We start from the raw sequence: 119,532 nt of genomic DNA, 5'->3' as shown, positions 1-119,532 counted from the left end.
TACATTCTGGCCCTATTGTGGGTTTAAAGAAACAGTTTGTGATGACGTGGCTGCAATGCAACAAGCAGACAGATAATACGGACATTCGTGCACGAGTGTTGGTGCATGAAGGGGCCGTGCGAGAAAGACGGTTGTGATGGTGATGTGCAAAGAAAAGGCGACCGGTCTGAGATCAAGAGTTAAGGCCGAAGTGATCCCAACAAGAGATGATCCATCCGATGTCAGCGAAATCACCGATGTTCCTAATCTCAAAGTGCCTCGAATATGAAGAGGGGGGAGAGAGAGAGAGAGAGAGAGAGAGAGAGAGAGAGAGAGAGAGAGAGAGAGCAGAGAGAGAGAGAGAGAGAGAGAGAGAGAGAGAGAGAGAGAGAGAGAGAGAGAGCAGAGAGAGAGAGCAGAGAAAAAGCACCACCTATGAATAACTGAAAGAGGGAGAGTTGAAGAGGAGATTTGTGGCGTAGGATCTATGAGTCAGCCAGCTAACTTTTAAACAGATATTTGTTGCAATCCCTGCACATTATGTTGAGTTGATTAAGACAGAGTGAAACAGCTTTTAATAATTCATTTTTGCACAATAAAATGTGCAAAAGTTGTTATTTTGCAAAGTTAGCTGGATAACTTCTTAATCCTGCTTTATTTTAGCTTTTAGGAAATATAAATTATCTACAGAGAAGAGACCAGAGAGGGACAACAAAAGCAGGACCTTAATTTGCTATGGTTCATGCCGATACACTAATAATCTGTCTAAAAAATGCAAGATCACAGCAGTAGCAGCAGCAGTACAAAGCTAGGACAGTTTGGCTGTACGACACTTTATAAATCCAATTATGAGCATCACTTCTCTATGTTAAGTCTAGACTCTACACGTGTCTCACGCCTAGCTTAATAAAGGCAGCTTCTTAAGCTTTTTACGTGAGAAAAGCCATCTGAGAGATGTTATTGTTAAACAACTGCAGTATGTCTGGCAATAATACATACAAAAAAGGTGGAGGGTTGGTGATTGTGCAAGTTTTTCAGCAATGTTTCAGCGCATCATGAAAACCTGATATAATTCAGTGTCTAAAATATTTACAAGGTCTAAATGATAATAAAATGATATGCCAACAATGCATTGCTTTCAAAAATATATATAAAAGAAAGAAAAAAAAAAAAAAAAAAAATCAAAGGAACACAAAAAGCAGAGAGCGATTAAGAGCGCTACACCGCAGTACTGTGAAGCCTCTAACCCCATCCCAAATGTTATTCATCCACTCTTATCAGAGAGCAGGTGAGCAAATCCTAAACGAATGAACGTGGCGACACACTCACACACACCTTACACACATATACACACATATACACACACACAGTGATCCAACCACAGAGGAGGGCCCTGATTTCTTAGAGTTGCGTACCACGACAGCTCCCTGACCTAACAGCCGCCGCCCCCGCAGCGGCTCAGCCTGTGGAGCGGCCGAGTCCGAGCCGCTGGGTGGGACTGGTGGCGCCCGCTGCCATGCTGTGTGTCCATATGGCTTTGGATGGAAAGATCCTAGTCTCTCTCGCCGTTTATTTATGTCCTCGTTTTGCCTCAGTTGGTTTTCATGGTGACGTCTCGAATGGGCGCCTGCTCCTCTTCCTCCTCTTCATCTCCCTGCTCGTTGTCGTTCTTCCTGCGCCGGTTCTCGTTCGGGTCCTCCTCGTCACTCTGAGCTGCGGCGGAGTTGGAGGCGATGGCGGCACCGGCCGAGCCCTGAGCAGAGGAGGTGGTCTTTCTCTCCTGTCTCTCCTCGCCTTCGTTCTCCTCATCTTCTCCTTCCTCCTCATCCTCCTCCTCCTCCTCCTCCTCCTCCTCCTCTTCCTCACGGTCAAGAGCAAAGTAGCCGGTGCCTTTCACCGTGTCCTGGCGCTGGTAGAACAGCACGTAGCCTGCTTTGGACTGAAAGAAAGACGGCGAGTAACAAAGTTAGCTAGCTACTAGGGCTGTCAGCATTAACGCGTTAATCGCGATGCGATTAAGGGTCGAGCATAATGCGTTAATTTTTTTTTTATCATATTAATCGCATGCCGCCATTTATTCATTTATTTTCACTTCACTCGGCTTTGCGTCGTGCCTAACAGGCTACTATTTTGCCGTACTTCCTCGTAACACATCCTGCTGCTGCAGGAATAGCAACGTGGATTTCGGTGCCTCATTCTGGTGCCACTGATATGTCTGCACTTCTCTCTGATGCTCTGAAACAGACGTTACAGGCAACAGAAACATTGCTGCACGTGATGCTAGTTAACGCTATACTCTACAGCAGCTAACATTAGCCTACCGCTAGCTAGTAGCTGGATTAAACACGGTTACAATGCTGACAGCTAACGCTAAACAGTGTAAAGTTTGTCTGTATTTCACTGTAGAGGATTCAACACCGGCATGTAACAATCTGCAGCTGCTGTTGTCGGAAAAACACAGACGGTGCGTTCAATGAAACTGGTAATTTACAGCTTTGTGGTGCATTCAAAGTTGTTGTTAAATGCCCTTTTCCCATCTGGTCATTGTTTTTGTCATTTACTAGTGAAATAAGTTATTGTTATAGTGATTACATTATTATTAAACATTTAATTTTGACGATATGGCCTTAGCAATAAACAAGCCATTCTTTAATACTGCCAACTGTTTAGTACCCTTCTTTTTTTAACTTTCTTAAAAAATATCGCTTCAGGCACCGTTAAGGCACCGGTACCGTTTTAAAAGTACTGCTTTAGCACCGGTATCCAAACCAAACAATACCCAACCCTAATATTAACTAGATTCAAATGTGTGACTAGATTAAATATATAATAAACAAATACAAATCTTAAAATCAAGTTCATAAAGTCATTTTCTTTGCATTCATTTGATTCCCAATCAAGATACACTGGTAAGAATTGCTTTCCATTGTTAATATGTACTTAAAAACAGTTCTGAAATGCAAAATAATAGAATTTCAATCATGCGATAAAACATGCGATTAATCACGATTAACTATAGAAATTCAACGATTAATCACGATTAAGAAAATTTAATCATTTGACAGCCCTACTAGCTACACAAAGAACTCACTGCTGTTGCTTTGTTTTTATACAGAATTCCCTTTTTAACTTGCGTCAACACTTTACATTTTGCATTCTAACTTCTAATAACATGACCACGCAATTCTTTAAGCCTTTGATAACGCCTATGAAAATATCAAAACTAAAAAAAGGAGTTGGTCGTACTGACAAGCCTGATATACAGTAGTTTTTTCCTCTGTGTCATAGAGCTCCATTGTTGTCCAAAAACTATTAAATTACACACATCAGTGACCGTACTGAAAGTGAAAGTATTGTGAGACAGACTAGCACGTTATCATCTTAGGTCTGTTCATTGGATCTGTTTACAATAACAAAGAATATAATATCACCGGCCCTACCCTTTATCCTCCTCAACTTTCTTATTGGCAAAACTGCACTATGACTGAGAACCCTGGATCAGTCATGTCCAGAAAACAGACAAACCTCCCAATGAATTAACCCATTAAATAAATATAAGACGCACAAGCTTTCCTTAAGGAGTTTATGGACTCTTTTAAACACATTTTCCAAACAGCAGTAGGTGTAAGTCATTTAAAAAGATGTAGCTGTGATTGTGCTGTGTGAACCTGACAAACTAATTTCCTGTATGTCTAGTGGAATCGTCAGTGGGTAGTACGGTGTAAAAGCCCCCTACAAACTTTCTCAACACCCCCCACTGTCAACACATCTTAATGAGGCTTCACATTATTTGGCTCTCTTGACTGAATCACTGAGCTGTTTATATATGCCAATTACTGTATATCAAGAACTGTCCAAGAACAGTAATGGCAACAAAATACCCACAACCCCAGAAAAAAAAAAAAGAGAGTCCTCAGTTCCTTATTAGTGCTCTCGTTGGAAGCATCAGCACGGTCGAATGTCTTTGAGAGATCAGCAATGTAATAATTAATCCCAATTGGTGACGACTTAAGAAGTGCATTACTTTGATGAAATGAACCGTTCTAGTTTGTGTCCAGCAAAACTGCCTTTGATGAATATATAGCCAGTATGTACTGTTGCCTGGCTTTTGCCAATGAGGACACTCACCACTATTTGATCTTCGTTGGCAGGAGACACGCTGCTGTCGTCATAGTTGTACCACTTTCCGTCGTCTTTGTTCTTGGCGTAAGCCGTATCTGAGCAGGCCGGGATTAATGACAAGAATTTAGTATTACACAGGTTTTCCTCTTTACATGTGAACCATTCTGTGCTCGTACCGTTTCCTTAATAAAACACTTTGCTAAGTGAACTGTGTCAGCCATGTGCTTGGAGCTCCTGCATTTTCAATTCCAAAATTCAATTATTCAAGATTTTATAAATGTTATAAGATACATTTCTTGGCATTTTGTTACAGAGCCCACGACACACACAAAGTACGGATATCAGCATAACTGATGTGGAATAATCTGCGCAAATAAAGTGATACTAGATAACAGCTGTGCATTGTTACTGAGAGTAACCCCGATTTTCCACTGGGCGCGTCTTTGCTGTGTTCCTGGCGTGATAATAGACCTGGCGCGTATCTTTAGCGGAGCGCTTCACGCACGCTTCTGGGACGCGGCGTGGCTGGTGGATTATCAAACATTGACTTGAATGACCGCGATTGCTCGCGGGGGCAACGCACCCGGAACGCAGCGCAGACGCGCACGGTGGAAAATAGGGGTGAGAGTAACAAGTGCACACTCATGTTGAAAACTCTGGCTGTGACTACAGTGAAAAGCATATTCAAAACAACTGAACCATAACACAAGCATAGGGTTGCTGATAATTATAACAGAATGACAATGCAATGTCAAAAAAGAAATTAAGGCAAGAAGCCCTTACAGCAAACTTAAAAAATGCAGCGCTGCGTATCCCCGCTGTAATGCCTGTGGTGAGTGAAACAAAGCTCTGTTTGACAAGGAATAACACCAACCATGACTGATGTTTACATCAAGCTTGTTAGCCTGCTGCAATCAATGAGTTTCAGGCATATGATGAATACTATATTTGCGCAGAATGAATAAAGGAACACATAGCTATGATAGGAAAGGGAAGATGAACCATGCTCAGTGATCTGTGTGGTGAATCTTACAGTGGCCTCCACCCATCCCGCCATAGTGGTTGGACACAGCAATGAGGTCATAGCGACAGGGCCCAGCATTGGGGTTGATCAGGAACTCGGACATGTCCAGGTCTCTGCAGGAAACACATCACATAGTGTACTGTAAGTCAGCATATGACATGTAAGTACACACTGTGGAGGTACACAAATCATCAGGTTTGAAACCCTTCAAATGGAGCTTATTTTACTGAAGGAAATCATAAGATGTGTTTGTAATTACATCCTTAATGTACAGGAGAGTATTCATCCATATGTATATACTCTGGGTGTGCATATACTGTATGAGGGTGAAGTAAAAACAATGAATAAATTGCTGAAAATGCAGTGTTCTGCTGCAGTGATTTATTGTCGTGTGTGTGTGTGTGTGTGTGTGTGTGTGTGTGTGTGTGTGTGTGTGTGTGTGTGTGTGTGTGTGTGTGTGTGTGTGTGTGTGTGTGTGTGTGTGTGTGTGTGTGTGTGTGTGTGTGTGTGTGTGTGTGTACCTGAGAGGGAAATCCACAAGGGAGTCCAGTTTATCCCTCATGTAACGACTGTAGGAGAAGCGTTTCAGGTGGACCACCAGCACCGGCGGCAGACACCACAGGTCCAGCTTCTTAGTGGCCTGTTGGTGCTGCTTACAGTTTGGACAGTACCTATGAGACAGGATGCACATTGCACGTTAGCAAATGCGGTTGACCTCACGTGTTGCAGCATTCGGCTGATAGGTGGTGTCACCTCCTGCTTGTAACTCGTTTCAATTGTGCTGCACTTCTTACCATGGGTCCTCTGCTCCCAGTTTTTCCTTTGTAGTAAAAAGTTCAATGCAGTCCTTTAGCTTGAAGAAAGCCTTCTTCTGAGGCTTGTACTCCATGCTCTCATGCTTGTCAACGTCCTGCACATTAGACACAATACAAAACGGACAGGATTAAGTGAAAGGTAAAGAAAAACATCTTATTTCTCTGAAGAGTCCTTTGCATAAAGGTGTTAGACACCTATAGCAACAACCTGAGGCTATCAGCGGCAAAAAAAAAAAACACTTTTAGTGAACGTACATTGACAGTGCCTAATTGCCCTATAGGATTACATTGCAGCCGTTTGGCCGCTGCTGGCTGCAGCGCTCTCGCTCAATACTGGACCAATTTCAAAAAATGTTGTTCCCATTAGTCACTTAGACACTAAAACATGGGAAAGAGGGTCCAGGTTAAAAAAAATACCAAAGATCCCCTTTAAGATAGCTGTCTTACTAATTTAATCAAGTTAAAACTTTTCTTTTACAGAACAGGTTTAGTGCATGGATAGAGAGTAAATATTTAGTTATTAAAATTATGTTATTAAAGTCTATGAGGCAGAACAGAGAACAGTGCAGCATAATCATTTCAGCCACAAACAGCTTATTTATCACATCTGGTAGTGAGCAAGGTGGGGGTTTAACATCTTTTTTTAAGGATGCAGTGGCTGCTGCAAATCTGTGACCTTTTGATTACAAAACCAGTCGTGCTTGTTACCAGGACTTCCTGCTGCTCCTGTCTGGGTCACATTGCCATATTGTGTAACAGGATGGCAGACTGCACTTGTTCTACACTGCACAGTACGCATGCTAAAAAGTGCACCAGCTGCTCTTAACATTGTAAAGTTGGATACTGGTATCAGAGAACGTCTTCCAATATTGGCTTTACCTCGACAACGGTCTCATCAAAGTACTTCTTCTTCATCTCCGGTTCCCAGTCCAAGGAGAGATAAGAGCGGTCTGTATGAAAAAAAAAATAAAAAAATCATATGAGTCATCATTAATTTTTACTATCATCATCAATCAGACCGTTATTTCATCCATGCATCTTACAGGGTAATTTCTTTTGGTGCTTACAACATGATTAATTTGCTTTTCTGTGGCGAGATCATAAATGCAAAATAAGATATCCACCATTTGAAAAATGTGAATACCTAGTTCCAATAACCCTTGATAAATAACTATTTAAATGATCAGCTACTAGATGATGAGTCTGAAGATATTTTTCTTGAAGATATTTTCTTGAGGATATTATGTGAGGATTTGTTCTCTTCCCAAAATGGATTCTTCATTTATTCCCTGCTTTACTCCGGTTCCTACCACTGAGTCGGAGGTGTCCCTCGTCAAAGCGGATCTGCCTGGTGTCCTCCTTGATGAGGGTAAAGTCTGTTTTTCCCATGTTATTGAACTGGAATGTAAAAAGTCTCTTTCTGTTGTGTCCGGCCGTCTGCTGGTCTTTGGTGGAGTTCTGTGGACCAACTACACCGTTCTCCAGTTCGTTGTCCACAGAGTCCTCGGACTGGCTGTTGTCGTTCTCAGAGGGCAGCTCCTGATCCTGACTGGACTCGTCGTCCTGCTCATCGGTCTCCATCTCGCCTGACGGATGACAGAAAACATTTTAAAAAGCACCTTGGCTGCCTCTAAAGAATAATGACTTTAAATAGCAAAGGGCTTAAATACAGTAAGACATTTGAAAAGGTCAACATTTTTACAGGTAAAGTATCTGATTGTAACTTGTCTGAGTTTGTGGGTGTTTGTGCACTCACTCGGCGACCCCTCTTCCAAAAGTCCATTAGTGGCGTTACCATTGACAGTGTGTGGTTTGGATGGCGGTGTCTCTTCACAATCCTCTTCATCCTCCTCTACTGAAGATCGCACAAACCGGCTGCAAACACAAAACCACTTTTATTTACAACAACTTTAATTAAAAAATAACAAGACTGTTTTTCCTTCTTAACAAGCTAAATTACTTCTTCTACAGTTTGTCTAATTGCTTTTTGATTGCCTGCCAAAGTGGCTTGTAGACAAGACAGACTTATCAGCTGACATCAAAGGTGACCAGCATTAGGCTTGTGTGAATCTTCAATGATGGCTATCCGATTAAACACAGAAACAAATGAATGTACCAGAGGCGCAGGAGCAGCATGTTGTAGAGTTTGTCTTCACTGAGGGTTCTCGGGACGGCGAGGAGGAAGGGCTGTCCGAACAGCGGCGTGCTGGTGTGGTTGTAGCCCGACTGTTTGTACTTCTCCCTCAGGTGCACTGGGATCACTACATGGTCTGTGTCCTCCACCCGGTTCACTGCCAACTCAAATCTGCAGAAAGAAGGGTGGTCAGTTTTGAAGTCACACTGAATATGCTACATGTTAGCAGCAAGAATCACATAGAAGAACATTAGCTTCAAATAAGCCAATAGATATGAAGCTATCTTTTTTTTTTTTTTTTTTACGTGGTAAACAAAGGCCAGACACTTTAATTTAGTCAGAGAGTTTGACACTCACACATAGATATCATCTCTTTCCATGATGCTGCTGAGGTTCTCGTTGGTGGCGAAGATCCGATGGAAACGGTGGTTGTAGATGTCAGTTACAATCATCTGGGGGAAACGAGAAGAGTAGTCAGAAGACTCTTGGGAAATGTAGGCAGATTAAACTGATATATGAACTAATTCCTAATGCTATTTAGTATTAGCAGACCTAAGATTTTCAACAGATCTGAAACGGAAAAGGATACAAGATCTTTCCCCATTAGCTGCTGAAGCTGTGTGGGCAGGGACAGTTTAAAAGGGAATAGAGCATTTTGGTCTGTGCTGTCTGAGGAGATTATCACTGCCCAGAGCAGAGCTGTTTGTACCTTCTCAGCAGGCACCCCAGACAGGTTGGAGAGGGAGGTACACAGGTCTGAGATGTAGCCCACCTTCGGCACGGTCAGCTTGTACTGAAACGGAAACACATCACGTGAAATCATAATGTCAGGGTAGGACACTCGGTGCTGTTCAAGTGCATTGCATGTTACCTGTGTGGGTTTGGCTAGAGGGTCCAGTCTGACCAGATAGACCTCCAGTGTCCGCTCCTTCTTCATGGGCAGGGGCAGGGTCAAGTAGCAGAAAGGATCAAAGGTCACAGAGACCTTGGCGCACACAGGACACACCAGGGTGGACTTGAAAAGGCCGTGGAAGATGTCCACAATGATGGAGTCGTTTCTCTTGATGTGGTTCTCCCACGCCTCCTCCGCCACCACCTGAGATAAACGACACAAGACAAACTAGCTAGTACAAAAGAAGGTAAGATCTAAAAATGTGAAAAATATAGATAAACACAAATCTGAATAAAGCATAACTTGAAAAAAAGGAGATGTGCCAATTCAGGATGGCATTCTCTAGGACAGAATAACTGATTGAACAATCTGCTAATTAACCTAATCTTATAAAAAGACATATATACACATCACCTATTTGTCATACATTTTTTAATATGTTTGGCCAGCTACATACACTTTAAGATCTGGAGACAATTTAACACATTTTCAGAGCCATTATTATCTCACCTTATCAGGCCTGCCGTTAGCGTCCTTCAGCTGGATGTAGGGCTTCTTCCTGATGCGGTTCAAGTCTTCGTGAAGGCCATCCAGGAGAAAGGCCAGCAGCTCATGAGAGTCCTGCTGTTGGTAGCCCGAGAACTGTGGGGCGAAGCGGCCCACCTGGGTCTGGAGGACAGAAAACATATGAAAAGAAATGACATGGGGAGAGGCGCAAAAACAGAAGAACTAGGATACTTTCTGCCCAATATTAGAAATCGATAAAATGAAAGTTAGTCTGTTCTTAGACAAATTTAACATACTTGTTCTTTCTTGGCCATCGGTTTTAGTGTTTAAGACTTCATCACTATCGATTTAGCCCCAACAGTTGTATGCAAGCCTGCACCCAAACTACCGATATCAACATGGCCCTTTTCAAATTGTTAAATCTATTATTATAGTGCTAACTGCACTTCAAAACCCTTCACTCACCAGGGTTTTACACTGGTGTGTTAGGCCATTCAGTGATCTGCTCCTTTCCTACTTGTGCGTTTGTATCTTTCAGAGCAGTTATGATAGTAGGGTTTATACTCCAAAAGACATACATTTGCTTCCTGCTCCAACTGCCTTACTGTGGGTGACACAATGATAGCGCTTTTACAGAACCTCCTTTCCAAAAATGTATAAGCAGTGCACTGTTTTGGTCGTAACCCCAACATATAAAACTGCTTAAAAGAATCATACAATTTTTCAGACTAAAGTTTTTCCAGGTAGTCACCTTGAAAGGCCTTGGGGTGACGTAGCTGAATTTGCCCGACCACAGCTGCTTGATAAGCTCGGCGTAGACTCTGGCGATCTCCCCCTTCATGCCCAGCGGGTTGTCCTCATTCAGCTCCTCTGTGAACTTGTCTTTGAGGAAGTACTCCGTCAGTGGAGGGATATTGCTTAAACACTGAGGGGGCGCAAAAGCAGGAGAGGACAATAACCAGCAGAGGATGGATTTAGGCTCTTCACAAAATCTGCATTTCGAACTTCTAATGCTGTCACTTTTTAAAAAACTAAATTAAATATTACAAGAATTTAGAAAAATGAGTTGAGTGTTTGGCCACCACAATCCTTCAGAACCCCTTCAATACTCCTTGGCATGTATACATTAATATATAAATACATAAATTCTTCTAGACTCGGGAAGTTGGGGAAAAAAAATAGAGTAACTTTTCATACTTTCCTAGACTGTGTTGAATTCCCTGAAAGCATGCGGTTACCTGCACAGCAGAGTTCATGAAGCACGTGTTGCCCAGGTTGGAGAGTCCACAGAGGCCTGAGCGCTCGCTTTGCCTGCTCTGGTCCGAGTAGTCATAGCTGTTGCTGTAGGGGTGGTAGGACGGTAGACCATAGCTTGAATTCTTCACGCTGTGCAATAAACATACAAAATCACAAACAGACTGGTTATAAAGAGTTGGATAGCGTTTGCCAAAATTATACAAGCTAATAAAAAAAAAGGGTAACCATCTTATTGTACGAATATATGTAAAACTGTTACATCTATGTGGGAATATACTGTTTTAAAAACAGGATAAAGTTGTTAATACACTCAATACATTAAAAACACCACCAGGCAAATATACAGCTTCAATTTCCACTATTTCCTCTTCAACCAAAGACCAACCTACTATTCAAACCTATGAGCCCCCCTGAACAAGACTCTCAGGCCTCCTAGACAATCAGAGAGAGTTTAAAGCTAGGCATCCCCAACTGCAGCAATTAGCAGACCTCTGGGAGGGCTGCAAAGCAGTGTTGGTGGTTTCTGGCTCCCACTGGTCAAGGGAGACAGCTGTGATGGCGGTGGAGGCACTGGCCTCGCAGTTCAGCACACGGTGGTCCACCCTCCTGCTGTCAAGCTCCACCGCCTCAGGCCTCAGGCACCACCAGCAACACAGGAGCATGGCATCTCAGCCCCGCCCCGGCCCATGCCGGCCCGCATGTCAGCACAAAACTGAACAAACAGCAGCCTGGATGGAGTTCGGATGGGGTTCGGTTTGGGTCCGGCGCATGCAAAGCCTGTTTTTTAGAGGCCGGGGAAGGAAGGTCCAGCTCCAGTCTCCACTGTTGAGTCCTAATATTGACTCGGCTCAACCCAGTGCAGCTCCAGTAGCTTGTTTGGATATAGTCCGAAGCAAAGTTTAGACCTAAATTTGACTTCCAAGTCCAGCCAGGTCAACAATCAAACCACAGAATGCATTCACACACAAAAACACACACTCTTCCTATTTTTTAAAGCTAACTAAAGAGCTCCCCTCCTCTCTTCTCCACCCTTCTTCTTTTCCGAGCTTGACCGCCTGTCATCTTGTTATCCTCTTTGCTTCAGACCCCTTCCCACTGTCCTGTCCTGTGGTCTTCTGCTCCTCCCTCCGGCCTGCCTGCCTGCTGCTCTCTGCCGCTCTACGGCTACCAGCAGATATTTATAGCAGCATCGGCAGCAGCAAGGATGCTCAAGACTACTGCTACCGAAGCTAGAGGTGCACACACACACACAGAGAGAGAGAGAGAGAGAGAGAGAGAGAGAGAGAGAGAGAGAGAGAGAGAGAGAGAGAGAGAGAGAGAGAGAGAGAGAGAGAGAGAATAGCAGGGAGGGGCGGACAGTAGAGGGAGGTTGGGGGGGATGAGAGAAATAAGATGGGGATGGAGGGAGCAGCTGATCCACTGCATCCAGCTGAGGCTGCAGTATTCACGTCTGGCTCTCTTAGTATCTCTCTCTCTCTCTCTAACGCACATATACACACACACATTAACTCATGCACTTTTCTTACGCTCTTGCACACATTACATTACACACTAACACATAAATTGTGCTCTCATTCCTCCTCCCCCCCTCCCTGTTGAGTTACACCCCATGACATTGTTAGCACCCTTCAAACACACTTTGACACTCCCTCTTTCATCCTCTTTAATATGCCATGGCTGTCTGTATGAGAGCTTTTAAAGGGGAGGGTCTAAAAAAATAAACGAAAGAAAGGGCTAGTTTCATCACAGGGGCTGGTATGCGTGTGTGTGAAGGCAGGCGATGAGGGGAGCAGGAGCAGATGAAATGTATTCCTGAAGGTCACTTAGACTGCAGAACGTGTGCATCGCAATGAGCTCAGGGGAGAGGAGAGGTAAAGAGACCAAGAGACCCAAGGAGAGAGAAACTGCCTGCCAATATCAGGGGACAACGCCTCGTAAAACGATGAAACTTATGCTGTTACAGAGCATCGCTACTGAGGCTAAACCGACCAGGCCTAAAGCGCAAAATCAAAAAGGCGTGTTTTGTAATGCGGGAACGCTTCATATGAGAAAGAAGAGGGGCCCATGCATAATTCAGAGGAAACGACAGCTCTGGCACTCCAGTGAATCAGGGACAGGAGAGCTGCTGGAAGTAAAGATCCAATTTCCCCAAGTCACCCACTCTGTGCAGAGAAGGATGCCACTGCTATCAAACAATATAAAGCAGAGCTGTAACTCGATATTGTGTATACTTTCAAATTGAAGTACAGGGCAGTATTATATAGTGTACTGAAAAATAAGAGATATTCATTTTATTCAGTGAGTGTAGGAAGGACAGGCTCAGTTCTCTTTAACACCCTCCTTCTTTATCAATATTGATTTTTCAGGGTGGCCTAGCTTGTGGCTATTATTTCTACATTCCTCCAGTATCAAAAAAGACAATGCAGAGTGTTTATCTAAGACGCACAAACACGGACACACTCCAGCATGCAGTAAATCACACACGAGGTGAAAGGAGGGGACAGTAAAGTCTACTACACAGCGGAGGCGAAAGCTCCACCCACAGTCGAGCAGTGCTCTCTAGCAGAGGGCTGACAGAGCCTCTAGGGCCCAGTGCTTTAGCAACAAACCTTAATCTAGGCTACAGGGACATTATCAGGAAACAGAAACTGAAAGTTGAAAAGAAAGTGAGCTGTAATGCATTTTGTCATAGCAAGAAATCCAGACTGGTTGATATTTGAGATGTTTCTGTGATTTGACCATATACTTGCTTCAACTCTGCCTCGTATGTTAAGATGGTAAAGACTGGCAAAGCTTTAGAAAATGTAGCCTTGCGCCTGAGCTGCATGATTAATCATATACTGTGATATTCTTTTTTTTAATGATTAACAATGACTTTATTTGTTCTCCTGATGTGGTATATCAACTTCCATTACACACAGTTACAGAGCAAAATGACTCAGGGAGCCCAAAGTTGGAAAAGCGAGCTGAATGTGTCGTGAAACTAAAATGAGAGTAAAGATGGAGATGTGGGCAGTAAAATAAAAAAAAGTAAGAACCTAAAGGATCTGAAAACCGTTTGAACTACTAACAAAAGATGTTGTTTTTTGAGATAGCCAACAGTTGCAAAGAGTCTGTGCCAAGTATAGCCAAATAGTACAGTGCTGATCTTTTATCTTTTGAAACTTGTAATTACATACACAATAAGATCCAGGACTGTTTTTATCCAGTTTGAGTAACAGATCCATGAGTTTGAAGGCTTATCAAATGCCAACACGGGTTCACAAAACAGGATTTTGCAACTCTGGAAAGTTACTATGGCAACAATAAATTTATAATTCATTATAGCAGTTGCGAGGTAAACAGTAAAAATATGCCTTTCGTGTAACATAGTTATCTACCAGAAATGTGTGCTTACACATATTTGATTGGCCACCACTGCACCCTGTAGGAGGATGTTATGTTGAACCAGGTTAAGTTTATTTCCGGACGACTCTGCATTTCTTTGTGTTGAAAATGAGAGGGACTGTGTTTTTTCTCCCAGGGCTAAAGTCGGTCTGAACCCGGGTTTGAGAAGGACAGGGGGGCAGAGAAATCTTACATAGGTCAACTTTTTAATTTTTTTATTTAGCAATAAGCAAAGTAGAAAAATGGATCCGACTTAGGAAAATGCTTCTGAATTTAAATATGAAAACGATTGTATTCATTAAAGTAGATTATGGATATACCTTGGTGTTAAATCAGTGAACAAATGTGCACCAAGTGTGTCAGGCTTGTTACTCTGCCCCAAATACATTGCTTATATTTTATTATTCTAGTATTGTTTGTGATTGAATGTTGTACAAGACAGTAAGGGTGAAATCAAGACCTTGTAGCACACATTAGTGGGTAAAATAGTTATCACATTAACCATAATCATGCAGCCATAGCCAGCCAGAGCTATCAATTAGTAAGGTAGAAAATCAGATGCAAACTATCAACTAGCATAATTAAATGCTAAGTAAGGCACCCAGAGGCACGGGCAAGCCATTTATAGAGAGCACTGCTGTCTGGAGAAAATCCAAAAAAGATCAATCCCTCGTAAGCCCATTCCCCCTCCCTGCTATCAGCTTTTACAGCTGAATCTGCATCATCACAAGATAGCTTTAAGACCCAAACCACAGGCAGAGACAGACCTGTACAAAAACAAAGTTGGACAAACTTCATACTTGGATACTTCTAGCTGATCATTTAGCATGACTGAATAGGAATGAGTGCAAATTGAGCAGAAGAGAGCTGAGAAAAAAATCCAAATAGATGCAGGAATTTCTGCAGGAAGCCAATTCGATCAGAAATTCCAGCGAGGTTAATGTGAACGGTTTGTGCTGAGCAATACTCCAGACTCCATCTCTGTCTGTTGGCAAGCCAAACCCACCCCCTCAGCTATTCAACCCACTACTAAGCCTTACTTCCTGCTGTTGAAGCTGCTGTTATGATTGTTTGTGAGAGATGAAGGCGAGATCTTTGGCAAAGCAGAGAGATTGGAAGCACCAGATGACCTTCAAAAGATAAAGAATAGATCATGAGTTAGAGTAGAGAAAATAAGGAGCTGTTCCAGAAAGGTGTGCGAGTGTCAATCAAATAAAACTGAGATGAATTCAAACAAGTAGGAGGGATATGTGAGCAACAAAAGGTCAAGCAAAAGAGGTAGACTGTGGCAAAGTCCTAAAGAGAGGAATATTTTTGAAGATGATGAGGTGCTGTAGTGGCAGGGAAACTTAAAAAAAAGGTTACACAATAATAAATATAAATATGCAATTTCCAAAGAGGTGGCTATTGAAAGGCGTTTCAGACAGCTTTCCAGACAACAAATTCTGGTGCCACATCATATTACTTTTATTCCCCTTCAAACTGACCAAGTAAAAAAAAAAATCCTTAGCAATTCAATAATACACTGCCTATATGTAATCTTTTAGTAAATCAACAGTAGGGTTTGGATACAGCGTGGAAATTCTATTTCTGTGGTAACGTTTTCCTTTAGTCAACATAGAAATATAAGCCAGGTGATGTGCTGTTCACTCACTTGGGTGCCGTGGAGCCTCGGGGCCATGAGCCATCCTCACTCTTCTGCTCTATTACGAGAACCTGTGGGAGATGGCAGAGAGAAAATAGGGCTCCATCTGCTTACACTAGTTTAAAGACACCAAACGTGTAAGTATTTGCATCCCATACTGTGGTCTACTGAAATTGAAGATGCTTTCGGCACTCAGAGAAAAAACAAGCTGTGTTTAGTTGCATTCATCTTAAGTTGGATGAATTACTTTTGTTGTTTTTTTTCCCCCTTTCTTTTTTTACTACAATTAATAGGTTTTTCAGATATTCAGAACAAAAGTGGTATACTTTTTAAATAAATGGATACAAAGGAACAGATGTGTTTTTCCATTGATTTCTTAAAAGCAGTAGAACCAGCAACCTGTTACTGCTATTTCTAATGGGTGAAGACAGGGAGCTGGATGGATCTTTTCCAGCGTTTCACAAAGTGAGGATTTGTCCGAGGCTAAACAATACTCAAACAGCTGCTGGTGAACGGGACAGCCCCGCGATCTAAAGCCTGCTGGCTCATTGTGGCCAGGTGTCTAAATTAATCTAGGCTTGTGTAGAGACTGTGTCTGCTCTAGTCCACTGCCAGGTGGATGCCAGGATATGTGTGCACAGTTTAAGCAGCTTACAAAAAGCAGCCGATAAGCGTGGGTTTCGAAGTTGTGACCCTCTTATTACAGGACGGTCTTACCACATTGTGTTAACATAACTTCAGCTTGTTAGACACAGATATAAATAGATAGATATATAAATCTGATTCTGCTTTGCTGTTTTCCATCACCATAGATTTGAATTTTGTTGCATTTGTTGCTCGAACCACCCTGTGTCGAGGTTTTTTTGGTGCCTAACGTACTTGGTTATGCTCAGTGTTTACCCACAAGAGAAATTGGGTAGTTAGTAGACACAATGATGAAAATAAAAGGACAAGAGCACCATGTAAAGAGACTCAAACTTCTACAGAACATCAAAGAGGAAACTAGTCACAGTACCACGTACGGCCTTTAAATTATATCATGGAGAAATTAAGAAAGAATTGAGCACAAAAAAGAAAGTTATTCAAGAACGTGGCACTGAGATCAGATAGACTGCCCTCTGCAGGTCCCGATAACCTGTTTAATACAGATTCAAACAAAGCACAAAAATAGGGGTTTTCTGAAGATCCACTCTGCTGGCCTAAAAGGGCTCACTGGCAGAGAGCACAAATAAGGAAAAGCTATCTGAAAAACAATTGAAAATAGAGCATATTTCACTGAGCTCAGGAATAATAACTGTCTACATAGCAAGCCATATTTGGACAGCTCTGTGTCAGTTTGGTCAAATACGATTTTTCATTTCTTTTACTGACTCCTGGAAAAGAACCCTGCAGAGCTGTTCAAACTGTTACATAAGGGACACAAACTAGAAAAGTCCCTACCTGTCCTTGGTAGAGGCCGGCATCTTGAATGGTGCTGTCAGGTTTGTTGAGAGGCTCAAAGGTGTTGCTCATGTACCTGTTCCACAGCCTGGTCTCCTTCTCATCAGGGATGCTGAACAGCTTCCTCATCTCCTTCTCAATCATGTCTGCAGCAAAGCATGAATATTATCCACACAAAAAAGACTAACTATTGTTCGACCACAAAGGGGGAACTTTTGATTTATTACCCTTAAATAACTTAAGTGTGGTTATCAGTGGGGAAGAGTAAAATAACAATAGCAAATAAGATCTTTCATCATCAAAAGACCACATTTGTTCAGACATTACGCAATTATTAAAGTATAATTATTACTTGTGTGTGTGTGTGTGTGTGTGTGTGTGTGTGTGTGTGTGTGTGTGTGTGTGTGTGTGTGTGTGTGTGTGTGTGTGTGTGTGTGTGTGTGAGAAACAGTGAGCCTGTGCATGGCTAAGTCTACACATCCTCTGTAATTCATGAACAAAATCAAAATAGTTTTTGTTAATTCATGTTTTAAAAGTTGCCTTAATCAAACACAAGTGTAAATGTAAAGCAGAGGAAATCCAAGTACAAAATATGAAATATGACAAAATGCAAGTCAACTTGGAACTCCTGGGAGGCCAGTGTAAATAGACAGTTACTCCAGAGTGACTCAGGCCTACCTATTGTGTCAGCTTTACTGAAGCGTCTGGTGATCACATTGTCCATGTTGCTGTCTTCACAGAGCTTCAGCTCCGTCAGGTACACCTCCACCTTGCAGTGCTTCACAAACATACCCTGTTCCACCACCTGGGGGAAAAAAAAACCCACAGTGAAATTATTAACCGTCCACATTATCTGAATGAAACCATGATTAGTCAAATACATTGCATGTGTGCAGAACTCAATTCAAATAATATATCTCAAATATGTGAAGAAATTGTATTAACACGACATTCTTACTACGCAAAAGTGGCTCTAATGAGAAAGATGCATAACATACTAGTACTCCTCAGGATATTTTCAAATATTTTCAATGTTTTTTTATATATATTCATTTTGTACTATATCTGGGCTACATTAGCTAACTGCAGCAAGTAAAGGTGTAGGTCTTGAAAACTTCAGGCAGTAACAGGTACATGACAAGCCAAAATACAAGATAACAACTGCTGTGCTACTAAGAGTAATTAGTATGCTTGCTATCGTATGTAGTAATCAGCCCATGCTGATACAACTCAGGGTACAACTCTTACATTACCTCTCTCTAATTATTTGTTTGTGGTCTTAAACAATGAAAAGTGTCTGGTAAAGTTGTGGTTGTAACTAGCTTCTGTTTCTCATGGTTAACACAGTACAGTCTGCTGGCCTGGTTGCCACTCATCTGATAGGAGCAGAGTCAGAGTGCCTAAATTAGCAGCACCTCGTGGAAACAGCTGAGGGGTCCCAGTCTATTTATTACACACACACACACACACACACACACACACACACACACACACACACACACACACACACACACACCCCTGAGAACTGCAGTAGTCATACACACGGCTCAGATTCTCCCCCAACCCCTTCCCTATCCATACCCCGATACCCCGGTAGGCCCATCCTACCCCTCAACACAATACCCATGTGTTTGTAAACTCAGCACAAAAGCCTAACTCATCGCCAAACTCTGGCAGAATTTCTCAAACCAGAGCCGAGCCAAAACCATTTACCCCACCCACCCCCTCCCCCCATACTGGTTATGCCTCTCGCACTCCTCTCAGAAGCTTTTGCGCTGCTTCTCTCAGTGTGACCTCAGCCGGCATTCCTCCACTTCAAAAAACAAGGACACGCAGAAACACTCCGCCGGTGTTGGCATATCACACCAGAAGAGGACAACGGAAGGAAACGTAGCGCCAAACCTGTGACTACAATCCTCCTAAATCCTTGTTAACGCTTGTGTCCCCCCTGCACCTCAGGATGACAACCCCTCAAAAGAAACAAAGAGTTTAAAAGAAGAGGAAAACTAATAATGAACCTCCTGCATGTTGTGTCTCGCAGATCGCTCCATGTAGCTTTTCAGTCATCCAGAACGTTGCCTGAAAATAGAAACCTCGCGGCCACCCGATACGTCCCACGACATACATGGCAAAATGGGAGGGTCAATGCAAGGGGGGAGAAAGAACGAGAGAGAGAATGATAGAGATGTAGGGGTAAGAGGAACCTCTTCTAGCAGCCATGATGCCATGACTAGCGCGATTTGAAGTGGGGATTTGATACCGTAGGTCCTGTTAAGTTGTAGGCGCCATCATTAAATATTCCACTGACTAATCAACTGTAACCACAAACACATCCATTCCATTGTTTGTTTCACTCTACACTACAGTACCAACATGTTTGTGAAAGTATTTATCATCCCTAAAATAAATAATTGCAGTTCATGACAGAAATGAATGAAAAGCTGAAGGAAATGAATGAAAAACACCATAATTGTTGCTTCCTTTTTTCAGCTCCTATGCACAGTTTATTTTTTGCACATCTAACTGGCCAATCAACGCAACCAATAAACACAACAACATTTTGTGCCAGACTTTTGCTTTTTGTTGAAAATGTATAATGAGCAGCAGTGGAGCCCTGTCAATATAGTCATGAAGAACTATAGTTCTCTAATATCATGTGGCTGTCTTTTACTATTCTATGTTAACTATGTTACAGAACTCAACTTTCTATTACAATTGGGCTGCACTCCTGATATCCCGATCTCTAATGGCCATAAGCTTACATTTCTCTGTTTAAACCCAACACAAACCATACTATACACCATAGCTACTAACCACAACCATTAAACTGCAACACAGAAAACCACCGTTGCTGGTTTTTCATTGACCTACTGGTTCTATTCTCAATGCAGTGAGCGGAACATTTTCAACCTCGAAATCCATTCATAGTCTTATGCTGAAGACGGAACCCTTACCTTGCGTGCAATTGGCTCCTGATTCTCTGTCAATCCATACCAGCTGACGAGCTTATTCCAGCCATCTGTGGGGACCAGGATGTAGTCAAGCTCATCGATGAGGTGCTCCTTGATGGCCAGCACATCCCCATCTAGAGGTAAGGAGGGGATGCGAGAAAGGTTGAGAAACAAGCAAGCAGACAGAGGGAGGAAAAGCACATTGTGGGACAGCACTTACAACAGTGACCCTGCAGTGACTGTCTCACACGACACAAAACACACAAAGAAAAAGGTATGCTGGAGAGCTTTCTATGAACCCCCCAAAAAGGCTAGTCTATGGGGTCTGTCAACAATGTTGTTTTTGTTCCCTTTTCCTCTGAACTCTTTGTTACTACTTCCAGAATGATAAGGCTATCCTGAACACAGGGGTCCATATGTGCCACATAGTATTTACAATATATTCCTAATGGTGATGTCTTACCTCTGAGAAGACCCGAGTTATCAACTGGTCCTGGGTAGACATTCTGGTCACCCATCTGGTATTTGTCCCAACTGTCATATCCCACATATTTCTTCCACTGTTTGAACCAGTGACTGTCCACCAGGTACCTGTAGAGAGGGCAAGCAGTATTATAATTTCAGATCTGATAAAGCAAGATGAGACACTGCGAATCAGTCTAGATTGTTTAAGGGTCATGCTACAAGCTTTACGGTGTAAACCAGAGCTTTATTTCTTTTTTACACGTTAAATGGTGGCAATAGGAATACTTCGGCAGGTGAAGGCTACCTTGCTGTCAGTGCTCTCAACAAATCTGACACTGAGAGGCTAAAATAACACAAATTGATAGTTGTAATAGTAGCACTATGGACACCGACTTGAGTTCAAGTTGCTGCATGCTTGGCCAGCTGGCTCTGATTTTGACAGGTGTTTCTTTTTCGACTCCGCCCTACCGAAGTCGACGGATGAACCCACTGTGACTGGCAAACCACTTAACGTTAGTGCTGTAGACTAGCCAATTAGCTATTAGCCTGCTAACTAGATCAGATAAATGCAACATCACTGAGTTCGTGTCATCAAATAAATAGGGAGATGTTAATTTGGAAGTAGCGTATATAACCATCATAATATATTAGTAACGTTCAAATGTATGTGGGGTCTATCGTTCTTCGTAAACAGCGTTAGCTCAAGCACCGCTAGCCTGTCAAGCTGACACACATGAAGCTGACAGGCTCCCGTTAGCTAGCTAGCTCGAAGCTAACTGTCAACACGGCCCGTCACCTCGGCTTTCTTATCCTTCGTGGCGTTGACAGCCTCTGCAGAGCCAGCCGAAGGCCACGCGGTATCTTTGAAAAAGGTTCAGCTCAAGTCTTACCATGTGTCTCCCTTTTTTAGCTGTGTTTTCAACAGTGCCGCGACCTCTCCTCTCTGGGTATCCAGATCCGCCGCACCTCCTTCCGCCATCTTTCCTCAGACATCACCCGCTGCATGGTGGGAAAGTGCGGGGCGTCACCGAGGCACGTAGAGAGTGACGTTGCAGTTTTAGCCAATCATCAGCTCACCGACAGTACAGTAAAAGCATGACACCCAGTGGTAAAATTATTCTAGAAAAATACTCAAAAACTGCTCCATCATTGTGGTTTCTTTATGTCTAAGAAACTGTAACCTTCTAAAAAAACAAACAGTCTTTAACAACTTCACACCTCTTTGTCCAGCCAAGGGCATTATATCATTTGATAATCATAAAGAAAAAAAAGAACTGTATTCATTTATTTATTTTATGCTAAAACTGTCCCGTTATCTTACCTGATTTTCCTGATCAGAAATTATACAGTCTTTCCTATTGTGAAACAGTATGGGAAACAGCGCTGATAGCACCTAGGCACATAGGCGTAATTTCCGGGGGGGGATGGGGTGGTTACAACCCCCCCAATAATCAAAACTGGCCAGTGCAAAATGATTCAAGATAACATGAATTTTTGCATGTTTATTTAAAAACATACTTACAAGTTTCTTTGTACAGTCGCATAATGTTACAGTTCAAAATATGAAACTACGTTTGTACACTGCATATGTCATGTTAGTTCTACGGCTTTTGCAGTGCCACAGTATTATAACTTTCACTGACATTATATCCTTTCACTACAAGGTATATTCATGTGAAACACAACATTTTATTTCATTTCTTGTCAATACAAAAGAAAAACTTTCCCCAATCAGTTTATGATAATACAATATATGATACAAATGTGGCGAAGTAGCCATGAAGTGACATCAGATACACATGACACTTTAGTTTAAAAAGTAACTTACATGTAGCGGTAACAAATGGTTAACCTGTTCCATTACTGATTTTGCTGTCTTAGTGTTACATTTGCACAAACGTCATCCTTATTATGCAAACTATAAGATTCATTATTAAACTTTTAGTGTAAACTGTGTGTCAGTCTCTACAATTACCACCCTTGAATGAGATAAAAAAAAAAAAAAACAACAAGGCTGACTCGTAGATTTCAGCTGACCTTGAATCACTTCATTTACATCATCTGTGAAATGCAGAGCTGAACAGCATATGACAATGTCAGATTAAGTAGAGTAAATGACTTGTATCCCTGAAAAAAAATATCTTTGTTCCCTCTAAAGCTTCTAAGTAATCCAATAGATGACTTTTTATTTTCTTTATCCTTCTTTTATCACGTTGCTGCCATCCCTGAAATTTACAGGCACTGCCAAACCCAACATACTGTAGTCCTATTATCTCCTGAGTCCTCCCATATTCTGTTATGCATTTAAGTAGACATTGTGACATTTTGTTGTATCTTTCCCTGCAGTGATCTTTGGGATGAAGGCAATGGTGCAGCGAGTCAAGGATAGAAAACCCACGTCTTTCCCATCACCACTGGGGCCTCATAAGTTGGAGTCTGTCTCTAAGACAGGTAAGTAGCCATTTCTAGCCATGGTAATGTCTCCCTCAGGAGCAAAGATGGCCAGTAACCTTTCCTGCTCCCTCTTGGTTTTGGGTAAGGTGTCAGATGGTGTGATAAGCAACTGGATGCGCTGTAGAGAGATAAACCAGGGTTAATGGGCTCCAGTCTTGACCATCTTTATTGAATATATTCCACAATGGGATACGTTCAAGTCAAATCCAGATTCCAGGGGTTGGGGTGGACAAGTTCACAGAAAGTCTGTCTTAAAGGTCCCATTTTGTGCTCATTCTCAGGTTCCTATTTGTATTTTGGGTTTCTACTAGAACATGATTACATGCTTTAATGTAAAAAGAAAACACATTATTTTTCTCATGCTGTCGGTCTGAATATACCTGTATTCACCCTCTGTCTAAAAGGCTCCATTTTTGCACCTGTCTCTTTAAGCCCCCCTTCTGAAAAAGAGTCTCTGCACCGTAATTGCAGCCGGGGAATGACTGTAACGGCACTATAGTGGCACTTTTTACCTATATATAGTGAATTTCAATTGACCTGCTATATAATCAAAAAAGTCTTACTTGTTACAATATGGGACCTTCAAGACCAAAACTAGCACACAAATCCTTTAATTTCAGACACTGAGTTAAAAAAAACTGAACACGTCATCCAGCTCCTACCTTACTTTAGAACTTGAAACAGCTCTATAAAGATCAAAACTTACCTCTCTGAAAGTCCCTTGGGTGGTGCTGATCTTGTACACCATCCAAAGTGGAATACAGACCATGGAGGAAAGAGCTAGTAGCCAGCCAATGACATAGCCCCACCACGGGTACACATACTCATTGTTGTACTTTAGAGGGGTATATTTGATGAGAGAGAAGGCAAAGGTACCCTGGAGAGACAATTAGACAAGCATTACTATTGGTGAAGAACAAACGTCTGATTTGTTTTGATTTCTGCAAGAGGAGAGGAGGTCTCAGTGTCTGTCAGCCTTTGTCATTTTTAGGAGTCCTTGATACTACTTAATTAGTTTGTTGATACTCACAATGCATGTGGCTGGGGTGAAAAACAACCAACAGTACTTGATGTAAGGTCCTGGGCGGTAGCCGATCATGTCCTCAATGTTATCATAAAAGCGATCTGCACCTGGAGAAACACAGTCAAGACATTTCAATCCACGTTGCGCCTTTAAACAGGACAAATAATCCACAGTATGTTAATTTAGTCACTGGAAAAACTCATGAAACATATTTCTCCATTTTCACCAGTGAAATGAAGCCTTTTATGTTTGAGGACAGCTTACCATAGACCCATGCAATGCAGACAGTCTCAAAGATGGACATGAAGAGAAGACACATGCCACTGGCTGCGTAGTAATCAAAGAGCTGGAAAACATACATGCCTCCCTACAAAGAGAGAGATATAAAGCACTAAGTCAAAGTTACAATTGGAAAACTTACCTGACACAGTACAATACATTTGTTTTAGGACAAAACATATCCGAAATGATTTTAATTCTAAAATAGTAGAAAACAAGTTAATGTTAAGTTTATTTAACGCTCCTCATGTTAAAACATCTACCCGCAACCACACACGAACCAAACAAAATGGCTCCAACAGAAATATAAAAGATAAAATTGCTTTGGTGACCATTCTACAAATATCCTATAGACTTAATATTCTAACTAACATTTTTTTGTGACTTTGACTACTTGACAAGCTTCAAAAGTTTACTGTTGATAACACAGTTAACTCAGTGGTCACGTATGTCGTCCATGGATAACTAAATGGCAAACTGGAATGTCAGTGTTGTCATCATTATTATTACATTGTCACCACAGACTTACTGGAGACATTGGTGAGGACAGTTGATAACTCAAAGCATGGGCGAAGTACGTCACGACAGTGTCAGGGAGTCAAATAAAGCACCAATACAGCTGCATGTGTTTTTTTAATAAAAATGTATAGCAGCGTCTAGATTGCCTTTTTCAGATAATAAAAAATATAAAGATAAACCTACTCTTTTATTGTTAATATTTAAAGATCGGATCCCAAGTGGACAGCTCTAAGTAAGTACAGGTGTGAATGCACCCAGGACGCATTGAGGACGCGTTGAGATCCGATCACACGTGTCAACCAGGTTGTACTCTGTAAGAGTTAAGTTCAGCAGAACAAGGCATCCTGTCCTGGATTATCCCTAAAACAACAATCAAGTGCAACCCACCAGCATCAACTTGATTTGAAGTGTATCTGTGTGTGAAACTATTTTCAGTGATGTTAAATGATTATCTTAATGCAGGCATTTTTACCTTGCTAGGAAATATGTAATAAGGGAAAACACCTTAAGCTTTAAAAAGTAAAAATTCAAAGACACTGAATGTACAAAATATTGTGACCTTTAGTATAAAAACTGTTACTGCCCCTATATCAACATATCAGTCAAAAACATCTTTATGCTTGCCGATGTTTGTTTGTCTGTGTGCATGCACCCCCCTACCTCCATCAGCATGATGAGGCCCATGAAGAAGGAGAAGAAGACCACACCTAACAGGAAGAGCTCCCTGCGGTTTTTGCGTCTGAACACAGCAGGGTACATGTCGACTATCGCAGTCACAAGGCTCTCGACACACACAAACTGACGGGAAGGAGGTCAGAGGGGTGAGGAATAAAGGGGGAGAGAGGTGAGCACAGGACAATGAATAAAACTCTGTTTGTTTGTCGGCTATAATGAAGGAAAGACTTGCCCTTCTGGCTCAGTTAACACAAACTACATTTCCAAGCCACCAGTGGTGGAGGAAGTATTCAGATCCTTTACTTAAGCAAAAAATACTAATACACCACTGTAAAGATACTTTGTTACAAGTAAAAATCCTGCATTAAAAAATGTTAATGACGTGAAAGTATATAAGTACAATCAGGAACATTTACTTAAAGTATAAAAAGTAAAAATAAACTCAATGCAGAAAAATGGGTAATCAATCAAAATAACTTAAAAAAAGGAGCAAATCTTCATATTTGAGAAGCTGGAACCATGAAAAATGACTTAAACGATAGATCAAAATAGTTGCCGCTTAATGTTCTGTCAATTGATCAATAGATTAATTGTTTTAGCTGCACTTGTACACTTGCATATGTTTTGTGTGCAAAAATCTTAATTTGTAAAGTAACTAGTAACTAAAGCTCTCAGATAAATGTAACGGAGTAAAAAAGTACAATGTTTCCCTGTGAAGTGTAGTGGAGTATAAGTAGAAAATGTTCCTCACATTTGTACTTAAGTACAGTGCTTACTTTAAGTGACTATATGCAACTTTCAGTTTGTGTTCATTGTAACGGCCGCTTTGGACAAAAGTGACAGTGTTTTTACCACACCTGCTGTCAAAAGGTCTTTTCTTTACGGTGCTGTATTGCCCACTGTATATTACAGAGTTAGCGTTACCTGGAGGTCATATAGTCGCGATGAATATTTTGATCGGACAGAAAATCAATCATTTACAATAAGAGAATACGTCGCAGATGCATCGTTGCATTTCAAGTGTTGCATACGGTAACTTAGCCTACTTTGGATGTATCGTGAGCTAAACTGCATACTCACTAACACAGGCTTTTCTGGTGTTCAGCCGAAATCTGTGACCCGTCAGAATGTGTGCTCTGTAGCGTAAATCATTCTGTGACTTTGCGGGAAAAATCCAACCCGGGCAGAGGTATTAATAAAAACGATAAAAAAAAATAGCGTTCTTTTCTCTGTTAGTCTCAGTTGCTGTTACAGGTAATTTATGATCATCAGATGGAACATTACACAGTTTCAGAAATGTGTAAAAGTTACATATAGTCACTTTAAAATACTTAGTTACATTTCACCACTGCGAGCCACACAAGAGCAAAAGAAATCTATCAGAAAAGTCTTCAAAAGGGAGTTTTAAATGATTATGAAATGTGTGTTGTTTCTCAAGATAAAATCAAACCACACCGTATTTGTTGAGTAATCAGTGTCATTGGAAAAACAAAAGTGTTCATTAACTTGAGGAACCAACCTGGCTGTCAAGCCCCAGAAAAACAATCATGATGAAGAAGAGGGCGGCCCACAGAGGAGAGAAAGGCATCATGCTCACAGCTCGGGGGTAAGCTATGAAGGCCAGGCCAGGACCTGCAGACACGAGTAAAAACAACGTAAACTGGAGGATATATGAACAGATAATTTTTGCTATTCTATTGCTATTCATTTTTCTTGAAGCCTCGGATACAGTTGATAAAGAGCCTCACCAGATTCTGCCACCTCTGAGATGGGAACATTCTGTTCAAATGACATGAAACCCAGGATGGAGAAGATTGCAAAGCCTGCCACAAAACTGGTGCCACTGTTCAGAAAGCACAATGCCAAGCAATCTCTGCAACAGACAGCAAATATTTCAGCATCTTTTTCCAGCATCATTGAGCTCCAGTCCAGATTCAAACAGGTGATCACATGAATCACAGCTGATGATGAAGTTGATGTTAATGATGACAACATATCACGCACCAATTTTTTGTTTCAAAATCAGACTTTTTTCCACATTGAACCATGGAAACATGTATGTATGTAAAAACATAACACAAGTAGCATATAGACACAGGGAAAAGTGCATAGACGCACATTAAAACACATTAGCATTTAAGCACAGACAGAAGCACAAAGCACATACAGAAACACTACTATAGCTCTCTATTTTCTGTGCGTGCTGAAAAAAATCCGGTGTTAATACACAGCCCTGGCTGTGTAAATAGAACACAAACAAAGGAGTGCACGAGCCACAAAACACTATTCCAGCCAATTGGCAACAGGCAGCGCCGGTTGATGGTAGTAGGGGAGGAGGGGAGGCAGCATGTGGGTATGCTGGCCAGCCCAAGTCAACAATCTTTGCACAGAATTGCTTACTGCACCTTTAACAGTTTACATACCTGTAACAGTTATTGTTGTATTTGTTATAGCTTCCCAGAGCAGTCAGCGACCCTAAACAGATGGCATAGGAGAAGAAGATCTGGGTGCCAGCATCCATCCACACCTTACACAAAAGACAAATTAAAAGAATAATAATAAACCACTGAAACTAAAATGATGCTAAATTATATGTAGACACACATACAGTGCTTAGGTTGATGTATATGTAGTGTTTACATAATCCACAGGAATTCATGTACACATTCATTATAATTGACTAAAGTAGTTGCACAATAGTAAGCTGTTAAAAGTCTGTTATTGGTCTGAACATTGTTTAACGGACCAAGCTTTTATACATATAAAGAGTGCAGGATCTGTAACGGCAGTCAAAAGTCATCCCTTATCAGATTCAGAAAAGGACAAAATGATAAGCCAGCAATATTCAGGAGATAGAGAGAAGGAAACTGCAAATTGAATTATTAGTTTGGTGTGTTAACTCTAGTTTGTTTGGTTTATTTTTGTGGCAAACTAGTGTACGACTAACCCAGAATGAGATGGCACAACAATAACAGACAAGAGAGACACATGAAATGGGGGGGGGACCCTGGTTAGCTGACTGTCTGCGGCTCAGTCCTGGTAGAGCTCGTGTTTACAGTCCCAGTGGTGTCCTGACCCTGCATTCAATCCTCTACCATGGAGAGCAGATGGACCCAGCAGAAACTAGGCTCCCCAGCAGAGAACCATGGGGTACCTGCACCTGGTGTGCCCTCGCACACAGGGGTCACTACATCTTTTAATGGCCCTCATAGGAAGATTTGTGGTTTTGTGTAATGGATGTGGATCTGCATTTTGGCTTTCATTTTAAGATGACATTGTGGTACCTGTGGGTCTGCCAGTCGTCCCAGGTCTGGATAAAGGTAGAACTGGATTCCGATCCCAGCTCCAGGCAGCGTGAGCCCTCTGACCAACAGCACAATTAGCATCAGATAGGGGAAGGTCGCAGTGAAGTAGACCACCTATATAGACACATACACACATATAGCAATGTTTAATATGTAAACAAATAAAGAAACATGCCTAATTGAAAAAAATAAATACCAGATGTCATCCTGAAAGTGCCCTCGAGCTGTCTTTGGTGCAAAAGAAAAAATCATAAATAAAAAGGGTCAGCAGGTCACCCACCTTTCCTGTGGATTTCACCCCCTTCCAGATGCAGAAGTAGCACATGACCCAGGCGATGAACAGACACAGGGCCAGGTCCCAGTTCAAAGAGCCCATGTGGTCAAGGCCTGGGGAAATCCTTAGTGCTCTTCTCCTGCAGAGACAGGGAAAGAAACATACATCATTGTCATTTTCACAACAGTAACGTATCACCAAGAGGAGGTTAGGCAGTCTGAAAACTCACTCCCAGAACTCGATGATAGGAGAGGTGGCATTTAGGTGCATCGTTTGGTTGATTGAGGTGTTTCTCCTCTGAAACTCCATGCAGTTTTCTGGGGGGGAGGAGGAGCAAAATGTAGAAATTCTTAAACATATAAAACCATTGGTGGAACATCTTGTGTATTTTGAAGTGCATTTGTTACCTGTGTTCCATGTGTTGTTACAGGACGACCAGGCCAGGTCCGAGGAGAAGGAGAAGTACAGGTAGAAAATCCCCCAGGCCAGAACAATGATGTAGTAGAAGTTCAACAGAGTCACTATCACCTGGGTGCCATAGCCAAGACCTGCAGAATAATCAATTAAAAATAATCAGTAACACATTTTGAATTTAGAAGATATTGAAGAATTAGCTTAAAGGAATATTCCACCGAAAATAACATCTTCCCTGTCTCAGTGAGCAGTTTTTAATTTTTTTTAACCATGGCATGGCTTCATAACATTTGCCTAAATGCTGCATGCTTTGCCAGGATCCCACAGTGGCTTCGCTCTCCATGGTGATACACCTGTCCTACCTACCTTCAAACAGGGGACTGATTTTTCTCCAGCAGGTAATGCCTCCCTCGCTGGTGTACTGGCCCAGGGCTGTCTCCAGGAAGAAGACGGGAACACCACAGGTGAACAGGAAGATCATGTAGGGGATGAGGAACGCACCTGAGTTGAAAAAGAGCAAAGGATTTAGGGTTAAAGCTTGTAATAATAATAATAACTTTTATTTATATAGCGCCTTTCATGAAACCCAAGGACACTTTACAGAATGACTGTGGCTAAGCTAAAGGAGACTGTAGGCTGTGGTAAACAGGTGGTATTTCAGGAGGTTTTTTTGGGATGGGGCTGCAACACTAAAGGCTCTGTCTCCACAGGTACAGAGTCTGGTGTGAGGAATGGAGAGCAAGCCAGTGTCTGAGGACCGCATGTTTCGGGGTGGATGTATTGTACCTATACTTTCTGTTGGTGTTACTGTGTTTTAGAGGCCAGGTGATGCCACAGAAAAGTGCAGAAAATTGTCGACTATCTTTGTCCAGACGTAGTCTCGGTCACTGGTACTGCATGTTGAGTAACATATTAAGAGTTTCTAATCCACCCGTGGCACGTCTTTGGACTTTGTGGGAAATCAGAGCATCTGGAGGACATGGGATGGGTAAACTCTTAACACAACCCAGGGCCTCCTTGCACTGCTACATATGTGGACCCAAATACAGACCGTAGCTCCAATAGTTACAGTCAATCTGCTCAAATATGGCCAAATGGTCCTAAAGTCCAAGTTGAGTCCCCTATGTCCTATCCTGCAGAAAGATGCAAATCTTAAAGAAACCACAAGATACAAGATAACATAATAATGATTCATGGAGAAAGTCTCTCCCTTTACTCTCTCTCTTCCGTTCTTGGATTACCTATTACTAATAACATATTACCTATTACATGTTGCTTATGTTTCCTGTCTCTAACTTCATGTGCTGCCACTGTTGGCACCAGATTGCCTTTTAATTATTCAGATTTCAACCAGATGAACCTGGTTTGGACAATCCTAAAATACAAGTAAGTAAGGTCAAGTGTAGATGATGTAGTATTTCATGTACAAGAATTAATGAGTATATGAAAGAAAACATGCCTTAAACAAACTACAAACTAAATTGATCTTAAGTTTTATTAAAACTCTTAATGAGAACAAGCACTAAAAGGCATGACGTACTGCAAGAAGACATTAAAAAGGTACTAAAAAATAAAGTTTCTTTAATGCTCTTTTTCTTTAGATGTAGACCTGAGCCACTGCCACTCTCTTTCGGGATTTTGTGTTGATGTCCCGTCGGGTGGCCGAGGATGTTTGGTGTGCTCAGATTTCCGTCTCTCTGCAGGGACAGCTGCTGTGAGCAAGGAGCAACAACAGCTGCCTGACCCCGCTCGGCCCTGAACCCTGATCCTGCCACCCCATGGAGGGAGAAAGAGCAGCATCCAATTTAGCACCTACACAAGCATGCCCAAAAGCAAACAGGGTCTGATTTGGTGAATTGTGAGTCTTTGAATATATCTGTTTTTACTTCTTTCACCTGAGCTCAAGTGACTCTAAGATTGAATTTTACTTCTGAAACAAGTACTCAGGTGCTCTGTAATGCCATATATGTGGATTTTGCACATATTTACTCTGAGTTCACTTTAATGTCAACTGTCATGACATGTCTACTCATTTAGTGCATGTGCAAAAAAATAACTCCATGGTTGACTGTAAAAGTGCACTAGAGTAGTATTGAACTTTTTAAGCATGAGCCTGACAGAAAGTATTTAAACTCCATATGCATATATTTTGGTGTTCATTTATAAAGTCATAGAAATCTGCAGAAGAAACTAAGGGACATACATTAACTCCTTCCTCCATCCACACAGCTCCTCTTCCACTCACCTCCTCCATTTTTGTAGCAGAGGTACGGGAAGCGCCACATGTTGCCCAGGCCGATGATGGAGCCGGCGACTGACAGAATAAACTCTATCTTGTTGCTCCACTGGCCCCGTTCCTCCATCTTCTCCTCCAAAGAGGGCGTCTGGTCCTTGGCTTGGCTGATGCCATTGGGGAGGCCCGCTCTGGCAGCGTCGTCTACAAAAAAGACAGAGAAGATGAGGATTGCAGCAGGTTAGAGAGGCTCGTTGGTGTTGAGTTAGAGTTGTTTTCCCTGTATGTAGTAACAGTCAAGATGCCCTAAACCAAGGCACCAAAGACACCAAACTGTTCCAGCTGCAGAGTGGGCAACAGTGGAATAATATAGTTTTACAATGCACCAATAACATCTGAATGTGTAAAATTGTATGTGTTAAGCATGGTATTTAAAGAAAAGGAACATGCATGCTACGTCTTCTCTTACAAACAAGAGGTTTACTCGCACAAATAAAAGAATACATTAGAGCTTTGTATCCGTTATGAATTGTATCCATTTCAATCAAGTGCAATGTAATTCTTATCCATACCATAAACAAAAATACAGTATTTAAATCAGTAAACAAAATTAGTTTAAATCAATCTAAATTGCACTGTAAATCTCCAGATAATCAATTAGAAAAATGACCAATCCCCTTATAGCTTACCTTTCATTGCCATGTCACCTGATCTTGTGTGTATAACTCTCGTCTCAAGGCTGAAGCATTCTCTAGAGGTTTATGTATAAATGCTCAAGTTTTAGGATTTTAACAGGACGGGAGTGAGGGACGGGGGGGTTGTCATGCTACACTTAGGCCAGCCTCTTTCTTTCTTTCTTTCCTTCCCTTTGCCTGCCCCTTTCAGAGCAAAGTACATCACCTACCATGACTCCATGCTTAAAATAAGGTGCAACTGAAGAGTCCAATAGGATGACACCGGAGCAGTCAGTAATGTATTGGGTCAAGTTCTGCTGCAGTGGACCACCTCAGCTGTAGAAACTGTACTACAATTAGCTTTTAAAAATGTACGCATATAAATAATAAAAACGATTTGTCCCATTGTACGCTTTGAGGAAAGAGAAGCACCCAAATAATAAGGTTTTGATTTTGGGTTCTATGCATATCCTGTCTGCAATGCAGTAAGTACATCTCAATTTCATGTCTGAGGTTAAGTTTTCCCCAGTTGAAATCAATTACACATTGAAGTGTTAACTCTATTTCAGTTTGATGGAAGAAGCTTATGTTTGAGTCTGAAATAGAAATACGTCTGCATTACATGTTGCCCTGTAAGCACTGCTATAGTTTGCTATGAAGTGATGATTATTATATAAGGCCAAAACTACAGTTTCAGTCATAAATTCCACTCTCAGGCAGGAACACAACAAACAGCGGGTGATGAAGATGTAATTATAGCATGGGTTGACAGAACACATTATGCAATCAATTATGTTCCATTACCAGTAATTAAGTTGATGTCTTGAAGCCCCTTGTGATCGCATATTTCTAACCCTGCAGTCAGCACAGGGACAGAGGTCAGCGACTCAGACGGAGGCAAAAGCTGCCGAGCTCAGTTTGCACTGGATTTGACTAGTGACAGCACCCAGCACACCCCCAGCCCCCACCCACAATCCTTCTCTCTTTTGCAAACAAGTCATGTCTCTACACATTTAGATATGTCTAAATCATATAACATTGTTGCTTTTTTACCACCTGGAAAAAACTGGGGTACCATGTTGGAAAACCAAAGATCTCAAAATAAGAAATAAGTGGAATAATAAAATAAAATCACAATAAAAACAAAGGTCATCTGTCATTCTGTTTGACACAAAATGTATTTTTTACACACTGCTTATAACTAAGGGGAAAACACATGTAACATGGAATTCAACCTTCTAATCTTCATACCAGAGCTCCACAACATGCCAACACACCTCTCCTCTAATTGAGCTTAATGAGTAACAGGAAATGTGAAGATTAACTTACAACGACAAATCAACCTCGATGACATGGCCATAAGTCACTGCTGGGCCTTTCAGAATTCCACCCACCAATCATCCTGACATTTTAGCCATCTAAAGGACAGAAAAGCTAGATTTTATTGATTTACGGAGCAGACTCCAAGAAGGTTCGGGCACACACACTTAAGGAGCATTCAATGCAATCCCAATTGAGGAGAAAATTAAGGCAGGCAGTAAAGTTTAACCGGAATGTGCTACTGTGTCCTGCTGTCCCCAACTCTCTCAAGTTCCTGTCTTCCTGAAGGTGTATTTCAACTTGTGCTGGAGGCGTTAAGTTTAGCTGAACCATTAATGTAAACAAAGATATTGCGGGCGCTGTAAACACGTAGTATGCTTAACCCGAATTCCTCAGCAAAGACAGAATGTGTTATTTGTTTACTTCCTCCTTAGCAGGATGAGACAGTACTGTGTTATTGTACAGCTATTACGTCTTCAGTCATCTATGGAAACAGAGTTAAACTGCTCCTCTGCCTGGAAAGGTTATGAGGTTGTTTGACACTGACCTGAATGAGATTGGGATACCACTGTCTCAGTAGCATAGCATGAGTATGTAAGCTGGAAATTCCACCACATTTACTGCCTGCTTTATTTATTTTTATTTTGATATATCCATAAAAATCACACTTTAAATATTTTATTTTTGCTTAGATTTGTTTGTGAGATGTTTTGTTATTATGTTTGTATATGGAATGTTAAAGAAAGAAAAAAAGACAACACAATTATCAATCATTTGACTAGGAATCGTTTATTAAAGGTGAGAAAACAAAACAAAAAAAGCCACAATCCATTTGTTTAAATGCTTAAAAGTATGTACATTATAAATAATTCCACTACATTACAACCATTTGTGTTTTCTAGTCTGGAGTCCTACATATTGAGACGTTACTGTCTGAAGGGCCAGGCAGAGGGCAGAGGGGAGTGATTCAGGATGTCCAGTAAAACACGACTGGGGACACATTATTTGCCTGTTTGCACCAAATACAACAGCTGGAGTAAGTGGGTGTTTGTTTGATTGAAAGTAAGTATACCAAAGATGTGTTAGTGTTCAGGGGAAAGCCCAGAAGTAGCTGGTGGATGTTTTTTTAGACCTAAAACTGCTGTGGGAAGACTAAGTCTTGTGTGTGTACTAACAACCTTTTCAACAGATCTTAGCGCTCGGAGAGAGAACATGTCATTGCTGAAGCCACATGGTGACAGTAGGACTCTTCTCTTCTTCTTTCTTGTGCTCTATAATCCAGGCAGTTACAGAAAGGCGCCTGGTTTGTCCCTTTTCTTCCAAGCTTATTCATAAAGGGCTATTTTTTCCCCCTCAGATACTGTACAGTCTTACAGCTTGAGAGGTTGAAACACTAGCCTGGATACTAGGTTTTGTGTTCATTGTGTGAGGTACAGTATTCAAACTCAGTTTTTTGTAAGCGCTAACTGCCCTGCTGAGGCTCTTGCTGCTGCTGCTGCTGCTGATGATGATGATGATGATGATGATGATGATGTGAAGCTGCTGGGTTTAGATGAGAGACGGAGGACGGGTGAGACCACGAGGCCACGACAGATGATGATGGCAGACCCTGCACGCTGCACATCGATGTCGACAGCACTACGACGCTCTCCTCTGCCACCTCCTCCATAGTCACGGCTCCGCTGCTCGCCCCGGCAGCCTTCCGGGAGCAGTCCATGCAGATGTAGTCTTCGTTCTCGGCCATTTCGCACGACACGCCCACGCACACCTGGTGGAACCACTCATCGCAACCGCCGTCGCACTGCACCCAGTCCACCTGGAATACACACAAAGACAAATGCAGACGTGTGAGTGAGGATTCACAGAGACAAGGAAACATTATGACATTTTTTGAAAGAAAAAAAACATGTTAGTTAGCCTGTGTCGATTTCCGGTGTCATCGGTCCGGACTAGTGGACGAAGCTAAACTGGTTTGACTTTATGCTAACCGGTTGAACCCGAATTTGTCTCTATGACACCTTCTGGCATATAAAAAAGTAGCCTACATTAGCAGCCTGTGCCAAGGCATCACGGCACTAAATCCAAGTTGTATTGCAAGCTGTGTTGGGCAGTAGCTTTTCAGTAGCTTAGCTCTTTTATTGATCAAGTTGTATAGTAGCATTCCAACATCACCGTGATTTTGCGTAAACATACACGCCACTTTCCTAATGCCAAGAGGCATGTTATCTGTACGCATTTTCAGCTGTCCGCGTGTATGTCTATGTTGTATACAACTGACTGCAATCTGCAACGTCTTTCTAAAGCCACGTGGCGTGTGGGGGTTGGGTTGAAAAGAAAAAAACGGCTGGAAGGACTGGTTTTACGCTTCTGCGTCGAATCGACGGTGTACCCCCGCCAACACCTCTGCGTCTATGTCGGACCCTACGCCGTAGCCTGACATGCACCTCTCGAAAAATGTAATTACACGTCGCAGCGACGCATGTCGCTCGGCCGTGGCTTGGTAGCGTTGCATTTCCCCCCCCCGACTCATTTCCCGATTCTCCTTCTCCATAAACAACATGAAATCAAGAAGAGGGTTCAGTTTTCCTGCTACAGATTTCCCACCTTGGTCAGAAAGAACAGGGGAGACACTTTGTTTCTCTTACTATGACTCTAAAGTCGCTATGAAGCTAAATCGCCGTGACTCTCTCACTTCTCCCTCGCTCTAACACACACACACACACACAAAGTATAAACATCAGGCCACTTATGTAGGCTACGGTGAAAGCTCTGCGTGGAGCCTCCGCAGAACCATAAAACGGCCTTAAGTGTCACACATCTTTTGACTGTGAGAGGAAAACGGCTGAGGAAATACTCAATTTTCATCTCAATAACACCACACAGCTGTTAATCATCACAACTTCAGGTGTAGTCGACCTAGTTTAGAGCAGCAGCTTCATAATTTCACCATATCTACTCCTGCAAGCCTACCAGTTCCTCGCCTCTGATTGGCTGCCCTGTGGATACACAGGGGAAGGAGACTGGCCACTGGTTAACTTGGTGGACAGTCTTGGTCCGCAGTGCTGTCTCCGAAAAGAACCACATCGGTGTGTCCTGTTAATACGTTATGTGTAACTCTCTTTAAGGTGTTCCAGTGCTGTTTTCAGCTGTGGATATTCTTTAAAGTTCCATGATATTCATTTTTAAAAGTGTTCATTATTAACTCCGCAAACAAAAACACCTGTGTCACCTGTGATGAAAGTATCAACCAGAATGTACTGCCTCTCTCAGTGTGGTGGGGATGTTTCTACGGAGGGTCAAGAATGATCTAACTGGCCAGGTCAACATCATGGTCCTCCAGCAGATTGGCACAGTCCAAGCGCAGCTACATTTTAACACGGCATCATGTCGGTTTTCATTGGCTCAGTATGCACTTGAGGGCTTTTCACAATGCAGAATGAATATTGAAGAGGCTGCTATTCTGCTCACAACATACAACTTAATGGACATTTGTATGACAGAAAAGATACAGAAAATGGAAGACGTACTAACGTAAATTACGAGAAAAAGAAGAAATGCTATCTATTCACAACTTCTAATCACAGTATTATAAGCCTCTTCACATAGAGTGAATTTGTGTGAAAACACATTTAATCGTTGCATTTTGATCTCCCAGATGTAAGACATCTCAACCTATTACAGGCCATTTGATATCCAAATTTCAATACACGAGGCTGTGTGAAAATTCAAGTCCAGCCCTGTGTGCAAGTTTCTTGTATTGCGAATCTGTGGTTCACAATAGGCCTACGTCACCCAACAATTGAAGACCGGAAGAACGTCTCTGAGTGGCGATACGGCTCTTCCGGTTAGCTTTTTACAGTGGCGGAGCCTGATAGATACTGCTGGACCAAGTCTCTCCGCTACCTGCCTGAAGTCACCTACGACGATGTGGTTTGGATTGTAAATGAACACTCAAAGTAAAAAACATTTTGAAAACGGCAAAAAAAAGGCAAAAGGTACAATACCGTGTACAGAAACTATCACAGACTTCAATGGTAGAAGCTCGCTCTAGCCATTCGCGGTTTCGCGGGTACGGTAAACGTTTCTATGGTAACAGCGAGTTGGACCAATCAGAGACGTTGCTGTTACGCTTAGGATTGTGGGTAGTTTAGTTTTTCTCCATAAGATCGCGGATAAAACATGTTTTTCTTAAAACAAGGTTGATTTCATACAGACTTCTGGCTTCTACAGGAGCAGAAACCTTCGTTTCACAACCACGTAGCTCGGGGTCAGTCTACCTCGGATGGTTTACACATTATGACTGATAATCTAAATCCTCATGGAGAAAGGGACTGTTGACCGGAAGTTCTGATTCCCTACTCCGCGTTCCGGAAGCAGGAAGTGTGACATAGGCCTATTGTCAAGTATAAATGTGAATGATTGCAAGACTAAATATGTTTAAATATTATAAGAGAAATATTTTGAAAATTACATTAGAGGTGAAACAATTAGTTAATTAATCGATTAGTCGTTGGACTGAAAATCAAATTGGCAAATATGCCAAAGAAAATCTGATTCCAGCTTCTCAAAGGGAAGGATTTGTTATTTTTCTCTGTTTTATATTATTGGGAATTGAATGTCTGAGTTTTGGACTGTTAGTTAGACAAAACAGAAAATTTGGAGACATCACCTTGGGCTTTGGGAAACTGTGATAGGCATTTTCACTCTTTTCTGACATTTTATAGACCCAACGATTAACGGAAAAATAATTGGGAGGATTACTCAAATATATAACTTATAATTAGTTGCAGCAGTTCTTGACTCAATGGGACATAAATTAGTAACATTTTACATTGCGGTTTGGAATAACGTTAACAATTTCAATATGTCAATATTAGATAATGCTGAGATAATTATCACATGAATTTAGTCCATATTCGTAGTTAATACATGGCTTTAAATGAATATTCAAAAAATATTTAAAAACATATATAAGTTATATAAAGGTTTTGAAAAGGTGCACAGTCACATGGTGGCCTTTGGCCTCTGTTAATTGCTAAACTGTAGCTGAAGAACTGAAAGAGGTCAATGTCCTCACCTTATCTTTACAGGGTCTCTGGCAATTCTTGGCTGCGCACACAGCATTCTCGTCGTTGGAGTCTTCAGCCCCGGACCAGTCATACTTGGAAGGAATGTCAAGAATCTTCTTCTCCTTCCTCTTCTCCAGCCCATCCCTGATGGCCTCTGCCTTGGCCGCTGCCTTCTCCTTTCTCTTCCTCTCCTTCTCCTCCTTGGCTATCCGCTTGGCCAGCTGCTTCATCTCCCGGTTCTTGTCGAGGTTGAGCTTGAGTTTCTTCTTCTTGGGTTTGCCCCCAAGACCCAGTTCCAGACCCACCCTTTTAAGCTCTTTGGACTTGGCTGGTCGCATTTCGCCCATTGCTGAAGCCCCTCCGGCGGCGACGGCGGCAGCCATCAGCATGTGGTGGTGCTCGGCTCTTTCCAACTTCCGTTTCCGCTTCTTCTCTGAATCTTTCAGCTTGAGTTTCAGAGGCTTCTCCATCAGAGAGTCGTCGGGCTGTAGAGAAGGAAGGAAAGACGAAAAGAGAATGACTATTTCCATTTCTAATTCTGTAGTTATTGCAGGCAAGTTTTCCCCTAATTTGACCTGTATCGATGCATCTATTCACAAACCTCTTCATCAGAACCAACCAGAGTGATTTATTCAAACCCAAACCCAATGTTTAGTCTACTACACAGCATTTGCTATAGGGTCCAGCTGCGCAATCAGGTTGCATAATGGATGACCTCCCTACCTCCATTACCTGCAGGAATCTTTCCTCAGAGGGGGGGTGCGTGGCCTGTAGGATCCTCCAGATGTGCTGGGTCTCATCCAGGGACACCTCCAGCAGGTCTCCCAGCATCATCAGCTCCTCCAGCTGGGCCTTAGCCTGCGGGGACAGCTCGAGCACTGGCGGTTCCAGGCTGCGAGGTACCAAAGGGGTTTTCCTGGGCTGCTTTCTGGGCGTGCCCATGTCTGAAATGTAAATATTTTGAGTGTGAGACGATGAAGGCCCGTATTTCAGAGGAACACAGAGACACAAACATAACTCTCTCAGAGGAGTGGAATTAAAATGTGTATTACACATGTTCAAAAATAAAAGCTGTCCTTGAATCATTTGTGCATGAAAACAAGACGGGATGACGATGGGTAGGCAGACTCAAAGCGACAGAAGTAATCGTAGTAAGTGAATGTGGCCTCACTTTGCACACAGGACTTGGAAGCTGAGGAGTAGGCGTGTTCGGCGCAGAAGGAGGGCGTGGCAGCCGGCCACATGTGACTGACCACCTCCTCAGACTTAACAGGAATCTCCTCATCACAGAACAGGTAGGGCTTCACCTCGCCTGGGTCCTGGAACAAAGCAGACGCCAACAGGGAAGAATCACCAAAAAATCCTGCTTGCTTATTGGCGGCTTGAACAGCATCGCTTGCCTCACATACCTTCATGTCATAACCGTAGGTCTCCCTGATGTCCTCGTCTGAGTCGGTCTCCTCGTCATCGTAGTCTACGGACTGGCGAGGTGATGCGGCTCTGCTGAAACCCGACTGCTGAAAAGTCTGGATGTGGCCCTGAGGAAGGGCAGAAACACACAAGCCACAAATCAGGTGAAAGTATGTTTTCATGGTCTGTGTATATAGTCCCTTTTTTCCAGTCACACAGTGCCTGACATGGTGTGTCAGGTTAACAAGAGCAAAATACCAAAAAACAGTATGATGCTAAATAAAATAAAAAAGCTAAATGCTTTGCCTGACACATTCAAAAGGCATAATTAAAAACCAGGGTTCATACGCATTTAACCAATACTTTTCCATGACTTTTGGGCAAATTTCCATGACTATGTATTCCTGAAAATGTCAGTCGACATTAAACAATAAGAATAAAAATCTGTGTTAAAGTTTACCCTCAGAGGTTTAACAATAAAATGAATGACAATTTATGTGGTTCATAGTGGGATTCATAATATCGCGCCCGAATAGAACGCTGACATTAAGACAACGTGAAAATACATTTATTAATCACATATTATTAAGCTGTATTAAAAAAAAATTCCATGACTTTTCCAAAACTTTCTGGGTCTTTTAATGTTTCCAAAACCTTTCCAGGCCTGGAATTTGCATTTTTCAAATTCCAAAACTTTTCCAGGTTTTTTCAAAACGTATGAACCCTGTAATATGTAAAAATAAGATAAAAGGTTCTGTATGTTTATTACATCTATGGGAAATCAGACTGTCATCGGCCGCCTGTAATTCCCTGCATTGTTTTACATTTTAGAATGTCAATCCAGTGTTTTTCATAATTACACATTAGTGCCCTCTTCTGGTGCACTCCATTTTTACAGCCAAAGCCCCAATGGGAAACCACAATAATTACAATCTGCAAAACAGGATTCCTAGAGTCTCACTGATGTTACTGTATAAGAACAGAAATGAGACTAATGTAAAATCATTTAAGATGACATGTACAAGTACCTGCAAGTCCGGGTTGGCGGCAGCTTTCTGCAGCTCGGCGTTGATGATCTTCTCAGTTTTCTCCCTAGCAGCCTGCTCCACCATGCGCTGGCTCAGCACAGACAGCTTTGCCAGGGCTGAGGACAGCTCCTCCGTGGCCAGAGATTGACGCGCACGGTCCTGGTGGGACAGTTAGACCAGTGTGAGGATGGAAATTTGGTAGGGAATAAAAGCAAACTGTGGAAATTAAGTGTTCAAAATAAAGCAGATCGGTGGTTGTAAACTGAGTTATTATGAGTAATTCCATGCATACCTGCCAGCTCATTGCCCTCTCTGTCAAACACTGGAGGGCTTCTCCTTCTGGAAGACGCACCGGCAGCTTCTGCAGCGACACCAACAGCGACAGGATGGTCTCTAATCTCGGCCTCCTCGACCGCTGACACAGCGGACACAGGAATTTGGAGTCTTTGCTATTGCTCTGCCAACCCACACCCGCTTTCTTCTGAGATCCCGTCTTAGGCAGAGGCACGCAAGCTCCGTGGAACCAGTCCTTACAAAGCTCGCACTGCAACATGAAGCCGCTGGCCGTCTTTCGACACAGGCAGAACTTGACCTCCTCGATGCGGTCTGCCATGGCCATCTTGGCTAAATTGGCAGCACGGAGTGAGTGGATGGCCTCCACTTCTTTCTGCTCTTTGGATTTGAAGGCTGCTACGACGGTGGAAGGGTCTCGCACCTCTTCGAGGCTCTCCTCCAGGTCGCTCAGGGCGTCGGGGTCAAAGCCTCCTCTCTCCTTCTCCATGAGCTCCTTGACGCGTTTCCTCTTGCTCTTGCTGTTGCCGTAGACCCCAATGTCCACGCGAGGACTGAGGACCTAACAGAAGAGGCGCACAAGAATAGCAACAAAATATTAAAATAAATATTAATTCTTAGAGGAGACAAGACATACTCCCCAAACCTTGATGTTACATTTCCACGGCACTTACATTGCACTTAATCGCCTTTAAGTGCCCAAACACAGCATGATATAGGGCTGCAACTAATGATTATTTTTATTGTCAATTAATCTCTCAATTATTTTCTCGATTAATCGATGAGTTGTTTGGTCTATAAAAGCTCAGAAAATGGTGAAAAAAGTCGAGCAGTGTTTTCCAAAGACCAAAATGACGTCCTCAAATGTCTTGTTTTGTCCACAACTTAAATATATTCAGTTTACTGCCTAGAGTGAAGAAACTAGAAAATATTCACTTATAGGAAGTTTAGAATCAGAGAATGTTTACTTTGTTTTTATAAAAAATGACTCAAATTGATTAATCAATAATCAAAATAGTTGGCGATTAATTTAATAGTTGACAACTAATCGATTAATCTTTGCAGAGCATGATATATGCAGTCTTAAATAAAATCTTATGATTCATACATCTGAGAGGCAAGCATCAAATCAACTTTTTTCATAGTGGCCCACCTGGAGTAGTGTGTATGTGGAGTTCTTCTTGAGGAAGGTGCGACCAGTCCTCTCCCTCCAGGCTCGAGCTGCAGCCACCTGAGAGTCCACCTGGGCCAGTGGATCAAGCCGGACAGGGATGGAGCGACCCCTGGCCAGCAGGCTCTCCAGCTGCTCCAGGTAAGCGTAGCTACTGCCACTCTGTGTGAGGTGGATACACAGCAGAAGAGAGATTAGAGACATTTTTTGCCAATGCCTTTTTCAGAGCAATGAGATACAGGTTAAGTCTCAATCAACGATCCTAAGGAGGACACGTGGCTTTAGATAAAGGATATAGTGTACACATAGACAGTACCTGAATGGCCTCCACCTTAGATGTCCACTCCTTGGCCTTCTGTAGGGCCTCTCGGAGGGCCAAAATATTAGGTAGGTACGCTGGGATGTTCCTAGCTTCCAGCACAATGCTCTCCAAGGTAACCATGCTGTGTCGAGGCCTTGGGATATGAAAGGACAGACGGGCATGGGATGATCAAGTATGACTCAACTAACAATTAACTCAATTTCTGTAAGTAGCAGCAGTTGAGGATATGGTTAGTTAAATGGCGAACAGCACACAAGTCACCATTAGGGTTGGGTATCGTTTGGGTTTTTTCCGATACCGGCGCCTAAACAGTGCCTGAACCGATACTTTTAAAAAAAAAAATTTATATATTTAAAAAAGGAGCACAAAACGACAGTCGGCGACATTTAAGAACGGCTTGTTTATTACTAAGGCCATATGGTCAAAATGAAATGATTTATTAAAAATTTAATAACAATAACTTATAACAATAACTTATTTCACCAGTAAATTGCTGGTAAATGACAAAAACAACCACTAGATGGAAAAAGGGTATTTTACAATAACTTTGAATGCACCACGAGGCTGGCGATGAGAGTTTCAAGTGACGCACCTTCTGTGTTGTACACAGAAGGTTTAAACAACGGCAGCTGCGGACTGTTAAGTCTCGGTGTTGGAACCGGTAGATACCGGTTGTTAAGGCACTGGTGCCATATAAGCACCGGGTTTCGGTACCCAAACCATAGTCACCATGAATGTGTCTGTATGCATATGTAACCGTGCAACCTTACCTGGCCTGTAGGCAGGCGCGGGCCTTATCCTCCCATCTCTCGGAGACAGTGAGGATCTCTTGCAGCTCGGCCATGGCCTTCTCCACAGCGTGGTGGGGAGCCAGGCCCACCCCAGAGTCTATCAACCGCTTCATCAGCTCCAGAGTGACGCGGTGGGGCTCGGCCAGGGTGACACGCACCTGGGATACGAGGACAATGGCACGTGTTACATGAGGCCAAAAATAACAACAACTCTTTCAGAGCCCACAAACAGGTTGTGGTAGGGCTGCACAATCGTTTCACTGAAGCACAATCGCTTTTTTTAATCGCCATCGCGATATCAACTGGCGTTATAAACACATCACGAAAGGCCGCGACATATCACGAAAGAACAAGAGATTTGTGTGTATTGAAAGAAAATATCAGTAAAAAAAACATTAAGGTTCAGGATTAGGATTAGGGTGGGTGCCTTTTATATTCAACTCAATGTTCAATTTGTTCAATCAAAGAATGTTGGAGATGATTTCCTTTCATTTGTTTTAAATTCAACAAGCAATTTGTTTTATTTTAGTAGAATACTGAAAGCAGCAGAAATGCAGAACTGAGTACACTTTAATACCTTTTCATATTTCGCAAGTAATATCGTTTTCGCAATATTCAACATTATCTCAAATTACATATTCTCCTCATATCGTGCAGCGCTAGTTTGTGGTTGTTGTAGGAGCCCACCTCATCAAGCCAGCGGGCCTGCTGGAGCTCCTGTTTCAGTCGGGGCAGCTCTGGCAGCTCTACATCAAGGCCACTGCCCAGGTCCAGCAGTGCCTGCAGCTTGGAGGAATCCGGCATCTCGTCTGACAGTGCCACCTGGGCTCGCTCGTGGAAGTCCTCCACATTCTCCAGTAACTCCTGGAGGGAGGTGACAGACACAACAGGAATGAAAAGTGAGGTAGAAGTTTTAGCAGTAATTGAATAGTATTGATGGTGAAAGAAGAGGGTTTATAGGACGACTAGGGAAAAGAGGGAAGAGATAAAAAAAAAAAAAAAAAAAAAAAGGAATTAAGGTGTGAACTGTATTTAATTGATAACTGGGCGTAAGCCATGGGGCAAGCACAAAGGCATAGAGAGGACTCACTTTGACTTGTCGTGCTTGGCTGATGATGCAGGGCAGCCTATACAGCTGATCCACAAAGGCCTTGAGCTCATCCACTGTCAGTTTGGTACGGTTACGACTGCTCTCCGAACGCAGACGGCTGCTGCAGACATGCATGGAAAAAGAGCGACGGTTCAGTTCACGTCTGAACCTGAGCAAATACCGTATTGAATTGCAAATGGAATGTTCTTTCCGTACATGCTAGGTTATCAGTAAATTGCTTTTCTGTTGGATTACATTAAGGCTTCGTGCATCCATGTCCACTGACCTGTGCCGCTGTTTGCGGCTGAGCAGCAGCTGAGCCACGGAGGAGCACGTCTCCGCCTCTTTGACCATCTCCCTCAGGCGACGGAACAAAGCTTTCTCAGGATACTTCCTGTCCTCTGCATCCTCCAGCAAAACCTTGAGCTCAATAAGATCTATGAGACACAAAACAATCATGCAATGGCACAAAGAGATGTGCAACGTGTACATATCTTGTGGTAGTATCTAAGTATAAAACCTTTCTTGTTTTTCTGGTCGGCAGCCAAGGCCTCGGTGACCCTCTTTGCCCACGTGTCATAAGACTGAGCCCGTGTCTTGACCCCATACAGCATGGACGGAAACTCCTCCAGATCATAGCGATACCTGAAATATATGGTGCGGATATCTACTTGAGAATATGGTGTATGTGTTCCAAGTAAATGTCGAGGCCATAACAAATTTGATATCTTGACCACGTGCTGTACATGGTTGTGTTTAGTACTGTACTACAACAACAGGTCTCTTACCGAAGACACTTGCTGCCGAGTGGACAGTCACAGAGATCTGCTGCATGGGTCAAACAGACCAGTCGGTCAGGGCTGCAGGAACAGGTCAGTGCAGACAGGAAACAGGTTGTCTTGCACTTGTGACACTGGCGCTCATCGTCAGGTAGAAGTTCAAAAACCTCCTGCTCTGAGGACAGCACCCCCTGCAGATAAGGAAGAGAGAGAACTGATGATGCCGTCGCTAAAACAACCTGTGACAATATTAAGCTTGCCATTTGAAAGGGACAAAAAATAAGCATGAATTGAGGCTGTTAACAGCTGTATGAAACTACAGGTAAGGCACAGGTTCAAAGCCAGAGAACTGCCAATCACCCACACCTTCTACATGCATAAGTTGAGAAAAAAAAACAAGAAGACATTTACCATTTCTTGGACAGCCTGTCTGAGTTTTGTCTCCTCCTCCATCATTTCTCCCATTTCCTTGAAGACGGCAGCAGCTAGCTCCACGTCAAGACTGTCTGGATCAGCAGCCATCTTGCACAGCAGCTCCTCGTGGGAGAAGACGCAGTAGCGGTGAAGGCGTCGGTAATGAGCCACACACTGACGACCCATAGGTAACTAGGGAAGGGCATGCGTTAAAAATAAAACCGCACATTCAAACCCCCCCAAAACAAATTCAACGGTTTTTTTTTTTAATGGAAGAAGTATTTGCTTTCCCCTCACCCAGTCAGCGGTGCAGAAGTTAACAGCCTCTGCGAAGTTGTAGCCCTGGTTGAAGCCGCTGTGATAGGCCCTGGGGAAGGTCACCACAAACTCCCCAGCACACTGATTGGTCCTGTACACCTGAGGGGGGAAATACACACATACATGTCACTTATAATCAACATGAACAACATGACATATCTAATCATCCAACCCCACAGAAGGCTCAGACTACATACAGGGACACCATGCTCCATGAGGACATTGGGATTCATGATGGTGACCAGTTGATGGAGGAGGTCAGGTTGGGAGTCAAACAGCTCTGGAGCCAACTTTTTCATAACGGCCTCCAGCTTCTCTGCTGCAGAGGCCGGCACGCCGTACCAAGTCTTCGGTTCACCCCTGGAGGAGAGGAATAAATTAACATTAAAGATACTTACATACTCATGTTTTTTTTTCCCAGAGTGACACACAAGTGGAATAAAATAAGGTTAGTTTCTGTAAGCTTTTTCAAATGTCAGCAGTATTCTTTGCTGTAAATAGTGTAATTTCCGTTTCCACCAACATTCACATGTCAGAATTGAAATGAAGTCTTGTGCGGACATTTTTTCAGTCTCACCAGTGCAGGAAGTTGATGGAGTAACTCCAGTGGTCCTCGATGTGCCAGCAGAATGAAGAGAAGCACATGCCCACATAGAGCCAGGGCACCTTCATACCCGAGATGTCCACATTGATGTGGGTGAGCACCGACTGCTCCAGGACTGGCATGTTATTCAGGTTCCAGCCTGAGTTGGCATACTCCTAATAGAAGAGCAAACAAAGTTCTTTCTTTCACTTCAGGGCAAAGGGCATGTTTTTACTTAACCATTGTCAAAGAGAAAAAGCTTTTAGTGGATCTGTTAGATGGAAGTCTGATGGATAAAATGAATCAAGTGATGTCTATAGAACACAGGGGAATCCCCATCATGAGTCCTCTACTGGTTATAAACCTCTAATAGAAAGTGTAAGAAAATAATGGAACTGCTCAATGTGATATGCACCTATTACAGTCTAAAAGTCATACTCTAAGACAAGATGTGAAAAAATGAAAACCAAGTCAACACTGGAAGAGTTTATGGAAATACAAAGTAACAATCTTCTCACCTCTTCATCTCCCAGTAGCCTTCTTTTACCGTCCCTGACAGGAAACCCGCTGCCCACCTCCTTGGAGCTAATGTCAGCTCCGTACTCTACGATGACATCCTCCTCGATGCTGCTGACCAGGCGCCAGAACTCTTTCTCCACCAACTCTGTGGGGACCATCTGGAGGGCACAAGGCGGAAATAATGAAATCCCCTGCCTTCTCTCAACAGGGAAAAGCCTGTGAGCAACACATGTAACCTCTAATTGGTGAAGCAGAAAGTGCGACAGCCAGATGATGGAAGGACACCTGTGTAACAGTACACATATTTGAGCTCACTAAAAGATCTTACATACATGAACAGGCATGTTGAAATAGTCAGACTTGAAGTGGTCAGCCATTTCTCCAAAGCTCTGGAGACTGTACTCCCTCACTGCCTGCTCGAAGCCAAATGCCTCCCTGGGCTTACTGCACTCCTGTGAGGGAAGATGGACCACACTTTTATTATAATAATACGAATTTACATCATGTGTGAGGGTTAAATATGCAATAGAACGATAAGGGAATTTATAATAACTCTTATCATTTGTTAGTAGGGATTGGCATTTCATGCAAAAATACTAGTCCAAATTCACTAGAAACTATTTGGCCATTCTTCGAAGATGATTGTCAGTCATCACACGTTTCTGTAATAATGTAAGATTAATGTGCGAGCAGCAACTGAAATTTATACACACACAATAATAAAAAGATTTTTAATCAAAATATGTATTTCTGTATATGCAAATGGAAATGATGTACGTGTTTATTTGCATACAGAGCTGGGAAGTGAGATCCGATTACACGTGGTCACTCAAGAAGCATGTGTAGACACACACAGAGAGAGAGAGAGAGAGAGAGAGAGAGAGAGAGAGAGAGAGAGAGAGAGAGAGAGAGCGCAAAAACAAGGGAAAATCTATCTTTAAAGACAAGACGATAGTCGCTTTTTAAAAGCTATTCCAATTTTTATAATTTAAAGTGACTATATGTAACTTTTACACGTTTCTGAAACTGTGTAATGTTCCATCTGATGATCATAAATGACCTGTAACAGCAACCGAGACCAACAGTGAAAAGAATGCTATATTTATATAGTTTTTATTAATACCTCTGCCCGGGTCGGATTTTTCCCACAAAGTCACAGAATGATTTACGGCAGGTAGACGGCGTTACAGAGCACACATTCTGACGGGTCACAGATTTCTGTGAAGCCTGTGTTAGCGAGTATGCAGGTAAAAGGTAGCAGGAGATTTCTTTATATAGGCCTAATTGTATTTTTATTTTATTTGCTGTAGTTATGGCTGATGCTGGGGCAGGGCCATCACAGAAAAGAAGGAAATTAAACGAAGAACAACTAAAAGATAAAAAGGGAAAGTGAAAGACAACGGGCAAAAACGAGTCAATCTTGGTCGGGCTTTCAACAGATGGAGACAATTATGGGATTGTAAATGATTCAAAAAACGTCCCTCAGGTATGTAATATGTCTATTTCGTTCATAAAATAACTTGACAATGTGCGATTTGGTTGTACGCCAGTAGCCTGTATTAAATTACATCCCCCTTCCATTTAGCGTGCACTTTTTATTCCTTTTAGTCGGCCTGTGTCGGCTTACTATTTTCTGTTCCCTTGTCCCCCTGTACTTAAAGCGCCAGTGGGTTTCATGAAATGCGCTATTTAAGTTATTACTAGGTTGGCTGCTACAACAATCTCTTAATGCTTTGGCTCGTGACACAATGACAGTGACAGTGATACCCGGTTTAGCTCATGATACATCCAAAGTAGACTAAGTTACCGTATGTAACACTTGAAATGCAACGATGCATCTGTAACGTATTCTCTTATTGTAAATGAATGATTTTCTGGTTGGGCAAAATATTCATTACGACTTCCCGGTAACGCTAACTCAGTAATCTACAGTGGGTAATACAGCACCGTAAAGAACAGACTTTTCGACAGCAGGTGTGGTAAAAACAGTACCGCTAGAACACTACCGGCTGCTAGAATCAACACAAACTGAAAGTTACATATAGTCACTTTAAGTAGTATTTGAAAAGTCGAAAATCATGACCCATCCCTATTTGTTCGATTAATATAATCGTTAATTAGGACAATGCCACGAAAAGACAGAGGGCCTCCATTCATTTTTGTCTGATTGTTAAATTGACTTTTGCATGTTCATTTGTAAATGATCTATCTTATTTATATTTCTTCTTTCTTTAAGACTTTTGATTGGCCAGACAGCGTTCAAGCCTTACCTCAGCAACACACTTAGGGCAGCGCCAGTCCCCCTTGGGCACGTCATGTAGAGGTGGGATCAGGCAGAAGGTGTGGTAGCTGTCGTCACAGCCATCACACAGCAGGAGCCGGTCCTCCTCATCGCCCCGACCACACACCAGGCAGAGGTACAGGTCGATCTGAGGGATCAACACCACAGAAAAATACAGGGAAGGTCACGCACAGGTTTTTCCAAGATATAATAAACCATCAACCAGCAGGCGAATGCCAAACACAATGAAATGACACTCACAAAGTTGACCTCCAGGGTCTCCTTGCGTGGTCTCATTTTAATGGCAAAGGCCTGGGCTTTGAGGTGACGCTGCTTCCTGTTGAATCCGTCATCTAAGCGAGAGGGAAAAGGTGCCGGTGTGAGAATAGAAACTCTCACAGTAACACTGACGATTTATTGCTCAGTGTCTGCCGTGTGTAAAATTACAGGTCAACCAAAAAAGATCCTTACCAGCTGATACAATCTCCAAGCCGACCATCTTGGGACTTGTACCAAAGATCTTTAGGCCTTTTGGCTCCTTGTTTTCCCTCTAGAGAAACACAACAACAGCAGCCTGTGAACCGGAGTGATCCTGCTAAATGGCCAAATGTTAGACGGCTTCTTCTTTTCAGATTGTTGCAGGGCGGTTATGTTCTAAAGCACAAATAAACAGATCTGCAGCAGCCCCTGTCCTCTGCGTGTATTCTGTTTTCTTTTATTTTGGTGAGTGCGGGATGTCTTTTGGTGTCAACAAAGAGCCTTTGTGCCTCAATATGAGATACAAGGGGCATAGTGGTGGTTGGAAATTATAACAGGCTGCACAACCTGCACGCTGTTATTGGCTGGGGGTTACCCATCCACATGGGGCGCAAAGGCTCTTTGTTGACGCCAAAAAACATCCCACACTCACCAAAATAAAAGAAAACAGAATACACGCAGAGGACAGGGGCTCTGCAGATACAGACACCACCACACACTTTTAGTGAGTCATAATTAATGATTGAGGGCATTTTCACACCCATAGTTTGTTTGCTCTGGTCCGCATCAGTTGATGAGTTTGTACACTTGGAACGATTTCCCCTGGGTTCGGTTTCGTTTCACACATAGAATCCAAGGCAACCAAAATGCGTCATTAGAAACCACACAAGAAAGTTCACTCCGCTTATTGGTCAGAAGTGTCTGGGGCGGGAGCAAGAAAGTAAATGCAGGAAGAAGGTCCTGTGTCAGACTTGCGGAGTAGACAATTGGTGCGGTTCGAGGTCGCATCATGTTCTCACCACAAACGAACCGCTCCAGGGATCGATTGAAAGCGTACCGAGACCACCTCATCAAGGAGGTCTCGGTATGCATGTTTGGTCCGCTTTTGGTGCGCGTCCAAGCACGATTGCTGCATTCAAACCTGCCTAAACAAACCGCATCAACAGGGGCAAACGAACTCTAGTGCGATAATATCACATAGCTGTACAACACTCTTTGAAAATGACTTAAGCGTGATTTATGGTCCTGCGGAGGCTCCGTGCAGAGCTTTCGCCGTAGCCTATGTAAGTGCCTTGTGCATCGATCTCTTTAAGAGAATAGCAGGGCTTTCTGACCAAGGTGGGAAATCTGTAGCAGGAAAAGTTAACCCTCTCCTTGATTTCATGTTGTTTATGGAGAAGGAGAACCAGGAAATGAGTCGGGGGAATTGCAACGCTACCAAGCCACGGCCGAGCGACGTGTTTCTCCGCGACGTGTAGCTACATTTTTCGGGAGGTGCATGTCGGGCAACGGCGTAGGTCCGCGTCTCCACGTACGTAGCAACTGCGTAGATTTTACACAGAAGCATAAATCATGCTTTAAATTGAATACGGTGTGCAAAAAGGATGCAATTGTGACCCAACTGTAATGTTTGAAAAAAATGACGTTCAACAAGATATGTTAAACTAAAATAAAATAAAATAAAACTTAAATCGTATAACACTTTTGAGATCAGCTTGGCAAAAGGACAACTTTTTGTAGTCTGTCCCAATCTCCTAGCCATTCCAAATACTACAAATAATCTCAGTTTACCTCAGACTTAAGGCGCCTGGAGCGTCTCTCAGGCAGAAGCTGCTCCTTGGTCTGCATAGCATCACCCTCCCAATCTTTCTCCTTATCCTCCTCCTCCTCATCTTGCTCCTCATCCTCCACTGCCTCCTCACCAACTCCCTCATCCACCTCTTCCACATCATCGCCTTCCTTGTATAGCCGCTGGATGCCCTGGTTGGAGAAAGGGGTGGAGTGGAAACAAATTAGGTTTTGGAAACCTTTTATTATTACTGTGACATTAGGCCTAAAAGCTGGTTGCAACATGTTTGATTTGGTTAGGCCAAGTTTGGTTAATGTATTATATTATAAAATGATCCAAGAATTAAATTTGAGAGGGACACTGGGAACAGCCAAAACTAATTTAGCTCAATGGAGAATAAAAAGTAAACACCCACTCACAAAATGTACACTTATTGCAACTTTTAAAACAATGTGTCTCATGTGCAATGGTGCAAAATAGAAAAACAGTATGCAAGAGCATGCACAAATTATGGTTGTATAATTCATGTAGACACTGTGTTGTACATGTTGATGGGTGAGCTTCCATTAGGGTTTGGTTTTCTGATTTCTATTGTGCAGCTGTGTGAAGCACGGTCAAACTGTGTTAGTTTGTCTATGTTAAATGAGCAGCACTCACAGTCAGCGTGGCCCCAGACTGGAAGAGTTCATATGGATAAAGGATCCTCTCATAGTGGGAGCGCAGCAGTGAGCCGGTGCCTTTCCCAGCTGGGAAGCCCATCCGGCTAGCCACCTTGGACCACCTCTTCTCTTTACACACATTCTCAAAGCCACCCTCTGAGGACACAATCTGAAACACACAGGTGTTCAATATGAGCATTTATACTAACATTAAGGACAAAAAAAAATCAACATACACCAGTTGAATCAATGTTATATAATTAGTCAAAAACATAATTTAAAAAATGGATCTCGTTTTACCTTGCTGAGCTGATAGAGGTCCAAAACTTTTCTCTCCACATGAGGAAATCGGGTCTTAGATCCCTGCAGCTCCCAGAACTTTGCGATTTGATCCAGAAAGTTGAGCTTAACCCGAGTGAGGGCCTGGACAGGCAGGAGAGAGAGGAGAGAGGACACTGAATGCAGGAGCCCACTGTTCTGCTGTTATGAACACAGGACACCTCAGGCAAAATTATGTTTGAATGGCTGCACTCTGATACACAACCATACTGTGAAAACCTTAGAACTCCCATATTGGAGCTGTCTTGCTGCCCTTGTTTTACATTACGTTAAATGACATAAAAAGAAGTAGAAGACTTGAAAAAAACAGAAATCTCAACAGGTGCAAGACAGAAGGTGTTGTATGCGAAGACAAAGTCTGCTGCTATTTAAGAAGTATGTTTGTAGCATAGACGAGTTCATTAGCAGCACACATTGAAGCAGCGTACACTATGTAGTTCTTCATGAAGTCATGTTCTTCGTGAAGTAAGCAAGCAAATAAAATGTATTTATACATTGCTTTTCACAGACGTAAGTAGCATGAAGCAATGCCTAAGACACACCCTTACTCAATTTATTGTTATGAAGGCATGATGCATGTTCTTGGCAAACTTACCTCCAGTTCATTTAGTCTTTGTACTCGAGGAGTGAAGCGGAAGTTGCGTACATCACAAGCAAACGGAGGCTGCCAGTCCTGATAGACAAGAAAATAGAATCTAACTCCCAAAACAACATCAACAATGAGGAAATGACAGCAACAACGCTGTCTGCAACTTAGAAGAAGTGTTGGTGTTTCTCAAATAAAGAACATGAGCAGAGCTTATAAAGATATGACTATTTATAACACAATACAGTCTGAAAAGTACACTTGAGCCCATTTTATAACAGCACTAATGGTGCATAAATGCTTCCAATTTGAAGCTATTACTTTCAACATGTAATTATGTCTATTCTGGAAGGTTATTAATGCATTGCTGGCCACATACACCCTAACAGTTAAAGGTCCTAGAAAATGTAATCGAATGGATGCTTGTGTCCATATAACAAAGCATAAATATAGGTTTATAGTCTGACAGGAGCGACAGGCCTGCATGTGGCCCAATGTCGCATCTTCGCAGCTAACGTAACAATCACTGTACTGTTACTTAGCTAGCCATGAAGAAAACAAAAACAAAGGAATTGTAACAGGAACTGTTAAATTCATTTCGCCTTTCCAAAACTTTTCTGGACAACAAAGGAAACCCAATGTCACCAAAGTAAAAAATATGTACTGTTGAGTGCAAAGAAATTAAGCCTTATTTGACCTCTATTAGAGTAATGGCAACTAGTAATGCCGTTGCCTATCGCACAAATTCACGCAGGCCCTAGTAAACCACCACTACATACGTAGGAGGATAATAGGCAAATCCTTGCAGACTTTAATCCAATGGTTGTTCTAATGTTTAAAATGATATGTGAGTTTACCTCGGGGGGTCGAATCTTGCAGATGCCCGTTTTCTCTGCAATGGGTCGGATCTTGTTGATAAATCCTAAAGGATCCGAGAAATCCTCCCAACTCGGCTCAAAAACCGGGCATTCAGGAGGGGGAACGAACTCAGCAAATGCTGACATGTTGGTGTGGTGCCAGTGAAACAGTCTTTAAAAATAATATTTGATAAAAATACACCGAGTTGAGCTCAACAGTCCATGATTATTTCCAATAACTGTCGTCTTGGGGAACTTCCTCCGTGTCCATCGTGATCCCTTAATTCGCCTAGATAACCAATTACTTCAATGTCAGGGCATCCCAGTCGCGATGGAGTATCATAACCTGTTTTGAAAGTGAATGCATTAATACAACAACCGAGCTGCTAATGATCAATGTTTTCCCATCATCCGTAAACAGCGGGCCAAGCAAGGCCGGGGAGTCTTCACCACCACTCCCCTACCTGGGACGGAGGGCAGGGTTAGTCCGAAACGCCATCATTCCTTCTCTCACAGATGATAACTTCACAAAAACCAGCTCTGCAGTGGAGACTTGGGCCAGGGACAATCACAGAATTTGAAAAGAAGTTTGTAAACAAAAACACCCCGGTTGTATCCTTACAATGTTGGCTGTAATATTATGTTAACGTTATGCAAGCTAACATTGCTATTGCTAAGTCTATGTACCTGGGTAATGCATGATTTCTTCGTGATGGTGCATTTCCAACAAAGTTATCCACGGTCCTGTGGCTAGCTGGTAACGTTAATGTTCATTAGTTAGCTAGCTAGCTAGCTAACGTAATTAGGCTCGGTTGTCCGGCTTCAATAAAAAGTGTTCACGTCCACTTCTTTGAGCACCTGATACCAGCCAAGCTGGACCACAACAAGGAGGAGGCTAATAGCAAGCGTACATTGTTGACTGATGTCTTCACTCCGTGCGATAACCCCCATTCATTGAAGCATTTAAGGCTATGGAAAACTAGCATGCAGCTAATTTAGTTGGGCAAAAATCAGCTTAGCGACCGCTGCTCATTGCGCAGCTAACATTGATGTTTGCTGAGAAAGTCAGCTGAGCAGGACAGTCCGTCATGGCTTTAGTAGGTTAATCGGAATCATATAGAAAAAAGGCTATAATCCTTTTGCTTTGTTTTACAGGGTGTCCCTTTCCGTACAATTTAACGTCGTCTGTATGTATTGTATCCGCATTAGCCAACGAGCTAGCTAGCTACAACTAGCAAGGTTGGATAGCTAGCTGTTATGGTGCCTTCAACAACACTCGGAAACTTTTTACTACTTCCGAGTTCGAGGCCGAGTTGTATACTCGCCGTAAACTCGCCACAACCGACCTGTTTTGCCTGTAAAACTGCAATTTGCAACAACGTGTAGCAAAAACAACAAATAATGGCTGCTATTGTGTGTCGAATCAGTAAAATGAAGGGAAAACAATGCCATTCAGGTTGTAATTAAGGATGCATTTTGTAACCAAACGCCAAGGTGTGGTCGCAATAATCCCTCCTATTACGGCTACTATCTAGACGCCACGTTTGAGCAACTATGTACCTTTAAAAATACTTTAGATCGCCTTTTGTACTACTTTTCCAAACACTTTCAGTAGGCATAACTCTAATTTGTCCCACGGCACCATAAAGCAGCATTATTTGTATGTATAATCCAAAGCAACCTCGTATGTGTCCTCATACCTGGCAAATAAAGCTGATTCTGATTATTTCTACAGGAGTTCGCTGCAAAGACGGGACAAGTATGTTCAACATCGGCCGAATACGTGATCAAGATTGCTGCGTTTGCCTAAAAAGTGAGACTGAGAACTGTGTTTTCCATTTGTCTTTAAATCAATCACAGGGGCTTAAAATGAAAAATATGAATACAGAAACTGGTCTGCTTTAATAAAGTGGTTTTAATCGACACAAGTATTTATCTGACATATTTCATAAAATGTACAATATAAAATTATTTTTCAAGTAAAGGCACAAAACGTTGTAAAAGCAACAAAGTGAACAAGCCAGCTTATTTGATCCCATTTAGCTGAAGTCTTGACATCTATGGCATCTAGTAGTCATCATGAAATGGATACTCTGGGTGATCAGACCACCTGTTGAGTCAATGAAGAGAAACAGTAATTACTATCTATTTATTTATTTATTACATGAACAGAACATGACTCACACCGTATACTCACATGAGAAGCTCCACAAAACGAGTATTCTTGTTCAATCCCTCAATTGCCTTCATCTCAGTCTCAGAAAGAGAGAAGTCGAATATCTGCAGTTTTAAAAACAGACCGATCGCAACAAATTTCATATTATATTTCCTGTTTTTGAAGATGATCTTTTGCAGGCTATACCCAGCATGCTGAATGGCTGTCTTAACTGATGCCATACAAACAAACCTGAAAGTTCTCCTTTATGCGAACAGGGTTGAAGCTCTTCGGGATGACCACCACTCCTCTCTGCACGTTGAACCTCAAGGCCACCTGGGCTGTGGTCTTGTTATACTTTTTAGCAATTGATGCCAGTAGCTCATCTTCCAACAATGGGGGGCATTTTAGGTTCACCCTGTTGAAATGATAGTGAAATTGATTTTACACCGCACATTATACTTTCACAGTTAAATGCCTACTTTATTAGTGAAAGGTCATATGAATGCAGAAGACTCAGTTATGAACTCAATGTGATGTGACTCAATATGCATTTCTCTCTCATACCAGGATGCATCTCTAGATGTCCCCAAAGGGCTGTATCCCACAATGACAATATTGTTCTGCTGGCAGAACTCAAGCAACTTTGGCTGAGTGAAATATGGATGGCATTCAACCTGCGTTAAAAAGAAGAAGAAGCACAAATAGTGTTTGTTAGTTGCTGAAGATATACTTAATTTGTCTCTGTGAGACTTGTTTGCTGTGTTATTCAGTATTTATGTGCCGAACCAGTTCGTTCTCTCTGTGCTGCACGTGATAAACGATCTGATTCAAAACACTGGCTACTTTGTGATTTCTAAAGAGAACAAGACAGTTCTTCTACGTTGGTTTTTCAACAACATTTGTATATTATATTTGTTTAGCATCATACTTCATAAACATCTACATCTTTTAACTTATTTCCTGTTATATTTTGTTCTTATTCTTATTTAATCAGTCAGTTAATATGTTATGATGTTAATATTTCATAGTCATAGTTAATATTTAATAATACTCTACTGCACTGTTCAATCCCTGCACTGTTCACTTTTGCACTATCACCGTTGCACACAGTCTACCATAGCACCTTATCATGGTCATTGCATTTCTGTGAGTGATTTTTATTTTTATTCTTATGTATGTTTGTATATGTGTTTGTTGTGTTATGGTTGTGTAAGCTACTGGATGCCTACAATTTCCTTCGGGATGAATAAAGTATCTATCTATAATACATAATAACTGTGTTGTGTTTTTTCAGCCATTTATTTTCTTCTATAATCCAAAGTTAATGTTTTTATCTGAATTTGCCTTAGGTGTGTTATTAACCTCTGTACCTGGTTCGACACAGGCTTGTGTTTCAGCCCAGGTTTGTTAAGGATCAACTCCAGTTGTCTCTTGTTGAAGTTGGATACTCCAAGAGATTTTATCAGCCCAGCATCTTTGCAAGCCTCCAAAGCCTGTCAAAAAAAGTTTTATGGCACACAATATGGCCATGGGTTAGGTTCCTGACCTTGAGCACATATCTATGATGAATGGCCAGTGTTACTTATCTCTTTCTACATGTGTCATTGACCTATAGGCAGTACCTCTTATTAATAGGTTGGGAATGAAAGGCTTTGTAGACTTAAAAAGAAATAAAGGCATAGTTAATTTTCATAAATACTTAAGTTATAGATAGTGTTCTCCATAAATGATTTACCAACATGTCTCACCTCCCATGTTGCACAGAGATCTGTTTGGTGATAAATGCATTTCCCATTCTCATCTTTGGGGTAATATGTATCTCCTGGCTTCAAAAAAATAATATTCAGTGATTTTGGCAATAATTCACAGCTATTAGTATTGATGAAATGAAATACAGAATAAACAATGTATTGCTGTTTCGACAATTTCAACAGGTATCTTTTTAATGTGACATTAAATACACGATTACCTTGAAGGCTGTGGGCATTTCTACAATATAGAGGTCGACATAATCCAGCTGTAATGTCTTCAACGTTTTCTCCAAAGCAGGTCGAACCAATCCTGGGGGATGGAATGTGTTCCACAACTGCATAAGTAGTGCATACGAAAGGGAATTAGTTGTTGCAAAGTAACACAACTATTTCCAGACACTCACACAAAGAAGCAAACTTTGCAAACCTTTCCACAGTAAAATATGTCCTCTCTTTTCACAGTTCCATCTGCAATTTTCTCCCTTATGGCTTGTCCCACCTCATGTTCATTGAAATAGACCAAAGCCCCATCAAGGTGTCTGTACCCTATTTCAATAGCCACTTTGACTGATTCATATGCAGTTCCTTTAGGGGTCTATAAAACACACACACACACACACACACACACACACACACACACACACACACACACACACACACACACACACACACCTTGAGAGTAAATACGATTTTTGAAGCAAAGTCAGTGTCAAGTGAAATTGTTTTTGTGACTTGCAGGTGAATTATAAATGTCTGTCCTATAAGCAATCTAGCTAAATACTGTGTCTTACCCTGCGGGGATCCCCATAAGTTCCCAGTCCCATCAAAGGTATGCTGTTTCCATCACTCAGAGGAATGGAGTGATTCTCAGCTGTGAGGTCCATGTTCATCAAAGTGTCAGTCACTTTCCCAGTGCTGCTGTTTGTGTCTTTATTCAAGGACCCAGGTTATATATGCCAAATGGTAGACGTTGACACAGTCAATGTCCTACTGTACTTCGACCACAGCAAAGACTCCTCCCAGGTAGAAAGAGCATCCTCCCACTTAAACTGGCAAATAACTGAGAGAGTGATAAGACAACAATATCTTACAGATAAAACAACAGTGTCTAACATTCACACGTGAATCAGGAGAGTTCATGATTAGCATTTTAACTTTTGGGCTCAACATATAACATAGGTTCATGACCATTGGTTGAAAATGTCAAATTTCAATTTGCCTTCTACAGAATGTATTGTGGCCTCAACAGGACACTGTAGCTTTAAAAACACCGCAGTGCCGTCTGGGTAAAATATGGTATGTGTTTTGAGCAAAGAATGCACAAGTCGCCATGGACATATGAGCTTCAAAATACTATGTATGTAGCGTAATTTTAATCCACAAGTGACTGTGTGCTGTTATCATTCGCCTGTTTAAATAGGAAACGCCACAAACCGGGGACTTAATCATTTATTGTCTCTGGCTTATTTGCCATTAAAATAGGCTACGTTGCTAATTTAGTTAGCTTCCAAAACGGAAATAATTAACAGTTACACTTCAACTAAAATTGTTATCGCACAGTTTAATAAGCCATCTTGTAGGAAGAAATGACTGTGCCGTTAATGTTGTAATGCATAATATTACTATTTATATTCCCTATCTGGCTTGTTAAGTCAGGGAAATTATAGGCTCTCCTTTGTTTCCAATCGCAACGCTATATTGATTGATCAGGAAGCAGCCAAAAAAAATGGATGAAAGTGTCGAAAATGTTGATAACGACGACATTGTCATTATCGTGGAAAACGAGGCAGAAAGTTTGCCAGCCGAGGAAGAGAGGCTGAAACAGCAAGGCACCTTCGGGCTCATGGATACTTGTCCTATCTGCAAGTTGAGCTTCCACAACAGAGAGCCCAAACTCCTGCCGTGTCTTCATTCTTTCTGCAAGAGGTGTCTCCCGGCCCCCTTCAGGAGTGCTGATCCGAGGCGTGACTCACAAGGCCAAGTCGACCACAACAAATCACGTGAGAATAGTGTATTGTAGCAACTCTGATAGAGTTGGGATTGATGTACAGTGCAGAAAAGCTCTTTATATCAACCTAGAACTGAAGCAGGTTGGGCTAGCCAGCAGATACATGTAACGTTAACGTTAGTTAAGTTATTTAATTTTTGAATGTGCAACCCATTAGTGGGGCTAGATGATGTGAACGATACAAAATCTCAAGATCTTTTATGACATTGATATAATATGACAACAGGTTTGCAATGAATTATGTTGACTGACAGACACACGCCAGACAGAGGCATTAGTTGTTAATGCTGTCACTCGGCTGTGCCATACAGATAAACTCATACAAGTTTAATTTCATTGAAATGCAGCCTTTAAGAACAGCAAAATGATGTATTATGTAACTAACACCCTAGTCTCAAATTACTGAGTCAATACTATAACTGTTCGCCCATCTCTGTGTATTTATATCTTATTAAAATCCTAGGTGATTTCTAGTCTCATGTCACCCAGCTCTGTGTTTGTTCTAAACAATAAGTCATGTAAGTAGTTTTGAGCCGACACCTTTAATATTGTATCTGGTCTCTTGCTCCAGTGGGTGCCATTCGATGTCCAGTATGCAGACAGGAATGCTGGGAGATAGACATGTTGGATAATTTCTTTGTCAAAGACTCTGCTGAGGTGCCGAGCAGCACCGTGGAGAAAACCAGCCAGGTTGGTCCTCACTTTCCTATCCTGAGCCGTTCGTCTCACAACAGTTTGTTTTTATGACACCACTCTCCCAAGACTACAGTGCTGATTTTTCGCTTGTTCTTTATGTTTGTCTTCGAAAGGTGTGTATGAGCTGCGATGACAACACAGAGGCAACAGGTTACTGCGTGGAGTGTGTGGAGTTTCTGTGTGTGACATGTATTGAGGCGCACCAAAGGGTCAAGTTCACCAGGGATCACACCATACGCCAGAAGGAGGAGATGTCTCCAGGTAGTGTGTGTCATACGCAGCAGGGAAAAGCAGTTTCTCTGTAACTAGATTATCCATTCCAACATGTTTCCGGCTTAGCCGTTAGGTTGTTCAACGATTGAAGAGAGGGCGTGGCAGCTGTTGGCAGCGTGGCAGCTGTTGGCAGCTGTTCAGAAAAGACTCTGACAGCCGTGACAATTTTTCTACCTCTCAGATGAGTTTTGAGTACTGTTCTGGCAAGATGTCATGATAATGATTGTATAGGTATAAAACTGAGCAAACATCTAGGGTGACATAAGCTGACTTTACATTTGTCTATGTTCTTAATTCTATTGTCCCAGAAGCATTAGGTATGTCCACACAGAAGCCTGTGTTTTGTGACATCCACAAGCAGGAGCCACTGAAGCTGTTTTGTGAGACGTGTGACCGACTCACCTGTCGGGACTGTCAGCTGCTTAAGCACAAGGATCACAAGTAGGCTGAGTTCCCTTGATAGGCTGATCATGTGTATTCATGTCAAATCCATTTTAGTATTAGAACAAGTTATATCAGTCATATTATTCAAATTCAATTTAATTAGTGATAGACTAAATTTAATTGGACCAAAACAGCATGAACAAGTGATCAAATCATTAATGCGAATATTCTTTGTGTCCAGCTACCAGTTTTTGGAGGATGCATACAGGAACCACAAACAGTATCTGGAGAACATGACGCAGCAGTTGCAAGAGAAAAGAAAGGCCATTGAGGACATGTCCAGCTGTATCAGCACTGGGTAAAGTTCTCCTCTACAGCTGGGGCATATATATATATATAATACTCATGGTGTGTTCACACCCATGAGAATCGAATATTTGTGTTGCTATAATCATGTGAGTTTGATTGCGTGAGTTTGGTCACGGGATTATTGTGATCATTTGTATTTACTCGCATTTGCACTACTTGCGTTATTCACGCCAGTGTTAAAATATTTCAGCTCATGCAAATGCCGCGAATTTCGCGTCATTCGTGTTGCACCATTCCCGCTGCCCGCCGCCCGCCGCCAATCTCTAATTGTGTCTTTGCATTGTCTTTGTATGTAATCGTGCCACCGCGAAAACGCCTGGGTGTGAACCTTTACAAATTCTGTATATTTTTCCAGACTTAGGTTTTTTATCCTGGACATGATATTACATTTATTTTCACAGACTCCAGCAAGTTGAAGAAAACCGGAAGGCTGTCACTAATGAAATAAAGAAGTCTATCTGTAACTTGATTATGGAGATCAACAGGAAGGGAAAGATTCTGGTTAACCAGCTTGAGGTATGTTTAATCTCCATTGTTTAATGACTTTTCAAAGGTAACTATGACATTTAAAATGCCTTTTTTTCTGACAATTCATGCACACATGTACCCCTAGGCTCTGACTAAGGACCATGAGCTGGGTTTAAAAAAGCAGCAAGAGGATGTCAACTGTCTGACCAGGCACCTGGACCATGTCATCAGCTTTACCAAATGGGCTACAGCCAGCCATAGTGGAACAGCCCTCCTGTACTGCAAGAGACTGGTGAGTGACTTTAACATCAAACAGCAATTTAAAAATACTTTCTGTTGTTGTAGTAAATACAAAACTAAATAAATACATAAATAATTTAAATAATAATTTGACAAAACCCTACAGTACTTTTATAACGTTGGGTAAGCCTTTGAAATTTCCTGTCTTCTAGATCCTTTTTCAGATCCATTACCTGATGAGAGCGAGCTGTAATCCCTCCATCGTCCCTCAGAGTTCTGTGCGCTTTCAGTGTCGCTCTGGTTTCTGGGCCACAAATGTAGACCTTGGTAAGATGTACACTTACTTAGAAACTTACATTATGAGTCAAGCAGCAACTGTTTTTGATTGCTAACCGATTCTAGAAGTAGTGTGCAGTTTATTTTCCCGCAGCTGTTACGATTTGCAAAATAGTTTCCACTTTGACAAACAAAATAAAGGTTATAAAGACAAAGAAGATAAAGACATGTGGGGAACATTTTTCTTAATCTTATATTTTCATGTTATATAATCTTCTCCATTATCTTCTTTTTTTTTTTTTTGTTTAACCACATTTATGGATTTCTTTAAAGGAGAATGTCAGGTTGCGGACAGTAGTCTTAAACAGGAACATTAATGTATGAGAGGCTGGATACCTGTATGAATTCTCCATTCCGCTGATATATATTTACTTTAGTGATGTCATGTGAGTCAGCTTTGGTTGTAGCTCAAAACTATGAAAATGAAAAATTAGTGCGCCCGGATAGCTCAGTTGGTAAAGCGGACGCCCATATACAGAGGTTTACTCCTCGACGCAGCCTAAAAATTCCCGAAAAAAAATCTTGAAAAAATGGAAAATGAATTTAGGGCTGTGGAGTTTAGAAAGATGTCAGGTTTACAGACCTCTGTAGCCAGCTACTCATCTCCTGCTTGAGGCTAGCAGCTCCCGACTATATTAGCATCTGCTAGCGCACTAGCATAACACACTCAAATATCTGGATAAATTGTCGGCGTTTGAGTTGCATTGTGGGTATTGTAGGCGCCAGGTTTTTCATTGATTTTGATCCTTTTTTAACTGTCCGTTGTGAGTCTGACAATGGTGGACTACTCTTTTAGCTGATGTGGCAACAACACTGTTTTGCTAGTACTCCCTCCAACCAGAGGACTGGGATAGAATTTATGATTTATTTCTTGATTGTTTGCTTATTCTCTTCAGGTTCTCTGGTTGTAGAAAGGGGTCCGGGCCGGCCGCCCATCACCAACCACCAGGCCGGTCCCAGAGCAGAGGCACCCGCTGGAGGTCTCTCAGTCTCAGCTCAGCAGCGACAGAACACGCTGGCTCAGCTCCAGCTGCAGGTAGGACTTTCATCCCAGTAAGTAGTTTGTAATACCCTGACAAGTTAATGTGTGACAGAGACAGAGGAGCCTAAAAACACAAAGCCACTGTTTTGCTCAAATTTGTTAAATCTTCCTCTTGCTCACTACTGTTAACCCTACTAAATACTAAATGCTTTTCTTTTATTTCATCATTCATTCCACTGTTTAAGGTGGACAAGCTTTCCCAGCAGCCCCACAGGCAGCCTCCTCCTAGTCATTGGTCCTGGTACCAAAATGTCAGGCTCCCAGGACCCCCAGGACCCCCCGGCCCTCCAGGACCTCCCGGCCCTCCACCCCCAACTAGACCCATCCATGGTGGGTCGTCCCCCTCCCAAGGCCCCCCCAGCTTGGGACAGCCAGGACGCAGATACGGAAGCTCCCACCCCAACACTAGAAGCCCCACATCATCCATGCTTCACAACACAGGGTTCCAAGCTGCTCAGGTAAGTTAGAGCATGAAGAAAGATGGGAATGTGTCCCTGTGTGAGGAATGTACTGTATGTTCTGAATGCCAAACATGGCCTGTCACGTGTAAAGTTTTCGTAGACGGTGCTTATCAGTGTCAAATACCAGAAAGACTGCGTAAAGCATCAAGTTCCCAACGCTGGTGTTGTCTTCAGCCCACTTCATGTTTTTTAATCACATGAGTTTTGACATAAATATTGTTTTAACGGTTTTGATAAAACTTTTATCTTCTGCCTCAAGAGTGGGTTAATTCAAGTATGTTTATCTACTAGATTATATTGGATCCTTTTCAGCTTGTAGATACCACCGTTTCTTACCTCAGGATTTTATCCTCGAGATATGTCTTGGACTAAATGTTTCACTGGTAAATAAAAGCAGAAGTGGTTTTAGTTACGTCTTTACACCTATTGTTTCCAGTCAGTCAAATCAGACTGAGTGACTTATAGTTCATTCTAAACTTGCTTTGTTAAAACCTAAACTATTCTTTCAACTTCAACTTTCTTCTACATCTAGTCTCTGAGAGATCTGATCCAAAGCTCTAGCTTCCTCCCTAAACCCGTGGATGTGTTGCAGGGTACGTCTCGCTACCCACAGCCTCTGTCTGCCGGAGCAGCTACACAGATGTCACTACATCAGGTTGGTACGAGAGGAGAATGGAGAGGGACCTACGAGGTCTCCAGTCTAACATGTTTCCAAAGAGAGAAAGTACTATTTTATTTTGGTTTAGTGTAACTTTTATGAAGCATTTATTACATCTTGTTTTGTTTTCATTTCCCAAAGCGGGGCCCGACGGAGTCCTCTTTACTGAAAAGGAGTGAGGCTGGTGGATCTGTCCCCTCCATCACCATCTCTATTCCCAAACCCAGCTTTGCTCCAAGTCTAGCTTCAGCACCTGCGGACAAAACAAGCACATTTAATCACATAGCAGGTCATTATCACTGCTCTGCTGTAGCAGCAGCCCGAAAGTTCCTATCCTGTGTGAAAATTACTTTTTAAATCTAATGTTTTCATCATGACTTCCAAACCTAAAAAAAGTTTTCATTTCATCTTCTCTCAAGTTCAAGTAAGGCAGAACTCCCCGATGGCCAAACCCTCTTCTTCAGACAGAAGCACAGGGTAAGAAAAGATCCTAAAATCAGTTCTCATCACAGTTCCTCGCTTCTTCCATTCATTCATTTTTACGATTGAGTGTTCAAATATGGTGAACATGTTCTGAAAGCTGAAAACATTTAGCCTCTGTTCCCTGTCTCTGGGACAGATTATGACTAATCTTTATGTTATTCCTTTATGTTGTTTTGAATATGTGCTTGTTAACTAGATAGACCCGTGGGAAGTGCTACTTGCTGCTTTTAATATGTGATTAGAAGCCTACGCACAACACTAAAATTACTTTACATCCTGTCATGTTTTGACAGCCGTTGTCTGTAATCAGCCTTCAGTCTTACACTCCACTCCCTTGTTTTAGCCTACAATATAGTTGGCTCCCTCAAATATCTTTCTTAGTTAATATAGTTTATGTGTACCCTATGTGGCACTTATTTTTAAGTTTTTACTAAGCTGTCATTATGTAACTAATATGTAACAAGTGGCATCCAAGTGATTCAGAGGACAAACACAATTTGATCTTCCAAAGCAATGCATGAAACAAGGCCAGTGCTTTTTTTTTTTTTACTATATCATGGTCACAATATTCCCTTCTCATCTCACTGGCAATCTGTTTGTTGAAGGACGACTTCCTGGAGGCAGACTTCTGAGCCTCCATCTGCCCCCTCAGTCAAGCGACGGAGAAGGTCGTCCCCAGGGCCCGTCATCGTCATCAAAGACGAGCCAGAGGATGAGGATGAAGTTCGATTTGTAAGAGAATCACTGGGGTTACATTAGGGCTGGGCCACATGGCCAAAATCTTCTATCTCGATGTAGGTCATTTCATATCTCAATAATATACACTCATCTAAAGGTTTATTAGGAACACCTGTTTAATTTCTGGTTAATGCGATTATCTAATCAACCAATCACATGGCAGCTGCTTCAATGCATTTAGGAGTGTGGTCCTGGTCAAGACAATCTCCTGAACTCCAAACTGAATGTCAGAATGGGAAAGAAAGGTGATCTAAGCAACTTTGAGCGTGGCATGGTTGTTGGTGCCAGACGGGCTGGTCTGAGTATTTCACAATCTGCTCAGTTACTGGGATTTTCACGCGCAACCATTTCTAGGGTTTTCAAAGAATGGTCTGAAAAAGGAAAAACATCCAGTATGCTGCAGTCCTGGGGGGCGAAAATGCCTTGCCTTGCTAGAGGTCAGAGGAGAATGGGCCGACTGATTCCAGCTGATAGAAGATCTACTTTGACTGAGGTATGCAGCAAAGCATTTGTGAAGCCACAACACGAACAACCTTGAGGCGGATGGGCTACACCAGCAGAAGACCCCAGTGGGTACCACTCATCTCCACTAAAAATAGGAAAATGAGGCTACAATTTGCACGAGCTCAAATTGGACAGTTGAAGACTGGAAAAATGTTGCCTGGTCTGATGAGTCTCGATTTCTGTTGAGACATTCAGATGGCAGAGTCAGAATGTGGCGTAAACAGAATGAGAGCATGGATCCGTCGTGCCTTGTTATCACTGGGCAGGCTGGTGGTGGTGGTGGTGTAATGGTGTGGGGGATGCTATCCTATCAATATGGGCCAACATTTCTAAAGAATGCTTCCAGCACCTTGTTGTATCAATGCCACACAGAATTAAGGCAGTTCTGAAGACAAAAGGGGGTCAAACACGGTATTAGTATGGTGTTCCTAATAATCCTTCCTAGGTGAGTGTGTGTGTGTGTGTGTGTGTGTGTGTGTATATATATATATATATATATATATATATATATATATATATATATATATATATATATATATATATATATATACACATCACATCACATCACAATAGAGAATGTATTCTGGTATTTTAATAAATAAATAGTCTATATGAAATAACCACATGGTAAAGCCTATTTTTGTACACTACTGTGTAAATTAAATACTTAACAAATGAAATGTATTGAGTATTTTCTCATTTTATTAAGAACTTGCAAAGTGCAAAATGAACAAACAGTTTCAAGTGCTAGTATGGAGAATTTTTTTTCCAACTATACACTGACTATGTTTACATGCATGCACACAAATACAGAGAAATCAGATTAAGACAATAGTTTGATTTAACTACAATAAGGTATACCCATAAACAAGTCTTGGGTGTAGGCACGCAGGAGTTAAACAATAAAGCTGAATGAAGGAATGAATAAAAACCCTGCACACTGTTGTTGAAAACACTACTCCCAATTTATTTGAACCAACATTTAGGTTCCAAGTGGACCTGTTCACATTAATATGCAGAGAGGACCCAGTCCTGAGCTGTATGCATGTATTGTATTCTGGGGTAATGGAGCTTAAAGTTGGAGATTCTTTTGACTGGAAGGTTTCCAGTTGGAGTCCAGTTTGTTAATCGCTTTGAACTGAAGGATAATGTATAGTGTGATGTAGAAACACAACCGCAATCTTCAAATGATACTCCCTCAAAGTATTTCACATCAGATTCTCTGAGAAATGTGAGTTAGTATGTGCTTGTTATCGACTTAGATGACATCATTGTTATCACAATATCTCGATATATGATTTCATCACCATAGGATTCCATTGAAAGGGCGATAAATTATCCTATTGAATTATCGCCCAGCCCTAAATTACTTAAGTGCAGAATGTCTTAGTAAATTTAGCATTTTGTTTCGAAATGTCGCATGTAGACAAAATGTCAAATGCTCGCTTTCCTACTGTCTAGGTTTTTTTTCTTCTCGGAGTCATTGTATCTAACTGCATACATCCCACTTTTCCTTTGCCTACAGGTGCAGTCCAGCGTAGGGTCCAGCCTGCCGGACAGCAGCACCGGGGCTCAGTCAAAGCCTCGGCAGCAGCTAAAGGTGCCAATCCCAGTCCCAGTCCCTGGATCAGAGTCTGGGAAAGAGCAGCGTCCGCAGCCCGCAGCCCAGCCAGAGTCCGAGAAGAGAGCGGAGCCGGAGGAAGATCCTAATGAGGACTGGTGCGCCGTCTGTCAGAACGGAGGGGAGCTGCTCTGTTGCGACAAGTGTCCCAAAGTCTTTCATCTGGCCTGCCACATTCCCGCTCTCAATGAGTCTCCCAGGTGAGAGACACAGATTGTCATTGTCTCAATGCTATGGTAGCACAATAGATCATCATAATGCTGTTTGACACTTAAGTACATTTGAAGGCTACTGTATGTCCACATATTATTTTTTGAAAATTATTATTTTATCAAAGTTTTTCCAAACCAAAGTTGGAGAATATTGTCATAACTGCTGTAATAATTGGCACACCAACGTTTTAATTTTTCTCTGTAATTTAAAACAATCTAACATGAAATGTTTGTGTTATTAATTAGCCCATTCTATCAACATTGCTTGTAGAGAATATTTTGGTGGTGATGGAAAGTACAAGAGCTTTCCACTTGGGTTCACTCTTCCTTTGCCATGAACTTTTTGATCCTGAGATCCTTGAGCATATTGCCAACGGTGTCCTTGTGTGGTCTAATCTGACGAGTGTGTTTTTATGATAGTATGAATATTAGTTTTTTAAATGATATTTTAATGCAGCTGCAATGATACTGGACGTTTTGTTACTGAGTGGCTGTACATCTGAAAAGCATGATCAACAAATGAGGGAAAGTATTTAACCAACAAAAAAACAAAACGTTTATGAGCCTATTCATGATGCAATTCTTCCATTTCTTGTAGTAAAACTCAAGCATTGCTACACCCGTTTATAATGTGTCAGTCATGTTTGCAATCATGTATAATAGTATACAGTATGTATGTACTCATTTAATTCAAAAAAGAGAAAAGTATTCTGATGATGGGGATTCTGATAGCCTGTTCTCCAGGTCTTTGTAATGACTAACCCTGGCTGCTCTGTGCAGTCGACCCTGACAGCAGGACAGACAGTACAGATTTGGTCATATTCGGCAGTAGTCGGTCACTCCACGCGTCTGTCCTGACAGCTTCTCCTGCCCTGATGTCTCTCTGCAGCGGGGAATGGTTCTGTTCGCTCTGCCGAGACCTCGCCTCTCCTGAGATGAAGTACGACTGTGACGGCAAGGATGACCCCGTCTCTGAAGGATGCCCACCTGTTGAAAGAAGGGTATGCTCACTCAGCTGTTATTCACGTTTCTGTGCAGGATATTCTTTAGCGCCTAACCCTGATCGTTGTGTTTTCATAGTCATTCTTCTCACTGTCTCCCATGCAACAAGTTTCATTTTCTCTACATAGCATTAGGGTTGCACAATATTGACTAAATGTGATATTGCGATATTGATTATGAATATTGCGATATCACTATTAATTTCGATATTTTTAAACATATGTAAAATTACAAAAGTTACGGGAAAACGCATCAAAATAGATTCATAACAAATTAAACAAGTTTTCTTACAACACACGGTTTATTTCAACTGACTGTCATATTGGACTGGTCCAACATGAATAAATAAATAACTAACTCCTATTCTCTAATAAAGAGAATAGGACATGTTTTACTGGTTGGACAGTATCAAATATATAAATAAAGAGAACAGGACACGTTTCTTTTTCTTCTCTGATTCGTTCCGTTTTTTTGTCTCTATTTCTTCACTTACGCTGTCACTCTGTCGAAATATGCACACACATGGTACGCTCCATAGGGTTTGTCACATAGTGGACCCGTGCACTGACGTGCACTAACATGTGAAAGTGGCACGGTAACTGGCCAATGAAACATGATCATTATAGCGTTTCAAGCGAGCTCTAAATCAAACACAACTAAGCCACACAGCCAACGGACGGGACGCAGCGCTCCACAAAATATTGCATACTTATTGCGACGCTTTCGATATAATATTGCGCAGCGTGATATTGCGATAACGATATTGAGTCGATAAGTCATGCACCCTTTCATAGCATGGTCAGTTAAATGTATGATCTAATGTTTTCTTTTATTTGTATACATGCAGAGGTGTGAGAGGCTGCTGCTACGTCTGTTCTGCAATGACTTCAGCACTGACTTCCAGCAGCCTGCTACTCCATCAGTAAGCTACTCTATTACGTATTTTGTCAATAAAGTAAAAGCTGTGCTGTTTTTTTTTTTTTTTTTGCTGAAACTTACTTTGTGTTGGAAGTAGGTAGATGAGTAAAAATCAAATGTTGTAAAAGGTATTCTATTAATTTAGAAAGGAAAACATCAGAAGAGGCTACTACATTGTTTTCAGTGGAGAAATTGTTAAATGAGTAAATTTGTACTTTGATAGTTATTTTAAATCATAATTGGAAAGGGTGAACTTGCCACCAGAAAGTAGTACATTTGTGAAGTCTTATCAGCCACTGTGGAAAGACACAAAATGGAGTTATTTTGTGTAAGATCACATTGAGTTGTAGTTGTGTTTTAGTATAAAAACTGTTTGAAAGTGGCTATTCATTTTTGAGAGAAAATCTGATTCTTATATCAGTTATGTTAGGTGCTTGACTTTGACTGTTTTTCTAATGTAGGAGACAAAAAGGTACAAAGAGCTGATCAAGACTCCGATGGATCTCTCGATAGTCAAGAAGAAACTGGAGTCAAAGTCGCAGGAAGGTGAATGCTATAGTAGTCCAGATGGGTTTGTCGCAGACGTCCGCCTCATATTTTTCAACTGTGCAAAGTACTACAAGGTAAACATCACTTTATATACAATATATTTGGTGGGAAATTAACCAGTTATCGTCAAAAATGATTGTAATATAGTAATGTCTAATGCCATAATGTGAATTACCCAGTGGCATTTCTTTATTTACTGTATCACACGTTTGGCGTATTGGCAAATACTACTTAACAATCATTTGCAGGTGCTTTCTTGAACCTAACGTTTCTGTGCACTAATTGTACAGGCGACCTCAGAAGTGGGGAGTGCAGGCTTGTACTTGGAGGACTACTTTGAGGAACAGTTGAAACTAGTCTACCCAGATAGGGTCTTCCCGGGAGGGAGGGAAGAGCAGATGATCCCTCCTTTGGAGGACGAGATAGATGAAGAGGAAGAGATGATGGAGGAAGGCATGGCTCCCATTGAAGACGATAAACCACAAAGCCCTGCGGAAAACGGAATCCCACCTGTGGAAGAGGACTTGCCGCCTCTGGAAGAAGCGGCAGTCCCGGCAGAGGAAGAAAAGTCGGAAACAGAGGAGAAGGTGATTGCTACGAGTGAAAAGGCGGCGGGTGAAAAGGTAGCAGCTGTGGATGGAGACCTGCCTCCCGCAGAGGAGGCAAAGCAGGACGAGGAGACTCCTGTGAAGGAGCTGGAAAGCTCCCCAGCTGCCGATAGTGAAACAAAAGACAAAGTAGCTCCCAGCTCCCCAAAAGAGGAGAGCCCTCAGCTCCCTACGGACACGCCTGTGGATCCAGCTGAAAGCCAGGAGAAGGAGTCAGCTCCTGCAGACACAGCCAAAGAGGAGGAGGGATAGATGGATTACAACAGAGAGAAACTGTAGAAAGGATGGATGATTTCAGTCTTCCACAGAAGTGGCCCCAGTGGGGACCGACATTTGCTGCAATCAGACAACTTTTTTTTGTTGTAATATATATGTTATATTTGCAATAGATAAAAGGGGTTCTGCTTTACTAAATAGACTTGTATAGTAGCAGTCATGCTGTAGCTGCACAATGAAAGGAGTAAATAAGTGTTTTGTTTTTTGCTGGACAGAGGTTACAATTTTACTGTAACTGAAAGTTATTTTCTTTGACAACGACACTGAAAAGCACACTTAAGATGGTCTTTGTTGATAGGATCATCTATGAGTTATCATCATCAAAATACGAAAAAAAAAACTGTTTTGGTTAGTAATGCATGCAAGATGTCTTAAATAGTAATGCCTTCCTTTTGTTTATAGATTTTGGCTAACTTGTATTAGCCATTTGGCTCATAAAAAAAATCATGTTTTATTGCGATAGTATTTTATTTGTTTAGTATTGTATTAATGCTTTGTATCTAACATATAGGGCCACTGTATATAGAACGACCTGACATATTAAAAGATTATGCTGCTTGGTTGTATGAGAACGAAAATGAATTGCCACTATTGTGGTTTAATTTCTGTGTTGCCAGTTTGAGGCCTCTTATCCCCCAAATCCCAGCAATGTTTTATCATAACAGCAGCCTGGTTGGTTTTTATCAGGAGAACAATTCTTCCGACTTTGTTGACTTTACTGTTATCAGTCTGAGATAACTCGGAGACATGATTATCAGTTTCTCATCATCAGCCCCTGACAACAGCGTGTTCTCCGTATTGTGTCCTTGTCCTTCTGCAGCATGATCCTTTTTTTTTTTTTTTTTTTTTTACATGAGATTAGGCCTAAGCCTTATTGTTTGAGCTGGTTTCCCTCACTGAACGTTTTGAAATTGTGCAATTATCAAAAAAAAACAACATTTTTGACATAGATTCAATTAACTAAACATTTCTGTATGGTCATCATGTCACTTGAGGTGAAAAGAAGGAATCAAAAACTGACACTTCATTTTCAATATAGATAATCATGTCTAATATTATTGCTTTTGTTATTTATTGAGGATATACAGGACCTGCTAATGAACTCTGCAAACAATGTTGAACATTAAACCTGCATTTACAATATTTGTAATAAACAAAGATAGATCTGACTTGTGCTTTCTCCCACTATTGTCACCTTTATTTTGTTTTTTATTTTAATTTTTTGGAGAAAATGTGAAATGATGCAACCTGAAAAAGGTGGTTCTGATCCCTAACAAGCTCCACAAAGTTATGCTCATTTGCTAATACTTATCCTCTACTTTGCTTCATTATGAATTACTTGATCATTTTACACTTTAGGAGTTCTAATCTAGTCAATTGTAACCAAACCTCTTTCGAAAACCTAAGCATTTTTAAAATCGGAAAAAAAGATCACTTACGGAATTTGGACACGTTATAGGCCAGAATAACTTTAAATTTTCTTTTTTCTTTTACCTTTCTTTTTTACCCTTTTTTTTTAAACCGACTTTTATTAAAATCCCCCCTGTGTTATTTGTCTTCCACTCAGACCACATCTACTTTGGTTTTATTGTTTCCCTTCGGGGACAATACAGTATATCTTAATCTATTATCTTATCTTATTATACTTTGGACTGTGCGCATTGTCGCATTCGATTAAATCCAATTATCGGCCGTGTTTGAATGATTCAGTAGTCCTGAGAGTTGAACACAGCTCCCTCCACCCCGCCCTCGCCGCCCTCTAATCTCAAAGCCCACAAGGTAAGATCTGTGTCGCCTCTCCTGCTGCTCTGAAGGAGATGCTCTCTCCTTGACGGGTCGATTTTACACGGAGGAGACACACAACGTCCGCAGCTGCAGTCCATCCGCTGTTCATCCCTGCCATTTCATATACACCTTGCCATATCACGATCGGAGAGCGAAACATTTTAAAAGTGAGTCCGATGGCACGGTGGACAATAATTTTGTGGTCTTTATACGGAGTTCTGCATGGACAAGGTAAGACAGAACACTGAAAAGTGTGGCATTGAGATGCAGATTTTGAATACATTTTATTTTGGGGGATATTCCAGCCTAATGTGAGGTGCTGAAGAGTACTGTTTAGCATGTACTGTCTGTCAATCTGAGAGTGTGAGACCATTTGAATTAAATCTGACTCAGTCACTGGCACTCAGGGACAGCCATCCTATTTTTTTCTCCATCATTCCTCTGCTGTGTATTTCTAATCCTCAGAGATTCAGCTTCCTACTATACAAAAGTGCTGTCAAGATGGGAGGACACGGGCCCAGAATGGACAAGTCTGTACAATCCTCCCGCTCATCTCCTCCTCCCACATCTGCATGTAAGCAAAGCAACACCTGGTTTTCTTAAAGGAGAGGGTCTTAAAATGTGACCCAGGGACCAAGGAAGGGTTAGTACAGAGGGAATGCATGAAGTTGTTTGTATCAGAAACTATCTTTGGGTATAGCAGTTCAGTTGGGGTCAAAATTAAATGACATGGGTTGCAGACAAATCTTCAAATGAGTGTGGAATTTTGCAGTGGGAAATGTATGTATCCTGTAAGGCAGCGTTTGCAGCCGTATGTTTAAAAGCAGGAAATACCCCTGGGGTTGCAAGCCCCAAATCATTTCCACAGCCCTCAACTATCCATCCTGCTGCAGGGGAGGATTGCCATATAGTAACTACACAGTAAGTACAGGTGTTAAGTGGCCCCCTGGAGCATTTTAAAACTAAAGGGCCCTGTTTGACTGTAAGTACATGGAGGTGGTGAAATAGAGGATCACCTGGTCAACACATGGAGGTCAGTGGAGGGAACATTCACAGAAGAACAGCATGGAGAGGGAGACTTTTTGTTTATGTCGAAATGAAGCATTTTTAATATAAAAAGATTCAAAAGTTTAAAAGTAGCTGCTAACGGTTACAATGTCTTTTAAACTAAGGTTGCATATTCCATCATAAATAGACTTGCAGTCAGCTGATCGACTGTATCTAACGTAATAGCAAGCATTTCTTTACATGCTTCTTATCCAGTTCTTTTATCATAGAGCAAAGAGTGCAGTTTTTGTTCTGAATGAGGGACATTTCTGCTGTTTATTTGCAGGATCGCTCAGGAGCAGTGCTGTGCAGCAGCAGTAAGAGACCGACTCTGTGGCAACGGCATCGAGATGGCCAAGGGGCAAGGGGCCTGTGAGAGGCCTTTCTTCGAAGGAGAGCCCTGGGAAACCAAAATCTCTAAGGTTGTCCTCTTTCTTAATGTCAATATCTTCAACCATTGCACATCTCCTCCTCCGACACTTTGTAAATCAATTCATAGTGGGAATTGTTTTCCTGACAATATCAAGATTTCTTTTATTTCAACTGCCTTTCTTCCTGTTGCCCACTCTCTGTCCCCTGTTCAGATGTGTTGTGACTGCTGTATGCTCGGCCTGATGATGGCAAGCCAGGATTCGAACTGTGAGCTCCAGGGTTTGTTGCTGGGGAGACCGTGTGCGTACCCAGCTAAAACCTGCTGTGGCAAAAACACAACAGCGGAAACCAAACCAAGTACTAATGGTAAAAGACCCTGACAATCTTGTGCTTTTAGTCTTTTGTGTCTTGATTAGCTCAACTCTGTCTTATCATGAAAGAATGGCTACTGGCTGCCTGTGACACTCAAAACAATCCGAACACCTGGCCATTTGCACACATTAGGTGCCAGAGGATTTACAACACAATAGGGTTTGGTGCCCTTGTTTTTGTTTCTCGAAAAGGGCTGCAAATGATCTGGACCAAAATTTTATTTAATTTATTAACACTTACAACTGCAGACTTGATGACTTTTTAGAAATTGGGGAATCCATGACCATTTGTTAGTGGATTACCAACATTTATAACTGCAGTGTTACCAAATAGAAAGGATAAACACCAGCCAAAGGGATTTTTCACAACCTGGTGACCAGAATCTGTTCTCATTAAGAGTACTGCTTCCATTCCTACAACATTGGCGAACTCACAATGGACTGTTAAAAAAAAAAGGAAGGAAATTGAAGCAGCAGAATCATCGTATCTTTGTTTTTAAACGCCCTTTTCTTCTTTGTAAAAACCTGGGGCCTGCATTACCCACAATGCAACTCAACCACTGACAGTTTGGTTAGATATTCAGATGTGCTATGCAAGTTGTGGGTAACTCCCCAGATTTTTTTTCATTTTCAAACTTGTACTGCAAACATGAACTTGCTTCTTCCGCCCCAACTGACATTGACTTGTGTGACATCATTTTGAGGCAATTTATTAGGTTTCACACATTGCCCTCTGGGGACAAAAAATACTTGTTGCAACTTTATCATACAGTATATGCAGTGGTACTTCTCAAGACCTGTAAACAGACTTTGAGGTATGGTACGCTGACATTCTCCTTAAGTGGCTTATAACGGATCTATAATAAATTATCAGTAAGCATTTTTTTTAAACTTTTAGTAAAGCTATCAGTTACAACGTACAAGCCCTTTATAGTACCTTATTACCTTATTAGAAAGTGATATTAGTGCTAGGAGTAAAACCATTAAACTCTTTGCACGAGATTTGGTTTGGAGTGCGTCACATCAAAACAGGCATCGTAACTAGGAGCAGAGACAGCAGCTTGGATTTTTAATAAATTGGATAAATGGCCTTGATGTGGCAGCTGTGGAGCTGATCACTGCCAGACAGAGAGGCAGACAGACAGACTGGGCAACAGGGGTATTCACTAGGCTGATCTGTAGACACCTTGCCAAATGGTTACTCGGGGCCAACTGGTCTTGTGGCTTGTAGTTTTTGTCACCTAGCTGGCCTTTAGGTGAAAAACACAAACATGTGGGAAGGACAGAGCTGCAGAAACACTGGAGTTATTTGTGAAGAAATGCAAATCAGTGTCTTGCTGATGTAGAGCGATGCCAGAGTGATGAGAGCAGCATACCAATGGAAAGGCCACAGATTTTTGTGCCATACTATGTGATGGGGCGCTGAAGTGTTTGACCCTGTGCTCTTTAGTTATTCAGAAAATTTGATTGTCTTTAATGTCAAAAAAAAAAAAAATCATGTTTGGTTTTAATGAGTTTTTTTCTTCTATATCACCAGTGACAGAAAAGCCTGAGGCCAGAGATACTGTTACCGCCATGCCTCTTGAGGGATTGGACCCCTGTAGAGGTTTGGCACCTTCATTTCCTCAATGTGATCTCCTTTGTTATATTAAGAGTCTTCCATCAGCCAGTGTCTCTCTGCTGTTTTCAGACTCCAATTGCTCCCAGTTGTGTGTAGATGATGGTTTATGTGCTTGCCTTGGTGGTTATCAACTGCAAAACGATGGAGTGACTTGTGAGGGTAAGTAATGCATAATGATCTTCTTCTTAAATGTGGGATGTGTAGCCCTTCTATGTGGCATGGCTCTATGGATGGCACAATGACATTCATGATCCAGAATACATTTTAATAACTTGGTGATTATTTATTTTTTCATCTAGTGCCACCAGCAGGTCAAAATTTAATTTGTTCAATACTTTGGTTTATGATGAAATATAGGAGTGTAAATAACATGTTATACCACGATACAATGTTATATTGATTCTTAGGTCAACGATACAATATTTATTTATTGAAGTCTGCCATGACGCGATTTTGATTTGATTTAATTCAGGGGCCTACAATCGATATGAGACGATACATAAGCCCATTTAACACAATCGGTTACATTTATATATTTTTACAGAAAACAACTAAAATATGATTTTACAATGTCATTACTAAGCTCTTCCAGGCATTTAAATTAAAAACAAACTACTCTCTACACTCTTTAATAAAAAGAATAAATATAAAGTGGGAATTTCAAAATAAGGGCGCATCTTATAGATGACGATATGTATCGATATTTTTTAACTTTGTATCGATAATATTGGATCGTTGAGGATTGAATCAATATATCGATCCATATCGATGTATCGTTACACCCCTAACGAAATACCTGCAAATCTAATGACAATCCCATCAGCAGCTGTGCTAATTAGCAAATGTTAGCATGCTTACATGCTAAACTAAGATGGTGAACGTGGTAAAAGCTCATACTTGCTAAACATGAGCATGTTAGCATTGTCATTGTGAGCATGTTGGCATGCTACCATTAGCATTTATCTCAGAGCACTACTGAGTGCTAGCATGGCTGTAGAGTCAACCATGCGACTCCACCATCCACTGAAAATGCTTTTATATTCGGATAGACGGCTTTTCTTTTTGTGAGTGGATGACTCTCTCCTCAGATGTTAACGAGTGTTTGAATGGCGGTCACAACTGCGTCCTCGGCCAAGTTTGCATTAACACAGAGGGTTCCTTTCGCTGTCAGAGGGAAACCAGCTGTGGCACCGGGTATGAACTCAAAGATGACAACAATTGCCAAGGTAACAAGCTCAGAAAATCCTTTCTAATCCTGCAATTTTAGTTCCTTGATACCAACCATGACATGTCCTTTAGTTCAGGGGTCTTCAACGTTTTTTAAGCCAAAGACCCCTTAACTGAAAGAGAGACAGAGCAGAGACCCCCTACCACATATATTGTCTAAAATGAAGTTGCATATTAAACTGGGCCTACAATAATGTGTAGGGTGGCCTAAAGCCTTTATACATAATTTTTTTTTGCATAGAATACTAAGCTATTAAAGTAAAATAGCCTAATAATTGTTGGCATTATTTTTTATAAATCATGTTTTAATGTTACACATACACGTGGCAGAGTGAATCCTTATTAACTGTATCAGTGGGTGGCTACCTTAGTGACTACCTTACCTATAGGCCAGTAAACAGTGGGGATTTATATTTGCTAATAATATGTTGGATTCATGTTAACTTTGTAATTTTCGAAAAAACTTGAAAAAATGAACAATTATTTGGAAGCCCCCCTGCACTGACTCTGAGGACCCCCTAGGGGTCCCGGACCCCCTATTGAAGATCCCTGCTTTAGTTGACAGTGTTTCATGTAAAAAAGAAAAACTATTTATGCATTGTAAATTTATGCTTTCATAATTTTTTCCTGCTTGCCTGTTTCAGACATTAACGAGTGTACTTTGGGGACCCATAACTGTGGAGCAGAATTTGTGTGCACCAACACAGAGGGCTCGTTCCGCTGCCACCCAAAGGAGAGGTGCTCAAGCGGTTTCATTCAGGATGCCGTCGGCAGCTGTATTGGTGCGTTTAGTGTCACACTCAGGCAATAACAGTTCCCAGGTAAAAAGTGAGCCGACTTGCTTAATGTGTTTTCTCATTAGACGTAAACGAGTGTGTGGCCCATACCAGTCCATGCCTGCCCGGCCAGACATGTATCAACACAGTGGGCTCCTACACCTGTCGCAGAAACATAGTCACCTGTGGACGCGGCTATCATCTAACTGAGGACGGCACGCGTTGCGAAGGTAGATACTGTCACAATAAATTATTTCCTGTTTGTAAAGTCTCCAATATTGTGTTTTCCTTTGCTGCAAGAAATCTTTGTTTCTCACTTTCCCCTGTTCAAACTAAAAGAGATGTAATTTGTCCCCTTTGTTTTACAGATGTGGATGAGTGCCGTACAGGGAACGTGTGCGTCAACCATGGTTGTATCAACCTGATAGGCTTTTACCGCTGTGAATGCAGAACTGGCTTCATCTTCAACAGTATCACCAAACTGTGTGACGGTGCAGTACAAATTCATTACTATCTTTTAGTTTCAGCTATAATAATTTGTGCATATCAGCTATGAAAAAAATTCTGACGCAGATTCATAGTCTGTCCCCTGTCTTTAGACATCAATGAGTGCAGGCATTATCCCGGGCGACTCTGCACCCACAAGTGTGAGAACACAGAGGGGTCCTACAAGTGCAGCTGCACCCTTGGCTTCAAGCTGTCCCAGGACAACAGAAACTGTGAAGGTCCAATCACTCTTCATTTCATTAATTCGTTCAACCTCTGTTGTGGATATACAATATCTCAGCTGTACGTTTTCTGAATCCATAAATGACACATTTTGATGTCTGTATCTGTGCCTGTATGCTGACAGATGTCAATGAGTGTGAAGCCAACCCTTGCAGCCAGGAGTGTGCAAATGTCTATGGCTCATACCAGTGCTACTGTCGCCGTGGTTACCAGCTGAGTGACATCGATGGGATAACATGTGACGGTACTGCTAGACTTCATGGCCCTAATGAATGTAGGAAATCAACATGGAAGTGATCACATACTAACTAGCCTTTACTGTCTGCTGCTTTCAGATATTGATGAGTGTGCTCTGCCTACCGGAGGTAATGTGTGTTCCTACCGCTGCTCCAACACCCCGGGAAGTTTTTACTGTACCTGCCCACCCACAGGCTACACACTTGCACACAATGGACGCACATGCCTAGGTCAGTAGACAAACATTTGGTACCCTCAATAAAAACTGAGTTGTAAATTACTGGTGTGTTGTTTTTCAATACATGTCTAACCTTTGCTCCCCCTCTGTGTTTTTAGACATTGATGAATGTGCAGCTGGTAGACATACCTGTTCTGTCTCTGAGAGCTGCTTCAACGTCCAGGGAGGATTTCGCTGTCTGTCCTTTTCATGTCCTCAAAACTTCCGGGTAGCAGCACAAGGGTGAGCACTGATGGCTATTTGGTTATGTCGAGCTGTTGAAATAAAAGGGTTGATAGTCCACAGTTGAGCATCTTACTCATCTGTAGTTAAGTATCAAGACATTTTTATTATTATTTTGCACCCTTTTTCTTATTTGACCCATATTTCCTTTCATGTGGACTTGGTCAGTTTTTGGCCTGCAGTTGTCAGGCACAAACTTCTCTCTCACTCTCCAGTTTCTGTCTATCACTCCCTCTTTCTCCTCTCTTTTTCTACGCATGTACTGTACATGCAGCCGTTTCTGCCCTTTATCCAATGAGTATTTCATTTTTTCCCTTTCAGCCGTTGCGAGCGATTAACTTGTGAGTTCACGCAGGATCCTGCGTCGTGTTTCTTGCTCCCGCTGAGAATCTCCTTTTACAACATCAGCTTCCCCACCAACACTCCCGTCCCCGCTGATGTTTTTAGGATGGGACCCTCCAATTTCGTGCTGGGAGACAATATGCAGATCAACATAGTCTCCGGAGACGAGGAGGGATACTTCATCGTGCAGCAGCTTGCTCATGGAGGAGTGATCTCACTGCGCCGTAACTTAACCCAGCCTCGGGACTTCTTCCTGACCATGGAGATGAGGCTGATTCGCTACGGGATGGCACAACTGTACATGGCCAAGATTGCTGTGTTTGTCACACATGAGCAGCCCATCTGGCCCTAAAGAACATTTCCATATTAGAAGGCTGTGAAATTAATTTGCAGTGTTTTAAGTCTATCCCTATTTTGTCCTCACCTCTTCTGTATTACATTGGTGGTTTTGGTTTTCATTTCTATCTTTTTCTTTATTTAGGAGTTACAGTTCCAGGCTTCCATCTACTCCTTAATACAGTTAATAAGGGCCATATCTATAATTATTGTTGAGTGGAAAAACACAATAATTCACCCATAGCTAGAATGATGCTACAGCAGTGTGTTATGGTGAATTTGAGTGTTTATTTAATAACAAAGATCAATTTATCGGTATAGCTAAATAAAGTGCCATCTTTTCTTTTCAGCATCCATCTGAGAAAATTGATAGCACTCTGAAAATGAAGCTTCAACAAACTATTCCTCTATCATGGAGTAAAATAATTGATTTTACAGTAAATGATTGGTTATCAAGGCAAAAAGTTACAATTGTTAATTGAATTGCATTTGTATATGTAATATGGTATTGGGGATGCATTTCTTTAAACAATGCATTGTTTTTCAGCTTGTTATGCTTTTTTTGGCATATGATGTAGAATATATTATACATATATATATAAAATATTAGGGCATTGTACCACTAGATGGGGCTCTTTAGCTGTTGAGGATCTCTACAACACTTTGACAGGATTGTTCATGCGTAATTATATGCATTGATTCCAGCCCACTCTACCTCATGTCTGTGTGGCAGCTTATCTTTATGTGTACTTTATATGTGTTTAGAATTAAAAAGTGACAGATAAAAATGGCTTTTCACTCTTTAATATTCAAGCACAAACTCACTCCAGCAATGGTTTCTGCCACTACTCTCGTGCTGCCTCCGCTGTGGTCATTTATAATGTTGAAAGCAGTTTTTCCTATGATCTTTTCCAAGCGGCCTCACCATAGGATCAAACAGTCCTCGCCTTAGCGGATAGCAAGAAAAATAAGCGTGGCACTTATTTATGGGTACCTGGGGCTCAGCCAGCATGGGGGCTCAATTAGTGGTGGAGCAGCATTGCAGCTCATATGATGGATGGGGCTTTTAGTGTTGGTATTGGGTGGTTATCAGTTAATTTGCTGTAAATGATACCAAAAGGCCAGTAGCTCTGTTGGTCAGCTGGATAAATGCAGCTAGACAACTTTTCCACTGTTCCACTTTCATGCTGCTGGTTTTTGGGGTTTAATGCATATTGAGTATGCATTAAGATTGAAAAAAAAAATGCAAATACATGATATACATGAGGTAATTATTCTCTTAAATCTTTGGATCATGTCACTTCCTACTTTCCAAAATGCTAAGTTAATTATTTCAAATATGTAAAAATAGTGAAATGCTGTATGTAATAATAAATAATAATAGTATCTGTATTTTCCAGTCTTATTTTGGAATGGCACTACCTAATCGTTTGGAAATGCTTTTATGCTGATTCTGTAATAATTGTGATCTTTTTACTTAGTGTACCACATGAATATGATGCCATTGATCACATCAAATGACATTCATTCTTACGCCTGCTTTTTACCATCCCGATTTCCTTTCATGGCATTTCCCTGGCGTGGAATACCACTCAATCATCTCTGTGGCTTTGGCCTCATGCTTAGCGGACAACTTGGACTCACCTGCTTGCTGCTAATTACATGGCTTTGCTCCCTTTGCAGTTTTTATGGTCATACTTGAAAGCGCTACTGTCTTCACGTTGGGGAACCCAACAAACATGATTTTAGGTTGTGAAATCAGGGTTTGGCCTCTTTTTAAGGCACACGTTCCTTGGTTAACCATGGAGGTCTATGGGGCTATTCAGGTGTTGCCAGGTTCTTTTTGCTCAACCCAACTGTGGAGCTTTGGTCAAAGACTTTTCTCATAATTACTATTGCATGTACTGTATAGGTTGAAATTGTGAAAAATTCACACTTCTCCTTCAGATTGTGTTTATTCCTCTAAATCTCCCTTTTCCCCATTTCCTTCAATCCTTCCTTCTTGTCTCCTTACAATCACCACTGTTTGTCCTTTGGTTGGTCCTTTCCAGATCCAAACAAGATGCTTCAGTCAATCTGCGTTGTAGTAAGGCCTGCCAAGCTTATGACATCAACTGCAATCGCGACACCTCCCACCTCATCACCTACACCTCCATCTCTCTACCAACCTTCAGAGACTTCAGTAAACCAGAAGGTAAGACAAGGTCTTGGTATATGTGCAGCCTTGATGTCCTTGTTTACCTGGTGCATTTAGAGTACATGTGGTGATGTGCAGTTTCTATAATGCAGGTGTGAAGTTTGGTTGATTCCCATAGTCCTTAATGGGTAAGAGCTTTTTATTGGTTATAATAATCTAGTAATAGTTACCTTGGGCAAATGTTTATCATACTTAATTTTTATATTATATTTACTGGTTACAAGAATGTTGAAAGGTCATAGTTGTTATAGCTAAACCGAAAACCTCACAGAATCCACTGGTTAGTTGGATTACTATTTCTATAATGAGCTACCTCATTTGACAACTCCACAATACTATTAAAGGTGCAGTAGGTAAGACTTATAAAACTAACTTTTGCTGAAACTGACCCTATGTTCGAGTAGAACTACATGAAGCAGGTAATTTAGAAAAAAAAAAAATCCGGCTCCTCAGGCACCACCTACAGCCTGTAGTGTGATTTGCAAAAATCCACCGCTCCCTGTTCAGATGCACCAATCAGGGCCAGGGGGGGTGTCTAACTGCGTGTCAATCACTGCTCATGCACACGCATTCATTCTCCCTTGTGGGGGGAGGGGCTTAGGAGACCGTTTTGGGCTTTAGTGGAAAGGGGGGAGGGACTGAGAAGTTGTTGATGTTCAAATTTTTTTGGTAGGATCTTTTTTTGGTAGGATCTTCGCAATCCTACCTACAGCACCTTTAAATTGCATTTTTTGTCACGTTTTCCAGGCGAACCTAAATTCCACATATTAAGATAATCCATCATAAATCTTGAATACAATTGTTTTCATAAGATATTCATTTTCATAAACCCCTGGTTATTCTGAACACAGTTTTTGGCTCGGGCCTGAAAGAGTTACCTCGGTAGCTTATAATAGCAAATTCTAAAATTATTCACAGCGTCATTGTAATACAACTTTCCACCCACCAACCTGCCACAGCACTTAAGATTTAATTACTTGTTTCAACCCACAAAACAATTGTTTAATCAAATCATAAATATCTAATTTGAAGAACCAAATGCACTTTGTGGTTTGCTTCTATCAAACGAAAACCAACTTTATACCAATTCTCCCAACAGAAATAATTTTCCTGCAGACAGTTACGGCGGCTAACCCTGCTCCTCTCCCCGAGGCTACCAGTGTTTTCTTTGACATCCTGGCTGCAGATGAACAGTTCTCTTTTGACGTGGAGAAGCGCTCCCACAAGGGCATGATTACGGGTAAGTGGAGAGAGTATCGCTTGGAACCATGCAGTCAATCATTTATGAAATCCTTTAATAAACATTATACAGATATTGCATTGACTTGAAACTGAATCTCAGTCACTAATCCCAATCTGTGTCATCCCTAAGGTGTGGTTCGGCAGGTGAAACCTATCACTGGCCCCAGGGACTTTGAGTTGAAGGTGGCTATGAACTATGTCAAGTCAGGGGTCATTTCCCATAGCAACGCAGTCATCATCCATGTCTTTATCTCGGAGTTTTGGTTCTGAGCTGAGCTAAGGAGTGAACGATACTCCATCAGCAATACAACACATAACGTGGCAAATATAGTTTTTAATATCTGGAGGCGCCACACTTATCTTGCTGAACATTTAAAAACACCTCAAATGTTAATGCTGTTGCACGCAAGATGAGATAATTTCATTTGCAAATGTTTTAGATGGTAATTAGGGTAATTAGTTTACAATAGGTCTTTGTAATGTTTAACACAATATACACATATTATTATTATTATACCGGTAAGACAAGAACACAAAAAGGTACCCGACTTTGATTTGATTTTATTAGGAACCCCATTAGCTGATGCAGAACATCAGCTACTCTTCCTGGGGTCCACACAAAACATAAAACATTACAACAGATAAGACGTTTTCAGACAAAAACAGCCACATGATATAAAAATAAGCATTGATCTTTCTTGCAAATATAACTATACATATTCCTCTTCATATACTCTTATAAATATTACACTAAATACATAAGCACTGAATATAGAAAAGTTAAATCTTACAGCATCTTTGTATACATATAAATATTCTTATACATAAAAAGTACAAAAGTAGTTACAAAATATGGTTACAGGCTTAGGGCCCTTAGATTTAGATTAGATTAGACTAAGAGCCATGCTGGCAGCTCTGTACTTGGGCACAGTGGTGCTTTGAGCTTCATGCTAATTTAAGCATGCTTACATGCTCATTTCCTCATTTTAGTCAGTTAGCATGCTAACATTTGTAATTTGCAGTAAAAACAAGCTGAGGGTGATGTGGATGTCATTACTGTTTATTCATTAACCAAAGTATTGGAAAAGGTGAAAATTTGACCTGGTGGTGGCATTGGATGGTCAGGGGATCTCCAAAGTTATTAGGATACACCATGTGTCAACCATAAATGTCTGTACCCAATTTTTGCCAATCTATCTGATAGTTGTTGACATATATAAATGGTGGTGGACTGATCAACCAACCAACATCGTAAAACTTTATAGAGCCACGTCGCTAACATGGCTGAAAAGTTATTTTTCACTCATAAAAATACTAATTTCTCACTTGATACCTCTACCCCAGATGTGTTGAAAGTTACATTTAAAAAAACAAAAAAAAAAGTAATGTAATAGATAAACAGGGTGCCCTTATCTCCCTAATCTGTCTACCGTGTTTAACTTGAATTCAGACTTTGTTGTCATGAGTGCCACTATAATAGAATGTTGGTTGACCTGTGGAACTGATATTTGCTCCATTTCATTTCGTTTTGACAGACCAGATGTGACATGCTTCATTTGATAAAAGCTTAATCTACGCACTTGCTTTCAACATTGATTGTGTTTTGTACTATAAGACTGTAACAACCATCTGTGAATAATAAAGACTGTGCGGTTAATTATGTTCATGTTTTTTACTAAAAAGAGCTCGATCCTCTACCACAGCAGACTAAATCAACCATCCTCTACTTAGCATAACTGCGGTTTCAGAATAACTCAAATCTGATAGGGTGTCCTGTTATTCCTGTAACTCAACTCTTCAGATTCCCTATCACAACATACCACTTGCAGTTTGTGAGGATATTTCCAGTTATTCTACTAACTAATGGGAATCCTTTCCTGGGAATGTTTTGATCTTCGAATACCTCATCCCAAAGCTGACAAATTGCTTGAGGTGGATAGTCTACTTCTTACCATCCATAATCAACTCTCTTCCACATTGATCTGCCTTTTCACCACTGCTGTGCTGTGCCTGGCCAGTGAAAACACAGGGGGCAACCATACTGAGGCAAATCCTGTAATCTAAAATTTGCCACTGCATGGAAATTCCAAAGGCTTGTCCTGTGGTTTGTTGTCCCACAAATTGTTTGGGCTCAATGAATTGATCTTCTGACTTTAAACGTTGCTTTAGGTGAATGGATTTCAGATGTGAGTGCAGCTGCACTGTACAGAATGTCTATCTCAGGAATTATTGGATGTTATAATTTGGGTATATCTAAGTATAGCTACACAGCACACTAATCAAATAATACATGTAATCGGGGCTGCCATCCTGCCCAAAAACACTCCCAAACACCTTATCTTAAACCCATGGTGGTGAAGTTAAGTTGATGTATATAACACTGTAAAACATGCTTATTACAAAGCGGGTAGCCAAGATCTTTGAAATAAATTGTGCAAAAAATGATGACAGAAAGAGCTAAAAAAAAAACTAGTAGTTTGTTTATTGGTTACACAGTTCAATAAATTAATCCAACACTGACCAAGATTTGAATAACATTTTCAGAGTTCTCTCTTTATTGTGTCTTCTGTATGCTTGTACCAGAGGAGAGTGACTTGACAACTGTGTGAAAACAGCAGCACATGCTCTAACTCCGCCTTTTACCTGGATTAAACCAATAGCGTGTTAGATATTTATCCGGACGTCCCGCCCACACGACTGAACCCGCTGATAGATGCTAGATCGGATCCGCCAAAGGACTTACCTCGTGACCTGCCTTATTCTGCCTCTGATTGGCTTACCCTGACCAATTCCCACTCCTCGTGCCCGCCTAAACCTAACCAGGTCTAGTGGATCCGATATAGCATTTACAAGGGAAACATGGCAAATACCGACAGCACCCTGGACATCTCACCGTCTATCGCTGGTATTTTGAATGAAGAACACTGCCCTGAACACTTACAGGTTTTAAAAACATTCACGGCTGCGTTACGGGACAAGGAATACAGGTGCGGACAACGTCTTTTACTGCCCCTTTGAGAGGAAACCTAGTATGTTCGCTTAACGTTACCCGCTAAGCTAGCTTGAAGTGTCTGCTAACGTTCCTGTCAAATATAGCTAACGTCCGAACACCGGTGTAACGTTAATGTTGTGGACTCGGCAGGTTTGTTGTTCTTTCTGTGTTAATAAACAGTAAGGTGGAGTTCATTAAGCCACCGAACTATTCATTTCAACTGTTAACGTTACTTACAAAGACGACTGCTAGCTAGATATCTGGATTCAGACATTTTGAATTGTCATAGCAGGAAAAGCACAGGTGTATCTAATTACTAATGATGGCGCCGTACCGTCGAGTAGTGTTTCCCTCCTGTTAAAATCAAATGCGTATCGCTTACACCTGTTTTCGGTCATTTAACATGTCTGCTGAGAAACAGGCTATTTATCTTAAGTTTCACTCCACATTTTTACTCTGGTTGCCCCCAGGCTTGGGTAACGTTACCACTGCAATAAATGAACTGTCTTTACTTTTTTTTTTGTCAACTTTCTGCTCTCAGAGATGCTGTGGAGGAGGAGGCGTTCTCCAGTCTTCTAAATGTGTTGTCCCGACTGTGTGATGAGCTTCATGCTGCCAGCTGTGACGATCAGGACCTGCAGTCTGTCGCCCTGCAGCTGCAGTTGACCGCAGAGTGCTTTAGGGCTCAGAGGAACTCCTGTGTCCAGAGCACTCGCAACCAGAGTCTGCTCAGGTAATAGGATTAGTACATGGGAGAGTATAAAACGGATATAGGAAGATCACAAACTGTATGGTCTCAAACATTACCGTAAAGTTAAACATCTTTTGGACACCGTATCAAAAATAATTAAACTTTGTAAGTTGCTAAATTGTTATTACATTGTTAATGTATTCGATTGCATTATACAGTAGGTGTTCATGTTATTGTGTCCACCTTCTTAGCAAATACATGAGTGTGCAACTAAATATACAGCAGGTACGTAAAATAAATCATTTGTTTTTTTCCTCTAGGGAGCTTGGTTTCATTGATGTATCCCTTAAACTCCTAAGCTTCTTTCAGACCGCACATCTGGAGAGCAGAGATGGCATATTTGAACGTAAGTCTAAAATTAGGTAATTTTAATAAAATTATTAGATTTTTTTTGGTACTGAACTTTTTTTTTTTATCTTCCTCTATGGCCCAGCTCTTCGTTGTGGGATCCAGTTTCTCGGTAACTTATCGGTTGGAAACCAAATGTGTAAAGATGACATTTGGCAACTGAGCTTCCCAAATCTTCTCCTGTAAGTTTTGCGTGCCACAGTTGCAGTAATGTATTTTAACACAGTGAGCAACACTGTTACATAACATTGTTATAATTCACATTGTGTTTATTCATTTATGATTGTTCATACGTTTTTAAAGTTCCCAGTACATGTTTTGTAGGGGCATCCTGGTGGCTCATTGAGCTAAGGTTCACAAACTAGCCCTAGACTTTATAAATATTATCCACATCTCTCTGTCTCTTCCACACTAAAAACCGAGTTGATTTGAGACCTCATTAAGCCCTCTGCTTTATACAACAATAAACATTCTGTATCAGTATTTCTATTTGTGAAATCTTTATTGTAGACATTTGTAGGCAAGCATTTGTCCTAACATTGAATCAATCCAAACATTTGTGAACAGGCAGCTGCTCAGTGTTGATGATGAGAAGGTGGTCAATTATGCCTCTATGGTACTCCACACATGTCTGGATGAAGCCAAGGTGGAAGAACTGTCTGATCCTCAGAACATCCAGCTGGCACTCAGGGTGATGGAGCTCTGTAGGACCCAACCTGACCTGGACTGGACGTAAGAGTGTGTGTCTGGGTTGGTGTGTGAAGCAGTTGTAATTGTTTATATGTCTAAAGAGTTCAGTGTGTGTGTATCATGTCAAAGAATTACCTACTGTTATCTAATCCTAGTTTTTATATATTTTTTTATATTCCTTTTCACATTCACAGGGTTCTCATTGCTACCCAGTATTTCCTCAAGTCTTCAGCTCTGGTGGAGAGCATGTACTCTGGGATGTCTCACCATGAAAGGTACTTTACTTTTAAAGTAGTGACAGACAATAAATGTCCCTAGACCTATAATACCCTCTTACATTACACAGAAGCTGATGTTATAAACCTCTAATAAAATACTTTTCTGATACTGCAGTTAAACAAGTTGTTTGGAAGTTGAAAAGCTAATACAACTTGTGTGTGTGTGTGTGTGTGTCAGAGTTACTCTATTAGAGCTGCTCTTTGCCCAGCTACAAGAGGACGACTCTTGTGGCATCCCTCCCAGTGTGGCTCGCTTCCTGGCCAGTTCCTTCCAGAAATGTTGTGGAGCTGTGCTGACACTCGCCACTGGCTCAGCTTCCAATGATGAGGTACAGATAGTAAACCTGACTGATGTATGTGAACACAGAGGAGTGTTGGTATTGTGTTATTTCCCTCATGAAACATTTGGAGAACTTTTTAGTTCTAGTTTTCCATTAGTCCCCTCCCTAACATCTCACATCCAAAGTCCTTTCCCCACATGACCAACTCCTTGGTTGCAATCCCCTGTAGGTCCTGCAGGAGGCACTGACCGTGATTAGTCTGCTGGATGTGCTGTGTGAGATGACCTCAGACCACAGGCAGTTCATGTTTCTCCAGGACCATCCTGACCTTCTAGTGACCACTGTTGGTAAATGAAAACATAGACTCACACAACCTCTCTGACTGGCTCCACAACTGGAGTTTGTGGGTCCAATTTGGCCGTCTTATGGTAAATATGTTATCGGTACACCATAGACACTCCTTGAAATGGTGAAAGATACAGTTACCCATCAAATCATCCACAGAAAACAGATTTTCCTGCAGCTTCCTGGGGCCAGTTTCAGGAAGGAGGTTTAACAAACTCTGAGTCTTACCCTGAACTGTGAGTTGATTTACCCTGAGATGGGAAACTCTTGAGTTTTCGGTTCCACAACAGCTGATTTGAGTTGGTTCAATCAACTCAGAGTAGGTTGACTCAGTTAAGCGCGTGCACCACCACTATAAAAAGGCAACATGAATGGAGCCATGATACTACGATTCACCATGGTAACAACCACAAACACACTGGTCGGCGGAAATACTCGTGCACATACAGCAAGTTTGAATATATATTTTGTTAAAAAAAGCGACACGACTGCTGCTGCAAAATAGCGAGAATTGGTGTGGGAAAAAATTGCTGCTTGAGTCAATGCGTAAGCTCTAATATAGTGTATTAATTTCATATTTAATCACAGGTAACCTATAATATTACTGGTGAAAACTGGAATGGTAGTACACCTATCATTTAATTTAGGTGCAATCCTGCTGGCGATTGGTGGTTAGTGATATGAGGACGGATAAGGTTATGTAGGCTACATAACTGATAGACTGGGAAGAAAAACGATACCCCTCAAATAGGTAGGCTAGTATCTGGAAATGAAAATCCATCTATAGTCGGGGCCTCAATATCTTCTTCCGACGTATGTTTAACTCCCTGCGAAGTAATACAGCTTCTTCATCAAGGGATCGTCGACAAAAGAAAATGCCATGTTTGGAACAAAAACGTTTTATAATCAGCCTGACATAGTTAATAAACCTACACGTTTTTTTATTCATGCAGACAACAAACTGCGCTAAAATGTGCCTGATACAGACAGACTGACTGAATGAGGAAATGAAGGAGCGCTGTGTCAGAGGGAGGAGACTGAGAGAAACTCGAGATTTATTGAAGAAAACCTGCTCCTGACCAGGTTAGGTTCACAGGCTCAGTTACCATAGTAACTGACTCTGAGGTTAAGTTACCTCTCTTTCTGAAATAGAAAACCCAGAGTTACCCTCATCTCAGGGTTAACAAACTCAGAGTTTTCACTAAACCTGCTTTCTGAAACGGAACCCTGCACACCACTGTGCCTTATGTTGACAAGCAGTAAAAACACAGCAAAGTTCAGATTCACATAAGTTTGACAGAAATCACTTTATGGGGTACTGAAACACCAATAACAACATGTACATTTATCAAGAAATTAAAAACCATAATTCAAATGGAATATCAAATATCAATATCAAATTGAATAATAAGATCAATGTTATGGTTTGAATTAGGGGTGGGAAAAATAATCGATTCTTAGATGCATCACGATTTTCTCTAGAACGATTCGATTATCGATTCTGATAAGTTAATAATCGATTTATTTATTTTATTTTTTTTTATGTGTTGATTTTTATTTAAAAGTTACTGTCTCCAGACAAGTACAAATCAGAAAACAGAGACTGAAAGAGGATGGGATAATGGACAACAACTTAGAGTTTAGGCAGAAAAAACACACAAAAATGGCCAAAAGGAAAAACATTTTTTTGTATATATACACATGATCTAATAAGACATACATAAAATAATTAGGCAAAACACATATAGGCTGTTCATCTACTTTATCACATTACATCTGACCACCTCATGTTTCATGTTCTAAGAAGCCAGTTCTCCACCATTAAACATGACTGAGCCTCTGACATGGAATATTACTGGGAGAGAAGGTGACTTTCACAAGCACGTTTAAGGCTTAAGCATGGAACGACTACCAAACAAAAACCTCAGTAGACAAAACATTTCATTAAAACTTGTGTGTGACAAATACTGTATATGTCAAAATCTAAGCTTTGTCTAGCTGCTTTGTCTAGGAAGTGATTAGCAAACTCTGAGTAGCAAACTCAGCTTTATATGTATATTTTTTTTTTAAATCACGCATGGAAATGTACATTAAAAAATTGTTGCATTGAGATGCATCAATCGGTTTAGAATCGAATCGTTGGCCTCTGAATCGGAATCGAATCGCGAGGTGCCAAGAGATTCCCACCCCTAGTTTGAATTTAAGATTGGGTATATTATGTGTCTTTTTCTACATCTTGCTACTCTGTGTGCTCTCTTGCTTTTCACTCTTTACTTTTTCTCTGCAGAGCTCCTGGGGCAGGTACATGCTATAGGGAAGGCCAGTAAGAATATTTTCAGTGCTGCTCAGAACTTCTCCTCCTTCAGTGGAGATGGAGACCCTTCCTCCCATTCTCCTGTCATCAGTTTCAAGGCCCACCTCATCCGGCTGATAGGAAACCTTTGTTACAGCAATACCAACAACCAGAACAAGGTTAGGAATGGCTGGTTGGATGAAAGAACAGAAACATTGGTCCTTCACACCTGTAGTTTGGTTCAGTTGGTCTGGACCAAGTGAGAAAAGTGTTGCCTTTTAGTTCTGGTCCAGTTTGTTTTTCGATGTTCACTCGCCTGCATTCGTGTATGTGTGACTGCAGCCTTACTCTACGACAGAGTTCAGCTGACAGCTTTCTAAACAAATCGTTCAAAATGCTGTTTTTTGTTTTAACCAAACCAAGCAGGTTAGGTATAAAAGCACCCTAACAAACTGATGGCTTAATTTTTAGTAATTAATTAGCAACCTTAAATTATCAATTATGCTGATGCTACATCTTAGACTAGAGTGAATGGATAGTTAAAATTGCATTCAAGGCAGGTTTCCTGTGAAGGTCAGAAACAAAATAAAATAAAACCTTTTAATTTGATTCGGTTGTTCTTTGGTCTACAAACATTTAAATGTTATTAAAATCCGCTTTTACAAAATTACTACCATTGTAATATTTCACCAAATGATGGTCCTCAAAAAGCTGATGTCTGGAGATTTTAAGAAAGAGAAAATGCATAGAATACCTACAGCTAGATTATTGTTGGTTGGTATGCTTATTCATTAGATTTTCTTTTTTCTCTGGGATCTGAGAGCTTTTGGTAAGCACCCTTGATCAGTCTACATAATGGGGTCATAGGTCAAAAAGTGGTCTGGGAGGCCCCCTGGTCTTTCTTTGACAGACAGATCTCTACACCAAATTAGCATGTTTGGAGTGCAGGTTCTAGTAGTGGGCTGTTGTGTCAAACCACATGATCTCCTGAGAAAACTGAGGACTGCAAATAAGTGTAATGCCTAATGAAGCTGCAAGACTGCAAGCCTACGAGTTCTTTCAACACAACTTGTTTTGCACTAAGATGTGAAACATTCCTTTCCTCTTTGGTGATTTTTATCAGTTCCCTCATCAGTATCTGTCCGCATCTCACTATTAATACAAAGCACAACAGGATCATAAACGGCTGAGGAGGAGTTTGCCTCTATCTCCAGCACATTATAGACTCAGTCCTACTTAATAGAAACGGATTTGTGGAATGCTTGTGGGATGGCCACCCTCAGTTGGCCTCTATAATGTTTATGGATGCTGATCTGTGGTCTGTCAGTGGTCTGAAATCACCCCGTATCTGTTTTCGCTAAGATCGCTTCCAGTAAACCAAATGTCATTCTGTTCACCTTTGGGAGAGGTTGTAATTTAAGATGCATGCAAAGCGCTGAACTGCGTGTACCAGACTGAAGTCAGTGTCCAGTCGCTTGTTATTCATGTCTTTATGGGTAAGCAACTTCAAACAATCATTTTGAAAGTGGAAAATCAGACCTGGGAGCTTGTACTAGTCAGCGACTTCCTTTCTTTGACAATTTAAATGACATTTCCATTTTCGGAAACTCAGCACTTCGTCTCATTCTGGAGCACCCACCAGTATGTTTGGAGGGTAACCACAATGGCAAAAGAGAGGCAACAGCAAGCAAAGACGATAATTAAGCCTATAGAATCAGACAGATGATACAGAGCAGATCCCTCTGTTGTGACGGCCCTAGACTAACCCACAACCACACTGCTGCTTATGCATGGATGTGAGGCTCTGCTAAGGACAGGGACACTCAGGTTGAATACATTTCTTGCCTTCAAATGAATTTGTTCTTTGTTTTCTCTTTAAAAAGTGATCACTGGCTAGACTGCACTGTTTGACCAAATCCTACAACTCAATGTAACATTTCTATGTAAGATTTAAATGGTGTTGAGAGCTTTCTCTTCTCTTTTTTTCAATGAGAATAGGCATTCTGTGCTAGTATATTTGTGTTTTTCACAATATATAAAGCATGGACTTCAGGGTTGTGTGGCAAAAAGCAAAAACTATTGGTGCCATTGATACTATCTAACTTAGTTTTTCAGTGATGTAATTTCAGGTTTTCTGTTGTCCCAATGATGTTTCATCAAGACAATCAATACAGAATGCCCTGATGCATGGTGTAGCATATACCGATACTTGATTGAACACTGTGGAATTAGTTTTATTGAGCTAAGGAAGTTGTCAACTAAAGCATTGTTCCAGAACTGGTATTAAACCGTGAACATGGAAAGTGAAAACAGACATGTTTACCAGTCCATTATTTTACACTTTACTGACCTTGTTTCCACAGGTGAGAGAACTGGAAGGCATCCCCCTCATCTTGGATAACTGCAGCATAGACAGCAACAACCCATGTATCCTTTGACATAAGTTGATGGTCTGGACATACAAAACCATCTGTGTTTATGTACATATATTTCAAGTTTATCTAAAATCATTGTTCATATTTATGCCCAAAAGTCCTTTTAGGCCTTGTGTATCTTATCCTGGCACTTTTAGAATTGAGTTTGGCATGTTTGTACAGGAAAGCTGGTGGGTTTGCAACCAAACATTTGATTGCTGCAGTGTGTGTAGGCTGGCCGAAAAAAACCTGTTGAATATTTTGTGTTCACCACCTCTCGATCGACTTTTGCTTGCAGCTGGTTAACGGTATCAACTGACTTCATTACTGAAGTCTGTTGAGCAGCTTATAAATGCTACTTTTTGTTTTGAGGAGCGTTCAAGTCTGTCAATGTATCAGAAAGTTAAGACAGTTACATGGTAATTAGTGGTGCTTTTGTATTAGTTTTCATTTTGATATGTTTTATGTTTTTCAGCCCCCGTTTACATACATTGGGGAGGCGTAATATTATAAACAAGTGTTAATTTGATACAACATGAACAACATCACTAACCACTCACATAGTTGTGTTCACATTGTCAACAAAAACAACAGTGTAAGCTTCACAAAGATAAGATCTATTGAAGGACTGTTGTGTCGGTTTGTATTAGATAGTACTGGTCTATAATACAGTGATAACTGTACTGCGGTCCATCTTGAAGTGGAGGTACAGTAGTGTACATATGTGCTTTTGTGGCCTTTTTCACAACACTGTTGACAGGCTTTAAGAACACGCCGAATTCTGTTTTATTTGAAGTACACTGTTAGTCACTAAGCTCAAACCCCTAAGCCTTTCTCATCTCCATCCACTGTCTTTTAACCAGGTCAATAGTCTGAGCCCAGCCTTTGTCCCAGTGTCCCTCTCCCATACATGCTTATACATGCACATGCAATCCACTCTGTCCACCTTTTTCATGTAGGTGTCAGCATTTCTGTTCAGAAAAAGGTTGTCAAAGAAGAAAATGTTTATAGATTTATGCGGGAAACTTGAGAGGGGTGAGCTGAGAATGTTTTAAATCACAAAACACAACTTGTCTGCGAAACCGGTTTGTTTGTTGGGCTGTCTCATCGACCTAAGGCGAATACCAGGCACTTGTGAGTTTGACATAAAAAAATGTTTGGCCTGTGTTGCATGTACGTACTACTGTTACCTCTTTACCATTCTACCTTTTCAATACAGTTTAACTACCTTTTGTTATTTATTTATTTTTCTCCGCGTATGCATTTTTTCATGAAATCGATTTTGTAAATTCATCTTACAATTACAACACTTGCTCATGTTGTGTTTCTTTCTGTGTAACTGAAATTCCAACGTTGCGGTCCTTAACCGGATACCTCTAGTTATCAGTCAGTGGGCCATCTTTACCATCAGGAACCTCTTAGAACATAACATGCAGAACCAGGAGCAGGTCAGCGCCCTGGAACGTCGTGGCACCGCTGACTACTCTGCGCTCAAGGAGTTGGGTTTCCTGGTGGAGGAGCGAGACGGAGGCTTGCTGCTCAAAAGTGTGAGGAAAGACTCTTGAAAACCTTAGAGGAGCACCCGGAGAGAGGAGGCCCTAACCCGCAAGCAGGTTTTCATGCAAAGTATTTGTTTAGAAAGGAATAAGGTACATGTGCACACATATACACTTATGTGAACATGTGCTCTTGTTGTGCTACAAGCCTCATTAATGTTACCTAATACTTAAGCTTCTTCTGCGGGTGAATTACCTGTCCACTACTAAACATATACATGTTGTGTCTGTCCAGAATAACTTGACAGCCACACAGCCGCTAGATTAAGAAGAAAAATGCTTAAGAATGAGATATTTCTATCAGAGAAGTATGTTTAAATTACTTTTCTACCTAAATAATGCTTGCACTCATGGCCAGATGGGGCTTAAGATATTATTGATACACAAAAGGCCCACGGGGTCCCCCTGGTAAAAAAAACAAAGGTCAAGACATCAGGAGCTCTTGTTTTGTCTTGACCTGTGTCTAGGAAATGAAGAGTTTGGGAGAGGCGAGCGCATGCTGGTACCTTTGGCAGAGCTGATGCTTTGTGGTTTAATCCAAAGACAAAGAGCACCGCAGTGTCTGGGCTTTTCACTTTTCACAGACACTGATGTTACCAGCAGGGGTTGGGATTTAATCCCAGGCCCATAGTGACTTCTGCAGTAACCGCGAAAAACAGAGAATGACCAAAACATGAAGTAATCAACCCCCTCACCGCCTTACCTACTTAAATGATTATGTCGTTGCCAGGGGGACATTCAAACGCTTAAAACAATTTATCTAAACTGGCAGGATATTAATATTATAATCTAAGGACATCTAAGTGCAAAATGCAATACTAAAACTAATAACTGACACTATGCATGTTTTGTAATTTAAAAGCAATGCTCAGTATACAGCATGAGCTTGTCACTATCTCTACTTCTTGTAGGCTATAACTATGAGTTTTATACTAACGTAGTGAATTTCATCTTATTCTTAATGATCTTTTTTCCATCTTATTGCATAGTACTATAGATACATACTGTAAGAGATGAGGTCTTATGGCATGCATCATAGATCATTATCCATCTTTAAACTCACAACATTAAGTACATGTTTTAGACTGCTTCTCTTCGCTCAGGGCAAGCTACATTTGAGTTTTTTACCAGACTGCATAGAGTGTGTGTGTGTGTGTGTGTGTGTGTGTGTGTGTGTGTGCGCGCTTGTTCTTGTTCTTTTGATAAGAGATGGTGATTCTGGATCAGTAGACAACGCATGAGAGCATACTGAAAGTGTACGTCCAAAGAGTGAGTGACTCAGACCAGAAGCATTAGTTTGCAGAATGACATCCCTCCCTGCTCCTCCCGTTGCTGGATAAGCTGAACAGTCCTGACACCTCAACAATGCAGCGCTTTACTGGCCTGCTCACACCCTGCCCCACCCTGTTTGCTCTGCCTCTGATTTTTAATGACAAAATGTATTGAAACAATCGGCTGGACTCTCCCCTCAATCCGCCGGCATAGTGAAGGGAGCTTATGTGGTTCCGGTCCCCAGGATTTCAGACAGCTAACAAAACAGCTGTTACTTGCGCTCGACTGGCTGGCTGCAATGCTTTTCAGCCCCACAGGAAAGAGGCTGTGCGAGTCAGCCGGGCTGAATGAGGTGGCATGGCCGCGGCTGCCTGTTCACCTCCTAACACATTAGTACCACATCAGTCGAGGCCAGAAGTTCTTGTGTTTCCCATATCAGCGTTTTATACCACAGGCCTCTACTATATAGTACTTGTGCCTTCTGGTTTGATATTTGCCTTCAGCAAAAAACAATTGTCAGGCTGTAAAGTATGTTTTGTGTTTGGGTCAAATAATGTTTATATAATGCTTAATAAAGTATTGTGTGTGTGACTAACAGCTTTTTTTCCTGGTAATGATTTTAATAAGGCCAATAAAGGCCAGATGTGACATAAAATTCAAGAGGCGATAAAAGGATGCTCAAATTTTATTGGTAAAAAAAGAAAAAATACAACTGTCCATGTTTGTAAGTGATGCAGACCTTATTATTGTATTTGTTCTGTGGCAAGTCTGTGGTATTTATAGTTACAACTATGCTTTTAGGAATCCATGAGTGATGAGGATTCTAGCTACTGAAAGGGCCATGTAGACAACTGGGAACACAGAAATCTCTTCGATGTAAAGCTGCAAAACTAGTTGGTTGCTGACGCTTTCAATGTGTTATCTACTCGCAATTCCATGAATTTACTCCAATACTTAACAGCAGTTTACACAAAATTTCCTGGACTTTCCAACACTTGATGAATCATTCTTGCTTTTATGAGCTACGTTGAATTGTGAACTAGATGAACAATCAGGGCTACTTTGATAAAACATGTGGAGTATTTACAATTTAGCTTTGATCAAAAACATAAATTCCAAATAATTTATAGTTCTCAAATCTGAATACAATGACATTAGAAAACACTTGTAAATAGTGACTTTCTTTTCCATCTATAAATGACATAAAGTGCCACGTTCCTCATATAAAAATATACTCTTCAAATTGTTTTGTAAGTTATATAAAGCCTAAATAAACATTTCTGAATATATTAAGGGTGCTGTCCAAAAATAGCTTTGAGGCCTTTGATCCTCTCATACCCCCCCTCTGTGTTGTTAGGGCACATGCCATCCACCCAGGCAGGCCTAAACCGCGCTGGAAGGCCTTGTGTAAGCAGAGGCCATCATGTGGAATTCCACGTCTCTGCCGTTCATGGGAATGTTGGATGTATCTGAACCTGACTGCACCTCTATGGAGTTCCAAAGAGGCTTACATGCTTTTCTCAGAAGTCAGGAGCCCTCCGAAAACAAAACAATGAACACGATCAGGATGGAAAGTGCTGTTCAAACTGACAAGTTGGATGCTTAAAATAGTTTGGGAGTATTTTCTGCCTCTTTGCCTCTTGGCGTAACAAAGGAGGAGAATTTGTCCATGAGAGAGATGTCAGCACAGCACTCAACCACACAACTTACTGATGCCCCATGAAAAAGAGAAAAAAATTTGACTGAGTGCAAAAGAAAAATAACTCATCTATAGCGAAATACGCCACTGACAATTGATAATGGCCTTGTGACTCAAAATCCGTTATTTTCCGCTTGAAATGTATCAGAAGCAATTGAAGATCATAAAAGAGAGGAAAAATCTTAACGAGCAATTGAGTTTGCTATCAGTCCTATGAGACTAGGTTTAAAAAATGTCTTAACATAAATAATTTTGTTTTATTTTCAGTGTTCAAACAGAATACAGTGTGAGCGTACAGTTAAAAGTATTCCACTGCCATCTTTCAATCATCATCAGGCGCCTGTCTTCTGTCATGGCAGTCTGAAGCGCTTTGCTGTCATAGCATTTCCAGTTAACGTGTTACAAAAGTCTTCTCAAGATCCAACAATAGTCCTTGTTGTTTTTCCTTCTCGTGCGTGACATCTGTAAGCTACATCTTACAGATGTTGCAAGATGTTATCTTCCGAATATTGCCTTGCTGCAGAACATCAAATCCTGCAACATGTTTGCATCATGTCACGGTTTTGTACCAGCGTGCAAAAAATGGAAAGTTTTCTTAATCTTAATTGTCTATTTTTTTTCAAATACTCTCCAAACCTCATTTCTGTTTTTTTCTTTCTTTAGAATTCCAAAATAGGATGTAAAAATGTGCAAATTGTTGAATAAATACTTCCAAGTCCTTCACTTTCAAATTCCACTTTGTCATAACCTTTTTATCTTTAACCATATTGTCCGTTTTCCCAGCTTCCAGTGCCCCACTTCCTCATTCCCTACTTGCAGGTGAAAACTTCTGATTTCTCACTGCATGTGTTGCACTTGACAAAACAGCACCAGTGGAACTTGCAGTTGCACTGCCAGATGCGTGTGTAGTGGTGCGTGTTGTAACCCCGGCCGCAGCACATCAAATTACAACTGTCTGTGTGGGTCGAAGTGCCGTTGCACAGTCTTCCCCGTGTTCCTGTGCTTCCTGTGGCTGTGTCCTCCTCACAATAGTTGGGCGAACGCTCCAGGTACACCAGGTCTGTGTCCGTTGGCTTCTGGTAGCCCCGGGCCTCTTTGAGTCGTAGGAAGGAGGGTTGGCGGAGGCGCGAGGCCCGGACCGGCTCTACTTGAACTGCTCCACTGTAGCGTTCCTTCAGCAGGTAACCAATCTCTCTGAACTTTGGCAGGGTGATCCAGCAGGTCTTAGTGGTGCAGGAACCAGACACACCGTGACACTTACACTCCAGCTTCATCCTCTCCTCTAGGATCTGATCACATAGAGAGTAGAAATTAGGTCTGTATGAATTAAAAGAGATAGTTAAAGAGCTGAAAATATATTGTGTGTGTTAAAACAAATGGTTTTAAACCCGTCTGTCGCTTGAAATTGAAACGGTAAATAGCAATCGCACAGCCTTTAAATCTGTCTCTTTTGGTAAGCTGGGCTTTCTGCGGACACTTCAACTTTCAGCACTCTAACCAGTTTGCCAACTTTATGTCTCAAAACCTGGGGAAAATAACTCGTACCCCAAGACTGTAGTCTCTAATTAACTTTACCTTTCTTCAGACCACATATAATGGCGTGACAGCCCGAGAAAACTGACCAGAGCTGTTGTGCAACCATACAGATATAGAATTACATTGTGGTTTGAGCCAGATTTATATGATAATGCCATACAAATATTTTCAAATGACAAAATTGACAGGTGACTGTTTGCCCATGTGACTGCGCTTGATGATGTGAAAAAGATTACCTTATTTTCATTATAAGAGTGAGAATGATTTTGAGCAACTAAGCTCATTATTTGAACATCTAGTAACTTGTGTGTCAGGAGCCCTAGTCAAATCAGTGACTCAGTCTTTCCCTTCGTGACTATCACATTCTGGGGGAGTTTGCTCTTGACTTTGGTTACTTTAGTGTGTGCGGTGGTGCGGAAGTATGGTCTTTGGTGCTGCCACTAATAAAGGAAGAGAGTGAGACTTCCAATAATATCCTCTATCCTCACCAAATGTGTAGTAATTCAATGAATGGACTGTACGGCTATGGCACAATTCCATTTTGGCAGCTGCATCTTCCAAGTTTTGCATTTCTTTTGCAGATACACACTCCCACTCTAGTGTACAGTAATAATTTCTGCACTCGTACAGGGCTGATACAATTATAGTAACTGATGCAAATAAACAAACTAAAGTAGTGTATAATCATGGACAATCTATGCCAATTTAGGCATTTCCCTCTTCCTACTAATGTTACATGTATTCAAACTGGAGTATGGTGTTGTATGATGTTTTCATCATTAAACCCCAAAAATAGATTAGATGGATTCACTTTGTTTCGTCCTTTTGCATGGGTTACCTTTCGTCCTGCCTCATTGTTGTGCAGGTTCATCAGCCGGCGGGCGTTTTTCTTGATCTCACGGGCGTCTACAAAGCGCCGTGAGAACTCCACACCGTACTTAATATCGGCTGAGCAGCCTCCCCACTTCCAGCCCTCCTCTTGGTCGTGGTAGCCCTGCTTCTCGCGATCACAGCCGCACTGGCTGAGGTTGCCTTGGCTACAAGCTGTGGTCACTGCGTGGGCAACTCCGGCTGCAGTGATGGCATAAGTGAATGCTGCCTCCTTGCTGCCTTAAGAGATAAGAGCAGAATTTGAATAAATATGAGGTGGAGTAGAAAGTAGTACCACAAGTACTCTCATTTAAATCGAGTAGGTTTTTCATGTACGTTTTTGTAGACCTTCTTGAATCAGTACTAACAGTACTTTCCTCTGAAAGGAAATTGCATGCCCATCAAACAGTTACACTGTTATGGCACATGACATCAGGGTCATTTCAACTTGGGCTTGAAAAGATTTTTTAGCAAAAAGCTTTAGCAAAAACGTTTAAAAGAAGTGGGCATTTAGGAGGCCTGGGGGGTAGAAAGACACTACTGAGTTGCATTATGGGAAAATGTAGGGTCCAGCATTTGTAGAGTTTGACCCATACTAGAGACTAAACCTCAGACTAACGCCGCTTCTGCTGCATCCATTTTTCGGCATTCTTTTCTTTAAAGGACCCTAACACCCACATGGGTTTTTACACTTATTCTGGCTTGGGCAGAGATGAGCTGGAACTAAATGAGGTCACCTAACTTCATGAACCTATAAAAAATGATAAAAGGTTTAATTTCTCCCACCCAAACACGTGTAGCAAAACTAATAGGAGATATAGAGAGATGACAATCAAGCACAAGCTGTACACACCCACACAGTCCTAAGAAGATGCCATGCCTCTCTCTCCCTTCTGGACTTGCTGGACTGCTCCTTTAAGGAAAGATGGTCACCGCTTTGGATGGCATCACTGATTTATGGATGAATCAGTTTGTACAGTATATTAATGCTGAAAGGATGTCACAGAAGCCATTTTTTTTGTATATCTAACTGTGTAACTAAGTCGTTTTCAAAATGGCTTCTTCAGTACATTTACTTTAGGAGTTTTCAACCGCTATATTTTTTAATATGTCAAGTATCAGTACTCTATTCAGTCTCTTTTCAACCTTACTTAAGTTTAAATACTATATGAGGTAGGTTAAAGGGACAGATATCAGTATAAAGAGCGTTATAAATTATATAATCTCATAATAACTATGCATAATATATTTTTTCATTCTTCCTTGTTTCATATCAATATATCACTGGTAGAACAGTAATCAGTATAGTGAAGACGACACAAGTGACATCTACTGGCTGAGTAGAGGAGCTTTTTTTCTGGATTGGTACTCATAGTGTTGCTGTGTCTTAATGTTTTTCATCAATGGAATTTCTCACGCAGCTTAAGTGTCATTCTGTGTCTGTGTTTGGCGGCCCGCATTATTATAGCAAATGATACCACTCTGTTGCATGTTGAAATAATCTGTGGCCAGGCTTGACTGAGATACGCCCATTTCTAAGCTTTTGTATGTCACCATTTGACTTCAGAATAAACACATTTATATTTATGGCGTGGAGGGGGGAAATGAATTTATTGGCACTACAACTGGTAATAGGATATCCTCCCTCTCCAATCAGGATAATGCTGGGCCTCTGTTGGTATTAATGCATGGCGTCTCTGGTAGAGGCGATTGTAATGGCTCCCTTCCAACCTGACAAACTCACTCGCAGAAACCATCGGGCCTGCGGTTCCCCCGGTCCATAACTCATAACAAACTCTGAAGTCTTCTCTCATCATGCTAAATCCGCGACCCATTCAGATATATCGTATGGTGAGCATTTCTCAAAGCATCAGGCACATGCAATAGCCAAACAGCCATCTCCTCGCACTTTGATTTGTTTTGATTGTACGGCAGTGCATGCAGGGCTCCATTGTTGCCATCCAGCTGCTGGAGCTGACTTCAATTAGTGGTTAGCATGAATCTCTCTGGTCTTTCTCAATGCTTTATGAGTTCGCCCGGCAGGTCAATCAAATGACGTGGTGGATGGTACATTAGCAATACAGGCGTTGTTTAAAAATAGCAAGAATGGACACAGAGATGGCCAAAGGAAACTAATCTTACTAAGAATCCATGGAGATCAAAGGAAATCTGGCATGCTCAGTATTTTAGTTTTTAAAATAATTAACAGTCTAATTAGTTTTTATGCAGATGTAATAAGAGTTAGTCTTCCAGAAAATACTTATGTGGTAAAAGTGTTTGCGTGGAGAGGACATGAGGACCTGGGTCCAAAGAGTTTTTCTGAGCTCGTTTACACACCACAGGAGAAAAGAGACATTTCCTCTGACAAAAGAAATAAAGGGATCCAGACGTCTTGTCTGCCTGTCTCCCGTGTAGAAAAAAGTGATTGCTGCCAGAGCTGCTAGATTAAACATGGATCCAAACCCACAGCAAGACCGCAACAAAACATTTCGGACTGAAATACAATTTATATAAGAGGTTCACATTAGGAGCAAACAGGCTTCTGTGAGAAATAAAACTGGGAAGAATGTTGACTAAAAGCACGGAGATGTGTTCGTGTAGGTCTGATATATAAATGCCTTCAGAAGATGGCACACCCAGATAAGTGTTAGACCTTGCTTTATAAGGAAGTCTTCACACTCCATTTATGACTGCTTTGCTGTGACAATATGTGTAGCAAGCACAGTGACGTCACACACATGACCTACAGATTGAATCTCCTTTGGGGACACTAGCAAGGTGTTTGAGTTGTTCTGTGTTAGTGTCTAAAAGAAGCAGAGAATGAATTGTAGTCGTTGCATGTGGTATTCCAAACATAAATGCTTCCATTAAAGTCTCACCACCAGTCTTTAAGTCTGTTTCGTTTAGTCGAGCTGTGCTGCAGCTCTTTCTCATCCCACTGACAACGCTTAATAGGAGGTTCGAGGACAATACAAGGAGAATGAGAAAACAGGCGGATGTCAAACCACATTGCTGAACTGTGCTCATCCACAGTTCTTTCAGCTTTAGTGATCGAAACCACACTGCTCGGTTTGGTTTGGTTAGGCCAATAAACATACCTGTTGTGTTGACACACCTGTGGACAGATTAAAGTACCACCAAAAGGAGGGATGTGCTGCCCTGATCACACATCAGTCCACATTTGTGCCTCTAAGTTAAGATTTCCACTTGCTGTGTCTAAACTTATTTTGATCTAACTGGCTGTTGTGAAAATGTCGAAAGGTAAAAACCAGTTTTGCCCCTGGGGTTTAAAGTTCCCGACCGTAAGACACAATGTCCCCACAAAGTTGCCCAGCCATGGACATTTGTTGCATGTCATTTTCCATCTCTATCACCTCATATCTAATAAAGGCATAAAAATGCCAACAGTGTTGCCCCAGAAAAATATCTTAAGACCCCTGTCCTCTAAGTAACTTTCTTCCCCTCACTCAGCTTACTTTGCTCATTTCCTATTGTCTATATTGTGATAAAAATATTTCAAACAACTTAAAGAAGCTGAGTTTTAAACAGACTGACCTACTCTCAGCTCTTGTCCAAAGACGGTCCTCTCTCCCAGGGCTGAGCAGTTCCACCGGCCGTAGCGGAACTGGTACTGACACTCATTGATGCCCAGCTGGGCGCCTTCGCCAATGACGATGATGGCGTCAGGGCGACTCTGACAGAGGGCTCTCTGACGGGGGGCCAGTCCCGGTATCTTGTTGCAGATGATGTTAGCACCTAGAGCTACCACAGAGGACAGCGCCCTGGGCAGAGAGAAACGGATTAAAGAGAGGGACTTTGAAGACAGACTTGTTTTTACAAGGAAAAAGTGACTACAGATAAAAGGAAATGAAAAAACAAAAATGTTCCTACTTACATAACATATAGTTTGGATTGAACCCTGTGCCCCAGTTGAACATTACCTGGCTGTGATTTGGGCAAAAAGTGATAAGATCTGTTTCCAATAAACATGTTTTGCTAGACTTTTTGTTACAGTTGCCAGTCTATAAATCATAAAGATAAAACGAAATAATCAAGACTAAATGAGCAGATCATATGTAATCTAATGGACCTTCATAAAGATATAGACAGAGAGAGGACAGTAGTTAATTATAGGAATCAGTCCAAATCCAGTTTATTTTGCCTCTCTCTCTGTCTGTGTTACAGAAAACAGGAACCACCACAGCTATTTTAGGTTTCAGGACCGTCCCTTGTTATGAATGAGAGGCATGTATGGTGCAGCAATCATTCTCTTTGTGAGGGCCTGGGTCTTTTAATGCCATAAGAAAGAGCTCATTACATCAGCCCGGGCCTGTACGCAGAGCATGAAGTAGTCCAATATGTCTCTTTTCCATATGTTGCACTCCCATTATGGCCTTTGTCTGATGAGGTGCTCCTTTGACAAAGTGGCTCTGGTGTAATGTGCAAATCCATAAGAGCAGGTTATCTCATCAGCTGCGTGTACGTAAAAATCAGGTAGATCAAATATTGGCTTCTTTATGATGAAAATATTTGAATGAAAATGACATAACTGCTCATTTCATGGAGAAAAATCCGTGGTAGTCTGTTATTCCATTGTGAAATTGAATGAACATGATCAAGCGACCCAATTACGCATTTCCTACCAATGTTTTTTTAAATGTAGGTTAAATGGATATTTTAAGTTACATGTTATTCCATTTCTAAAATAATCTCTCTGCAACACCATAACAAAACGTTAAAACACTTTTTTAACGTGCTAAATGAAGTAAATGGCAATCATTTACATCATTTAGCACGTTAAAAAGTGTTTTCTCGTCGTAATAAAACACCTGCAACAACCAGCTAATCATCTCAAGGTGCGATCTAACTTGACAATACGTGCGTAACTGGCCAATTTGCGCGTAGTGCACAACTACTTGCTAGAAAATCAAACCGACTTGTGTTTGAATTAAGCAGGTGCATTGGTAAGAAACCTACAGGTAGCTACCGCTGGTGAGGATGAGGAAGATCTGTGGGTAGTAGACGGACAGCAGCGCGCTGCGGGACGAGATGATGAGCATGGTTGCGCATTGAACACAACTGTTTATGCTCTCCTGCGGTTAGAAAAGATAAGAAAAACAAGAAGTGGGAAGACGTATATCCTTTTATCTGAAGTCCAAAGCGTTAAACGCGGCAGCGTCGTCTCTTCTTTCCGCCGTTGAGAGGTGGTGTCTTCAGCTAGTGGAGCCGTGGCGCGCTGCGGCAGCTCCAAGCTCCGCTGTCCATGTGTTGGAGATGAGAGGCTGCATCCCACGGTCGAAGTGCGCTCTGCCTCCTGGACCGATAGAGGACTGAATGGGGGTAAAAAGGAGAGAAAGGGTGGGGGCAGATGGGGTTCCGGATGTCTGATACGCGCCGCTCACGTCTCCAAAAGTGGGACTGTTGTGGCATTGGAAGGGTGGGAGACAGTGGCCTCTCCCGGTGCACCAGCCCCCGGGATGAGTCTGCAACCCGCATCCTACCGTATCCCCACCCCCAACACACCTCCTAACCCCCCATCTTTCTCTCTCTCTCTCTCTCTCTCTCTCTCTCTCTCTCTCTCTCTCTCTCTCTCTCTCTCTCTTAGCCATTTTTTTGTTGATGCAAAAAGTTGTGAAGTTGTAAGTTATATCTGTATCGTCAATATTTGCATTCACTCTATTTTTTTTTTTTTTTTTTTTTCCTGCTTCTGACTAAGGGGGAGGCCGGTTTCACCTGTTGTAGGATTAAACCTGTGATCCTCTGGGTACAATTATGCCACCATGTCACCCAAAATTCAACTTTAATGAATTGTACTACATTTCTATAGGCTAACAATAAAAAGGTAAACTCTTCTCTGTAGTATTAGTAGTAAACTGTAATGAATTAACATCTCCATCCTGAATAAGACAGTGTCCATGAAACTTTCTCAAATAACTACACATGATTTGTTTTATCATGTCATATAGCTCCTTTATTAGTATTAAAGTTGCATTAAATCATGATTTAACTTTTCCATGGTTAACCAAAAGATTAATTAAAAGTTGGCTAAGGAGGGTGGGGAAATGCAGTTTCCTAGAACCTAGCAGTAAAGACAACTAGAGCTAAAGCGATCAGTTGATTAATACATTGGCTGATCAACAGAAAATGATTCAGCAACTATTTAAAATATTGATTCATCATTTCAGTCATTTTTTCCAAGCAAAAGCGCTAACAATTCATTTGTTCCAACTTCCCAAATGTGATAATTTGTTAAGAAATGTCTTCTTCTTTTCAGTTGTCAAAATTCTGGTTTAGTACTGTATTGCTGGACTTTCAGTTTTTTAATGCTTGCTGAAATGCTTCAGACAGTCATTTGATGAGACTCTGTGGTCTTCAAGCTCATATGTTCTGCTGGTGTATCACCAACAATACGCCCTCATGTGGCAGCATGAAGGAAATGTCATCATCCCAAAACATCGACCTAAACATTGACGCTGGTGTGCACAGCAGATAGTGCAGTATCAGTTAGCTACAATTTAACAAGTTCTACTTTTTAATGAACGAGGCAGAATTGTTGTAACAATTTGAAAAGACTATTTTCCCTTTTGGAAAAGTTAGTCACATATTTCTACATGGTGACTTTTCTTGTTAAACCCATATAGTCTTTGAAGTGTCCAGGTCTAATCGGATGGAAAAGCCAGCAAAGACGACACAGAAAGGAATTCATGCTGTTCCTTTCTTTTAAAGATGTTGCACAGCAAACAGCACCCTCTTTGCTGTGGAATTTTAAAGAGTTTTTTTTTTAAGTAGAATGGGAGGGGACCATCCTGTTCAATTCCACAGCACCTTCAAAGGACGAGGAGTTTTATAGGTCTACTTCACAGAGTGGACAGAGGACAGAGTACATATGTTATTGGCTCGTTGTTGACATTTTGGAGACCGAAAATTGAGACATTCTGAGCTTCACTTGAGCTAAACAAATGACCGCGAGGAGATAATATTAATATGATTTGTTCCAAAATGAGATATCAATCATCTGAACAAGTGAGACCTTCTCTTAGAAAATGGTTGTGGGCAGTTTTGTGGAAATGAACCTTTTAATTTAAATTCCCTTAAACTGCCAACAAAGCATTTTGAGAGATTGCAGTGATTTGGAGTATGATATAAAAGAATGAAATACCTTTCATTCTTTGGCTGTTATAAGATTGGCCTGATCCTTATGCCCACTTAGATTGTGTGTAACTATAGCTGCAGTCAGATATACCCAGTACTGTAAAGAATGAGAAACACTTTTGCCACTAAATTGGACCCTCGTGGCTGCTGAAACTTCGTCACAGGAACTCAATCTACAGCTATTTCAGTGGACAACTCAACGATAATGTCTCTGGTTCGTGGTCAGCAGAGGCAGAACTCATTATGTGTGTGTTCTGTATGTCTCTTACTCTCTGTCTCTTTCTCACTCCCTCTCCCTCTTTCTGTCCAAATAATACTCCTAAACCACAATTTCCAAAGCCAAGATAGCACTTAAGAAGCGTGCACTCACTGTCCTGGCACTCACACTGTGATATCTGTTTCTTTTCATATTTTTGCGCAGAAGACGAGGCGAATGTGGAGACTTGGGAAGTTTGGGGCTGCGCAGGAATTCTTCTCACTGCTGAACTAGACGTCAGATCAGTGATAAAAGTGGCTGTAAAACTAACAGGACTTGTTTTTGTTATCTGTTGGGACAGCTGTCAGAGTTTTGACAGAAAAAGGTTTTGATAGCATCATCCACATTATGAGGATGAGTGACTGGGCTGGAGACAGGCAGGGAGAAACTGGAGCAGTGACCCAGAGGGGCCTCAAGCCGGAAGCAGGCCGAAAAAATGTCCAGATTAATAATGGTGTCTTACAGTATGACTCCATGGGCTTTTGGGCCTATCTTGTCCTTGAGCCCAGAATCCCTAGCTGGGTCTCTGAGTGGTTGTCAAGGAAACAGTATTGCTATTCATAATAGTAAACATCTGATAATTCATCATAAGTGACATTTTTCTGCAGAATAGCAGGGCTCATAGGTGGAAGAGTCAGACATAACAATCCCATCCACACGCAGTAGTTGAAAGTGGAAAGGAAGGTACTCCACGCAAGCCCAGTTCATGAATTTGGGGTTGGGGGAAAAATAACAGCATAGTAATGTGATAGTTTCTGTGTCAAAACACAGATACTGAAACTATAAATACATTATAGAACATAGAGTTAGTTCAGGCAGAGCACACTCGTATTAGATGATTGGCTGCTTCATCCATGCTTTGCAATCACTGGCTCATTCACAGCTGCTTGGCTACCAGCTGATTATAAACATCCACTCATATTTATGCAAGGCCATTATAACCTGACACTTCTAACTGTATAATAGTCAATTATCTAATGTGAGTGACTAAATTGTAGTAATGCAGTTGTTTCTTATGTCCTTTTTGAAAGTGTTCACGCTGTTTACTTGAGACTTTTCTCTACGAAAAACACCTAAAGTTAGAACAAGGTAGAACTAATTATTGCAAAGTGTTTGGGGAACACAATCCGTAGTCAAAAAATGTACTAAATCAAAATATACAGTATATTATATTGCGAATCAGCACATAGCAAACGGCTAGTATCATGTTGTGGACTAGAAAAGAGTAGGTCTTTAATGTCACTGAAAGCCAGTTTAGTTTTCAGACAGTAGTAAAAAAATGAATAATACATTTAAAAAATACCCAATGCACTCTATTGTCATCATCACTATCATCAAGACCATCTAAGAGAACACCCAGGGGCCAGCCCGCTGTTGACCGTCACTACATACAACATGCAAAATGACACCACATTTAAAAAGGCAATAGCTGACAAAAGCACACCAACAGAGTGTGGTGTTACAAAAAAAATCTTAACTTCCTTAAGTAAAATAACCCATTATTATTTTTATTAAAAGATAAAAATCTTACAAGATTGTCTCTCTAAATACATTAACTCCCTTCCTGTGGAAGTCAATAAACACCTCTTTGGTCCTAGACATATACAATTGTACAAATTATCTAAACTATTCTGATAATATTGTGTCTTAATGATAAATTCATGTACTCCCTATGCAACTTTAACATTATTTTAAAGCTCCATTGGGCTCCATTGTTGTTCAAAAACACATCAATGAGCCACATTGGTGGCATGTTCCTTTATGACGATGAACATGGGGACTGCTGTCAATCCTACACCAGCCTGGTGCTGTAAACCAGCTCATATTAATCCACACCAGAAAGTAGATCCCAACATACGCACTTTTTTTAATGCACTTTTTTTATGCACTTTTTTGATTTACTCCTGTTCACATATTTGACCCATTTGGAAAGATAGAAAGTGATGAGCACGGGGCTGAGTGCCGCAGACAGTATTGAGACTGTTGACAGGGAAATATGCAGTAACACCAGCTTTATTCTTTAAGTATGGCGTTTGAGTTTTAATTAGATGGGAAAAGACATGCATCAAAGGCCTTTGTCCTACGTATATATCGTGTGTGTCTCTGATCTACTAAGACACCCTGATGGGTTTAATTTGTTTAGGTCAGACAAGTGCACATGGGCAATTTTGGCATTCAGCTACATGCAACTCAAGTGGCTTTCAAGCTTTACCGCAATGTCATAGGCATTGTTTAGACTGTAATGTAGCAAGACAAACACATGGTGCTTATATGTGTAATGGGGTAAAACGCATGCTGGAATGCACAAGATATGCGAGTGTGGTGGGGGAAATGAATATCGCCCCCTGCACTGTGAGGGGATTACGGAGTGTGACAGATAAAAAACAAAACTACCCTGGGGGTTAACAGACAAGAGAATATTTATGACACAACTAAAAGAAACTACTTTGTAATCAAATCTAATTTACACAGTTTTGTGCATTCATGGAACCCGACAAAGCTGACAGCAGGAAATTGTTCCCATGTTAGGGAACAACAATTCCACTTTGAGCAATTATTGTCTCTGAAGCATCTTGAACCTTTTTTGAGAGCAGATGAAGGGAGGGCCATATTTCCAACAATGCCACGAGGCACATAAACTTCTTAAGAAATTATTCCTTTTATGTAAACAGGATTTATGTTTTTGGTGTGGAAATACAGATTCGGAGTTGTAAACATGTTGCAGATGTTGGGGAAAATGGCTACACGGCATCACCAGAAATTACAAGACCTTCTTTCGTCATTATGATTTATCCAGGAAACCGATTCACAGCGCATTCAGACACGCAGGTTAAAACGTCTGCTTATCTGTGTGTTATTTACATTGTTCATGGTTATCTACAGGGAGTCATGAATGCACAACTTGCCCTAGAAAAGCACGTTCCAACCAAGTGCCGAAACACATACCGTAGATTGTATAGTACAAGCTTATAACAAGTTAAAAGTATTGTGTAGTGATTAATTGGAATAAACACATGCAGACTGTTTGCTTTACATTTAGTATGCATGCAGTGCTTTGCTATTTTTCCACTTTTTTTTATTTTTCCACATTTTTTATTTTTCCACATTTTTTATTTTTCCACTTTTTTATTTTTCCACTGTCAGCCTATTGCACCTCGCTCTATCATTCTTTGTTATCAAACTGTCTTCCCTCAGTTGTAACTGCAGAGGGAGACAAAGCACCAGAGAAGGGCTTAGTTCACTTCTCTGGTTTGGGTAAATCATCAAATCATCTTTTTTACACCAGCATTCTCTCTTTTTTGACATTAGAATAGCAGCTATTATACACTTTATCACAACAGACACTAGTGTTACATCATCAACACGCTAATAAAGGTTTCATCATCACATTGCATTATTATCATTTAGTTTTAAATGAATAATGCATATTCAGTGAGACACGTGTTAAACCAGAGAAAATTCCTCTTTCTGATTTCTTTCTTTCCGTTTCCACTTGTTTCAGATTCTGTTCAAATATTCAGCGTTGATCCTGAGGTGACTTTGACATTGCTGTGTCTCAGCATTGTGTATGAGGTGAGTAATTTTAAGAGCCTCAAGGGGGCTCTTTACTCCCATGTTTTAAAGTACAGGAGGCAAAACTGTCCAGCAGCCTGTAGTCCCCACTATCCATCAGAGGTTCCACCATCTTGGTTCCTACCATCGGATTTTTAAAATGTGAACCCGAAATCAAAGATAATTGTGTTCACTATTGCTTTTCATGAATCTGTAATCCTTGCGTTTAAACTAGAGTAATTCAAAAGATATTTATACACTTTATTTCACCATCAACGAGTAATTGGTTTGTGCACTCCAATCACTCGCATGTGAAAAGGGCAACGTGTGCTTCCCTATCAGCAGAATTTCCATTTACGGTACTGTGTCTTTACTGTAGGTACAGATACATACACGAGCCAGATGTTAATATTTGACAAAGAGATTCAAAAGCTATCAGATCTGCTTCATTGTCTATGGCAACAGCAAGAACACATCTAATTATTAGCAGTGCTTTCTGAGCACTGGATCCTGTCACACTGTAGTGCCACATTTGTCATTTTGCAACATGCTGTTTTCTAAATAATAATTCCTACTATTAGTAAGAATTACTGAAGTGATAATCCAGAGTCATGCATGCAATTATAAATTCAGTAATGTCATCAGTAAGTGTCATCAGGCCCATGATCCCCATGTGTAATACTGGGTTCAAATCCCATCTGCTGCATTTTGCGCTAGTGTCTTGAGTTGTTTTGGGTCAGATCAGGACCCCAAAACAAAAAGTGAGGCCACTCCACATCCTTCTGCTTCTGTTTAACTCATTTAGGTCAATTTACTTAGTAGTGGTTATTTATTTATTTGTATATGTTTTTTATTTGCTTTTTCATCATGCAATATTTAAATAATAAGAAAAAGGTGTTAGAAACCCCTTTTAACCCTTTTAAATACAGAGAAAATATTTAAGAAGTACCCATTTGTTCCTAAAGGAAACTTGTTGAATTAATTGTATTTGTTCATTTACATCGCCAAAGACTGTTATTCCGCTGCAGCTAGTTTGATCCAGTACAACTTGATCTGTTAGTAATTTGTATGTGAAGAATTATTGCACTGGGGCTTTAGGGATTCAAACATGTGTTACACTTCTGTAAGTTTCTATTCCCTTGGAAATACTTGGCCCTTAATGGGTTGGCCTATACTGTCGAAACACACTAAAAGTCGCTCACACTCTCTTTCTCTTCCTCTCTCTCTCTCTCACACACACACACACACACACACACACACACACACACAAATTGATATAACCACAACCTCTTAACCGGTTTTAGCAGGCTCTAATAGCTCAAATCAGAGTAAGTCAAGAAAAAAAAACTTTCGTAAGATTCACATCATGTTAGTGCTGACCTTGCTGATTGAGTTTGCTCACAATCACATGGGTCAAGGCTGGGGTCAGGCCCATGGATCATTTAGTTTAATGGCTGTTTCCTGCCTGCTCAAATGTACGTGCCACATTGTAGGAAACGGTCAGATGCAACCATATTATTACAGGACATAATGCAGCAGGGAAAAGGGGTAGAAAAAAAGGTTTGCAGGGAAAGAAAGAATAAAAGAAAGAAAAGCACCTATAGACAGTGACATGGAGAGAAAGATCAAGAGCAAGAAACTGAGAGCCAGAAGAAAAGAAAGAGATGGTGACAAAGGCAGAGGGAGAGAGCTCTACTGATTTTGTGGCCTGTCTGTGTCACCAGCACCCTGTTGGGACGACAGATGTGCAGATGATGTCATGTAGAAAGGGGATAGGGCGGGAGGGTGGAGCGATCGGAGCGCGGGAGGACAGTGGACAGGCGGAGCCTTGATCTGAGAGAGGGAAGGGAGAGAGGAAAGGAGGGAGAGAGGGAGCACAGGACTGTGGCAATCCATTGCCCTGCAGTCACACAATTATTTAGTTTTCCTAAGATGTGACTCAGTTTGCTTTATAAAGTGTGAGTGCTTTTCAAAAAGCTACTTTTGCTTCGTAACAGCCTTCACTGTGAGTCGAAAGTGTTTGCATGAATGCGAACCATACCAATCGAGGATGAAAAAAAAAGTCTGCCTTTGCCATGCCGTCATCATTTTGCACAGCAGAGGCAACAAATGTGTTGAACTGGTGGTTTTACTTGCAGGACCTCTCACAAAGTGCAGCCTCTCCAAACCACACAGGCCATTGGAGCTATAATTTACTTAGTGCAGTCATTGCTGAAGTTTACCCTCCCATCCCCTGACCGGCCACAGCATAAGAACCCAATTGTTCTCGTGGTCTGCAGTGACAATGGCTGTTTGTGGTTATCCAGAGAAAAAGAAAGTGAGAAAGAGAAAGGGATTGAAGAGGGGAGAAAGTCGAGCCATACGATCCAGTAATTTGTACCGTTCACTGCTAAAGATATAGTCAGGGTCGAGCTCAGAGTGGGGGGGTCAGGGTGACCGCTGAGTCCTGCTGGGATCGCCGCAAGGACACCATTTTCCCAACAGTCTGTCCCGTGTCCTGTGCTTTAACCCATCCAGCCCTCTAGCATTTACAACTGTGACCAACTTTAGCTTGCTTGCATTTCAGCAACAAGCTTCCCAGCCTCCTCTGCCCCCCACCTGCGCCCTTTCAGGCCAATTGTGCTGGCATGGCAGAGGGAGAAATTGAATGAATTAGGCAGACGGATGTTGCCTAATGGTCGTACTGCAAAAATGCAGCCATTCCTGGCATTGTTATGTGTTCGAGTGAGACTGAGAGGGATTGTGCTCTTCGGTCCAGCGCAGGAAAGCAGCTAATAAGTGAGGCAACCTGTGGGAATCGGCCAAAACCAAAAGAGGACTGAGGCAGTTTTTTCCCCCCTCTGTGTTTCTGTTAGCTTTACTTTTTGGAGCCTGCTTTTAAACATTATTGATGTGTAATGAAAGACAACAGTCCAGTCATTGATTCATTGATTTAATCATGGCTGAAACACGTGGCAGATCTGTATTTAAAGCAACCCAAAATAACCATGTGAATAATATAAAAAATGTAGCACCTACTTGTTTAAAATGACCACTAGCGAAAACCAAAATCATGTCATCACTTCATAAAATACAGCATAAACTCCTGAAGCGTGGCCCCGCTCATATCACAGCCCGCACACACAATGTGAACACAATGCAGCTTTTCAAGCAGATAAGACACTGATAACTACATAGGCCTAGAGTTACAGATGGCAGCTGCAGCCCACTGTTGTCCTTCTCTCTCACGGGGAAGTAGTTCTGACCTGAGCTTGAGGACACCCTAGGCCCACTGGGTAATCATTGACCTGTTACCTGTGGCAACCAAGCCACAACATACTGTACAGCCACAGGACTGCTGATAATAAAGTGATAACCCAGGTCCACGGACACATTCAGACACGCACGTGTGCTCCCACGATTGATTTCTAAAAGATGAAATTAGCTATACGTTACACTGAACCATTAGGGACACATGCTCTTCTCAGTAAGCCCCAGGAAAAGCTATTATCATTTACTTATTTTCATTATTTCCCTAAGCAGGGTGTTACTGTAAAAACATGCATGCTCAGCCAACCTACACTAAACAAAACTTGAGTAAAAAATATTGAGTGCACACCCATCACAAAGGATCGGGCACGATGCAGATCTGGTGTATCGGATCACTGCACCCCTATGATATACCTTATAGTATATTCTCTGTTTGGTGCATGTGCAGCAACCAAATTTAGCTGCCAAGAGTTGATTGAACTTCATACACTTGAAATACTTATCTACAATCAGATTTTGCTCAGAGTGACTAAAAAGTAACTTAAGATGGTGAAGGGGAAAAGGTCACGATCAGCCCTCTGGGTCTGAGCAGTGTGATCGATCAAGTCTCGAGTCTTTTCATGGTGCTAGGTGGGGCGTGGCACTGCACTGCAGCATGTTAGCGGGGAAACACAGGCCGGGGTACCATCCAAGGAGAGGAAGGAGCAGCTAGAGGAGGGTAGGCAGTGAGTGCAGTGGGGGAGAGACAGCAGTTTGGCCCTTGACAAAGCCTCCTCCTACTTTTTTTCCACACCACACCACACCACCCTTCGCCCTCTCCTCCGCTTCATGCTCCGAACTTGTTCCTTCCTTCTCTCCTCTCTAGCTGCTGTACTTTGGGTGCTCCATGCAGAATGGTCTGTGTCTGAGAGCAGTGGCCTGAAATAAAACTAAGAGGGGCCTTGGTCGGCGGAGAATACTAGCTTTGTCTCAGCTGCCATCCACACTGTCTGGAGACATGGTAGGGAAAGAGCTCAAAGAGAGTGTCTGATTGCAAATTAGCAGTGCCAAATGCAGTGCCCTGCCACCTCCACAAGATCCCTTGTCCTCTCCTCACCTCCTCTGACATGTTTCTGGTTCAAATTATGGGAAAAATCTCGTTAAAGAAGGTTAATGGTGGAGTCAATACTTTTCCTTTGACAATACTCTTTTCCTAATTGATGTGATTGATTGTACAAATTGTATAAAATGAAAGATTGATGAGTATTGAGTGCTAAAGTCCATTTAGGTGTAAGGTTTTGGATGATAAGTGCTTAATACAGTTTATCCATTAGTGGTACAAACATCTCTTAATATCATACTTAAAGTGATATATATATGCAACGTTTAGATTTTTTCCAGTGTATTATAAGGTTTGAAAGCTGCTGCTCAGGGACGTCTCACTGTGGATATTATTTTGTAAAGACCACTTGAGTAAGCGGAACTATGCTAAATTATTTCTTCCTTATTATCTCTTCTTTAGCTTATTCATTTATACCTTAAAAAACTATAAATATTTTCAATGCAAAAGAAATGAAACAGTCACAGTTGAAGAAAATCAGTTAAATTCAAATAGCTTTATTAACAATGTTTTGTTACCTAATAAAAAGATATAAAAAAGAACCAAAATAAATGTATAGATAAAATCTATAAATTTTAAGGCTTGCCCAAACTGCAAATGTTATATCGGCATACATCTGTATGTTCCATAATGTGTGATATATTCTTACATAATATAATTATAACATATGGACCATTAGAAGCCCCAATAACAGGCTTGTATATAAATACCTGTTTGGAACAAATGCAGACAGCTGTATAAAAAATAACTCTGTTTACTTATTTTTTAAAAAGTCATGTAAAGTCACTATTATGTATGTTAGAGAGAAAAATCTAATTGGATTTCACACTGTTATAAGTACTTATATATATATATATATATATATATATATATATATATATATATATATATATATATTAACACTTTGACAAATAGTACTCTAATTAATTACATACTGATAATAATTCACTCTTTTTTCAAGCATTTGTTTAGAAGTGGCTAAAAGGATGAGCAGTGATTTAGTCAATGATAATAAAGTGCACATACAGCTTTCATTTATAAAGCAGTCTTTCTAACCCGTGGACCACCTAGTTTTTAATACCTGTTAACAGCTCTGCTTTATTTTACTTTTAAACCCTGAAAAAAATAATGTGTATGTGTTTGTCTTGAGTCACATCAGGTGAATGTCAAATCAAAATGAACTTGTGTCACCTTCTAATCTCTGTAAGCCACACACACACACACACACACACACACACACACACACACACACACACACACTCACTCTCCTAATCCTATATCTTTCTGTTCTGATGGATATAGGCGTACTGTACACAGAGCACGGTCACCGAGTGCAACTGTATTATCACCTGTCAATACAGATTTACCACCACTCAATACACTCGCCTCTGTTGTGCAGGTTCACAGTGGGACTGGTGCTTCAACTCGTGCAAAAAAAATCAAACACACAAACTGTGAATTGAGCATGAACATTGGCTTTTTAATTACATTATTCATTTTGACTAAACTTTCTGTGTCATTCACAGATTATAATGTTTAATGTTTTATTTAGTTTTTAATGTAAATCATTTTCTTCAAACCAGTTTACTTTTAAGGGACAATAACGGATTTTTAAATGGATTGAACTGAAATTCACCATAAGGACATTTTAGTTAATGTGTAAATTCAATAATTGACTTATAGGTACTTATTTACTAATTGAAATCAAAGTGAAGGTGTGTGGTCTTAAAAATTCCAGGGAGTCTATATTAAAAGTTATTTTTTATCCAGGCCTTTAATTTAATTTGAGTATTATCCACAGTGTAAGGCTAAATCTGAAAACAGATGCACTTTATTTAACATGCACTTTCATTTCTGGTCCTGCATTTTAAAATCGTGACAATGCAGGTGTCTATTTCAGTTATTGTTTGATGTCTTTATTCTACTGAAAATCTATCTGTGTGTCTGCATTTGCATTGTACTGTATGTGTTTTTAAAAGTAAAAACATTTTACAGAGCAAACAAATAAAGAAAATGCAAATGGACGTAATCTGATAATATGTTCTACTAATAGATATGC

The 119,532-nt window shown here is 41.2% G+C and overlaps 8 protein-coding genes across 21 annotated transcripts; 3 read left to right on the top strand and 5 right to left on the bottom strand.

Annotated features, from left to right (window-relative positions):
• Positions 1–383: 383 nt before the first annotated feature.
• LOC116039764 (ubiquitin carboxyl-terminal hydrolase 15) lies at positions 384–21,636 on the bottom strand. 5 transcript variants are annotated; one of them, XM_031284771.2, is made up of 22 exons: positions 21,509–21,636; positions 20,617–20,744; positions 20,157–20,287; positions 17,881–18,007; positions 17,203–17,348; positions 15,772–15,833; positions 15,158–15,247; positions 10,712–10,859; positions 10,225–10,398; positions 9,477–9,635; positions 8,946–9,170; positions 8,784–8,867; positions 8,432–8,526; positions 8,057–8,245; positions 7,697–7,815; positions 7,251–7,526; positions 6,820–6,890; positions 5,920–6,035; positions 5,647–5,796; positions 5,135–5,238; positions 4,108–4,196; positions 384–1,918 (listed from the first exon to the last, which is right to left on the bottom strand). In XM_031284771.2, exons 1-22 carry the CDS (start codon positions 21,595–21,597, stop codon positions 1,571–1,573), a joined length of 3,120 nt encoding a protein of 1,039 aa, XP_031140631.1. In that variant the 5' UTR covers positions 21,598–21,636; the 3' UTR covers positions 384–1,570. The 5 variants fall into 5 exon arrangements, 4 of the variants coding, with proteins under 4 accessions (XP_031140631.1, XP_031140632.1, XP_031140633.1 ...); XM_031284772.2 differs by lacking the exon at positions 15,158–15,247; XM_031284773.2 differs by lacking the exons at positions 20,157–20,287; positions 20,617–20,744; positions 21,509–21,636 and adding an exon at positions 19,221–19,317.
• LOC116039766 (sodium- and chloride-dependent GABA transporter 2-like) lies at positions 20,099–32,728 on the bottom strand. Of its 2 annotated transcripts, XM_031284780.2 has the most exons (16): positions 32,485–32,728; positions 31,808–31,999; positions 29,929–30,063; positions 29,556–29,696; positions 29,378–29,465; positions 29,155–29,287; positions 28,854–28,988; positions 27,993–28,096; positions 27,318–27,442; positions 27,089–27,201; positions 25,555–25,692; positions 24,361–24,463; positions 24,103–24,203; positions 23,779–23,949; positions 22,626–23,190; positions 20,099–20,112 (listed from the first exon to the last, which is right to left on the bottom strand). In XM_031284780.2, exons 1-15 carry the CDS (start codon positions 32,495–32,497, stop codon positions 23,041–23,043), a joined length of 1,842 nt encoding a protein of 613 aa, XP_031140640.1. In that variant the 5' UTR covers positions 32,498–32,728; the 3' UTR covers positions 20,099–20,112; positions 22,626–23,040. The 2 variants fall into 2 exon arrangements, with proteins under 2 accessions (XP_031140640.1, XP_031140639.1); XM_031284779.2 differs by having other exon boundaries at positions 29,378–29,696.
• A 1,829-nt stretch (positions 32,729–34,557) lies between these two features.
• kdm5a (lysine (K)-specific demethylase 5A) lies at positions 34,558–55,575 on the bottom strand. 5 transcript variants are annotated; one of them, XM_031284769.2, is made up of 30 exons: positions 54,344–55,575; positions 53,496–53,573; positions 52,862–52,984; positions 52,560–52,730; positions 51,905–52,093; positions 50,327–50,405; positions 50,117–50,208; positions 49,845–50,012; positions 47,907–48,026; positions 47,574–47,732; positions 47,050–47,231; positions 46,670–46,832; positions 46,452–46,571; positions 46,152–46,346; positions 45,750–45,931; positions 45,482–45,606; positions 45,248–45,398; positions 44,962–45,082; positions 44,559–44,735; positions 43,851–44,029; positions 43,075–43,213; positions 42,741–42,920; positions 41,589–42,149; positions 41,297–41,455; positions 40,268–40,396; positions 40,030–40,177; positions 39,582–39,802; positions 38,867–39,343; positions 35,315–35,605; positions 34,558–35,284 (listed from the first exon to the last, which is right to left on the bottom strand). In XM_031284769.2, exons 1-30 carry the CDS (start codon positions 54,488–54,490, stop codon positions 35,252–35,254), a joined length of 5,259 nt encoding a protein of 1,752 aa, XP_031140629.1. In that variant the 5' UTR covers positions 54,491–55,575; the 3' UTR covers positions 34,558–35,251. The 5 variants fall into 5 exon arrangements, with proteins under 5 accessions (XP_031140629.1, XP_031140626.1, XP_031140627.1 ...); XM_031284766.2 differs by having other exon boundaries at positions 34,558–35,605; XM_031284767.2 differs by having other exon boundaries at positions 34,558–35,605; positions 39,591–39,802.
• Positions 55,576–56,294: 719 nt separating this feature from the next.
• Positions 56,295–60,199, bottom strand: LOC116039770 (aldo-keto reductase family 1 member D1-like). The gene is made up of 10 exons (XM_031284783.2): positions 60,086–60,199; positions 59,044–59,312; positions 58,680–58,847; positions 58,471–58,587; positions 58,250–58,327; positions 57,872–57,994; positions 57,066–57,175; positions 56,751–56,916; positions 56,541–56,623; positions 56,295–56,453 (listed from the first exon to the last, which is right to left on the bottom strand). The coding sequence occupies exons 2-10, from the start codon at positions 59,140–59,142 to the stop codon at positions 56,411–56,413; spliced, it is 987 nt and encodes a 328-aa protein (XP_031140643.1). The 5' UTR covers positions 59,143–59,312; positions 60,086–60,199; the 3' UTR covers positions 56,295–56,410.
• Positions 59,507–73,267, top strand: LOC116039763 (transcription intermediary factor 1-alpha-like). 3 transcript variants are annotated; one of them, XM_035996005.1, is made up of 20 exons: positions 59,514–59,609; positions 59,950–60,252; positions 60,832–60,950; positions 61,070–61,217; positions 61,538–61,670; positions 61,855–61,971; positions 62,384–62,498; positions 62,596–62,742; positions 62,903–63,017; positions 63,923–64,062; positions 64,254–64,526; positions 65,062–65,184; positions 65,329–65,476; positions 65,607–65,664; positions 66,276–66,402; positions 68,438–68,733; positions 69,635–69,746; positions 70,595–70,669; positions 71,127–71,288; positions 71,505–73,267. In XM_035996005.1, the coding sequence occupies exons 2-20, from the start codon at positions 59,979–59,981 to the stop codon at positions 72,072–72,074; spliced, it is 3,252 nt and encodes a 1,083-aa protein (XP_035851898.1). In that variant the 5' UTR covers positions 59,514–59,609; positions 59,950–59,978; the 3' UTR covers positions 72,075–73,267. The 3 variants fall into 3 exon arrangements, with proteins under 3 accessions (XP_035851899.1, XP_035851900.1, XP_035851898.1); XM_035996006.1 differs by having other exon boundaries at positions 59,507–60,252; positions 61,541–61,670; XM_035996007.1 differs by having other exon boundaries at positions 59,507–60,252; positions 65,122–65,184.
• A 536-nt stretch (positions 73,268–73,803) lies between these two features.
• On the top strand, positions 73,804–86,497 carry LOC116039765 (fibulin-1). Of its 2 annotated transcripts, XM_031284777.2 has the most exons (17): positions 73,813–74,114; positions 74,349–74,457; positions 75,217–75,352; positions 75,515–75,668; positions 77,211–77,279; positions 77,364–77,453; positions 78,383–78,520; positions 79,166–79,303; positions 79,384–79,527; positions 79,666–79,788; positions 79,897–80,022; positions 80,151–80,270; positions 80,362–80,493; positions 80,600–80,723; positions 83,453–83,595; positions 84,698–84,838; positions 84,971–86,497. In XM_031284777.2, exons 1-17 carry the CDS (start codon positions 74,060–74,062, stop codon positions 85,108–85,110), a joined length of 2,082 nt encoding a protein of 693 aa, XP_031140637.1. In that variant the 5' UTR covers positions 73,813–74,059; the 3' UTR covers positions 85,111–86,497. The 2 variants fall into 2 exon arrangements, with proteins under 2 accessions (XP_031140638.1, XP_031140637.1); XM_031284778.2 differs by lacking the exons at positions 83,453–83,595; positions 84,698–84,838; positions 84,971–86,497 and adding an exon at positions 81,045–81,603 and having other exon boundaries at positions 73,804–74,114.
• A 1,097-nt stretch (positions 86,498–87,594) lies between these two features.
• Positions 87,595–97,480, top strand: atxn10 (ataxin 10). The gene is made up of 11 exons (XM_031284781.2): positions 87,595–87,827; positions 88,374–88,565; positions 88,844–88,929; positions 89,017–89,113; positions 89,499–89,663; positions 89,816–89,896; positions 90,078–90,228; positions 90,410–90,527; positions 92,813–92,997; positions 95,182–95,245; positions 96,613–97,480. The coding sequence occupies exons 1-11, from the start codon at positions 87,700–87,702 to the stop codon at positions 96,795–96,797; spliced, it is 1,452 nt and encodes a 483-aa protein (XP_031140641.1). The 5' UTR covers positions 87,595–87,699; the 3' UTR covers positions 96,798–97,480.
• A 1,249-nt stretch (positions 97,481–98,729) lies between these two features.
• Positions 98,730–107,623, bottom strand: wnt7ba (wingless-type MMTV integration site family, member 7Ba). 2 transcript variants are annotated; one of them, XM_035996008.1, is made up of 4 exons: positions 107,153–107,623; positions 105,721–105,947; positions 102,134–102,405; positions 98,730–101,048 (listed from the first exon to the last, which is right to left on the bottom strand). In XM_035996008.1, exons 1-4 carry the CDS (start codon positions 107,233–107,235, stop codon positions 100,569–100,571), a joined length of 1,062 nt encoding a protein of 353 aa, XP_035851901.1. In that variant the 5' UTR covers positions 107,236–107,623; the 3' UTR covers positions 98,730–100,568. The 2 variants fall into 2 exon arrangements, with proteins under 2 accessions (XP_035851901.1, XP_031140642.1); XM_031284782.2 differs by having other exon boundaries at positions 107,143–107,619.
• Positions 107,624–119,532: the final 11,909 nt, after the last annotated feature.

This window comes from Sander lucioperca, chromosome 20 (genome assembly GCF_008315115.2).
Source record: "Sander lucioperca isolate FBNREF2018 chromosome 20, SLUC_FBN_1.2, whole genome shotgun sequence".
Classification (NCBI taxonomy): domain Eukaryota; kingdom Metazoa; phylum Chordata; class Actinopteri; order Perciformes; family Percidae; genus Sander; species Sander lucioperca.
Note: the sequence above shows the minus strand (reverse complement) of the source record. Positions and strands in the feature narration are given on the sequence as shown.

Coding starts and splice junctions, on each gene's coding strand:
- LOC116039764 (XM_031284771.2), bottom strand. CDS start 21,597: ATGGCGGAAGGAGGTGCGGCGGATCTGGATACCCAGAGAGGAGAGGTC. Junction 10,399..10,711: donor TCATGAACTCTGCTGTGCAG/GTAACCGCATGC, acceptor GCGCCCCCTCAG/TGTTTAAGCAATATCCCTCC. Junction 9,636..10,224: donor TCACCCCAAGGCCTTTCAAG/GTGACTACCTGG, acceptor TCTGTCCTCCAG/ACCCAGGTGGGCCGCTTCGC.
- LOC116039766 (XM_031284779.2), bottom strand. Junction 28,989..29,154: donor GGGTGAAATCCACAGGAAAG/GTGGGTGACCTG, acceptor GTGTCTATATAG/GTGGTCTACTTCACTGCGAC. Junction 25,693..27,088: donor TTCTGGGGCTTGACAGCCAG/GTTGGTTCCTCA, acceptor CCTTCCCGTCAG/TTTGTGTGTGTCGAGAGCCT.
- kdm5a (XM_031284766.2), bottom strand. CDS start 54,490: ATGTCAGCATTTGCTGAGTTCGTTCCCCCTCCTGAATGCCCGGTTTTT. Junction 45,399..45,481: donor CGACCAGAAAAACAAGAAAG/GTTTTATACTTA, acceptor TGTGTCTCATAG/ATCTTATTGAGCTCAAGGTT. Junction 39,344..39,581: donor GATTCCTGCAGGTAATGGAG/GTAGGGAGGTCA, acceptor CCTTCTCTACAG/CCCGACGACTCTCTGATGGA.
- LOC116039770 (XM_031284783.2), bottom strand. CDS start 59,142: ATGAACATGGACCTCACAGCTGAGAATCACTCCATTCCTCTGAGTGAT. Junction 56,917..57,065: donor ACATCTAGAGATGCATCCTG/GTATGAGAGAGA, acceptor TCATTTCAACAG/GGTGAACCTAAAATGCCCCC. Junction 56,454..56,540: donor CGTTTTGTGGAGCTTCTCAT/GTGAGTATACGG, acceptor TTGACTCAACAG/GTGGTCTGATCACCCAGAGT.
- LOC116039763 (XM_035996005.1), top strand. CDS start 59,979: ATGGATGAAAGTGTCGAAAATGTTGATAACGACGACATTGTCATTATC. Junction 64,063..64,253: donor TGGCTCAGCTCCAGCTGCAG/GTAGGACTTTCA, acceptor CCACTGTTTAAG/GTGGACAAGCTTTCCCAGCA. Junction 64,527..65,061: donor CAGGGTTCCAAGCTGCTCAG/GTAAGTTAGAGC, acceptor TTCTACATCTAG/TCTCTGAGAGATCTGATCCA.
- LOC116039765 (XM_031284777.2), top strand. CDS start 74,060: ATGGCACGGTGGACAATAATTTTGTGGTCTTTATACGGAGTTCTGCAT. Junction 79,789..79,896: donor TATCACCAAACTGTGTGACG/GTGCAGTACAAA, acceptor CCCTGTCTTTAG/ACATCAATGAGTGCAGGCAT. Junction 83,596..84,697: donor AGACTTCAGTAAACCAGAAG/GTAAGACAAGGT, acceptor TTCTCCCAACAG/AAATAATTTTCCTGCAGACA.
- atxn10 (XM_031284781.2), top strand. CDS start 87,700: ATGGCAAATACCGACAGCACCCTGGACATCTCACCGTCTATCGCTGGT. Junction 87,828..88,373: donor TTACGGGACAAGGAATACAG/GTGCGGACAACG, acceptor TTCTGCTCTCAG/AGATGCTGTGGAGGAGGAGG. Junction 89,897..90,077: donor GGGATGTCTCACCATGAAAG/GTACTTTACTTT, acceptor TGTGTGTGTCAG/AGTTACTCTATTAGAGCTGC.
- wnt7ba (XM_035996008.1), bottom strand. CDS start 107,235: ATGCGCAACCATGCTCATCATCTCGTCCCGCAGCGCGCTGCTGTCCGT. Junction 102,406..105,720: donor TGGACAAGAGCTGAGAGTAG/GTCAGTCTGTTT, acceptor TTATCTCTTAAG/GCAGCAAGGAGGCAGCATTC. Junction 101,049..102,133: donor ACAATGAGGCAGGACGAAAG/GTAACCCATGCA, acceptor CTATGTGATCAG/ATCCTAGAGGAGAGGATGAA.